At 44.3% G+C, this 110429-nt stretch overlaps 2 protein-coding genes across 8 annotated transcripts; both read left to right on the top strand.

Moving 5' to 3' along the window:
- Positions 1 to 23605: 23605 nt before the first annotated feature.
- Positions 23606 to 65454, top strand: CBFB (core-binding factor subunit beta). 6 transcript variants are annotated; one of them, XR_014318357.1, is made up of 6 exons: positions 23606 to 23757; positions 23929 to 24015; positions 28262 to 28378; positions 45419 to 45602; positions 51067 to 51159; positions 63191 to 65454. XR_014318357.1 is itself a non-coding variant. In XM_082770143.1 (6 exons), the coding sequence occupies exons 1-6, from the start codon at positions 23680 to 23682 to the stop codon at positions 63257 to 63259; spliced, it is 561 nt and encodes a 186-aa protein (XP_082626269.1). In that variant the 5' UTR covers positions 23606 to 23679; the 3' UTR covers positions 63260 to 65454. The 6 variants fall into 6 exon arrangements, 4 of the variants coding, with proteins under 4 accessions (XP_082626269.1, XP_082626271.1, XP_082626268.1 ...); XR_014318358.1 differs by having other exon boundaries at positions 51067 to 51190; XM_082770143.1 differs by having other exon boundaries at positions 45419 to 45535.
- Positions 65455 to 73593: 8139 nt separating this feature from the next.
- PHAF1 (phagophore assembly factor 1) lies at positions 73594 to 108682 on the top strand. Of its 2 annotated transcripts, XR_014318335.1 has the most exons (18): positions 73594 to 73641; positions 73956 to 74063; positions 78736 to 78818; positions 82424 to 82507; positions 86861 to 86904; positions 87187 to 87266; positions 91873 to 91967; positions 94455 to 94552; positions 96243 to 96355; positions 98670 to 98803; positions 99423 to 99506; positions 100247 to 100329; positions 101098 to 101141; positions 103209 to 103252; positions 104563 to 104621; positions 106110 to 106182; positions 106644 to 107102; positions 108427 to 108682. XR_014318335.1 is itself a non-coding variant. In XM_082769980.1 (17 exons), the coding sequence occupies exons 2-17, from the start codon at positions 74000 to 74002 to the stop codon at positions 106731 to 106733; spliced, it is 1272 nt and encodes a 423-aa protein (XP_082626106.1). In that variant the 5' UTR covers positions 73594 to 73641; positions 73956 to 73999; the 3' UTR covers positions 106734 to 108682. The 2 variants fall into 2 exon arrangements, 1 of the variants encoding a protein (XP_082626106.1); XM_082769980.1 differs by having other exon boundaries at positions 106644 to 108682.
- Positions 108683 to 110429: the final 1747 nt, after the last annotated feature.

The following is a 110429-nucleotide window of genomic DNA, read 5'->3' as shown; positions in this document are numbered from 1 at the left end:
TGGCTGGGGCCACATCCAGCCCCACCGCAACATCCTGAGCAGTGCAGCCACCCGCTGTAATCACCCGTTCTTCCCCCCTCCTCTCCCCCCAACACTTCCTAATTATATTCCATTTCAAGATTATTGCAATATAATTGCATTACGGAAGACAGCTACAATTTCGCATTAAGGCGTGCGTCTTCGCGAAGGTGCAGAGCGCGGCGTGGAGCGGTAATGGAGCTGACCGCAAGCACTCAGGAAAAGAGCTCTTAGCCCTGCTAACAAGCTTGCTCGCGTTGAGCCTGGGCTGAATTCCTCCCTCTGCCCCTTCCCTCCTCTCCAAGGCATGTTTTTGCTGGGGGCTGCAGCATCACAGGGCGAAAAAGCAGCCTTGGCTTGAGAGGTTGCATGGAATTTGCTCTTTTAGCTTTAAAATGGCACAGCGTGCCACTTGCTAAATCCCAGGGTAGGGGCATAGCGCCTGGTTCTGTGCAGGTGGAGATGCTCTGGTGTAAGGAAAGCAAAAGGAGCACCTTTATTACCCTGCATTATCCGTTATCCTGCAGCATGCATGGCACCAGTTCTCGTTGCTCCGACCAGGTGCCCCTGGTCTGCATTGCAGCCAGCTGCAAGGCTGGAGACAAAACCCGAGCTTTGCAAGCATCGCAGGTGTGGGAGCTGCTGTCACAAGCCCTACCACACATATTCCTGTGGGTCTGAATGGAGATGCCTGCTGAGGGCCCCAGCATCACTGCTGGCCTTGCAGGTGGGGAAACTGAGGCCGGGACCTGCCCCCAGCCACCCTACAAGCTCTCCCCTCCCGCCGACCCTCCTGTCTGCCCTCAGCTCCGCTGGAGCCGCCTCACACCCTTGGGTCCCACTCCAGACAGAAATGCCAAGCGATCATGATTTATTATTATTATTATTACCCCTGCTATTACTATAGCTGCCTAGCTAATCCCCTGTCAGGATACAAATGTGCCTCCCCTTCCAGCCTGCGAGTGTCCTGCTTAATGACGCCGTTTTCCTCTGCTTGGTACTGCCAGCTCCGACATGGGGATGCAAATGGCACGGGGAGAGCTCCCACCACGGGGCGCATCCAGAAGGGTCCTTCCAGCAGCAGACATCCCGCTCGGTGGCCTTCCCTTCCCTTCCTTCCCTTCCCTCCCTTCCCTCCTCTGTTATGAGGATGAAATCAGCGGGATGGGACGCGGCCATTAGCACGCACTCACGCTGAAAAGGATGGGGGCGAAGAAGCAACCAACGCCACGCGGCCTGGGATAATTGAATGAAAATTTAATGAGCGCTTGCGAGAAGACGTTCAGGGAAGCGGCAATCGATAGAAAGCTGATTTCCCGTTTTTGACACCAGCCGAAAGCTGCCTGCACCGGCCAAAAGCAGTGAGGTGGGAGGAATCCGAGGTGGTCCTTCCAAAAACGAGGTGGTCCTTCCAAAAACTCCTGGCTACGCGTGCTCCCCGCTCCGGCGTTTCCCCTCCGCTGCGCGCACAACGGTCCTTTTGTTAAATTTCACATCCTGGAAGCATTTAATGGCGTTTTTATTTTTAATCCGTCACATGTGTTGTGTTTGGACGAATCTGGCGGGGCCGTGCTCCCCAGAAGCTCTTTTCCGGCATCGCTGCGTCGCTCATAACTTAACCTGCTGGCAGCGCGGGGACGTGCTCAGCCCTCGTTGTGTGAGCATCGTCAGGCGTGCGGGGACCCCGTGGCTGCCCCCAGCAGATGGGACAGCCCAAGGACGGGGTGATGGAGTCCTGCCCCGAGCCTCGTAAAATATTCAAGGGCCTTTGCTCCTGGTGGGAAGTGTGTCGGGAGCCCTGGCTGTAAACGTGGTGGCGAGGTGCTGCGCGGAGCCCAGCTTGCATTCAGGCAGAGGAGCCTGCGAGCACATCTGGAGCCTCTAATAATTCGGGCCGCGGAGAAAACTCAGCTAACACCCACACGAAGTGCCTTTGTGCAGTCCCTCAGAAGTGCCTGGTTCCCAATCTGCGGATTTCTCCTCTAATGAACTCCAGATTTTGTTTTGAACATCAGATAAAGTTTATTTCACTGCTATATAAAGCATCGTCGCCCCAGCCAGCAGGAAGCAAGAGCCGAGTCCCTAAGAGTGCTCCTGCGTGCTCCGGGATGGGTCCCCACGTTGGGGACAGCAGGGCGGTGACAAATGCCCCTTCAGCTGCCCCTCACTGGTCCAAGAAAATGATGGAGGGGCAGATTTTGTAGCTGCCAGGCTCAGGCTGCCTGTACTTATTTATTTATTTATTATATGGTCTGAGTATTAAACCAGAGGAGTGCTCAGGTTTGGGCTGCCACCCAGGGAGACCCCTCTCGGAGACATCAGCCCTATGGGGGCAAACGTCGCTGCTGCTGGAAATGCTCCAAGGGCCAAGGGCTTTCCCCATGCCCCAGTCACCGAGCAGGGGGTGCAGCTCTGAGGGGGCATGAGGCCTCATCATTGATGGGCTGGGGACTTTCGGTGCTGATTTTTTGCCCTCTCCATCAAAAGCCACGTGTGCACCCCAAAAGCTGTCAGCGGCAGCACCCGCCCTGAGAAGAATAAATGCCATTCACCGGGCTTCGGAGCCTGGGTTCATTAAATCAACGTCTGCATGGCTCCAGGACTGCCCTGGAGATCGGCTCAGGGCTTGGGGGTTTGGGGTGTTTTATTTTGTCTTGGTTTTGGTACTGGAATTGAAGCAAATTGTCTGACAAATCCCAGCTTTGTCGTAGATTTGTAATAAAGCCCCAAAGTGAAGGAAAATTCTGCCCTGGGTGGAGTCCAGCGGTGCCGCGGTGCACTCGGACGGTGTTCAAGCCGTGGATTTATTTTGTCTTCGGAAACTGCATCCCTCAGAGCTGGCTCGGGCAGCGCGAGCCTTGGCCACTCCCGGAGAATAAACCTCGCTGGATAAACTGTGAAGAACCGGGAGACAAACATCCCATTCACCCAGGCCTCCTGGAAAACTCATCGGGATCAAAGCCGCTGCCAAACCCGCTGCAACAGAGCCGCCTCTCTCCGGCTGCCTGCATCTGGGCGCGAATGCTGCGGTGGCATGGGCACAAGGATGTGCTGCAGGCTCGGGGCTGTGCTGCGGGCAAGGAGAACGGTCCTGGGGGCCGGGGAGCTCGGAGGATGAGCTGGGATTTTGTCAGTGCGAGCTGATGGTGTTTTGGTGGGGATGCGGTGCTGCACTCAGAGCAGAGAGCGGAGGTGCCTGGGTGGTGGCGGGATCGAGCCTTGCTCAGCCCTGCTCCTGCTCGGCGAAGGGCAGCTCCCCCCATGCATGCCTGCTGCACCCACCTGCAGCCCCGCACCCGGCCTGCCAACACCTTTCTCACCCACACCTGCTTTTTTTCAGGGCAAGTTTTGAGGCTCTCCCCAAAATGTCGGCACTGTGGCGGGACGTGGAGGTGTCTGCAGGGCAGAGTGCCGGCAGGAATGCTCTGCTGCAGGTGCCCATGATGCATAATGCCTTCAGTGCAAATCAAACCCTCTCGGAGAGCACAGCCCTTCATTCCCAGCCCAGTTATCACTACGCAGGGCTGCAGGGTGGGCTGGGGATGTGGGGGGCTCCATCCCCGAGCCCCCGACCCACGCTGCGTCTCGTACAGGTACGGCATCCTGCCCAGGAGCTATGGGAGCCAGATGGCAGGAGCAGCGCTTGCTTTGCTCTCAATACAAGGCATAGGAAAGTCCAAGCAGAGAGCATTTATTGATTTTAATGAAAATAATATGTTGCCTCGAACGAGGATGTTAATTAAAAGGCACCCGGCCGCTGTTTATCGGTAAAGAGAGCAGCGAGCTGGGGAGCTCGTGCCAAAACCTCCCCGCGTGGCACCGAAAAGCAACCCGGGGCTGGCAAACAATGTCCCTGGAAAACTGGGGGGGGGGGGGGGATAAAAATAATAGCACAACCCAGGCGATGGCAGTGTGTGGGTGTGAGTAAACACAGCCCCGGCTGCCCTGTTTACTTAATAATTTCACACAATGGCATCCTTTATAGAGATAGAGTTTTGTTTTTCTCCTCCTCGTTATGCATGAGACCACTGCGCAGACAAAGAGGCACCGCACGCATCAAAACTTGCTACATCTTGCCTGGAGGCAGCAGATTTCAAAGCAAAATTGAATTCTTAAGGCCCCGTGGAAAAGTTACTAAACCTGCCATTCGGGGTCTGCTGGCACCGAGGCATTAATGCAAAAAAGGGACTGAAAAATGGGCAAAACGGGCTGAAAAGTCCCCAGCTGCCCTCGAGCATCGCCCTTCTCCCCAGGTCCTTGTTGATGTGAGCTCACGGGTGGCTTTGGGGTTGCTCCCAGCCCTGTTCCCTGCAGGAACGCCGTCTGGAGGCGATGACGACAAAAACCTACAGAGAAAATAAGTTCGGTTGCTTTATTAAGCAATAATCTATTAAGAACGCCTCTGTGGGCTTTGGCCCGCTTTAATACAGAGCTCAAGGCTAGAAGCAAAGTCAGCGCCAAGATCAACCCATTACTGGAGGTAATTCCTGTAATTTTCTATTAGATTGCTGGTCTGGGATGCTCAGAAGCCTCGCGGAGGCTCTGGAAGCCGGGCAGCTTTTCTCTGCTCGCCCTGCCGCGCACCAACCCGCAGACGCTGATTTCGGGGTCCCCCCCGCGCACCCCGCCCCGGCTCTGCGCCATCCAAGCCTCCGTGATGCTCCGGGGCACGTCGCAAACAACCACGGGACGTGTTTACTCCTGCGCTCGCCTCCCCGAGAGCTTCAAACAAATCCTGAATCCACCTCTCCTCCGCTTCCTGGGGCAGGTCTGGGGCAGCGGGCGCAGCTCCCCGGCTCCACAGCACTGCGATGCCCAGTGAAGGGGGCAAAACCATGCGTGGATGGGAAGCAAGAGGTCCTCCTGGACCTGCTCGGTTCCTCGCCGGGCAGAAGCACATCCAGGAGCTGGGTAGGAGCACATCCAGCAGCTCCCCGGGTGCTAGGAGGGCTGGCGGCAGCAGGCACGCAGGCAGCGCAGGGCTGCTCCTGCAGCCTGCCCGCAGGCAGCCAGACAGCAAACGGGTTGAAATTTTGGTTAGAAAATAAGTTTTGTTGCTCGGTTGTTGTTTTTGTTGTTGTTTCCCCCCTCCCGGGTCTGAAAGAGGAGGGATGAGTCATCGCCCAGCTTTCCTCAATGAGAGATCTGAAGTGCTTTTGGGGAAAAAAAAAAAAAAAAAAGAAAGAAAGAAGACAAACCAAAACACGTCTGTTGTTTTAATCGCCGCGCAGTTTCACAAGACATAGCTGGCCTGGCCTGTGATGCAACTCAGCGTCTTCTTCCAAGTCACACACTCGTATTTTTGGCTTTCTCCAGACGCCCTCTGAAGGGCTGCAAAGCTTGCTCAATGCGCACCCCTCACCAAAGCGCCCGGCGCTGCCCCTCTCTGAGCATGCAGCAGCCTCGGGACGAGCAGAGCACCTCCTGGGGACGAGGCGGCTGCTGGTGTCGGTGTTTTAATTGCAACTGGCACTGAGCAAGCAGGCGTTGCTGCCGGCTGCCCAGCAAGCTGCTGCTGCTGCGGCTGCATTCACGCCCCACGTGCAAAAAGGGTTTCGGAGGCGCCGTCGGGGGCTGAACGCATCTCAGCGTACCCTCCGGCTCGCTCCTCAGCACCAAAATGCACCCAGACATGCAAGGAAGGCAAATGCACGGCGTGCAATAAAGGAGCGAGCTGCAGCCCGGAGGGGGGGTTGATATAAAATAGCAATCGATCTTTATCCGAGGCTAAAAGCCGGCTGCTGAGCCTGCAAAGGCACGCCGCCGCGCTCCGAGTCTGGGCGAGGGTGCTGGAGCAAAGGGCAGAGCTGTTCGCTCCTGCCAAGGCTCGGCCCAGGCAGCTTTGCGTGGAGGGATTTTTTTTTTTTTTTTCCCTTCTACTTAATGCAAAAAAGGGAGCTCACGGTCCTCACCTGCAGCTCGTAGGCACCTGCATCCCTGCTGCACCGCCATCACCTGCCCGGCACCTTTCTCCTGGGACCCTTCACGGGTGTGTTTTTGGCCATGGTGCCCTCACTAAATGCTGCTCATCCTCCTTCACTATTAACATGCTTGCTTTATGGGAGCAAAGTCGCGGTTTCCTAGGGAAAATGGCTTTTTTTATGGCCAGGTTATGAGGTGGATGACCACGCAGAACATGAACACTGATGAGAGCTGCTCCATTTCCCAGACGGGGCAGCTGGGGCCAAGGGGGCCCTTTGGGGCCAGGGGAGAGGGTGGTGGGAGCATGGCCATGGGGTTGGTGCCAGGGGCAGTTGTTTTGGCATGGGGAAGGGCTCATCCCCATCACCTGGGGGCTATAAAAGTCTGCAGCCGGGCTGGGCTTCTGCCTCTGGCTGTGCCTGCACCCAAAGCGAGGGCCTTTTGGGTCTGTTGAAGGTACCTGTGATGCTCCTGAATTGGGGGGGGGCTGGCTCGGGGTGCTCGGCTCCCAGCAGAGCTCCTTCAGGGCAGAGGAGGAAGCAGGAGCCCATTTGCATGCCACCACGGCCTCGCCCTGCCCCAACCAAACCCGCAGCGCGCCTCGTGCCTGCTCCCTAATTTATGGCAGGGAGGGGACGGTGAGGGGGAGTCGGGGAGCGAGAAGCAAACGTGGCCATTATGCATGCAAATTCGGCGCTTCTGGTTCTCCCGTGCTTCCCTCCGTGCGCCCCCGTGTATTTTCCCACCGCTGATGGCTCCTTGTCCCCCCCGGTTGTTGTCACACAGGTGCAAAGGGGGCCGGGTGAGGAGCAGGGCAGCTCGGGCTGTCCCACCCCTGTGCCAGGTGTCCCCATCCCTGTGCCTACCCCCTTTTCCCCAGGGCCACATTTGGGATGGAGAACGAAGCCAGAACTTCACCTCTCCCCCATCCCACAGCCCCCAGCGGGCTTTCCCTCTGCTATTTTCTATTTTTCCCCGCGAGGAGCTGCCCTCCTGGTGTACCCCATGGCGTGGCACCACTGAGCCAGGACCTCAGCTTCCCCCTCTCCCTGTCGGAGGGGGGAGATTTGCCCGTCCCTGCACACGGGGAGGGAGCACAGCTTTCCAAGCAGCCTGGCCTCGAGCACAGCTCCTCCAGGATGAGGCCGCGGGAGAGCAGGATCCGTCCGCCCGCGTCTCCTGCAGCCAGGCTCCGTAATGAGCCCGTCCTTTGTGCGCCGAGCGGGAATGGAAACAGCAGCCCTCCGGGCTGACCCCAGACAATTGTTTTCAGCAAAGAGGGCTGTGGAGGCAATTAATGGTGTTTAAGCGAAAGAAATAAAACAGCCATGCTGTATCTAGAAACTCTTCTGAGGCCCAGAGCCTTGACAGAAAGATCTATTGCTTTAGCATTGCTGTCAGAATAAATGACCCTCCTGAGAGAAGTATTTTTGAGGCTCTTTCTGCCCCACTGGACATAATTTAAGAAATGCATTACCACGAGAAATCACTAATTTTAGCCAGCAGATGAGTTGCAAAGGGTCATATTTTTCCTCGTGCGTTCCAAGGACAGTGGATATATTATTAGAGAGCCGTAACGCAAACAGTAGCTCCTGATTAGAAGCGACCATCAGCAGCGCTGCTCCAATTAGGCCCAGGCATCACATTCCCCAGCACGCACAGGGAGTTAGCAAACCTCCTCCTGCCCTGCCGGGAGCTGAGGGACGGGCTGGGAAGAGGCCGCCTGTCCATCTGTCTGTCTGTCCAGGCCCGCTGTGAAGTTTCTTGGCGAGAGCCAGCTCCTCGAGTGGAGCTGTCAGCGAGCCCCAGCCCTGCTGGCATGGGGCCGCCTCCGCCAGGAGGGCGTTTTTGGGCTCCTGCCCCTGCTGGGAAGCTGCCCCGTGCCAGTTCCCGATGACGAGGACACTCAATCCCCTGGGGAACCGAACTGAGACCACCGCAGTCACTTCACGGAGACCACCAAACGGCCATCTGAGATCAATTAGCTTGTCATTACTCATCCCCAGCAGATCTGAACTGCTGACCTGCGAGTGAAAGTCCACATATCCGTCCCCCAGTGCTGCACAGACCCATCCAGCTCCCTAATGAGAGGAGCTTCCTCTGCCAACACAGCCATCGTGCTCCAGCTGCCCATCGCTGCTCCCATCAGCTCGGACCCAAGGCAGGATTTTGCCCAGTTTTCCAGAGAGGTGGGAGGCTCTGGGACAGCAGCCTGGTGACCAGAGGAGGATGGCTGCTGGTGGTGATAATTTATAACAAAACCAGGGCTTGAAATGCTCTTTTTGCTTTTCATTGGGATACCAGCACCTGGTTGTTTTGTTATTGTAAATGGCTATTCATAACTGGTTAGTAGTAGAAATTATGGCTTTATTTACTGAGGGTAATAAATATGTAATCCTGAGGTGGTATTTATTGGGCCATGTGTATTGAAAGTTCATTATTTATATGAGGGTATTTAACACGGAAGAAGATACAGCCTTTTTTAATTAAAGGAGTGTGAACTTAACTGAAGCCTTTGCTGCCTGCTAAGGCTGTAATTACTGCAGATGATTCAATTCTTTGCTTAAATCTCAAAGATCCACAACCTCCTTCCCCATGTAAATCTGTGTTCTTGCCTATCTGTTCTCCGGCAGCGTACGGGGAACAAAGGCAAAGAGCATTAACCCCAACCTTGAATTACTGCGGGACGACCCGGCAGGATGAGCTCTGCCTGCAAGAGCTGCTCCCAACCCGCAGAGCTCCTGAAACATCTCCGGCCCTAAATCCTCCCATCCATGCATGGCTGCAGGGCCACTGTCGGCAGCACAGCTCGGTTTTTGCCTTAAGCTTCCCTGTTTCAGCATGGTTTAGGGCCGATGTTGGCCTCTCCGTGACTGTTTTAATTAATTAATTTGCCCCTGGCAAATGGCAATGGACAGTGTCAGAGGGAGCTGGTTTGGTGTTAGTTGTGTATGGTGGAAAGCCAGAGAGTACTGGGTTTTAAGAATGTGCCTCAATCTAAACTGTGCTGATATAAAGAGAGATTTTTGGGAAATTGCCACAGCTTGGGAAATAGTTGGCCTTTTTTTTTTTTTTTTTTTTTTTTTTTTTTTTTTTTTTTGTAGCTGCTTGAAAATCCTGGAGTTAATCAGAACTGTACCCTTTCTGATTAAAACTCTTTGAATGCTTTCTTTGCTGTACTTTTAAATTCCCAGTAAATCAATGCCTCCATGGAATCGTTCAATTGACGTAAATTTGTTCCACCTAAAATAAATAGCCAGTTTGAGGAAGCGATAGGAAATTGTTAATTCATCATTGCCTGGCTTCCCCCGGCATACATTTCTCCTAATCAAAATGCAACCTGATGCTCAGTCCAAGGAAAGCATGTCAGAGTCCATCACACACCACAGGCTTCCAAAACTTCTCTAAATCTGATAGCAGGAGAGCGCCATACATCTTAGCCATTAATACATGCGGTGGGAAGATGAATGGAAGGCTCAGCTTTCCCCGCAGTCGCAGCAACCTGTAACTGATGTCCTTTCCACGAGATTCATGAGCTGATGGAGCAGTGTGGAGGGACGTTTCCATGTACTGGGCTGCAGTCTCAGGTTTCAGTGTTTAAATGAGGGAAAAAAAAAATTAAAAATCAAGTCTTTCAGCCTTGATTCAAAACAAATTTGAAGCACAAGCTTGCATCTCATTCAAGTGCGGAATAAAAGTCTTCCTGAACTGGGGCTGTGCTGGTGAGCACTGGTCATTGGAAACAGATTGGTGATTTAAACAGAGCGGCTGCTCTTGCTCTGTCCTTGCTGTCCTGCAAGTTGTGACAAAGCCACGCATGACAAGCCCTCCCCTCGGGGCTAGGACAGGGCATCTTGCAAGAAAGTCCCAAGAGGGTAATGAAACCTTGGCCGAAGGATCAGGCTGCAGTTTGTTCTGCTGCTGTTGAAGTCCCTCTGAGTTACATGCAAAGTGCGTGCACCTTCTGCGAGAAGGGAAACGTGGCCCTCGGGCTCCTGAGTCCCCAGCACCTGGAGCAGCGTCTGACCCGGTGACTGCTCCCTCCGTGTCCCTGTCGTTGTCCCTGGGGACCTGTACCTGCTCCCAGGTGCTGGGCACTACCTCTAAACGGGCGTGCTGCAGGGGGTGCCTGCCCTGGCAGAGGCTTCGTGCACCTGAAATGAGAATTAGAGAATCCAAAAGACCCTTAAGGAATTTAAATAGTTTGAGTTCATTAGTGGAAAAATGCGAGAAAGCAGCGGAGGGGAGATGCTCTCTGGGAGGGTCCAAGACTTTGTGAAAGACGGGGTGAAACAAGGAGAGGATGGAGCTGGGACTGCATGGAGAGGAGCTCGCTGCCGGGCGGTTTCACGGACCCGCAGTGTTCTCCAGCCTCTGTTCTCAGGACGTTGGGTGGGTTTGTTGTTTTTTTAAATCATCTTTTGTGTTTTCTGAAGTCCTTGAACAGAAAGTAAGATGAATTTAAAAAAAAAAAAAAAAGAGCGAGCATTTTGTCTAAGAAGACAAAGTGCTGAATTTGAGCCTCCTTTTCATCTTCCAGCACGGTCATGTGTTCCTCGGCTACATGTGTTTTCTTACAGAGAGAAACGTAATCAGCTTTGCATCCTGCATCGCCACGAGCACTTCCTCTTCAGTTCAAAGGCAGCGCAGAGGATTTGAGATCGAGAGACCCGACTTCATGTCCATATTCATGCACACCTCTGCTTTGCTTGTGCTTTAAGTGCAGCTCCTTCTGCTTAATAACCGAGGCTCGGCGAGCCTGTTTTCTCACTTTTGGGTGGTGGTAGCTTTGCTTTCCTTGGAGAAAAGCTCTTGTTTGTCGTTAAATACTGGTGTTTGGGCAACAAAGTGGAGGAGGCTGCAGTCTTCACACCAAGAGTTGAGCAGCCTGCCTCTGCACTCAGGACTGCAGCGATCCACCCCTCGGTTTTGCCTACATAAGCATAAAAAAAGGTGGATTGCAGGTGGCTTCAGAGGAAAAGAAAAAAAAAAAAAAAAGAAAGACAATGTGCAGAGCTGACTTTCAAAGCACTTTGCATGCTCTTTGCATGAAACCGTGCACAGGCAGCAGGAGCGAGCAGCGAGCGCAGCCACGGCATGCTGCTCCCAGGTTTTTGGGAGATGTTTGCTGGCATTGATGTCAGGATTGATAAACACACTGCTAGTGACAAATGCTGGGAGACGGACCCGCGGGAGGGCACCGCTGGGACTTTCTGTTCTCTGGGTGGGGACAGCAGTGGCGTGTGGCTTTGACACCAAGCTCTGCTTACCTAAAGAGCAGGCTGACTCAACCAGCTTTAATTTCATTGAGCTCAAAAGTCATTGCTGAGCATTTTGGGGTCAGTAGCTAATTGAACTTTAGGTGCTGAGGGATTTTTGCCGTGAATAGAAAGTGGGGGCTTTTCCCAGCTTCGTGGTTTTGGGGGAAATTCAGTTCAGGGAGACGCTTTCAGATATTTGCGGCTTCTTCTATAGGGAAAAAAAATAATCTCTAGCCATGCACAGGGGAGAAAACCTGCTGAAATTCAGCCTTTTGCTGCCAAGATGTACAGTGCAGTGGGTAATGACACACCTTGAAACAGAGAGTAGGACCTTAGGGCTCTGCTCTGAAGTGCTTTATTGGCAGCTCTTACCAGTAAGTCCGGAGAGCTTGACTCGCTCTCTTCTTCTAGGAACAATTTCCCTGGCCATTGCCTCACAGCTGAGTGGTGCCCAGGCTGTGGCTTTCAGCAGAGAAAGAGAGCTGCAAATAAGAGTTAGGTAAGCTTGTTTTTCCCTGTATAGGATTCTGCAAGCTTACTGTGGAGGTGATGAAGGACTGCGCGGCCCGGGGGCAGATCTGTCAGGGAGGTAATTCCCAATTGCTGCTGTGGGTTGTCCTGGTTCAGTCTGGCTGAGAGAGGAGCCAAAGGTGCAGATCCCCTAAATCCCTGCCTGGTTTTTGCTGTAGGCAGAAGGCTGACCCGAGCGGCCACACATCACCTCCTTGACCCTAAAGCCGTAGCGCATGAGACACACATGGTTTTTATCCTGGAAATGAAGGTTGCTGCAGTTTCCTACCAGATAAAGACATACTAAAGGGCACAACTCAGAAATGGTAGCAGACTCCTTACCCGAGCAGAAAGAGCCATTAAGATACCAGGGTGGAAAAGGAGCACGTTGCCAAACTGAGTGAGAGCAGATGTGATAGAGGCCGGGATCCAGCGCTGTGGGAAATCAGTCTGCAGAGAGCTCAGTGAGACCGGATCCTGAATGAATTGTGGCTGTTTCCCATCTAGAGGGAAACGAAAGAAAAACAGGTGAACAGTTTGGTGCTACTGAGAAAATTACCGTAAATAGGAAGGATGTGAAAACCAGGCCTGAAAGAGAGCAGGGTAGGAGAAACACAACACCTCTGGATCTCAAAAGATCTGTGAAGCTCAAAACTGATATTCATAGATTTGTCGGCACAAGATAACATCAAGGAAGCTGCTGTTAAGAGCAAAAGAGAAGTGGTGAGGAACCAAGCCGTTCCCAGGGCCGCAAGCTGCCCACCAGACTTCCTTGGCTGGCAGCAGTAGGACGTTTGCTGTTCAATCTTCTGACACTCTCAAGAGGCTTCCTCCCTTTCCTAAAGGATTCCTCTGTGAGCTTCTGCAATTAAAATGTGACTTGGAGAGAGAAGGAACAGGAACTGCAAACGAACAGGAATTCCTGTTTTATGATGCTGTTAGACATCCAGTGAAGACCCGCCAGGTTGGAAGTGGAGGGAAGAAGTTGAAAAGTTGATGATGAAAATGGGGAGGAAAAACTGTGACCAGATTTTTTCCTCCAAAAGATGGAGTTAGAGCAGACTGCTAGATAAAAGGGATGTCTGTAACCTTGGATCTGACAACAGAGTGGAAATCCCCTGGCTGGAGAAAAGAAGAAAGAGAGGATGAGGTAGCTGTAAGGAGATCCTAGGGCACTGGGCTCAGATAAACCCTAGAGCAGAAGCAGCAGGCAAAAAAAAAAAAGGAACCCCATCAATCAGTGGCTGTGAAAATGTGTGTGTGAACTTTTCTGAAATTCCCAGGGAGAAGAATGGTTCGGGTTGAGAAGCGATGAATGCAGAACTCTCAGTACTGGTGTCATCAGCCCTACCCGAGCTGGTTTTTTGGATAAGCACGGGCCAAGGCGCGCAGCCCCCATGCGCCTCCACTTCATCACGTCTTTTGGGTGGGGGTAGAAATATCACCACAGTTAAAGCAGGGAGCAATGGATCACTTCAACAGTTATAAAATCCTTCTACAGAGGGAAAAGCATTGTTCACTGCTAGCGTGCTTCAATGATTGTGTGTCGAGAGTTTGGCCATGTCACCTTGTTCTCTTCTTGGCTCCTTGCCGCGGCAGGGACGGTTGCGCTCCATCTGCTTCTAACCACCTCCCGCGATGGAAGCCGATTTCTCCCAGGGTATCCATCCCAGGCCTTGAGTACCTTTACAGCTAAATGTTCTCCTCCTCCCTAATCTTGATCCTGCTGCTGTGACTTGAAGCCGTTCATTACAGCTCGGCCTTATCTGCCATGGAGTGGTGGTTTCTGTAGGGACAAGCGGTGTCTGCGTTTTTCTGAGTGGGCATGCATGGATCAGGAGTGTCGGGTGGTTTTCATTGTAAGAAGCAGTCTGACTGCTTACAGCCTTGCCAAAGCTATTTAGGCTAAAGCTTTTCCACGCCAGGCATTTCCCTCAAGCTGTTTTCCACCCCCTTCTTTTTTTTTTTTTCCTCCTCTTTGCCTTTTTTTTGTGTTTTAAAATGCAGCCAAAAATCTCAGCTGTTTCTGAGAGCGAGGTTATGGCTGAATGGGAGAACCTTGGTGGTGGGGCTATTTTTGGAAGCCTTGAGAGCTCTGGAAGAGGGATCTGGAAAGTGGGAGCAGGGCTGGGACTTGGAGATCAGCTGGCCAGGTACAGCGACAGCTCTCCGTGGCAGACACGGGTCAGAGACTGTCGGGTTTGTACCAAGATGCTTCCCGTGAGAGGTGCCAGGAGCTGTTCTCCTTGTCCTGAAAGGACTTTCTGTCCTAAAAGCCTCACCCTGCCACAGCTCAGCTTGACGCTGGCTTCATAGCGAAGCAAGGTGTGGGAGATCACTATGCCTGTGTGCTTTTTTTCCCCCCTCTCCATCCTCCTACATCGCAAATCGCTGAGTCTGCAGGTCAAATTCAAGAAAATTTGAGAGTGGGAGGGAAAGAGGGTTTCAGAGAAATTCCTGTGAAAAGCTTAAACCTAGGTGGTGTGGGAGAATGGAGGTGCAAATCCTAAGGAAGGCAGCCTGCCTTTGTTTTCACGCTCCCCAGAGCAGCTTGTCTTTGTGTAGAATAACACTGTCATTTGTTAACGCTCCTGCGACGGGATCCAACTTTGTATTTGAGCTCTATTTTTCCTTCTTTGGCTTTCAATTTTTTTTTCTCCCCCAACAGCTAAGACTGCTCACAATCCAGGATCTCCGATGAAACCAGATCTGCCTTCGATACACATTAATCATGTCTGGATTATGGGGTTTGAGCAGCCACTGGAATTTCTTTCTAGTGAAACTGGGAAGTGACCTTTGCTTCTCCCCATGCCATGGGTCAGTCTTGAACTTCGCTGGACGTCTCCAAATGCTGCAGCTGCTGACGGAGACCACAGAGGTGACCGAGAGGTGAAGAACAACCTCTCGCTGCTCTGCTGCCTCGTTTCCTTCGCTGCTGGCTCAGAGACATCTTGCTGGTCTCCTTTCTGGGCAGGGGGAGCAGAGCACAAATATGCGGTGGAGAAATTACAGTGCTAAAGAATCGGAGGGGAAAATCCACATCTAATAGGAAAATCCTAGGGTAGAGAGTGCCGAGGAATCTGTCTTGGGCCGTAAAGAAGGCAGAGGGGTAGCTGTAAATACAGCCTTCAACCTGGGACATGCAATCAAATCTGCACAGGGAAATTCTTGGGCCCTTACGAAGCCGAAGGGAAGTTTGCGAGGCTTCGCTCGGGCTCAGGGCGCGCCCGCTTGGATCGAGCCGGGGGAACCGGGGCCATCCTCATTTCTAGGCAGTAAAAACAAATAGCTGGGGCAGCGGAGGAGAAGCCTGAAAACAAAGTTACTATCAACACCCTCGACTCTTTGAAATCCCTTCCAAATTCTCAAAGGATAAGATCAATGCGAACAAAAACAATAACAGCGCTGTATTAAAAGAAGGTGAAAAGGCAGCTCCCTCAGCAGCACACACCCAACAAATGGGTTTTGCTTTGCTTTCTCTGAGCTGGCAGGAGGCAGGCAGGGTTAGGTAGAGCCCCAGAGCAGCAGCCAGGTATTTAAATTCTTTTTTTAACTTTCTTTGCAGACTCCGTAATGAAAGCAGCGGTCTGCGTCCCCCTGTGCCGGAGTGCTCCAAACCTGCCCGTGATGGAATGTGCTGATAAAGAGGAAAATTTCCTTGCGGACTTGGTCTGAGACGCAAATTTAAATATTGCTAATTTTCAGTATCAGCCTCAGCAAGAGAAATCGCCGCCCTGGGATCCGTCTGTAAATGGTGGCAGCTCTTCCTGCCCTGAAGCCTGCTTAGACAACACACTGCGTGGCTTCAAATCCCGGTCTCTGTGAAGCACTGATTTCTCCAAAATCATAGGGAGACAGCCTGTGATCCACTTGTTACAATACGATGTGGCTGCCTGGCATGTCAGGTGTATGGAAACGTATGTTTTTGTGAAGTAATTAGCGTGCAATAAGTCAGCAGAGCTCAGCTCAGTTCTGAAACACCACTTCCCCCTTGCAAATGAAATTCATTCTCTAAGAAAAAAGATTTTTCTAGTAACCTGGTGGTTTGAAGGTTGGTGGTTTTGCTGCCTTTTATGAGGCACATTTAAAGTTGGGCACACTTTGAAAGGCAGAGAAAGCAAGAAGACTGAATGACAGTAGAAAACTTTAACCCAGCTATGTTTAAGGGTAACTTCCTGAAAAGAGAATATGGGGGTTAAACAAAACTCTCATTATGATTAATGTAAATTGTGCCGATAACTCCTCTGGTGTCGCGTCAGACAACACACATGGAACTTTGGAAGAGAAGGTTTTTTGTGCATTGTTTCTCACTAACAAAACATTTTCAGTTTCAATGCATTTGTGGCAAATCTCTCCTACCACGCAGTTTGCCAGGATTTGTATTTCAGCAGGGCAAGGTCTTAGATCTTAGACTAGATTTGGGAGTTCATTTCTGCTTTGACTATAGAGAAGATTTAAAAAGAAAAAGGCTTCATGAATGCAATGGCTTTCCACCACTGGATCTGTGAAAGTAGAGATGTTCAGCTCAAAGCTTACAAGAATACCCTCGCTGGAATCCAAAGAGTCCCTTGGATGTTATCTGTACCAAGACTGAATCACCTCTAACAGTTGCACTGTTTATAAATCAAATGTATTGCAGATTATAGCTCTGAGCTCACTCAGTGATAAACATTCACATGAGAAGCAAGAATGGGACTTTGAGTCAGTCCCTATTTAGCCTTCTCCCCCACCATCTCCATTTCAGCCCTGAAATAGCTATCCCTACAAGGGTTTGTCATCCATGCCTTGAGTTTGCACAAGCCCGGTGCTGCTCACACAGGAGGAGGAAGGGATGGCTGCAGGACCAGGTGCTCGTGCTGTCCTGCACGCAAGCTGCTCTTCCATCAGCCACAAGCTTGGCGTCGAGCAGTTTTTAACATCTCTGTGCAGGCGAGCAGAAAAACAACAACAACAAAACTGAAGATAGAAAGAGAAGACAAGCAAATGTAATTAACCCAGGGAGATGGATTTAGCTTTAGCTTATCAGACAGAGATTTGGCTGGTGGAGGCTTCTAGAGCAAACACATGGGTTTTTTACTGTTTTTTTTTACTGGTTTTTAAGCTCACTGCTTGTGACCACGTAGTGTCACTGGGTCTTTCATGTGGAAGAAAACCTCAGATGTCCTGTGTGTGCAACTTTTTACCCCCTCCATGCTGCCAGACTGCTGCAGCTGGGTCGTGCTGGCCCCAAGGAACTGAAACTGTCTGCACCGTCCATTCTCATGCTGCTTTCTGGAAGCCCTTGAGATCTAAATATCTGCAGGGACTTCGAGAACGGCGACAAGATTACAGATCTTGTCCAACATCTATGTCTTGGGCTTAAATGTTCTTTAAAATGCACGCAAGGCTGCTGAAGTTTTGACTGGATTAAGAAATCCAATGTGATGAGACACCGTCACAGATAGAAGCACGGTAGATAATACACAGGACAAGCCATGCCTGAACAACACACGACTGAGTGCTGTAAGGACGGTGTGCATGGCAGTAGCAGCATCTTCAGAAGTAATTTCACGAAGGCAGTTTTTAAACACTTCCTTTTATGTATGTGGGCTTGGGTGAGTCATGCCTTGAGCTCAGTTAAACTTTCTCCTCGTTGCTCAACATCACAGATAATGACAGTGTCTGGGTATTTACATAGAGATTTCGATATCTTCATCTGGGGATGTCGAGTTGTTTGATAGGAGGGGAATGGAGGAATGAGAGGTGAAGAGAGATGCCCAAAGTCACTTAGCAGGCTGTAGGCAGAGCAGGACAAGGCGCTCAGTCCTGTTCACCAGACTATGGAGACGCAGACTTCGCATACTACTTTCCACATTGTGATGCAATTGGTGAAATGGAAAAAGGGTTTTAACACAAAAGCTTTTAACATGAAAGCTATATAGCTCCTCTGTCAAAACATACATAGATTGCACAGGATCCTAGAAAAGTATGTCTACTTCACTCATCGTTACTATTCCTATTAACCAGTACAAAAGTCAAGTAGCCTTCTGGGATAATCTGTTTTAGTTCTCCAACTGATTGTGTAGTTCAGCCCCCATTGCCTCATCAGAGGATTAATTGGTTCTGATGTTCTTAAATTTCATTTCATGTTGGTTTCCAGAAAAACGCTTGTATTCCCCTGGTTAATTGAAAAATTTAAACAGATTTTCAATTCATTATGACGTTGTGTTTTCCTAAGACGGTGCCAAGCTCAAAAAAATCAGAGGCTGCCTTTGCTGCATCAGCCATGTGTACCTGGTGTACTTCTGCCGTCGCACACATCTCCCACCTTTTTGTGGTTAGTTGTTGTTATGAGAATGTCAGAAAAGTGTGTTCAGGTGGATGTCACAGGCTGTGCATCCCGTGGTAGATATGATACATGTATTAAAGTGTGTTTCTTTGTGAAGCACACTGGGCCCTTGAAAGCATCCAGATCGCTAGGCCAAGAAAAGTGGCCAAGATGGTGTGTTTTTTTTTAACTGACTTTCCATTCAGGCTTGTCTATGAAGTCTTAGGTCCCTTGTTGCACTGTGGTCACATCCCAAGTGGAAGCAGAGGTGTCAGCCCAGCTGCTTCTGCACTGGGGTCATGGTCAGTAGGGTGCTTCAGAGAGGGAAGGGTCTCCTGCACCCTGGCCAAGTACTCCAAATGCTTGGGAGCGACAAGGGCTCATGAGGAGTCATGTTCCCGCGAGGGAAAGACCCGTCCAGTTACTTCAAGTAGCACCTGCAGGTATCTTTTAGGAAAAAGGTTCTGGGTTTGGTATCTGAATTGGACAGATGCATCTCTCCTGGAGCCTGGTTTAGAGAAAAGAGATATCAGGTGCTGCTTCCTCACTCATACCTGCCATGCTTAGCATTTTTGAACTGGTAGGCAGCTTCCCACTCAGAATGCAACATTAGGTTTTGTTTAGCTGTTGTGGTATTGCTCTTATCTCTTTCTCTGTGCTATTTAAGATGTTTAGGTATTAACTTTGGACTTAACCAAGTCCAGAAAAGCTGTGTATCGTTGCTTTTACCTACATACATCTCCATGTACCGTGCTTCCACAGACATGAATTGACTTTAGATCGTGGCCCTCAGCACTGCCCATATGCCTCATTAGGGTTAGTCTGGGAGACTGTACTGGTGTACACCACAGAGACATGAGATAAGATAGATCCATATGCTGATTTATGCAGGCTAGGCATGAAAGGCTGCTCTGTAGATGAATTAGAAACCTTCAGGATGGTTTCTGTTTGTGTCTGCGAGTCCATAAACTATTCAGCAATGCCCCAGGTTGCTGGTGGGAAGCCTTCAGTGAGGATATCCCAGTTGGGAGCATTGGTTGTAGTTGCAGGGAAACAAAAATCAGTCTGCAGCGAAGAGAGCTATCGATTCATCTGCTCTTTTTCTCCCTCTCTGTCTCCCCCTGAATTTTGTGTAACTCATAAGCATAGACCTTGCGTAAGGAGATCGCATTTCACACTTAATGCGCATAATTATATCTTGCAAACAGTTTATTAATGGATATATAATCATAGAGTAGCTTGTATATACATAACACTGGTGTTTGATTATGCTGCAGCTGCCATAGATCAATGGATACACAGGAGTCTTGCTTATTAGTGTCTCGCATGCACAAAGTCTAGAGAGTAATTCAACATCGGTACCACACAGTTGTTCATCAAATACTGCTACGTAGGGGAAACCAGAAAGTTTAAAGACATGGTAGAGAAAGGCTGTAGTAAGATTAGTACATATGAGACCTGCCACTTGAAGAAAATTCCCTTTCTCAGAAACGTCCGCTCTGTAAACCTTTAAGAGGTATTCTTCCCTAATTGTCCGTGCACTGTAAACACTTTAGCTTTTATTTCGAAAAGGGATATCTTCTGAGAAATCGCTCTGAAAGTAGCATGTCTACGAGTCTGACCATTTCTATTTTCTGAAGGTGACTCACGCTGAGGCCCAACGAGCAGGCTAAGTTCTCAGCTTGTGAATCAACAGCACAAGGATCTACAGACCAAGGTATGACTACTAACACTTCAGCAGCCTGAGCTGCACTGAAAGGGTTTGCAGCAATGTTGTTGAGACCAATAACACATAAGGCAATGCACAAGGAGGAAGATTCTAGCTTGTTTTGGCGTGTAGACGATACAGCACTAAAAAGTAAAAGCAAAAAATGGTGCGTTGAGCTGCAGAATGCCCACAAGTTTGTATCCCATCTCCAACGCGATAACCTCAGCTTTCCCTCCCGTGTCCCCCAGCTACCACCTGCAAAGCTCCTTCTGATCCGCATGGATGTTGTATGTCTGGCCAGGCGCCAGCAGCTGTGGCCAAGCAGGGTAAATAACAATCGAAATTCTGCTGTAGCCTGTAGTGCAGTGAAGGCATTCATTTGTGTGCCTCTCCTATATCTGTCTGGGAATTAAAAAATAAATAAATTAGGAACTTTTCTATCTTTAAGACCTCAGTTGCCTTAGTAATTGCTTGGGGCTGCATGGGGTAGTGAAGGGAACAGCTGGGCAATTTTGTAAGCTTCCCATGATGAGAAAACAGGCCTTTTTTTTTTTTTTTTCCAGTTATATCTCTTATTATGTGAAGGAATCAGATCTCTTCACCAAGGAGGTATTCTTTAGAGTTCATATTTTCAAGTCATCTTTGCCTAGAGAAACTGGATAAATTCAGAAGAATAATATGAGGCTGTGTGACTGTTTTCTATCTCACCCCTTCCTGCTATTCTCTTTTTGCACCAGACCAAGGGAGGCAACAGACAGAGGCAGCGACTGATCTGGTACAGACTTTCCAATAATATTGACTCACTTTATTTAAAACAAAAACTTTGCAGGGGACAGATGAAAACTCCAGGATGACAAATGCCAAACAAAAGGTTGTGGGAAGAAAAGCAAATTTATGTTGTTTCCAAACAAAGTCTTGAAAAATATGGACCAAGAAAGAAAAAAAAAAAAAAAAAAAAGGACAAAAAAAATTAAAAAAACAAAAACAAAAACAAACAAACAAAAAAAAAAACCAGCTTGCTAAGTGATTATGACTCCTATTTCTTATTTTAGGGTTTTACAAACACTCGTCTTGCTTTTGACCTTCATAACTTTTTTTTGTTAAATGTTGTTTTGAAAAAGGCACGTTCAGTTGGTGCTGGGGGGGCAGGAGCTATGTGATGTACTAGCGAGTAATGAAAGATTACTAGAGGTTAAGGAAGCAGATTTCTACTTTATGAACTTGGCAGCTCTCCTGCAGGTCTACGCACTTGGTATTGATCTTGCTGTAAGATGAATAGATATGGATTTAAAAAAAAAATAAAATCTTTTGGGGGGACCTCTAAATATGCCTGACATTCATGAGAATTTTGCTTAAGGGTTGGTATTAATCTAAATTAATCAAGATAATACATAACATTTCTATGTTTTCGGTCTCAGTGCAGCTTCTTTTCAGATTAGGTTATTATTGAAGAAATGTTTTTAAACAGTTCTTTTAGCACTTTTAACTTCTGAATGTACATGCATATCTGCATTACAGTAACAAAGTGAAAATGGGAAGATACAGCTTTAACACATCTGGAGTTATTGCCTAAATCTGCTGGTTCCACTGATCACAAATGTATTAAACTTCCTGAAGAATATTTTCTACATTTAGAAAAAAAATAAATCATTTTTTTATGAAGTCTGTATACAAAATAGTTAAGGAATAGAGACACTTCCCTCATTTTTTGTTAATTTGCTAGTACTTGATTCACATCATGCCTTCTGGCTAACCTTAGTATTGCCCTCTTTCAATTTGCATGAGTATGTGTAAAGTTAAGCTTGTAATGCTGAGAGATTAGAAAACCTCATTTCTTTATCAAAAGATCTAATACGCTCTAATATTTTTATGCTGGCAATAGGCAGTGTACGATCCAATTGTTTTTTGGCGTGTGCACCTACCCTTACGACACTGCTAAAGAGCAAGGAAGGATTGTAGGAAAAAAAAAAAATCATTAGGATATGGATGGAATAAAAAGGTTTAGGGATAGGTGATGCACGTACAGCCAGGCTCCCTGATTGAATCAGGTCCTGCAGAACGCCTGTTTGGGAGGAAGAGGAGTTAAGTTGCAGTCTCAGTGCTGTGTTTGTGACGTGTATGTGAAGTGAAATGCTGGGCTTTTTGCTCTAGGTCAATGCCAGGATTTCAAAGGCACTGAGCATCCCCACTGTGGGCTGTCGAGCAGTGGGCACCTCCTCTCTTCCCTGAACAGGCCCCACACCCATGGCCATGCCCTGCTCAGGCAGTGCTCGTTCCCTGTTGCTCTTGCACAGGCAAGGGGTCTGATGTAGCCCCCACAATTTTGTGTTTTGTAAAGCAGCAAGGAAGCAGGAAAGGGTTTGTTTCCTTTGGCAGTGGTGGGGTACGGCCTCGGGGCCACCCTTTTGCCCAAGCCAGGTGCCAATGGGTCCTTGTGCTGGCTGTTGGGCTCTCAGTGGCCATGAGGGGAGCTCCCTCATGGGGTGAGGTTGAAGGGTACCCCGTCCACACTCACAAGCCCGGGGCTGTGACATGGCCACCTCTCCCTTCTCCTGACCCAAATGGGACAGCAGGTGCAGGGCACAGCCCTGCTTGGTGCTCCCTGGCTTGTATCAGGAATAGTGCAGCCAGCAGGACCAGGGAGGTGATCATCTCCCTGTACTCTGCTCTGGTGAGGCCGCACCTCAAGCACTGTGTTCAGCTTTGGGCATCTCACTACCAGAAGGACATTGAGGCCATGAAGCATGCACAAAGAAGGGCTACGAAGCTGGTGAGGGATCTGGAGCACAAGTCCTGTGAGGAGCGGCTGAGGGACCTGGGGGTGTTTGGTCTGGAGCAGAGGTTCAGGGGAGACCTCATTGCTCTCTGCAACTGCCTGAAGTGAAGCTGTGGGGAGCTGGGGGTCAGCCTCCTCTTGCAGGTACCCAGTGATAGCAGCAGAGGGAATGGCCTCAAGTTGTGCCAGGGGAGGTTCAGGTTGGAAATGAGGAGACGTTTCTGCTCAGAAAGAGCGGTCAGGTGTTGGGATGGGTTGCCCAAGGAGGTGGCGGCATCACTGTCCCCAGGGGTGTTCAAGGTTGGACATGGTGCTTGGGGACATGGTTCAGTGGGTGATGTTGGTCGTTGGACCAGGTGATCTTGGAGGGCTTTTCCAACCCTAATGATTCCAGGATTCCTGGTGTCCCTGAGTGGACAGCACCCACCATGGGGTTGAGGGAGGACTGAGGGGGGCGGGAAGGGACTTAGAAGGGCTGAGGGGGACTGGAGGTGACTGAAGGGGGCTGACGGTGGTTGAGGGGACTGGAAGTGACTGAATGGAGCTGAGGGGGCTGAAGGGCGCTGAGGGTGCCATCCCGCCCTCCCTCAGCAGCTCTGCTGCTGCTCCCCTCGCAGCAGGAAGCCGGAAACCATCTGAACGAGCCGCGTTAGCGAAAAAAAGGGGAGCGAGGCGGCTCCCCTCACCATGAGGCGGGGGGGGCGCCATCCCCCCTCCTCCTCCCCTCGCGCTTCCCCTTTCCCGCCTCAGCGGGCGGCGCGCGAGCCCCCGAGGCGCAGCAGCAGCAGCACCAGCACCAGCACTAGTGGCAGCAGTAGCAGCAGTACCAGCAGCACTAGCAGCAGCAGTACCAGCAGCAGCAGCAGCGCAAGCGCAGTGGTAGCGGCGGAGTTGTGAATGGCGCGGCTGTGCCCGGCCGGAGTTGGCGGGGCGGGGAGGAAGTCGGAGGGGAGGGGGCGGGGGCGGGCGGCGGCTGTGCGCGCGCGGCGGGGGGAGGAGGAGGAGGAGGAGGAGGAGGAGGAGAAGAAGAAGGGAGGGGGGGGGCGCCGGCTGGGGGCTAACAAAGGGCGAGGCGTAGCGCCGGGGCTGGGACAGGGAGGAGGAGGAGGGACGAAGGGAGGAGGAGGAGGAGGAGGAGGAGGAGGGGGGAGGAAGGGCAGCCGGCGGCCCCACCACCATGCCGCGGGTCGTCCCCGACCAGCGGAGCAAGTTCGAGAACGAGGAGTTCTTCAGGAAGCTGAGCCGCGAGTGCGAGGTGAGGCAGAGGAGGGAGGGAGGAAGGCTGAGGGGGGGAGGCTGGCCTCAGCGAGGGGAAACTTTCCTCATGGGGACCTGGAGGGGTGTGTGTGTGGGGGGGGGTAGCGCAGTCTGTGCGCCGCGCTGCCCCTTATCTTCCCCCCCTGATTGAGCGCCCTGTGCCCCGCAGATTAAATACACCGGCTTCAGGGACCGGCCCCACGAGGAGAGGCAGGCCCGCTTCCAAAACGCCTGCCGGGACGGCCGCTCCGAGATCGTAAGTGGGGCTGGGGGGCGTTTGGGGGGGTCCCCGGGGTGGGTTTGGGGCCCCCTCGGGGCGCTGTGGGGGTCCCCGGGGCTCCCCCCGGGCTGGGACCGCGGCGCTGCCTCCCCGAAAAGTTTGGGTGAGCTCCGAGGAGGAGGAGGAGAGGAGGAAGGCGCCGAAGCAATTAAGCCCAAAGGCTCCTTGCTGGGTGTGGCGGGGCTCTGGCTGCTCCTCGGCCGGCCCTTTGCCCGAAAGTTGTGTTTGGGTTGTTTTTTCCCCCCCTTTTTTCCCCCCTTTTTCCTCTAAATAACAAACGCTGCGGCGCGGGCTTCGCAGCAGAGCGAGGATTCCCCTCAGGGGACGCAGGCGAGGAGCCCGCGGAGCCTTCACTTTCAGATTTTAATGCTTATTCTCTGAGGAAACAGTAATTTTCGGAGCTGAAATCGTCCAAAGGCGCTAGCTAAAAGTCCCCGAATGGGCTGCGTGATGTGTCCGTGAGCTCAAGCGAACGCTCTTCAAAATCAGGCTTTGGAAGTGGCAACTTGAGCCCTGTTTTCCCTCATTCATTAGGGTTAGCCCGGGCTCTGCTGAATTAAAGCGTGAGGCGAAGTGCGGCTCGCAGCAGCCGAGAAGTGACTGGCTATTTCCTGGTTTGCTTTCTGCTATATGTTCCTTCTGTAAGATCGGCGTGGTGTAGTGTTTCTGCGAGGCTGTTAACTCTTAACTGCTCCCCAAATGCAGAAGTAACCTCTTTTTTCGTTTAAAAGATAGTGAGAAAAGAAGGTAAAAGTTCCCTTCCCGCAGAAGCGACCCCTACTTTCACCTAGTTTGGTTTTATGGCGATTCTGTCATTTCCCTCAGCGTGGGTCGTAGTGTCGGCTAGGTTGGAGAAGACCTCAGAGATCACCTAGGTATTACTAGTCAGCTCACAGTGAAATCCTTTATGCACAACCGTACTGAAATATAATTGAATACTAATTACCACAGCCGATCCTGTTTATTTGCATTTCTGTGTAAAAGGGTATCCTTACCTTGTACTAAGTAACTTTATTTTACCTAGATCTTACCCATCTGTGGGTTTTGAACCTGTAATACTATTTTATGAGAGGCCTCCTGTTGTCAGTCTCCCTTATTTTAGTATGTTTTTGCATTCATTTTTCATTGTTTGCTCCCTTTAAAAAGTCACCAGGGAAACAATGGGTAGGTAAGGAAAACAATTGTCTGCAAGCATTTGAAGTTCCTGAACAGGTGAAAGTGCAGCGTATACCTGATTCCTTCCCTTAGAAAACAAACAAACAAAGGACGTTTAGCTTAGAACTAGCTTTCTAATGCCACATACGCAGTTATTTCTATAAATGGGAAATCGCTGTAGGTTCACCTTTGTACTTCTAAGCCTGCCGTCTTTCCCTGCCAGAACTTCATCCCTTGGAAGCCACCAGCAATGTCTGTTCTACATATTTTTTCATCTACTTAATTATAAAACAGCCTCTACATTTCTTGATCTGAAACATCTGGTTTTGTTCTGTGAACAGGGCACAAGCAGTCGGGTTTATTTGGAAACGTAGTGTGTGTAATGACTGATGTTAAAAAGAGCTAGCAGTTGTACTTTTTTTTTTTCAGTCTTGAATGTTTTTCCAGACATCAAGGATTTATTCTTTTATCTCCAAAGGGAGCCTTTGCAAATGACCTTACATATTTTTAAATAGACAAAAAAAAAAAAAAAGGCAGAGAACAGCTTAAGGATTTAACGTGGAACTGGCGATAGGTTGCTGGTTACTTCGATTAAATAGCTCTTGATTGAGCAAGGAAAATAATGACCAGTATTAATGGAAAAAGTAACTGAGATTGCTGTTTCACTGGTGTTAAATTGCTTTGATAACTTGAAAATAACTTTGCATTTGCAATTTGTTTTCGGAGGCTTCCTAACTGCGTTTGGTTGGAAGGCACTTGCTTGTGTTTACGTTGCCTAGATGTAGGTCAGATCACCCTGGTGCTACCTGATAAGCTTTTTAGCATTTCAGACAGAGCTTTAAAAGGCTCTGTATAGCAAATTACAATTTCGCTAATTTCAAGTTTACTACTTTGATAATAATGTGATGATGATAATTGCTATTTTATTCCTTACCTTAAGGGAAATTCTGGGTCCAGGGTAGTTCTCTGTGGTTACTAGCGAGACCGTTCTTCAATTTTTCAGTATTGACCAATGATTTTCACACACGGTATTTTAGTCGGGTGGTTTTATCTTTACAAAGGGAGAAAGCAGGCTTCAGCAATCAAGAGAGTAAGTTTTCCACACAGCTTTTAAAGAGCTGGTGGCCTAAATGTTGCCTGCATGACTCCATGAGGATGTGGGAATTTGTCTACTTTCATTTTCTTTTCTCTTTTTTTTTTTGCTAATATTATTCCCATGCTTTTTCACGTTCCTCCAGCACATGCAGGGGGTGGGAAGAATCGGGTGCTTCTCTGCCTCGCTCAGATTCCCAGAAAGCAAGGGAAGTTCTGGCCCAGTATCCCCAGGACCTATGGGTGCTGGAGCGGTCCAGAGGGCTGCAGAGGTTGCACTCCCGGGCACCTGGCATAAATTGAGGAGTGCAAAAGACGTATTTGCTAAAGATGCTGGGAGATGGGAAGGTAGTTTGTGTGTAGAGTAGTAACTTAGAGTAGCAAAGGGGGTAGGAGAAGCAAGCTGGATGCTAATGATCTGCAGCCCCTGGCAGTTTTGGTGCTTTTTGGGCAAGTGTATTGCTGATGAAGCTTCTGTTACCTTGATGGAAATGTCTCAGGGTATCATACTGCAAAGAAGTGTTAACGCACGGGTATGGTATCCCTTCAGTACGAGTAGGACAGATTCTTAATTTTTAATGATGTCAAGAATGGGTTTAGCAGGTGATTTAAAAAAATAATATATATAAAATAAAAAAATAGCCTGGGATGGAACTTGATTGTAGAGCATTGGTCTCCCGTGGTGGGGGGGAGGAAAGTCAAGACAAAGCACTTCTACTTTCAAAATGGGAGGTATTAATCCTGTGACAGTGTTGCAGTACATGACCGGAACTATCTTAAATAACATGTAGAGCTATTGTGTCATAGGCAGCAGCACGGTTATATTTATACCATGGAGCTGCTCTATTCTGGCTTGCTTGAAAGGAATCTGCTTGTCAGGAAAATCCAACTATTTGGGTAGTATCTGTATAGCTTTTAAGAAAAAAAAAATGTATTCTGGATTAATGACCATTTAAATCTAAGTGATCATGGTAATCAATACAGTGTGATTTGATTGCAACAAAACATGTTTGACCCTGAGATTTTGAGCAGAGTTGTGTTCTGGCGGTGTGTTCCAGTATTCGCATGCTTGAAGGATGCACTGTAGTGTATCAGAGAAGGGAGACACCGTGAATCAGATTGTGGAAGCAAAAACCTATTTTTTTCCCCATCTAGAAGTTGGCATGCTGCTTGGTGCTGATAAGATGTACAAATAAATACAGAGTTCCTAAAGAAAACAATCTTATTTTCATTGGAAGCCATAGGAAATATTTACTTGAGAGCAGTGTATGCTTTTTTCCAGTATGGTTAAGTTAGTCCCTCTAATGACTTTACAAAGGGCTGCAGCTGGGAGAAATTCCTCAATTCCTATTCCAAGGTGTTCTCCCTGATGCAGCATCCTGGATCTCACCACTTTCTTAATGTGACAGCAGGACTTTGTCCTGGGAACTTTAACAGAGCTGAATTGACGCTTGCTTGCAGAAAATGCAATAGGAATATCTGCTTTTCAGGTCAGATAACTGTTCATCAAGGTGCAAGTGTATTCTGAGAAGAAACAGCTCCTTTCCTCGCAAAAAAAGTTGTCCCTGGTAACAGGTCTCTGGAGTTCATTTTCCTCCAGAACGACTTCTTTTTAGGGATATGCAAGCTCTTTAAAAAGCGTAGGCAATTTTTAATGTTTTAGATACTAAGTTGGTGTAGGGTATCCAGACAGAACCGAAATGACAGATTCTAATGTCAGCAAAACTGATTTGAAAGAAGTATTGATTCCATGTTGTATTTTATATCCGAAGCAGCCAATGGCAAATGTTGTCAAAATGGAATCAGATGTTTGTAACTTAATACTTAAGAAAAATGATGAGTGCATGTTTTTGACTTTAAGTATTCTCTATGCTGCCTGGCTTAAGACATAAACTGATGTAAAAATAAATGACTGCCTGCATAATTTATGTAATGTCTTGCTCCCTGATCCTGTTTGTATTGATTTTTCTAAAAGGCTTTTGTGGCCACAGGAACCAATCTGTCTCTCCAGTTTTTTCCGGCCAGCTGGCAGGGGGAGCAGCGACAGACACCGACCCGGGAGTATGTCGACTTTGAAAGAGAAGGAGGCAAGGTAAGAAGGAAATTGCTGCAACTGAAAGAAACGTTTATGCTGTGCTTGTGGTCTGATTAGTATGGGCTGCGTGTATGATGTGAAATTACTAATAATTCCCATCTTGGTGCATGTAGGTAGTCTGCAAGTGTGACTGCAAGCCAGTACAATACTGGTATAAATATTAACATTGTTTTGAAGCGTGTTAATATTTTTGGAGGGAAACACGTGGCTGGTCCTGGTGGCTCTTCGTTATTTTGAAGAACAGAACTTTCTTCGGTCATGCTACCTTAGAATTTTGGGAACAGCTTAAATTGTTAATGGTGTATTTCTAGAGTGGTAGAGAAATCAGACGTTGGCTGCCCAGTTGTGGTGGGCTAACGAACATTTGCCTTCTGACCTCATTACTTCATTGGGTCTTAGGTTGCCAGTTGACACAGCAAGCAGTCAATGTGGTGTCGAGTGGAATGAGTCTTTCCCCCCCCCCCCCCCCCTCACTTTCACCATAAGTGGTAATACAGAATAAGCATTGCTTTCAAAATTGATTCGTGACATTTGATTTCTTTCTGAGGTGGCTGTCCCATGGACTGACACTGAAAGCAGGAGTTCCTTAATGACAGTGATATTACTGTGAAGCTGTGTGAGAATTAAAGCCAGAAACCTTGCTTAGTCTGGTCAGTTAAAATGAAGTTACTGAAATCGCTTATAACTGGTTTTGTTTTACAGGAAAAACATACCTTTTAGAAATGTAGATGCTGTCTCTTACCTATGCTGCTCTAGATGCCTTGGAACTGATCCAAAGATCACTGAAGTCAATAGGAGACTTTCTGCTGACCTCAGTAGGTTTGGACCAGCACTTAAGGCCTCTCGGCCTTTCAGGTTCAGGCTAATTTCTCTACAGCTCTTTGACTTTAAAGATTTTAATAGACTATAAAGTTCTGGCTTCTGCCTAAAAGTTTTTGCCCAATCTCATAATGAGTAGCAGTTAACATTACCAGATCTAACAGGCTGGAGGAAATATTTGAAGCGTGTTCAGGGTTGACGATATATTGCATCTTTTAACTGCTGCTAGGTAGGAAGATAAATATTTCCTATGGTGGGAAAAACCTGGTTGGAAGAAAAAAATTCCTGAGGGCAGATATGGTATTTGGAATTGAACTTAACGAGTTTTTTTGGAAAAAATTGTTTTCCGTTCAGTCCTGTGAGGCTTCCAGAAGTTTGACGAACCGGGGGAGAAGGAGTGAAGTTGGCTATGCTGGGCACTGACTGCTTTGCTTTGCTAAGGAAGCTGAATTGAATCTGGCTCTTACTGAAAAATATTGATTCTGGCTCACAATTGAATGAGGAATTTTTCTTGTAATGTGTAAGAAGACTGAGGTCTTTCTTCTTGCCAGTTCAAAAATAATTTTATTTACTCCTATATATTTTTTAACTTTATTTTCCCTGAATGAATTCTTAAAGTACTGAACTATTTCATCCATTTCCTTGTGTTGGCTTAATCAGGTAAGAACCAGGCAGATAAGCTGCGTATTAGAATAGAGCAGGAGTCTCTTCATGTGTGCCACTCCCTGTTTTATGTCTGTTTACAGTAAATTCTAGAGTGCTTCACTAGATTGTTCAGTCTTTCATCCAAAAAGAGGCTGGAGGTGGACACACTAATAAATGGGATTAGCGTTATGCTCCAGGACAAGCAAATCACAAATTTGCCATTGTAATCAGGCTTTACTATTGTAAATCACGTGTGAACGCAGGCTCTGCACAAAATTAAACTCGCCTGAAAGTAAGCCACTCCCATAACTTCAGAAGAGGAGCAAGCAGAACGGGAGAGAGCTGCTTACGTTATCAACAGAAACAGTTAAGTGTTTTATCAGTTGAATGGTCTGAGATTTTTTTGTTCTCTGTAGATTTCTGTAGCCTGGCTTTATTAAGAATTTCTTTCATAGGCTTCGGCAGTCTCTTAACGCCATGTGATTTCTGTAGCTCTGTGCAACATTGTTTTATGAGCTTTGATTCTTGAGGCAGTGCATAATGTGTGTTTGTTCATCACTGGAGCTAAGCCAGCAAGGCATGTTTTTAATTATATGAATAAAAAAAGGCTATGGGGGGAGCTGTCAGTTAATTATTATTTTAGGCATTAGTTTGAGATCTAGAATGCAGATAAACTTTCCAGCGCTAGAATATTTATATTCTGGAATTCTGCTTCACTGTTTGGCCAAGCAAGTGATGGCCCAAAATAGTTTATCCAGAGTTTGAGCGTGTCACTGTTGTGCCCAAGGAGCTTTGTACATATCGACAAAGTTACCAGCGTGGCATCTGCTGGGATTGCCTTCTTAAATGACTGAATTTTAGAAAGAGAAACACCCTTGTGAATCCACGTGAAAAGTCAGGACTCTGTAAATATTTCCTTTGTAGGCTTGAGGTTTTTCAGCCTGGTATTTCTTAACGCGGGGATTTTTCCTATGCTTTATTTGACTTTTAATGTTTCTGGTGTTCATGATGGTTGGGTAGGCCACTAGTGGATACCCAGTCTTCGTTAATTCAAAAATAGAACAGCAAAGTGTTCACTTGAATTTAAAATGAATAGAAATATTGAGCTGAATCGTTTAATATCGTATGTTCTCTTTGTTTATTAGCAAAAGTAATTAGGTATTTTAGAGTTGTTGTTTTTTTTAGGTTTGTCATAGCGAAAGAATACAGAGCAGTAAAACTTGCTCCTTAGATTCCTGGACTGTAGGAATTGTAGGATGCTATTTCATTGCAGCCTTGTGTGGGGTGGGGAGTGCCAAATTGAGAGTGTGTCCTCTGTCCAGATACCTGAATCGTACTGAGGCTTCCTGGTCCCGCGTATTGTCAGGTAGCATCCGTTTCTTTCTTTTCTTTTTCCTTTAAGAACACACAAATAAATGTTTTTAAGAAACCCAGAGGCAGGTGGTGTAGTAGCATCATCTGTTGGCTGAAATCTCATTGTCCCCTTGTTCTGTTAAGAACTGTGAGATCAATTTTTTTCATCATTCATTTTGTATTCTTTTCACAGTAAGATAAAATACCTCTGTTTTTTCTTTCATTTTTCTAAGTCTTATATATAGCTCTGGTCTTTCTTGCCTCAAAGCATGTTAGTTCTCAGATGTTCTTTTATTGTTTAAATATCGGTTACTGCGCCGATGAAGTGTGTGAAGTTGTTCTACTTCCCCTCTCCTTTCTAATACTCTTCTCCATCTCATTTCTAATGCAGCTGAACTTCCTGTCTGCTGCTCAGCAGCAGCTGCTCATAAACCAGAATCTTCAGCACAGGCTTATTTTAGTGCCATACACGGCAAACTCCACGATTCTGGAGCACAGCGCGTCAGACAGGCTTGAAATCGATTTGGGGTACCTGGTACACCACACATGAGATGTAGTTGGGCTTTCTGCTCCCTAGGCCATTATCTCTGTTCCAGCCATAAGTAAAGAATACTGGACTTTAGTTTTCTTCCTGGTAGTGCTGAGTTTCTCCTCATGTGCCGTTTTTCTGTCCTAAGTAGGAAATTTACGTAGCTTGAAGTTGATTTTAATTGCTTCGATGAATCATAAAACCTGGGATTTCTGTCACACTGGAGACACCACAGCAGTTACAGAAATATAATGAGTGAGAGAGGTGGTGTATTTGAGTAAAAACTAAATTTAAATGGCAGTCAACAGTGCTCATTTTGCACTTGTCCCCTTCTCTCACGAGAATTAGTTATGTGGTTTGATGAATAGCACTTGTCCCCACAGCAACTTTTTCTTCTGACGTCAGCAATAAACTTTGGCGGGTGATTGGGATGACATATTGACCGCTCTGTTTCTTGAGCAAATGCAGTTTCTAGTCAAACATAGGATCATGGTGTACCCAGCAGGATTTGCTTGGAAAACGAAAGCTTAATTTATGAGTAATGCCTGAATACCTCTGCTAACCTGCGTTGAATCAGAGGTTTCTTTGGTTCACACCTCTATTTGAAGAATTTAGCTGAAATATTACTTCATCCAAACCAAGTTGGAGTAGCAGGTTTTTTTGGTACGCTTTTGAACAAAGAAGAGAATCTAACTTACGGTTTCAGCTCTCAGTTCTTACACCGCTGTAGTGCCAAAGAGCTATTTTCTTTACATTGCTCTATTTTCAGCCCACCACTAGCTGGGACCTGGGGAATTTTTCCATCTAAAATGTTCTCACTGCTGGTGGAGTTGCTGTATGTGTTCCCTGGAAGAAAGGAGCTTTGATGGTGTGCTACCGTCTCAGCCATGAGATAAATCACCAAGACTTTGTCATTTCTACATGGTGGCATGTAAGGTGTGACAGATAGCAAATGCCAGCATTTAAGCAGTGCTGTGCACATTGTGTGGCTTGTCTCTTAGTATGTGAGGCCATCTGCTGAGGACGGTCCGCTTCCCAGGAGCTGTCCTGCAGGACTGCAGAGCAGCCTTGCTGCTTCACAGATGAAAGCTCAGGAGTTGAGGATCCTTGCGTGGCTTTCTACAGTCCCTAACTGATCTTTAGGCTAGCTCCTAATGCCCCAGTGGATTAGGGTAGCAGTATTTTAGGGCCAAATAGCGAGCCTGTTCAGCTGCTGATCTCTCCCTTTGTTTTAGCAGAATAACACAGGATTACTCTTCTGGCTTATTTTCAATTTAGCACAGGAACACTGAGCAGAGGACATCTGAGTGGAGCCCTGACGAAGCCCCCATCACTGATGCTCGCTTGTGGCTCTCAGGCTCCTTCTGTAGGTGTTGAAGAAGAAAGTCAGTGTGTGTTTGTTCTGACAGCAGGTACACAGGGTTGGTCTTGTAACCAGTTCATGTTCAGCCTGACAAAACAGCTTGCTCATTTCTTTGCTTATTTATTGGAGTTGTGTGTCAGGGGTCCTCTAAAGCCTTAGTAGGTAAGAATCCACTTTCCTACACGGTCCCCTTGATCAATTTGATACAGGATTGTGTGTATGGTCTGCGTAAATATTTCTAGTAGATGCATGTGTTTTTACGTTTTATGATGGCGTGTTTAAGATCTCTTTTATTTTAGCAGAGACTGCTCAGGTTCCTCTCTTTCTCCCTGCCCAGATATGTCACTTTGTTTATGTGTCTATAGCCTTTTTCTTTAGCAGAGAGTGAAACTTGCTTGTTTTAACTAGATACTTCGAGGTGGTATTCTTTATGACCTGCTGTTGCTTCCAGCAGAGCTACCAAATTGAGACTCCTGTTGAAGCTGAGTAGTCACAGCATCCATATTTGCTCTTTATTTTCCTTCAAAAATGGGAAATTCCTCTATTTGCGTCCTGTTCGTACACTGTTAACAGGAGCTTGTTGCTGGGGGGGAAGAGAAATCTTTAGAGCTCCTAGCTTGTTAGGTACATATTGTCCTGTGCTGGCAGGCAGCCACGGGCTGAGGTTTGGACAGTTGTTCCTGAAGACTGATTTATCCTAGGGTGCTCTCCTCCATTAGAGCATGAGTCACAGCGGGCATCTCTCATGTGACAAGTATCCACAGCCTTTTCCCCTTAACCCGTTCTCTCCCCTGTCCTCCAAATACTTCTGTCACCGCGTCTGTCACCGCATGCAGCCTTGTTCATCCTTTCTGGTACATGACACGCTTGTGCCATTTTGAAGCAATGCTTATGAACCGCACTTAAAAACATGTTTGTGCCATTTGTGGTGCCTGCCTATTGGCTCTCGCTGTAGGTCCCAAGTCCTTAAGATCTGCCATCAGTAAACCTTTTTTTGATTAGCTTTTATTACATGTTGTAGAAGCAGTTATTCAGTCATACTTTATATATAACCTCAAGCTTTTTCCAGAGGTCTAAATGCATCCATTAGAGTTGTATAGACAAGACGTCAAAATTACTCATACCCATCCTCCTAGAGTTTCCCAGAAGAGAAACAAAACCGGGGCAAGTTAGTGAGCTAAATTTTGCATTTGGGAACCGGTGATGATACATAAGGACAGATGAGTGTAGCGTGGATGAAAGCAGTACTTAAGATCCCTGCAGCATAGACTTTGGAAGAAATCCAGACATTTGGATTGTTGAATCCTCTTGTTTGCATATCAGTCTCCACTTACTAAACAAAGCTGTTAACATTATGCTTCTTTGCTCTTCTTTTAAATGAATGAGAAAAAGATGAGCATCGCTGTTGAAGATGTCTGTTTCTTTGTGAAAAATCACTTAATACCTCAGTCTCAAAGAAATACTCAATAAGGTGATTAAACGCTAGCTACAAGAAACTCATTTTTTTTGCAGAGTTACTGAAGTGTTTCTTCAAGCTTTATTGTCCTAAGCACAAGTAACAAAATGAGCTAATTAGTTTGCTTAATTGCATATTTGATGTTTAGCAAGTTGGCCTGGTGAAATATGTACTGTGACAATAATATAGATAAAATAAGGACTTTTTCTCGTGCAAGGTTGCTGTTCCAAGCACATACGAGTATTAATGAGCAGGTCATATTCTGGGGAATAGTTGATCTGCAGATGTTTTATCCATATATTTTCTGCAACTTGTTTTATCTGTTCCTCTGGTATAAATGCAGAGCACAAAATCTATGGAAAGTGTCATGAAAAGGTTTTAAATCTGTCATAACTTTTCAAGTAAGGGTCGTGAAACATCAATTTTCTATTGAAATAGAGTGACTGAGGACAGAATGGTGTCTGTCACAGATCTCAATTCAAGGTCTGAAATCTAGGGAAGAAAGCAGCTGTGGGAGAGTAAGTGGGAGCCTTTATGTCATGGCATCATAGAATTGTGATGTCCTCATGAAATCCTCTTGATAGCGACCAAGAAGCCGTGAATATTGATGAAACCGTTCAGAGGTGATGAGAAGAAATTATAGCTTGCTTCCAGATAGTGTATTCCTTTAAAAAATGGAAGGGGAGGGAAAAAAAAAAAAGGAAAGCCCACATTCTTTGGTAGAGGCAATATTGGGCTTTTTTTGTTTTCTTTTTGGAAAACTAATATAAGCCTAGAGAATGCTTAAGAATGGGAAAGCTCAAGCAGGAAAGCGTCTAGACAAAATAAAACAACTACGGTAGTGTATTTTTCTCATGCTGCTAAAGAGTGTTTGGGGATTTCTTCATAAAGCCTGCATGCTTCTCTGGTTGTTATTACTACTATTTTTTTTGGATGTTGAGGGCAACTACTTCCCCTTGGGTATGGGAGCAGCGGGCAATCATCTTGTATCCGGATGCTTCCAACAAGGGGAAGCAGAGCACAGTACCCTGCGATGTGACTGTAAAACCTGGTAGCCTGGTGGGTTTCCATCAAGGAAAACTCGGGTGTTTAGTTACAGCAGACCAGAAAGCTGGTGTTTGTAATCACTTGCAACAAAATTCATGGAACACACAGGATGGCACTTTCTTGACAAAGCAGTCAAAGAAGCAGCAGGAATTTTTTTTTTTAGCTCTGTTCCGGTATCTGGAACTTGAGGCTCAGGCTTTTGAGGAAGTATAACTCATGTCAGTTATGATTGCTTTTTGTTTTTTGAACTTAAAGAAAAAGAATCAGTAGGTGGCCTATAGGGAGCAAAAATAAATAGTGCATAAGGGTTTGAATCAGTTCCCCTCTCCCACGGACCATGTTGGTTCTGTTGGTTCTGTCCTTGCTTGGTCGTGCATTTTGACTTACTAAAGGTATGGTTACATTATTCACCATCTTTAACTGAATTTTACAGATTTCCAAAGGATTTTGCTGTTTGGAGAACTTGCTATTGAGAATATATCTGCAAATGTTACTTCACTAAAGGAAATTCTAAGCCATTGCTAACGATGATTCTCTGCAGAAGCTGATAATTTTCTACAGAGTAACTTTGACACTATAAAATTTTATTGGGTGATGAGCGCTAAGTAGTTATGTTATGCAAAAAAACAAAAATGACTAGCTCGGATTGTTTTACGGCTTGATGCTGTACTACTTGTTGAATAAATATTCATGCACTAGTCCTTGACTGCACTTCTTACTGTATGTGCCTAATTTCTGTGAAAGAACCTGATTCAGTTATGTTTGTGGTTAGGAAAGTACAGCAAAACGAATCAAATGTAAAAGTACAGAAAAATGAATCTAACTTTTTTTTTTTTTACATTTGTACCATCTTTTTCTTTATTCTTTTTTTCTTCACCTACCAGTTTGTGCCCATCTTTCCTCCTTTTTTTTTTTTTTTTTTTTGTCTTTTTCCCTTTGGAAGTGATGAACATTTCTCAAGCCAATTTTGGGGGTAGGAGAAAGGCCAGATAGTAAGTGTCATCATTGTTACTGTGTTTTGATACTTGGATTAGTTTCAGGAAAAAAAAAAAGCCAAGGATTTCAAGTGCTGTGGATGCTGCAGCTCCTTCAGAATAGCTTTGAAGGATGAGGGCCAAAGGCCAACCTCACCCAACACAAGATCTTATGTCTTGTCTGTCAGATAGCCTCGCTCTTCTCGCTTTGCATGTTAGCTTTAGCTGGAAAGGATCAGAAGGAGTACCTCTTACTCCTGTTCAAGTTCTTTTTTATGGGTGTGCCAGTTCTTCTATTGTTTAATTATTTTTAAAAGGGGACATCTGGTCTGTCTTTGTGCTTTTTTCTTTTCTTTCCCCAGTAAGTTCTGGTTTAATGCAGTTTATTTGTACAGCTTGTGGGCCTTTTTCAGTTTTTCCAGACTTAGATCCTGCTTAAGGGGGAGGCTGTCAAAGTGCTCGAGAACAAAATGAAGGCAGAAAGGGCAATTTTTCTTTCTCCTCTCTTGCTCAGGTCAGCTCCCAGGTGGTTTTTATTAGTTGCTTGGCCATATTGTCAAAATCAGGTATTTTTCTGGTTGAGTACACTCTCATTACACGTTTCAAATTCTCAGTTTAAAAACACAGGTTTAAGAGACTGTTTATTTGCACACAAGTGGCATGATATAAATACTATGTTTTAGATAAACCTCTCTTTCTAAACCTTCTTTGGAGTTTCTAGCTATAACTGGCTTTTGTTATAATATTTTCTGAAAGCTTGAAAAGAACTAATTTCCCTACCAATTTTGAAATTTGTGTCTGGAAAATATGTTCTGTCAACGTGGCAGAGAACAGTGTGTGTCCCTGTTAGTGAACTGGTTTTGTGAGCAGGAGAGTTTCTCAGTTACATGTGTGCATTCTTGGAGAAACAGAACAGCAGTGGTCTCTGCAGTATTTTGCTGCAACAGCATTCTTGTTAAATGTTGCTCTTAGAAAAATGGGACTTTTTAAATATGTGCCCTTTTGGGAGAGGAGATGTAAAATCCAGATGTAACGATGAAAGACCCTGTAAATTTTCACAGGGGAAAACCCCACCACGTATTTGCCTTTCAGATTATCCCGATGTTCTGCTCCTTGCAGTTTTGCTGATTCTGAGTTCTAGCTCTGTGGTTGGTTTTTCCTATTTGAAGGCACACAGTCTGAGCATGAAACATTTAATGTTGGGAAGCACTGGGGCTTTTTTGTAGCAACACTGCAAAAAAAAAAAAAAAAAAGCCACCTGTTCTTTACTTTGTATTAGGGTGTTTTTTGGGGGTAGTTTTGGTCAAGTGTAGTGTGTATTTCCTTCTCAGTCCAACTACAATATTTTGGAAAGATGAACCGTGTCTGCAGATGTTTATTAAACAAGTATTGTTTCTGTACAATAGCATGTTAGATTTTTCTATGCTAACTTTTAAGCATAAGTACTGACCAGTCATCTTAATCCAGGGAAAAAATGCTGAGGTCTCCACAGATTTTAATCACATTTGTTGTTCTGACATCATTAATGATTCATGCCTGTTTTTAGTTACAACTTGTTATTTAGTTAGCTGAAATAGTAACCTGCATCATTTAATGAAGTGTTGATCTGCTTTGGAAACAGAGTCATGGTTCCATAGTTTAGCTAATTACACAAAACAAGAAAAAGATAATTTTTATAGAAATGACTTGAAGTGACTTGTAAATTCTAGCTCCCCAGTAAAGTTGAAAAAACAATTTTCTACTTTTATTTTTCCAACTTAGAGAAACCAAACCAAAAATCATCACTGTAGCATTTTGGCGCTATAGAAAGTGTGTTGAGAGAGGCTTTGGCACAGCTCTGACACTGCTCCCAAGATGGTTTTAGCAGGGGTCTGTACCCGAATTTCTTTACCTGAATTTGCTTGTAAAAATGGATGGTGCTGTGCTTGTAATTGTATCTAGACAGGCATTTCCCAAAACTTGAGTTCTGTTTATGATAAAGCCCAGGTGATTTCTGTATGCACACCTTAGAACCGACCCAGGTGCATCCTGCCAGGCAATCAGGCTTTGCTCTGAAACTGGAAATTACAGCGGGCATTTTCTGAGCTGGTTCTGCAGCTCTGAATCTGAGTGCCTGCTTTCCTGAGGGAGTATGCTAAGGGAATGCTGTCGCTTGTTGTCCAAATGCATCTGCTGTAGCCAGACAGCTAAAATAAGTACTCGGGGTGTTCTTTGGTGGAACTTACTGAGTGTTTTTTGAGTTTTTTTTTTTTCTTGATTGCAAAATGCCTCAAGCTAATATTTCAGGTTGCATCTTGAATCATCTTTGCCATTAGCATGTGTAAATTCATAAGTTTCTTTGGGGGGGGGATACATTTATGAGTCTAAAACTTGTGCTAAAACAATCCCACAACCAACACCACCAAAAAAAGTTGCATTCTTCTGAATCCTGAATTTAGCGTGAACAATATTTCGGTACCTGTCAAACTAAAATAAATGTTGCCCTAAAAGGGGAAATACAGGGGTTTAATATCTTAGCAACAATTTTAATTGCTTATGTGCAACGCGGCCATGCAAATAATAAAGGAATTAGCCCTGTGCTCAGCTATTTTTACTTCTTTCTCGTTGCTATTAAAATTCTCATACAGACTGTTAGCAATCCATGGGATAGTTTGTAGTTCAGCAAATTCTTTTCTTCAATATGATTTGTTCCTGACAGTTGGTGTATTTGTATTTCTACTGCTTTTTGTTCTTAAAACAAAAAAAAAAGTGTGAAAGGCTGCATTTAGAAATCTATTTTATTTTTTTTCCAAGCATAGTAGTCTAGATTGAGATTCAGCAAGCATAGTGGTATGAATATTTCTGTTTTGCTTAAGGAACTGACCTTTGTCCTAGCTGATGAAATAGGGTTGCTCTATTTAATTCTGAATGTTAAGAATTTCTGGAAAGAAAGATTCTAAAAACTAACGTCTGGGATGGCTTTCTTGCATTTTGTCTGTTTTTATGGTGTGTGTAGCTAACACAGAGGAAAGCTAAGAAGTTGAAAAGGGCTTTTTACAGAGAACGTTTCATGCCCTACCGTAGACTGATCATTCCCAGTCTTACCAGCCTCTTCCCAGGTTCCTTACCCAGCCAGAAGCTACAAGAGAAATACCTTCACATGCATGATGAGGATGAGGAAGAGCCGAGCCATCAGAGCAGGCTGCAGGTGGAGAGATGATGGTGGTGTGCGGGGTGTCCTGTGCCCACCGCCCTGCCCTGCAGTCTCTCATCAGCATCTGTGCATGAGCTGCTGAGGGCCTGCGGTGATTTGGGTGCCACCCTTGAGGGACCTACGGGCTGTATTCATCGTGAAAACCACAGCTCGGTCATCCACGTACGGCTCTTTAGGAAAGAGTCGTGTTTTGTCAGGAAGTATCACTTCCTTTGCGTTTTTACAGAAGGGTGTGAAGTCTGAACTCGAACAGAACCTTGGTTTTGTAGGGTGGAAACCATTTCAAGATGCAGCTTTCCAAGTAACTTGAAAACATTTTTCTTTTGTGTTTAAAGGCATGATAATTGTACACTTTGAAGTGAGATAGATATAAGGATTGATATAAATTTGTTGGCTTTTATGAGCTCTTCCAGTTTGTAGTGATGCATCTGTAGTTCTCAGATTAAAAGCACCAAAAAGTGTTGTTTTCCTGGTGATTTTAAATGGGATTTTTTCCTCCATTTCCATTCACTGTTTTGGCCCCAGGGCTCTGTCACAGAGGTTCTGTTTCAGAAGGAACCGATGCTCTGACACTTGCTGTAAACTACATTGACTTGGTTATTTTTCGTTAGTTTCTTTTATTTATTGATCTCATGTTTTAAGTCTGAAGCCTTGCATGGAGGTGTCAGCTTCTACTGCAACTTCAGATGTTCAAGTAATTTAGCTCCGAAATTTGAAGTGTTCTTTTTCCCTAAATAAATAGCTAAGGGTTTTAGTGTCTGTTCTGTTGCAAAACTTCAGATGGTGTTTTCTTGGCCTTTCATCAGCTGCTGCTCCCCTCCTGCCCTGCTCCCTTTCTGAAGCCCTCTGATCAGGATGCTCACACGAGAGTCACGGTGTCTGGGGAGGGCAGGCTGACTCAACAGCCATGCCAAATTGGTATGGCAAGACCACAGCCTTTTATTTACGAAAACGTCTGTGTACTCCTTTGAGACTTCTGTTAAAGGAAAAAGATGAATGTACGGTTTCCTCTTTGACTAGGTAGTCTCCTTTTACTCAGCAGCGTCCAGAGGTGGTGGTGGTGTGAGAAGCTGAAACGATGAGGTTAGCCTTAACCCATTTAACATCTTTCGTACTCGGGGTAAATGTTTACAGCTGTTTCTTTCTTAGTGGTCAGTGTTTCATACGTGAAGTCACCGGGGAGGCTGCTGTTGAAATATTTCGAAGCAGGGTATGATTCAGGGGAAGGAGCAGGACTGGGGCGTACGTACGTGGCTCGTGTGAGCGGTTATGAATGGGCAGCCGTGTGACGAGGCAGAGGGTGAGTCAGGACCCAGTGGCTTCTGAAAGAATGCCTTTTGCTCCAGCCTGCTGGGAAAATGAAAACAGACGGGAGGGGACGGCACCACTTGGCTGGGGACTGGTGTTTCCTGGGGGGGTCAAGTCCGTCCCAGCAGCGGTACGGTGCTGATTCATTAGTCAGTGGGTGGTGAGAACCGAGTGCTGTCTGGGGGAGGAAATGGCCAGGGTGCTTTAGGGAGAAGGAACATTTTCTCTAACTGCAGGATGTGTGGATGGAGCGTTCAGATAGCGTATCTGCATCGCATCAGTTAAATACCCTGGTGTTGTGAGATAAGGATTTACTAGAGGACAAAAATAGGATGTGAAACTGAGGTTTTACGTCTTGTGCTCAACTGTTCTCAATGACAAGAAAAAAGGTGTTTGTCTGCTTCACTTTATTCAAATCAAGTCTGGCTTCTACGGTAAGAACGAGCGGTGTTACTTGAGCCAAGCCCCTGATTTTTATTTTTTTTTTCTTGGAACAGCAAAGTTAACTCTCAGTTGCAGTTGGAGAAGGTTACTAATTCAAATTCAGGTGAAGAAAAATAACGTAAAACATTTCAAAGAGCACCAAAGGGAAGGTGAGGTGAGATGCTGCATGTTGAAAGCATGGCACAGAGGTCTGCTGGTGTGTTGAGAAAGCACAAGCACAGCTCAGCTACATTGAGCCTAATGGATTTGTGCAGCATCTTCCCAAGTTCACATGTGTTTGTGGTGTTGCTCATCCTCAAGCCAGGTAATCTGCCCTGAGATAAGCGTGTTTACTCCTCCTGGCTTTTAGGGCAGCAAACAGAGCATTTGTTTGAACTCTGAGAGCCAACCTGTTTCCAGCATCAGACATGTCTGCTTTTCTCTTTTTTTTTTTTTTTAAAAAAAAAAAAGTCTAATGCTACAGTGGTTTATAGTGGGAGTTGTAAGTGGAAATTGTATCTTGAAGTGAAATGAAATTTTTGCGTAACAGCCACCAGAACAAAAATTCAGCTGCTTTAAGCTAGTAAGAAGTACGGATTTCAATATGTGACAGTTTACCTAGGTCTCCAAATCTTACAAGCCTGGCTCCTAAATGCTCTTATTGAACGCACCAGATGGGTCGGGAATGGTTTATAAGATTATATAAATGCAGTTAATCTGGGGTTAGCAACAAAGCCTTGAAAGAGTTTTTCTAGCAAAGTCATCCTTTTATCTGGTTTTAATCCAAGTCTTATAGTTCAGTAATATTAAGGGGGGGAATTGGGATCTTTATAGAAATCAGGTGGCTTTTTTCCTTTGCCATCTTGCTGTGGTTGTCATCAGGCAATTTTCAGAACCGAGCTCTGAAAGTTCTTAAAAGATAACTTTGTGCTGGATTTTGAGGTGTGCTAACATCACGCGATCGTAGACAAGGGCAGTAATTTATTAATGTTCTGTTAGGTTTGGAAATGGAGAGGGAACCAGCATGGCTTTATCTGAAAAGAAGGAAATGTGTGGTTAAACGGTTTTGGCTTCAGTCTTAGGTGGTTTCCATTCCCCAGAAAGAAGAGAGGGGGGAAAGGAGTCTAAATTCCTTTCTCTACAATAAAGGAAAAAAGCGCTGGTTTGTTTTATTGTGTGTAGTAATGAGAGAGTTCATGCGCAGGCACATGCAGCTTTCAGTGTGAATTACACTAAATTTGAGTGATTATATGGTAACTCCCAACTCAAATAGCTTGCTAAGAAATTCACCCTGTCAGAAGTGAAAAACATTCATTATCTGGGGTTTGATGCTAGGAGAAGCGAAGCCCCGCTGAAACCAGTGGTGTAAAGCTTTCAGGGCTCTGATTGAGGAGCAAGGGCAGGGTACCTTATGCTTTATCTCGAGAGGTCAGGCTTCTTGCCTGTGGCTGGCGAGCTGCTTTATCAGCTGCTGCTCAGCGTGCCTCAAGCAGATAGCAGGCATCAGGAATCACATCCCTTCTGTCAGCTCCTTCCCCGTGTGCCCCCTTGACTTCTGAAAACTTCCAGCAGTGCTTGGGCTTCGGGTGATGCTCAGGGTACTGGCTGTGAGGCACTGAGCCCTCGCAGCTGCACCTGAGCTACCTCTGCTTGCTCTGAGCTACCCAAAGCTCGCATGGACCGCATGAGCAGCTGCAGGGTAATTGGACAACACTGTTGAAACATGGCAGGCAGTGACAGCCTGATAGCCCTATTCAAATAAATGAGCAAACAAACAAAAAAATCCCTTCTGGGCAACCTGCAGAGCTAAATGTTATCATTTCTGGGAATGTTGATGGGAAATCAAAAAATTCCAGGTTTCTGCTTTGGGCCAAAAGTTTGGGGAAAGTAAGTGAAAGGTAAACTCTAAACTGAGATCAGCAATTTTTTTTTAGAAAAAAACAAGCAGTGTTAGAGTACAGGTTGTCAGGTCTGTCAAGACCTGTAGCTGGGTTTATGCTGCTTTTTTCTCATTCAATTATTCTGCGTTCTTAGAAGAGGATGGCTCTCGATTTTAATGGCCCCCCTCTCTTTGCCTTCCACTTCTAAACCAATGAAACGCATCACTTCGATGACGTGCGTACCATCACTGTATTTCTTGCAGGATGAATGAGCCAAGACTGTGCTGAAAGGGAGTGATGTTGTATTTAGCATGTACGAAGTGATTAATCTTGAAAGGAGGGCTGCAGGAGGTGGTTTCCTGGCAGTCTACGTCTTACTCATGCTGGTTCTGCCTCCCCAGCTCCCAGGGCCTCGGCTGGCGGCTCCCTGCAGCAGGGATAGGTGGGACAGCTGGGCTGAGAGCACAGGGACAGAAAACCAGTGCATATTCTTTGTGGAGAGCCTGCAGTAGGAGCTGATATGAAGATGATGTGCTTGAAGTCACCCTTGTTTCTTTGTTATTGTGCTACTGCTGCATGCTGTACTAATTAAAACATCTAGAGCGTTCCATACTGAAGTGTGGCGAGTTGTAAAAATGAAGCTCAGTGAGCAAATGTGCTGTGTTTTATTGGTGAATAATGTTACTTGTTTGCCATTTGGATTCGTGTTATTTGTCTGTTGCTTTTCTTCTTCCTTTTTATGTTGTGAAGTGCTTCATTTTACCCAGACAGCCTCTGCAGGAGGAAGGCAGGCTTCCCGTCCCGCTGCACCTCCTGGCCTGCCCTTTTTCTGCTCGAGTGCCCTTAGCTGCTGAGTGTGGAGCTGAGCGGGCAGGCACAGCCAGGGTGCTTTGAAGTGCACCGTAGCACTAAACATCAATTACAGTCTGCTGGTGAGGGTTTGCCAGAGGATGAATTCAGAGCGATTAGAGGAGACACTGTGTGAAATTTCCCCTGGTGAGCTGGGCTGCTCCTGAAGACTGGCATTTTGAGTGTCTCGGCAGCCTTACATCTGGAACGGGTGCTGGCCTGCGCGTAGGGTTTGCCTCCCTGGCAATTCAGCATAGACAAACTTCTGTTCTGCAAGTGGTTTGGCTTGCCAAGTAGGCTGAAATAACTACTAGAGGATGACTTTTTTTTTTCTTCATGACTTGGGTAATTTTGCTGCGTGAGGTTTTTTTTAAGACAGATCTCATTAACCGTAGGGTGTCAGACTTGTTTAGTGCTGTGTTTGCTTCTTGTTCAGTTTCTTTGTGGAGATTAATCTTGGCCTTTAGAAGGGGGAAATGCTTCTGTTTTAAATCACGGTATCATCCACCCTTATCTAGCTGTAGGGCCTTAAGCTTGTGCGTAATTCCTTGCTGCTGTTCGAAACACAGATTGATGCAGGAGTTGGGTTTTGATCATCTGGTGTTGCTTCTTTTGAAAAGACTTTCACAAATGCTAAAGAAGACAAGGGATGACTTTATTTTCAGCCTGGTGTGTATGTGTGATGTATTTTGCTACATTCATTTTTGTGAATTGAGGAGGACTGAAACTGGTGCTTGCTCTTTGTTGAAAGAACTCACATACGGGGTAAAATGTAGTGCTTTTGGGGAAGAGGAAAATGTTCGTTTAACCATTTAAATGCTCTGTGAAGGATCTTCCAGTCTGGCAGCATGCCACTTTCCCCGTGATGCAATGGTAAGCTGACAAGAAAAACAGTTACTTTAACTGGAAGCAGTAATAGAGTTCTAACCAAATCCTTGTGCACGCCAGTTTATAAAATGAGAACACAGCTCAAATTTATTCCATCGAGTACAGCAGGCAAAAGTTTCAGCATTCGCTTGATTAAAACGAGTTCTTGGAAAGGAGGCAGGAGAAGCTGTTAAGTGAAGTCTCATGTTACCAGCTGGCCTGGGTGTTCTTCTAAGAATACATATAGAAGCTTCCCGCATCGCTATTTTCATTTTGCAGGCATGTGTTTAATGCCTTCAAACTTATAGCGTGTGCTTTGCTTTTATTTCAGGTGTACTTGAAGGCACCTATGATCCTCAATGGTGTCTGTGTAATCTGGAAAGGCTGGATAGACTTACAGAGACTGGATGGTATGGGCTGCCTGGAATTTGACGAAGAGAGAGCACAGGTAAGACAGCATGCCCGGGCTGCTCTGCCTCAGACATTTCTTCTCCTGGAAGACAACGTGCAGTCAGGTAGCAATCACACGTGGTAATTTGCTTGCTTTCTGCCTTCTCTTTGAGTACAATTCCAAAGAATATTCACAGTACAGAAGTTCAGAAATGTGGTTGTAGCTAAATCAGTGTTTTAATTACAGTAAAACATTAGGGGCAGGAATCTTACAGCTTACAGCTGTAGCTTACAGCTTTGTGGAGTGGCTTAGTGCTATTACTATGCTACAGAGTAGTAAATCTTAAAGTATTGGGAAAGCTATTACTGTAACATGAAGCAATTTAACTGGCAAGTCTTTTCCAGTTCATTACTTTTTTTTTTTCCCTAAGTAGCTTTTTTGTTTTATTACATGGTGTTGTTGTGAGGAGAGGAGAACAGGGACTCAGAACAAGAGGGGCAGGGATGAATAGAGCTTTTTCATCTGCTCTCTGTAACAGTGGGAAGCTGCTTTAAGGTATGGCAGCTTTTAAGAAACCTGCTTCCTATCTACCTGCTTCCTACCACTGAAGTGACTTTTAGCAGCTGGATCTTTGGACATGCACAAGAAGAAAGCAAACACAGAGGAAATAACTTAAGTCTATATAACATAAAAAACTTCACTTGCACAGCTGTAGGAATACTTAATTTATGTAGACTTAAAAAGCAAATAATGTGTGTCTTAAGTGAACCTTGGTAACAAAGTTACTTAACTGATATTAAAAGCTGCTGCTCCATTCTGTGTGGGCCTCCACAAAGATCACGATATACTTCAACATGTCTTTGCACTTGACAGTAAGCTGGATACAACATCAGTTATCAGGCTTGTGACTTAGAATCTATAGTTTATGGCGAACTCAGTAGTTCATCTTGTATTTTGAGAGTTTAGAAGTGTTAGGATTACACAAAAGCATGGCTTAAAGAGCTTCTAAGTACGAATTACCTTTACTTTCTCATCATTCTGATCAATGGGAATACATTTACATAATAAAAATTGCAAGGTAAATAATTGCAGAAACATCTACACCTGAAGTAGTCTTAGTATTTTCACTTGCAAACACTGGTTCACAAGAGTTTGGGAGCATGATTTGGATTTGTTCTGGACGGAACTGAACAGAAGGAGATCCTTCAGAACCACATCTCATGCACTTTGACCTCTAACGGGTCAGGCTAGAAAGTAAAGTCCAAAGCAAAACCTTTTACAGTGAGCACAATGTGGATGTCAGGTTCTTACTTCACTTTATAGGTCCTCTCCTGGCGAGCTGCACCACATTTATTGCAGCTGTTAGCTGTAGCCCTTTCTCTGTGAAGGAAATAATCCAGGCAAAGATGTGTGTGTATGATATGCTCACTCATGACTCCAGTCAAATTATCCTTAGAATAATGATTTTGACATGAACACATGAACCTGGGCGATGTCTAAATGCTTCTGACCAACTGTGCTTTTGCTGTTTCTTTTTGGGGTTTGTAGCTCTCCGGGGGCTGCTTCTGGCAGTTGTGCACTGGAGCTGCTTTAAATAAGGATGTATTTTCTGTTTCTGCTGTGTGCATCTTGTTCTCAGCTGTCCTCAGGGCTTCCCTTTTAGTCATTCTGAAGCCACACTTGGTCACTACTTAATAAATAGCGACCCTGGAGTTCCAATTAAATGCAAGGAGCGCTCCTCTGTTCCAGATGTGCAGAACTGGAGGCCATATTAATTAATTAATTAGTTTCCGTTCAAGAGTTAGAAGTATGTAAATCAGATTTTATGTGGAAATGTGTAGTTGCACGCTTTGTGGTACCTTGCCTCTCCCAGACTTCAGAAACCAATTAACGCATTAGTGAGATCATGTTATTGTGACTGTGTCCTGGCTTAAATACAAGTACTTTGTGTCAAAACCGTGTCTTTCAAATAGTCACAGCCCTGTGTGCTTTCTTCAGGATGTCTAGAGTAGCTGGTAGCACTGTTCTCAGATCAGCATGCCACCTTTGGTTAATCTGGGGGAGAGGCTGCAGAACCAAGCTTTCCCTTGAGTGCTGCTATTAGCGTTATAGCAGCCTTCTCTTTGGAGCTGGGTGTCAGCATTTGAGATAGCTACATTTCTGCTGCAGCAGCGTTTTCTTTAAAAAGAGAGTAACTGCTATAGGCTCTATGGGTTAGAACTCTTTTTGATTGTATGGCTTATACACCAAGGTCAGGTGCAGACCCCTGAGGATTGTGCAAGAAAAATCCCACGTTTCTTGGTCCGTGCCTATCATGTCAAAACTGAGAGCAGAGCGACAGGGACACGTGTTCAGGAGGAGGTAGCGTCACCCTTCTCCAGAACCAGATAGCTCCTGAAAAACGTGGGCACCCTTCCAGCAAGAAAGGGTGGTCAAGTGACCTGCGGGTTCAGTGCTTCTCATCTAATTTCATGACATGTTTTTGCATGCTCTTGGATTATTTTAGTTCCCTGACATGCATGCTTGGTTTCAAGTACACTTAAGAATTCCTTATTGTTGTCTTCAGAGGGTATTTGTGCACTGAGCATATGATTTATTTATTTTTTTTATATTCCCTCACAAAAAAAAAAAGCATGCGCACTCTCAGGTGCCAGTGCTTTCTTGTATTTCAAGTTCAGGGTGCTGAGCTGGAGGTATTGCACAAGGTATCTGCAGAGATACACTTGCACTCAGCTACAAGTGTGTAATCAATTTTCAATTCATGGTTCTTAGCATAACTAGTTAAGGTTATGTTAAGTGCAAGTCAGAGGAAAAAAATACTGAAAATGTAAAAGATATAAAAACTTCAATTGTTTTTCTACACGTTTCCCCAAGGTTTGCAGTGCTAACAATCTTTTACATTCTTTAGTTTCCCTTTTTCCTGTATTTGCCATTTGTTTCCTCTCCTAGAACTGTTTTAATACTGCTAGTGGCAATTGATCTAACTGTTGATGTTGATCCCAAAATAACACTGGTGTCAGAACTGGTTCAAGTGCTTCATGATACGTGGCGTAGTATCAGTGGTGCCCGTTGTTTTGTCATGTGAGGTCCTACCAGTGTTCGTTGCTCCCCCCACCCCTGCCAGTTTTGGGTAAGCTTGCCTTACACAAATCTAATGCTCTTGCATTTTCTGGTCTCTTACCACTACTTAATAAACAATACTGGGTCAGCTACTTTTTTTCCTTGCTGCCACAGTTTTGGAATGATACTATCCTTCAGCAGGTCAAAAAATACCTCAGGAAGGAAAGCTGCATGCATAATAAAGTACTTCAATTGTAACTTCTAAGCTAGTGCTCTTTCTGTTTAATCCATTCATCTATTCCTGCTAAGCAACCTTACCTTTTGTTACTGGAGGCCCTGATTCACAGCTGCTTTTTAAGGCTTCACTGGGCTAATGAACATAAAGCTCCACATAGGTGCTTGGGTATCTTCCCCACCTGGGTCTGAACCTTCTCTAAATTTGATCTTTGTTTGGAGCCTCACTAAAAGGCTGTTTACATCCTCGGTACTTTTGTATCTCTTCTGTAATACCACATTCTTGCTATGTAGTTCTGTAGTTAGAAATTATTGTCCTTAGAAAGGCTTTTCCTTCTGGACTCTGGTGATTGGTAGGTGGGGATATGGGTAAGTCTCTTGAGTTTATTTTTTTTTCTGATTTGGGGGCTGTTTTACTCTGTTCTCACATTGATATGGTTCATGCTTGCATATTCATTTTATTAGTAGATTCATAGCAGGAGCATTTTTACTGAATAAAAGTAATATTTATAGGCTTCATACCACAAAATTTGCGAGGCTGTAGTTACTAGATTTGGGTGACATTTGAAAAAGGGTTGTTAAACTCATGTTGTATGAGATTCTGAGACATTTAGCTTCTCTCATAACACATCACCAAGACCAGAGCAGATTTTTTTTTTTAACTTAACCATGAAGCATCAAAATGTGACTTCTTCTTTCTTAGACTTTAGTAAACCAGTTTTTCAGTTGTCAACACACTACCACGCTGATTCCTCTCTGAAATTTTAACTTAGTATTTTTTTGGTTACAAACATTTTTTTAAATATCCTGGCTGAGGCTGTGTTAGCTTTTTATTACGCTTCAAATGATGGTAAAAATGTAGAAATCTTGTACAGAAAAATCCTTTTTTATTTAAATCTACCTCTTCCCTCCAAAAAAGAAGTACTAATGACATTTTATGTAGCTTTATAAATTAGAAACAAGGCAATTTTTCTGCAGTCATCAGAGATACAAACCTACCTATTTTATCTCTATCCTTGTGTGTCATTAAGAGCAAACTTCCTGCTGTCTGACATTGGTTGTTACGTGTTGCATAAGCGTTAAGATATAGCTAAAAAGGACTGAATTCTACTTTTAAAAACAGTAGTGTCAAACCTACCTTATGGGCAGCTTTAAATGTTGCCTTTCAGCATAGCTTTCTGGGGAGCTGGCTGTGCAGTTATTGACTGACAGCTGTTTGTATTTAACTGTGTTAGGCCACGAGGGGCACTCATTCACATCACTTCACAAAGTAGCTTCAGGGTGCATGATTGTGCCGTTGGCAAAAAAAGCAATTTAACATTCTCTCAGACTAGAGATGTTTTATCTGAAATTAAAAAATTTATGCACTTAATCCCTTGGTGTATTAAAACTTCGAGTTCTCACAATGTTTTTGTCCTCTCCCAGTCAAGGTTAGGGTTTTTTCTGTTTTTTTTAAAGAATTGTAGACTTGAAAATAACATTTGTGTGTATGTGGGAGTGATAAGCAGAGTTAGCACTAATTATAGGTGGAAAGTTATGAGGGAGGAAAGACAATACAGCTTATCACTTACTGTTCTGTTGATCCTTTGAGCATTAATTAAACATATTCCCATGCATAAGCCACTGCTAAAAACAAACAATAGGGTTGCTGTAGGATTCCTCTGCATTTTATGTGCATACATACAAATTAGTGAAAGAATAACTTCTGCTTTGCATTTTGCAGCTAAACCTGAGCAATTTAAACGCTATGTAAGGATTAGGAAGTATGTTTGTACTGGCGCACCTTCAGCAGCTTTTGATAAAACGAAAGATTAAATTGGTCTGTAGCTTGGGTAATACCTTTTTTCTTTTTTTTAAAGGAAGATAATTAAATTGCCATTATGTTATCATGATGCCAGTGAACTGTCTCAATATACTTGTGAATACTGTCTTCAAAATGACTTTTACAAGGAGGATAAAATGTATTGCCTCTTTCCTATAACTTCTGAGAATTTCTAGCTTTCAGATGATTAAGCAGCATTTTAAACTACTGTTGAAAATCGGTTCTCCTTTGGAAATGCATTTAAGTAGTAGCTGTGCTGCAGCTTTGGTTACCTCTGCCATAGTGATGAAGGTAGGTAGTAATTCATTAACCTATATGAGCAATTCCTGAACTCATCTGTGTTCTAGCAGGTTCCTCAGGGGACACTAGTCTTGGCCGCTGTCAAATGATTCCCGGTATTCAAACAAAATGTAGTGTGGTGAAAGTTAGGGTTGCTTTTTGTGTCACTCTCTGTCATCTGTTTTGGTAGCAGGAGGATGCATTGGCACAGCAAGCCTTTGAAGAAGCTCGGAGAAGAACTCGCGAATTCGAGGATAGAGACAGGTCTCATCGGGAGGAAATGGAGGTGAGGGTTTCACAGCTGCTGTCAGTAACTGGTTAGTACTTTCCCAAACTTTAGATTGTTTGCATTGATTTGTCTGTGTGTACAATGTTGTGGATTTTGTTTGTTCAATTTTTGTCGTGTAAAAATCGCAAAATGTGTTGCTTTAAACTCTCCTAAGAAGGAGTTCCAAATGTTCAAAGTTGACAAGAAATCTCCAATTTCTAACACTTTATTCCTTTCTGTAGATGATCTATGGGTTTTTTTGGTGGGTACTTAAGGTGCGAGGCTACACTTGTTCGCAGAGCTGCCATCTCTCTGTCAAAGGATGCTTTGATGGCAGCTACAGGCATCTTTTGCCTCCCATGCGTTTCCTATGGGTGCAAAAAGGCTTGGGGAGCTGCTGGCAGATAACTTTGTAGCTAGCTGGCTGTTCCATGTTGCAGAATACATAACCAATTAACTTACTCAGATACTAGTCAAACTCTAGTTTTCTTCTCGCTTTGTTCTTACTGGTGGGGAGTATTACTCCTCTCCTTCCTTTCAGTGGTATAGTTCCCACTACCTTGTGCTTTGCTCTTAAATGTTCTTTTTTTTTTTTCCCCTCAATGAGAGCAGAAATTACTGGGATCTAGAAAAGAGGAGCCAGAAACAGGAATGGAAACCAGCTGCTCTAAGATGTCAGTAAGGCAGGAGCTGGAAGAGGACGAGTAGTACATAAGGAGAGCTTCCAAGGCAAGTTAAGGCAGCCTGTCAGTCAAGCAGAGGAAAGGATAAGGCAGAAGGAGTTTGAATTTATTTCGTTTGCTAACTTCTTACTCCCTGCTTTATCAGTATGGTCTGACCTTAATCAAACATGACCAATCTGCTGCTCCTCAGGGTTTTGAAAGCTTTGTTGTTGTTATACTGCTAAACTGCTTTTATTCTGGCATCTTCACTGATAATTGAGGTGGTTGGGCAGGCTTTCCTTCCTTCCAACTGAGAGTGGAAGGCATTGAGCATGACAATGAGAGGGAAGAGAGATGCAGAGAAGAATAACCATCACTTTGAAGAGGTGGCCAGTGTTCTTTTCCAAATGCAGATGTGGCTAGGTCAGATGTCAGCTGTTGCAAAACTAAAATCCTTGCCTTTAAAGCTTCTCTACCCCCAGATCCTTGTAAGAGCAAGACTATCTGGATCACTTTGTCTCTAGTCACATCGTAGCTGGAACCTGCTTGTAAGTTGAGTTCAGAATGAAGTTAATCTTGAAGCTTGTCATGCAGATTTGAGGCAGCCTGCCTTAATTTTAATAACACAATAGGAACTTTAAGACCAGCTTTAAATCTTTGATCTTAATTTATATATCAAGTTTTGCTTGATTCATTTTCCTCTACCGTGCCCTTCTTACCTATTCCTGTTACTCTTCTTGCTGAATGCTGAAGCTTTAAAATATCAAAAGCTTTAAAATTATCAAAAAATATCATTATAACTTTTGCAGTTCTGTGGGACTTGTTCTTTCCTCCAAGTGTAGAAACCCCTTATTTGCATCTAAGATGCACAGAAACTTTCAACTTGACAGTGAGATTGAGGGAATACCAAGTGTCTGTGGCTTCACAACAGACATCAAAGCTCGTGACACCGAGGTACAAAAAAATCAACATCCCTGGCCATCTGCAGGAACTGGACTCAATAACTTATGAAAATACTCTTGCTTTTAATAACATAGCAGCCAGTTGTTACTCAATGATGTCCTTATTAGCTTCCAATATCCATTTTCTATTAAAACAAGAACAGCCATTGTCCATCTCTGAAACCCTGGCATGGATCACCTACAAAAAGGAAGAAAAGGAAAAATAAAGGATTTTAAATGTGCTTAAGCAGAATAAAAATGAATTGCCAAATTAACTTCAAATTTATTTGATACCAAATAGAGATTTTTTTAATTAATTGCAATACATTTTGCTATGTGTGTTTTTATTTTTATTTTACTGTGCATGTTTAATATGTTTAACCAAGCAATCTTTCCTCAGTTACTTGTAGGTCTGACTTTTTTTTTATATTTACATTTTCTTATTTGTATGTTTGGGGGAAGACTTCCTGGCTACATACCTAGAATGTTTACAGATGATTTTTTTCACTCTGGGTGTCAAAACTCCCATAAAAATTGGGATCTGGGGGCTGGGGAATAACAGACTTGCAATAATGCATTCCTCAGGAGTAATCAGGTTTCCAAATAATTGTCTGGGTGACTTCTTTGCAGTTGTATTCTAATGCAGCTTTTCAGCAGAATGAAAAAAAATTAGTGTTGCTGTGTTTGTTGTATTTATGGCCTCTGAATTTTCCAGTGCTTACAGTCTTGGTCAGCTCAGAATTATGGTTTGACAGTTACAAAATGTTAGTCCGAACAGTATTGTGGACTGTTTGTGTAATTTCAGTAGTTCAGACTGTATCTTTGGTTGCACTACAGAGATGGTACTTGAAGATTTTAGAGGGCAGTTAGAAAAGGTAGTTCTAAGCATTATGAGTGCATTTTTGTTACACTACATACAGATGGAGTTCCCCACAGCATAGACTTTTTGATGTTATCTGCACATCTCATCGTTAATAAAATTTCAGATTTTTTTTTTCCTGCTAAGCATGGCATGGACAGTGAAACTTGGAATTGCCAGACTTGGACCAGGATTGCATCAGCATTAGGGATTGCTTGAGGAATTGCGACACTGTCTGTATAAAAGCAGATTTTTGACTGTAGAATTAGAGCTGAAATGCCTTTAATAGAGACCAGATTCTGCTGCAGTGGGGGAGGGAAGGAGAATCCTGCAGTATTCCACCCACTCCTACCCAAAACAGAGGCGCCAGCTCTTTGGAAACATTCATCCGTCCAAAGCCTGGCAGCATATGAAAATGATCAGACTCAATTCTTTATTTATACAGCTTTGTGTAGAAAAAAATTCCTATCTGAAGTCTGTCTGTAGACTTTTAAAGCAAAGTGGTATATTCTTGCCTAGGAGCAATCCCAGCGAAAGTTCCTGAGCAGTTTAAAACAGTTGTGTGGGGCAGCTGGAGATTTGTATGGTTGTACTTTGAAAGGGAAAAAATAGCAAGTGCAGTAACACTTAATAATGAAAAGTAGAATACTAATCATTCCTTAAGTGTCCTCTCAGAATTAGTAGTGGCTGCTAGGTTATGCTTGATTTGTTTTCCAAATGTGATCATATTTTGGTCCGGTTATAGCATTTGTCCTAATGTAAGTAGGATGTATTACTCTTGGGTGTGAATGGCCTTAGGAATTTTGCTTTAAGGTTTTAAGCAAAATGTGTTTAAAATGAGTTGCAATGTGTCCTGTTATACTTGTGACATGTTTCAGTTCTGAATCTGAGATGGTTTTGGTTTTTGTCAGCTTATGTAGGTTGGTCACATCGGATACCACAAATCCTGCCTCACTGCATTCAGAACTCCTTTGTTTCAAAGATGCTTCTGAAGTCAGAGAGTATTTTTAATTACTGCCTTCAAAATTAATAATATATTCTAATGACTTTCACTTTTTACAAAAATGTTAGCATGCTGAGACAGTAAGGATTTAATAATACACATGAAGGAAGACCTTATCCCCAGGTGAAGCCTACTGTAAGAAATGAATAACTGTCTGAAGTTTCATAAGCTTGGGAGCACCGAGCTACTTGGCAAACTCATGCTGTTCAGTGACTTCACACCAGCTGAAGGCCAAGTTCTCTCTCCATAAGCAAGCACCACACCATGGTGAACTTGGTCCAAGGCCATCCTTTTAGCCCTGTATTCGGGAACTGATGCCATTAAGCAGGTATACGAACTTGAAATACTCGTACTTTGGCAGAGGGGAGCAAGCAGACTGAAGAGACAGCAGGGATGGCAGCAAGGCAGATGATGATTTTCATCATCTCTTTATCCCTTTTTCTTGGACAAGAGAGTCAATACCTGCGTTCCCTTCTGTTTTGTGTGGTTTCGGTATGAATGACCAGAGTGCAGCCTCACGATAAGAAATGCTTGCTGGAAATTACCATGAGGTTGCTGTCTAAAAATGCTTGAGTCTTCCAGTAAAAACTTATTGCTTTTTATTCAGCATTCTGACTGTAGTAACGTGAAGCAAAATGTGTCCAGAATGACTTTGAGATATTTAAACAGCCCCCATTTGGTGAAGCTGGGATACCCTGAAAGTAACACCCTGTGGTCAGTCCAGGAGGAGCAGCCCTCAGGTGCCTCCTGCCAGCTGGAGCAAAAAGTATCAAGAAAAAGTATCAAGCCATGGATTTTCAGCAATGAATAAGGAGTAGAGGGTATCCTGTCTGTTGTTATACTTCCAGATACTTCTTATGACTCTTTAGGTAGGGCAAACGATAGCTTTAAAACAGAAACAAAAAGTTATTTGAGTGCGCAGTGTGCCCCACTCTTTCTCTTTTGCTTAGCCAAATGTGTTCTACAGCTTGGTTTATTTGGGGGTGGGTTGGATCTGTTGTCGGTTTTCGGATGTGATTTGTTCAGCAGGCATTTTTGAAATGTAATATTTTTCTATTTTGTGTTCGTTTCCCATCTTACTGCCATGCTTTTTGTTTTAACAACAATGCAAGTAGAGAGGCAGAGTGATCTGCTCTTCCCTGAAACAGCGTAGTCTAGCAATTTGTCTGTTTGTGGTCTTGTGCTAAATATAAATAACATTAATGGCGAAGCAGAGCCATTTTAGGAAACTGCATGAAATTCTCATTTAAAAAACCTTCACATTTTGTTGGGGGAAAAAAATGTTTTGAAACTTTTTGTTGTTTCTTCCACTAGAAATCCCTCTCAAGACAAAGCACCGTATTTTTTAAAGCAAACAGTTCACAATTGAAACAAAACCTAGTAGTAGGCCTCATTGTTGTCCAGGCTTCTAGGAAGCGAAGTCCTTCTCCCTGCTTAAAGGAAAAGAAGCAAGATGAAACTACCAGTGTAAACAACTGCCCTAATTATAGGTATCTTGTTAGGGTACAACTTGCTTCAGCAGAAAAAACAGTATTCCAGTCAGTTTTCTTTTTTCCTATTTGTTCCTCGTCAAACTCCAACTTGAGTTTTTCCTCAAAAAAATAATCTGGAATGAACTTAATTACTACTAATTGTGTACTCTCTAAAATGACATAAAATTACGTCATTTAGTCTAAACTTTATCAAAGCTTTTTGGTCGTGAAAGGAACCCAAACCGTTACTTGGTAACAGTGGGTAGTACAGACTTGTGTGTGTGTGTGTATATAGAGAAAATGTTGATATTCAAGATGCATGCAGCACAACTGAGGAGAAAAAAGGCATTAAAGCGTGTGCGTGTGAATATATGTTGCCCGAAAGGGTCTTGTGATGTGCATGCAGTGCCAGTAGGCTGGTAACATTATGACTAGATCGTTTCTCAAGAACTTCTAAACAGCTGAGATTTCTGTAAAAGTGCTAGGGAATGCATATATTGGAAAAAAACAATTTGTGCTGTACAGAATCAATGCTGGGTATAGTACGGAAGAGATCAATTTTGCAAATCAGGGAATAGTGTAATATAAGCATCTTCCTTCAGTCAATGAAGGTTAGAAAGGGGCTGAGCAACGGAGGAATACTGTCTGGAGGCAATCAATGTTAATTATAAATTTATAACCTTTATACCAGCCTTCAAACAGTACTTTTTAAAAGGAAGCATTTTAAGCTTTTTTTTTTCTAGTTTTCAAGCAAAAGTTTAAATTTTACTAGGCTGTACTTGCAGCTCTTAAGAGCTTACTCTGTTCACATGGCTTTTTCAGTCCAGTTACCAGTATGGAGTACTAAAATCAGTAGCATTGTCATCGATTTTAAACAAAGATAAAACAGTTGCAAGGACTTCAGGCAAGTGAATTTGGAATTCGTTATTAAACTGCGTGTACTTGGTCTGGTCGTGCTCTGCAGCCCTGTAGTAGTTGCTGGTGAGAGCAGGCTCAGCATGTAACACAACTGCCGTGTGCTTTTAGGTTCTAGGAAGTAGGTCTCTAGAAGCTTGAAATGAAGTCTCGACTGAGGTAGGTGCTAAATGATTTTAATCTTTGTCAGGAAAACTGTATTTTGTCTTTCAGTGAGCAGAAAAAGCAATGAAACTTGATACAAGAATAAAATAGCGCATTGGGTACAGAGTTTGTAACAGTAATTGTTCTGTAAGGACTCCAAATGTCCACATCTCTTACCAAATTTGAAAGAATTTTCCATTATTGGAGTAATTTAAGCGGTACTTGACATAGTTTAAAAAAAAAAAAAAAAAAGATCAAGATGACTACTTCATCCCAGGTTTAGGTGGAACCGGCTAGGGCCGGCAAACAAAGCAACTGCTGATGCTGGATCTGGGCTGTGGAGTCTCTAAGTATTTCTCTAAGTATTTTCCTCTCTGCTTCTGGTTCTTTGTTTGGGTGTTGGTTGTTTCTTTTGGTTTGTTGCTTTTCTTTTTTTTCCTTTTGGTCTTGCGGTTGTATGCTTTTTAGAAAAGTATCTGCAATGTGTTCTCAAATTTTTTTTTAAATCCTTTTCAGGAGGTTAACAGACCTTCTAAGAGAATCCAAATGTTCACTGTTTAGTTTTTCATAACGTAGCCTGATTTTTCACTTATTTAGTAAATTATAGATGATGGATGCCAAGGCACATAATGCATCTGCACCGTCTGCTTCAGCAGGATGGAGCTGCCAGAATGCAATTAAAGAATTGCAGTGGGGTTGTACATGGAATGGCTTTATTTAGGCTACTCTTTGTGGCAGCCCTTATTCAAATTATCTCCCAGTTTCTTCTTCCCTTCCTCCCTTCCCCTACACAAGTGTCCCATTATCTTGCTGATACTGCTGGTAAAGAGAGGTGAAGAGCTGTGCCCCAAAACCTCCAGAGAGTCAGGATGCGCAAGGGAGGGAGAAACCTGTGGGTATGAATTGCTCTCATCAATGACTCCCACCCAACACACATGCTTGACAAGTCACATCTGAGGATTTGCAGAGGGCTTGCTGCAGGGTTTCAGGCTGACAGAGGGGAGTGAACAATATTAAGCATGGAGGAATCGAGAGCTGGTGCAAACAGGACTAATAGGAGTATTCAGTTGTATTGTTCCATTATTTTCACGAGTAGGGTGTAGTTACAGACTCAAAGGCAGCTTAAGCAGTTCTGCTGGCAGTATTGAAAGCATGACCAACAGCAGGAGGGGGATGGTGTCCGACTGCCTTGGCTGCTGGAGAAACTGCTGGTGTGTGTGCCTTCCTCCAGAGTTGTCATTACTCTTAGATCTGTTTTACCCAAGTGTCCTATTGTAGATGCTCCAGCATGATCCCTGTCCAAAAGACTCAACTGTAAGCTGATGTTTTGATGGCTTCAAGCTATCTAATTTAATGAGATGAAAATTAATAAAATACAGATCCTACTACATCATACTCCTGAAATGACTTTTAGCCCATACTTAGGCTTGGGAAGAGCTCAGAGATGCAAGGTTGAAGAGAGCTGAGGTGCAAAAGTATCATCGTGGGTGCTTCTTGTCGTTGTTTACCATCAACTCAAACTGCTCTTGTTAGTAACTTCTACCTTGTTTATTAGGGTGTTTTTCCCCCTGTGGTATCAGCAGATGAATTCAGTGTAAATAAATCTAGAATAGCATACTATAGGAGGCTTTGAAATGTGTTCTTTTGCCAAACAAGTTCCTGCAATTCTTGCAGTCAGTCGTCATGCCGTCTCCTACTTTAGAGGTTTTAAATGGCTCGTGGCCAGTCGTAATTCCTTCCGTATTGCAGAAGATTTGCATGGCTTCATGCGCTGAAAGCTGAGCACGAAGTATTTTTGGGTATTGAAACTCCCGACATGTCCTTTATCTTAACCATTCAATTTCAGGATATTTGGAAGGAAGCTGGCAGAACTGGTTAAAATGCATTCATTTTCAGGAAAATCCCAACTGCCGCGGGGTCCGTGCAGTATTTACAAGTTTATCCTGCCAATAGTTGTGACCCTTTCAGCTGAGTAACGTTCAGAGTAGTCTTCCTTCAAACTTAAAATCAGTATTTGACTGAAAATTGAAATACGCTGAGATAAGATGAATAACTACTGTTTTCTCATGACTCATTACGCATGACTCATGGCAGCGTACTCCATTTCCTCGTGGCAAAGATAGATGCATCTTTTTTAATTGAAACAAGTCTCAGTCTTTGAGGAGCTGAGCTCATTATTCATAGAGAGCAATTCTCCTGCTTCTGCAGGGCTTCATAAGATATGCATTTCAAAAATTACAGCGAATGCTGCAATTCAGAGGGTTGATTAGAGTGTATGGGACCCAAAATGAGAGATTTCTGGAAATTGCCATTTTTATGTCCGTAAAAAGAATGGTCAGCTTCCTTTGACAGGCTGAGGTGACCAACCAGGTACTGCCATGCAGGTGGGTGTTAAGAATCTGGGGGCATTTCTTATGAAAGCTGTATTTTGCCCTTTGTCTGTGGCCAAAACATCACCTAATTCCTGATGCTCTACAGTGTGCTTGCTGTCTGCGTATGTGGTGAATCCTCCTCCTCTTCATGAGTATTTGTAACTTTTACATAGATACATGGTGCTTTTAGCATGTAAAGCACTCCTGCAGTCATTCATACTGTGCCCGTGTGCCTTGGTGGGGCAGTGTCTGGCAGAAGGAGCACGTTTCATGTGCATTCCTGCACAGTGGTACAGCGCAAGTAGTTGAGGGCTTCTGAGAGAGACAGAGCTGTCATTCCAACACATAGGAGCTGCACATGTAAATCCCCACTTACTGAAATGCAAAATTACACCTTTATCCACATGTGCTGCTCTAAGACATTGTAATGACTGCTTTCAGTACATTTGAGGGTAATTTGTCATGCCTTTTGCATATCGCTTGAAAGGGCAAATCTGGTAGTTGTTTGCAGAAGCCACTACTGAACCCTTCAAGTAGCAGCGATCGCTTGAATCATGTGAATTCTTTCATACGGTTTGAAAGGAAAGGCCCCTCTAGGCACAGCATAAATGCAACCATATGCCCTTACCTTGGAGTCTTTGCTGAATTTTGACAATAAAATTGCTGTGTTTATGATTACTTTGCTGAAGAAGCAGCTCTGTTGCTTTCAAGGCAGAGAGACAGCAGCAATTAACTTGCTGCCCTTCTTTAGTAAGTGTAAAATGTGCTTGATTACGAAATTGATAACTAAATAAATTAATATAACTAGGATTATAGTAACATGTTAGGACTACGTGCCTTTATTTCTCAGAAGAAACGGGAGGCAGTTAAAATGAGAAGAAACCTTGGCACGATCTGGTCAGTGGGAGAAATGCATGCAAAGTGGAACTGTTATCCTTTTGTTACTTTTAGTACGGCTCTTAAGTTGGTGCGGAAGCATCTGTTTGGACTTGCAGAACAACCATCTTGTGTTCAGAAAAACCATTACATCCCAGTTCAGTTTTCTGTCAAAAAAAAAAAAAACAATGAACGCCACGCTTCAGTTTTATTAACTTTGCCTACTGGTATCACTGGATAAGGTGAATGATTTGGGTTTTGAAAATAACACGAAAATCGCAATTAAATGCGGTTTCCTACAATTCTGCATCTCTGCTAAGAAGGCAGTTTGCGAAAGTTGCTTGAGTGGCTGGAAGGAGTGTGCTCATTAGCATTCAAAATCTCGAGCGCTGTACATGAGTGCACCTGCTTGTGCTACAGTGATCCCTCCGATTACTGAGAAGTCTGTGGGTTTGTGCCCCAACAGGGATGGCGGTGGTTGTTTTCGGTGTTCTTCTGTGCGTAGGCAAAAGGCTGCTTCCTTCACTCAGGGTACAGCCTGCGTCAGTGGAACAGAGGGAGAAGATCTAACCCATGGATGTCTAAAATCCAACAGCAATCCTATTTATGTACTGGACACATAAACGTACCAGGTGCTGGTTGTGGTATTGAAAATAGTGACCGTGTTTCCAAATCAGCAGTGGCAACGTAACCACCAAGAGGGTGCAGGAGGGAGCGTCCTCTCTGGAAGCATGCTGACAAGTGGAGGGGTTTATTAATGGACGTGGTGCCCATCAGAATGGGATCATTGCACGGGAAAGGCAAATGTGACTTGAAATCAGTATTTAAATAGTGGAAGGAAGCAAGACTCCTTGTGGGTGAAGCCAGCCAATTGTGCTGGCAGTGTGAACTTAGCCAGATGAGAGGAACGGTAGGTAAGGGAGGAAGAAGTGAGCATGGAAAGCAGCAGAAAATGGTGCTGGCAGGCCAGGCCGGAGGGTTTGGGAGCTGGCAGACGCGGCTCGCTTGCAGTTGAGCATGGGAGGGAAGCAGCAGCGTGCTGTGAACTGGGCTAACCGCCCTGCGGCGGCAGGGCTTCCTCTGTGTCAGTAAATGTGACTCAGAAGAGCCCAGGGAGCATCGCGGAGCAGCCGGCGTGTCGCTGTTAGTCACTGCTTAGCTGAAATGCCCGTATTGTTCGGTGGCACCGTGTGAACCCGATAATTGCCTAAGCCATGCATATCCCGGTACTGCTGCCCGCACTGAGCCTGTCCTGCCCCTTCCACCAAAGCACAAAGAGCTTTCTGAAGGAGGGAAGGGTCATTTGTTTGTTTTTTTTGGGTTAGGTTGTTTCTTCTTTATTGTTTTTAGTGGTTATTTTTCAGCTTTTTTTTAAGAATGCTATTTTGAAGCCCTGAGTGCAGCAGGTTGCTGCAGCTGGCGAAACTCAGAGCTATGCCAGATAATGCTTCTGCAGCGATGGCTCCCCCAGCTGAAAACCTGGGACTGCTGGGGCTGCAGTGGTACTTTTGAGGCCGAGGTGCCAGCTGTGCACCCTGTAAATTAAACCAAAGTGTCCACGCTAACATGTCTTAAAGTACAGCTCGCATCTATTGAACGCTCCCAGAATAGACGTACTGCTTTAAAATTGAAGTACATAAATGGGTTTTAAGTATTTACCTGCATTTGTGTGCACTACTTGAAAGCAGCCTGTGTGCATACAGAGTAGAAAAATCAAAATACTCAGGTTATGAACCCAAACTAGAGGAGGAACGTACTGTTCGGTTGCAGAAGAGGTGACGCACGAGGTCGCTGGCTGTGGGGGCAGCTTGGGCCCTCTTTTTTGTGTTCGGCTGTAGACCTTAGTGGCTGACAGTTAAATGCCTGCTGCCTTGGAGGAAATGCAGCACACTTGGGATGCAGAGTGTGTGTCTGGGGATTGGTAGTGCTGGGAGGAGAAGCAGGCATCTGTGAAACATGTATGTCTATTTTTCAGGTAAAGTATGAGTCCTCTACGAGAACTGATATTACTGCTGACCATCTTTAATTTCCTCTTTAAATTGCCATCAATTCAAACCGTTTAACAGAGCCATTTACTTAAAAGAGAACTGATATCACTTTTTTTTACGCAGGGGCTCAATCATAAGTACCAAAGTTTTCTCAAGTTTTGTTATTGCTAACTTTACAGGTGTACCAAAGGAAAAAAAAAAAGCTGCAGTAAAACTCGAAATCTTTATCAAGAGCTGTTAAAATGTTTATGTATAGATTAAATTGTACTGCTGTGTTGTTATAAGCCTTTGTTCCAGGAAAAGCTAAAGTAAATGTTGATTGCGTGAATATCCAGGGGGGAGGTTTATTTGGGAATGATGTAATGTACTCTGCCATCTTGGCACTGTAGCTCTTCCCCCAAAAATCTCAATCCTGAGAATGCTCACAGGAAAGGTTAACAGAAGGGAATTTCACACCAAAGAACATGTGTTTCAGATGAAGAGACATGAAACCCCATTGCCTTACTGGGCTGAGACGAGCCTGGCTGCGGGAGGGTTTCTGAGGCTGGGCTCAGAGCAGAGCCAAAGCTCAGAGCCCCTCTGCAGAGGGGAGCGGTGTGGGACTGCTCCTCAGGGAGCCCTGCCTGCTGGGGGGCTGTTGAATTGAGGGGGAAAGAATGATTCTCTTGTTAACAACAAATGCATTGGTTACTGCTTGAAACTTGCAGTTTCTGATTTAAAATTGTTTATGGTTGTTGTCATGTGCTTAATAAGTAAGAAATGAATTGATTACTTTGAAATCACTTCTTGGTGCTAAAAGGTGTGTTTTTTAATGCAGGCAAGAAGGCAACAAGACCCTAGTCCTGGATCGAACCTAGGAAGTGGTGATGATCTCAAACTACGTTAATCAACAGCAGCAGGCGTGCCATGGGTCTGCACACATTGCTTCTACTTGGCAAAGGATTTAATAAAAGACCAGAAACTGTGATAACTGGGTATACTATGGTCTGTTTCCTGACCTGCGGCAGTCAAAATCACCATGAACTGCCATGGTTTGCACTATGTTTATGTTACGATACCTGCATTTCCCATTTTAAGCATGTAGCCAGTGGCAATTTGAAATTTTGTTTTTCTATGCAAACTTATTTTTGTTGGCACTATTTTAGTGAAATGGAAACTTATGCAGCTATAAAAACATTTTTTTTCTCAATGTAATAAAAATTGTCACTTAAAAATAGGTCAAGATATTACAGATTAAAAACTTTTTTTGTTGTTTTTTGTAAACTGCTGGAAGCCAATGCATTCCAAGCTTAATTTTTTTAATATGGGCTTTTGGAATTTTGATCGTCTTTATTGTGCTCCTGCTTTATTTTAGATATGCATTCTTATCTATCTTTCAGTTTTCTTTTTTTCTAAATTTGTAAGACCTTCTAAAAACTGCTGACATTATTTTTGCATTATTTCCAAGCTTAAACCCAGTGGATCAGTGCTGTTGGAATCAGGTTTCAACCTCCGGGTCTGTAAATGTTACAGTTGCAGTATTCTTTTAACTGCTAACAATCCATTGGTTCCACTTTTTAAATGATAAAATCTTAAAATGTATATTTTCATGCATTAATGCATTCTGCCCCAATATCTGTCTTAGATTTTATTCTCTATTAAGTGAGTTTGGGCGGTTATTATACCCCTGTATATAGTACCTTACTGAAACTCATAGGAAGTCGCAGGCTGGCTTCTGTTTTATTCAGGGATTTTTTTAAATAGTTCTTAAAAAAGGGATACTGCAACTCTACAATCAGATTCAACAGCGTGTTAAACTGGGAATAAAAGTGATCAGCTGCCAAGGTGATATGTATTAAATCATGTTTAAGATAGCTGCTTTAAGTATATTTTATATCTTATGCTTTTTGTAAAGTTGTGCTGAATGGTGAAGAGATGAGGTGGTGCGCAGCAAATCTCATACTGTGCATAGGACACTTCTATCAAATTTTATGCAAATTAAAACTACATTGCAGTAAATATTGCATTTTCTAACAGGGTAAGATTTGGGGTGAGTTGATTTGTGTGAATTGTTTCTGTTTTGTTTGGGGTGGTGGCAAATGGATTTGTTCCCAATTTTTCATTGCATCCAATATTTGAAGAAAACTGATTGGAAATGTGATGTCATCTGGCGTTGTCAAAATGTGGTGCTTCCTGTACAGCCTGATTAATTAAAATGTCACGTGGATACCTTTTTAAAATAAGTGACTTAATCTCAGTGTTTTTAAAAAATGATTTTGAAGGTCAAAACTCTGTATGATGAGAACGCTTTAAATCTTTTTGAAATTCTATAATTAAGATAACTACATTCCTCATTAATGGCAAAAGAATCGATGTAAAAAGAGGTCTTGCAAAAATGTGAGCAGATCTCCATGTGAAGGCAAATCTTTGTATGTTAATGATATGAATATTTAACACTCACTTAAACATGTCAGTAACTGTAAACTGTGAGAATGTCATCAAATAGAAATATTTTGATACTTCAATTTAAATGTGATTCACCTAAAAGATAACATTTTTCACTCCGTGGCCACGTATTCTTCTTGCTCTCCTGCCCCCAAAGAAATAATTTTTCTAAAGTTTCTGCAATGAGTTATTTTAAGGGACACACGCATGCATCCGCACGCATCCCTAGCCTTGGATCTTCTCTGCCATCTGTGTATTTTTGATGGAATAGTCTGAAGATTTATTTTAAAAGGTTTTCCTAACGGTTCAGTGGTTTTAAACCATAAGTACACAGGAAATTATGCTATCAGATATTAACGTCGCTATCTTTGTGTAAATACTGAACTTTTCCCTATCATCATTTAGCATTCTGCTGCTTACGATATCTTAATGCTGGCATTAAGATCACAAGCCCTTACCCTCTGCTGGTTAGTGCAGACTTTTTAAAGTGCATTTTAAGTTATTGATGCAATTTGATATTTTTCATAATTCCTATTTAAACTGAAGTTGCATCATCTTTCTTGAATTCATCTCCTGTAAGAGTTGCCTTAAGCTACAGGATTGCTTTTGCTACTTTTTGTGTTGTATGTTTAACTTTCATAATAAACTTCTGTGTAGTGAAAACAAGTCGCTGTAAAGTCATTTCTGACATCCTGGTACTTCAAGCTGGTGCATTATGTGTTGGTGGGAGAGGAGCAGGATGCTGGGCGATGCCTCCATCCCACCCTGACCAGGTCTTGATGGCCGTGCTTGAGGCAATAGTGACATCCAGTGGTCACTTGAACCAACCCCAATGCACCTTGTCCAGTGTTAATTCAACCCCCAGGGTTGTGCACACACAAAGAGCATCTTTCATCTTTGCATTTTCATAACAGCCATCAAACCTTTGTAGTTGTGCTCTTTGGACGTGGAGACAAACCAAAAGGTAGTTTGCATGTTGAAATTGAGGAAATGAGGAAATGTGGTGAAGCGCTGCGGGGAAGATACGGATATTACGTGCTACACCTGAAAGCCTCTTCTAAGGCTGCTGAAATTTTAGATGGTGTGACTTAAAGCAGCTTGTGCTGACAGATAATGCTGCTAATGGACTGAAATCATGTACAGGGGGTTGTTGGTTTTTAGTAACCAGAGCTGAAGACTGCTTTGGAAGTGTTTCCATGCAAAAGGGCCAAGTATGATCTTAATTTGTGCTTCTAAAAGCTGATTCTAAGTGGATCTGAGTAGTGCCTAATGTCCGTTGCCTGTGGTTCTTCAGAAGATAATCTGTACTTCGGAAGGGTGGCAGTTCTGAAAACAAAACCAGCTGCCAGGCAGTGTTACTTTGGCTTCCTGAAGTTTCCAATTGCTGCTTTTATAGGAACATCGTGCAGTAGCTTAGTTCACAACACATCTTTAAAGAGCTGTTCGTAAAGCCATTAGATAACCTGGCCATTTACTTGCAAGTTCATAAAATGATCCACTTTTCTGCCCAGGGTACATCACGAGTGGATGGCTACTTTATTCCTAAAGCCTTTACTTGTGTGGAGGCATGTGAAGGGCAGTGGTGGTTTGTCCCCTTGTTTCTCTCACCATGAGCTTGCTTCGCAGTCACCCTGAGCAGCAGAGGGAATCTGAACAGCCTCCGGCATGAGGCACCTACATCCAAAGGGGTTTTTTAAGCCATTGCCATCTTTTCCTTGGGGATGTCTGTGCTTGGTTTGGGAGTGAAGCCCCTGGAAACGTTGGAGCTTCTTGGAATGGAAAAAGATGCCCGTGACCTGTAAGGCAACCAGAGCATGTGAAGTCTGGTAACTTGACTTTTTTTTTAAACCTCTTGCAGTTACGTGGCTTCTTCCTCACCTAAGAGAATCCATCACATTAACTGTTCAGCCCATTTTACATTAGGTTTTCAAAACCTGAATGAGGGCTTCCTGGTCTCTTTAATGACATAACAACTGTCAGCTGTCCTGGACTGGGCTCTCAGCCCCCCATTTTCTAGCAGGCAATGACAAAACTGAGACTGCTGGTGGAAAGAGCAGCTTTTCTGTTCCTGCAGGTTTGTGGTGGTTTGTCTAATAAGAAGCCTTGGTTAGGTAAAGCCTGGAAGTTAAGTAAAGGAGACTTGGTTTCAGAGAAGTCAAAATGTCATGGCTTGACAGGATCTTGACAAGACTGTCACCTTTCTTTGCCCACCACTAGTTCAGGCCACCACTTTGTTACAGATGCATTTAGGAATCCGTCCTGTCTGCACCAAAATAGGACTGATTTATTTAAAGTACATTAGTTTGTTAGCGCATTTCCAATGCAAATGAGCGAATTACAAAAGTGGCTTCGAGGATAAGAATTACAGCGAGAAGTTACAGCAGAGTTGTACATTTGCATAGGCAACATTTCTCATAACTCATTTGCCTTGCATCCTGTCTGCACGCTGCAACAACATGTAAATCCCGGTGCATGCATATTCATCAGCTGCTGCACAGCTCACAGCTGCTTAGGCTCACGGTTTAAGTAACTTTATTAAACATCTTAGTTACAGATTGAGATAAGTGAGTTTCCAGAATTGCCTCAGGCTCATTTCTTAAAGCTCACGAGTGGGGAAAAAAAAAATAACACAGAGAAGCCGTGTGCTAACTCGGTCGCTGCTGTGATCTCCCAGTAGGCGGCCCTGGAAAACCCAGACACCTGTGAGAAGGGAAGAAGCTGAAAACGGGAATGTTTCTTGCTCAGTCTAGTCCACAGCTTGTCAAAGCTGGTGAGACTTCTGCTAAATCTTTGCTGGTGCCCCTAATTCTCCTGGTTAGGGACTGTGCTTTCCAGTCTGTGAGACTTGATGGTGCTGTCTTAGGGGAAAGTGGGTTTCTGTTGTTCCATAGGCACCAATTTCCTGTGTTTCACAGAAACCGGTCACTTAAGCCACTTTCCTCCTTTTCCCCTCACTCTTGTGAAACAAGTGATGACTTTTCTCCCTCTCTTGTGGGTTCTGACCACATTTCTTAGCTTTTTCTCTGCTACCGTTCCACTGAGCTTGAGAAAAGAAAATTGTTGCAGAGCTGGAGAACGGCTTTTCCTAGAAGCTCCTCTCTCTTTTCCACCTGTCAGGGGCTGGTCTGCTGAAAGAGGCTGTCCCTGTGGGCCTTGCCTCCTCGCCTCCTTGGACTGTTCCAGCTATAACTCTGCTGTTTTTGCTGTTCACGCCGTGCCAAAGTCCAGCAAAGTGTAGGCCTGGGGAAGCAAGTGGCACAGAATAACTTTCAGGCTGCAAATTGGACTGCTTGTGGCCTTCGTAGCTACTGATATACAAATATTGCTGCAGCACATAGCTGGGGTGATGCTCCGGTGACTGCTGGGGTGTTTCGGGGCTTTGGCCCTCGGTGGCAGTGACACAGATGATGGCTCCTCACGCTGTGCTCCTCGGGGAGGTCTCAGCCTTGAGAAGCTGAGGTTAACATGGGAGGAAGCAAGGTGGCTCAGGGCAGAGGCCTTGCGAGGGTGGATTGAAGCACAGAGGCTGGTGGCTGGGCTGCCCTCCGGCCTCTCCAGGAGGGGAGGTGAGATGGTGGCCAAGCGCCTCAGGTGAGAAGAGAAAATGGCAGGCGGGCCCACAGCTGTTCCTTCCCAATGCTGTTCAGCTCTGCACCTTTCACGGGCCCAGCCCAGCGGGCAGTGCTGTTTCCCTTTGCTTTGGGTTGGTCAAAATGTTCGTGGCCTTGGCTTGAGGAAAAAAGGGAGCACATGGTTCTGAGGGATCAGAATTAGTGCAGTTTAACGCACCCTGTTTGTGGACGCCTGTGCTGTGCCTGGTTTTCTCTCGCAGACATCTCCCAAGCTGCCATTTAGCAGGTGGAGGAAATTAGCAGGCAGATGGGTGGACATCTGGGACCAGCCGTGGCAAAAAGGAGAGCAGGCAGAGGAACGGTTACACAAGGCCAGCAACAGGTCTGGTGCACAGCAGTGAATTTATTCTAGCCTATGGATTTTGGAAGCAGGAGGGATACCCCTCCTGTAGCAAGGATTTTGGTGCCAAACCAACCCGTGGCCTGTCTGAGCCCTCTATGGGACCTGCCTGCTTCCTCTGCCTTTGGCTGCAGATTAGGATCTCGAGTTCCTGTCCTTGTCTTCTTGCTGCTGCAGAGTTGAGCCCTGTGAAGTGTGCGTCTCTGTCTCTTTGCAGTGCTATGTTGAGATCTTGTTTGTAATTGTGGATAAATGCTTCCAGAATCTTTCCACAAAGGGAAATACACATGGGTGAATTCCTTCTCCTTGTGGAAGTGCATAGGGTTGACAAAGCCCTGTTTGTTTGGAGGGTTGAAGCATGTGGTGCGGGTCATGGGCCCGGGGGAGCAGGCAGCCTCCCTGGTCCTCATGGTGAATCTTTGTGTTTGTTTGTGGCTTTATCATCGTAATTCTTGAGTGTGTCCTGCTGCAGAAGGCTTTCAACCTGCGGTAAATCCGTGCTGCTGTCCATACTTTGGGGAGCAAGATCTCTGCCATCCCATGGACACCCATGGGCCCGTCATTGAGCTCCTCCTGCTCCATGTGTAAAATGTGCCTGAAGCTCACATAATTCAGCTTTGCTCATTTAGGAACACGTTGTCAAGACTTATTGCTGGGTTTCTTCACTTGATAGTCATTTTAACTCAAATGTGCGACACTCAAGTTAGTATTTCATGCAATTTTGGCACTGCAGGCCTGTTTCATGGCAGTTGAGCAGGAAAGGTCATCAGCTTGATGGACATCTGCAGGTTTCCTTTCTCAGCATTTGGACCCGGCAGCTGGACTTTGTAGCTCCCTTCCAACTGAACTACTCTATTTATTCTTTGTGCTTTCTTCTACGGCATTTACAGATGCCTGTTCTAAAACCCTCCCTGTGCTGATGTTGAGGCTCTGCCCCCAGACAAGGGCCTTGGTCTTTTTCAGCTGGGGGAACTGGTAGAGACCTTCAGAGGGATGAGGGGACAGCAGTAAGGAGGTGCTGCTGTTGTTCCGCCTGCCCTGGCTCAGGCAGGTTTGGGGTCTGGTTTTAGGACCAGGGTCTCTCCTGTGTGTCTGCATGGAGTTGGCTGGGTGGGGGTGACCCGGTGAAGCCCTGGTGGCTGTAAGCTTGGGGCATGGCGGGGCAGTTGGCAGGGGCAGCACTGAATTGCTGTCAGGCTGTGAGCAAAGCCACAGAGGTGACTAACTTCTGTCTCATCAGAAGACGGTTCTTCAGAAACGAGCGGGTCCATCCAGAAACACCAGACTAACCATCACCTCTGCGGCGGGACGGCCGCCGAGCATCTCGGTTCCCAGAATGAGGTGTCACTTACCCAGAAAGGGCCTGGAGGTCCCCTCCCACCCCACCGCCTGCTCTGCAGCACCCTGCACCGCTCTGGAGGCCCCTGCAATGGGGCACAGCTGCCACAAAGCTGCTGGGGAGCCTGTTGCACCCTGCAAAAAAAAGAGGGGAGGACATATGGGGAGGCTCAGCCCTGCGCAGGGGCCAGCCGTGAGCGGAAGCTCCAGGTCGCTTGCTCTCACCACCTTTCTGAGCATCCTTTGTCCCTCTTGGCCACCTGCTTGGTCCAGAGCTAGACGTGCTGCCGAGTAGCCCCTGGGACCCCTTGTCCCCTTCTTGCCGGGGCGGGTGCTCCCACACCGAGGACAGATCCTCTTTTTGGTTCTGCTTTCAGTTCTGCTCTGCAGCGTGCCGCTGGCTCGTGGCCACCGGGATGCGGTCTCAGCGGGCCCATGGGGCGCGTGACTCCCTCAAACCACCCATCCCCATGAAGGTGCATCCGTCACCCACTTCTTCAGACCTTTGCGGCATTTTGCCGTCTGCGTCTGTCCGGGCAGGGTGAGACTGTGTGGTCCTGTTGTGCTCCTGCCCTGGCTGGGGTGAGCATCCCAGGACTTGGCCTCCAGCACAACTAAGTGCTGAAGAAACCTCCAGTTTTAGGGTTAGCTCAGCAAAGCTGATGATAACAGTGTTGGATGGGCTGAGGTTTTGCAGCACCTTGCTCCGTCCTGGACTGGAAGAAGCTTCTTGTTCTTCTGGGGTGGGCATGGACCTACATTCAAAACCATTACTTTGCCCAAGAAGGGAGAATGAAGCATTGCCTTCCTTGTGCTGGCCATGGCATCACGCCAAATAACCCGGGAAGAACCAAATTATCACCTCAAAATGTTAGAGCCCGCAGCAGCATCTCAATGTGCTGCACCATGCGTTGCCCCTGAGGCTGAACCACCTCTGGGATAAAAGAGAAGCAGGACACATCTGGTCCTAATGAAGCTGAAACCAATTTAGATCTCACCCTGCATGAATCATGACTTCAAATACATCTAGAGGGGCCGAGGGCTGTGAAATGCACAGAGTCATGTGGGCAAGGATGGGGAGAACCCAGGTTTGTGGAGTGATGCTGGTGGCCACCGAGGTCCCTGATGCAGCCAAAGTCGTCAGCCCCTGCCCACCTCAGGAGGCTCAGGAGGGTTCCTGGGTGATAGAAAACCTCCTGTGCTCAGTGCCAAGATGGGAAAATCACAGCCAGGGGATCCCAGGGAGGGTCAGCAGATGCTGCTTTGAAATGTTTTGAGCTGTAAAAGCAAATTTTTTCAGCAGGAAATGCACCTTAAAAAATAAAAATAATAAAATAAAAATAAAATATAGAGCTCTATAGCAGAAATCTTTCTGTCAGCCCGAATACCACTGCCACCTTTGGGGACTGGTTTCCAAAGCATTTTGCTGGGCAGCTGCAGAGAAGCTCTCCTTGCAGAAATGATTTGCGTTATCACATCTCATCAGGAGAGGGCAGCTCGCCTTCAAGACCAGCAATCGCTCGCATGAAGCGAATGATCCCTGGTGAGCTTTTGGTCCCTCCTGGTACCCTTGGTGTTGTTTTCCTCTTCTTTGGGGTCACAAACCCAGTGTGGTGATGGGAAAGGTGGTGGTGAGGGTGAAGTGGCCCTGGGTTTTTGGTCTGGCTGTGAGTTCCTGTTGTTGGTGCCTATTTTTATTTTTATTTTTATTTTTATTTTTATTTTTATTTTTATTTTTATTTTTATTTTTATTTTTATTTTTATTTTTATTATTGGATCTGGCTGTGGCTTGGGGCAGGACCGGTGGAGATGCCCACATCTTCTCACAGCATCACTGCGCTGGTGGCTTCGTTGCTCCTTTCTTCCTGAATGAGTCACGCACGAGCTCGTCTCGCTAACCTGCCTTGTGCTACTTACTAATTTCTACCTAAGCCTTTGTTCCCCACCCTTTTGTGTTTCGACCGGAAAAACGAGATTTGGGGTTGGTGGTTTTTATTTTTTTGTTCTTGTTTTTCCCTGGGTTTACCAGCACGGTGTCATTTAGGGCTCGTGTTTTGGGCCTGGTGCTTTCTGGGGAGAGCTCGGCAGTGCACAGCCGTAGCCCCAGCTCTGGGGTTGGAGCATTAATTTGGGAAAAAGTGAGAAATTGGCAAATAACAGCAGTCTCTCATTACAAATTTCTGACATATTTCCCTTGGAGGTTATTGCATTGGCTGCGTGGGCAACAAGAAATCAGTGGGGGCTTGTGCTATATGAGAAACAATACATTTTTGGCCATACCAAAATAAATTCTTCAATAAATCCTCACCCCAGTACTGATCAGCACAGTCCCATTTAATTACGTGAGATGGTTTTTTGTTGGATAGAAAACCACTCCTCTGGCCAAAAAGGTGAGCAAGCAGCTCTGCTTACACCTATCTCAAAAAATCTCAGAGAAAACACTTATTCTTTTAATTCCTGCCCATTGTGGACCACGAACGAGGTTTTCCTGCTGGGTGCAGGCCCTGCTGGCACTTGGGTGGATGTTTTTTTTCCTGGGCGGAGGTCTTGCAGCCGCTCACTTCCCCGCTGCATGAAAGCATCTTTTCTTCCCCGGTGGAAAACTCCGGGATTAAGGACTGCCTCAGGCCCTGGCGGTCCCGGCTGGCGGACATATGGGATCACAGGTATGCCTTTCAAGGAAGTTTTATTTTTATTATTTATGTATTTAAAGATGTGCCCTTGCTTTGAGGAGCTCTGTTCGTGGTGTGCCAGCCTCTGAGCAGAAGGGGAAGGTGGATCGGGGCTTGGCCACGCAGCCTGTCCTGCTCCACGGTCCGTGGTCCGCAGTGCCCTCTGGGGCTGCGCTGTCCCCTACCCTCCATGTTCCCTCCATCCACGTCCCCTCCATGTCCTTTACCCTCAATATCCTCAGCTATCCACATCCCCTACCCTTAATGTCCCCCATCCTTCACGTCCCCTGTCCTCCACATCCCATCCTCCAAGTCCCCCATCCTCCACACCCACCGCCCTCTTCGTCCCCTCCCCTCCATTTCCCTTGCCCTCCACATTCCCCTACCCCATGTCCCCCACCCTCCACACCCCCTTCTCTTCACATCCTCTGTCCCCAATGTCCTGTGCCCTCCACATCCCCTACCCCGTCCCCTACCCTCCATGTCCCCTGCCCTCCATGTCCTTTGCCCTCAGCATCCCCTACCCTCCATATCCCCTATCCTCCATGTCCCTGGTCCTTCATGTCCCTTGCCCTCCATGTCCCTTACTCTCCATGTCCCCTGCCCTTTCTGTCCCCTGCTCTCTCTGTCTCCTGCTCTCTGTGTCCCCCCCCCCATCCCCTCCCTCCCAGTTCATCCCGAGGCGGGTCTCGAACCCGCGGCCTCCCGCTCCCCACCCCCTCCTCCCTCCCCCCTCCCCTCAGCGAAGGGGCGGGGCTCCCCTCGCCCCTCCCTCCCCTCCCTCCCCTCCCTCCCCTCCCTCCCCCGGCGCGGCCTCGCCTGACGGCCGCCGCCCGGCGCTTTTTCAGCAGCCGCAAGTGAGGTGAGCGGCGGCCCCGCGGCGAGGGGGGGGTTTGGGGGAGGGGGGGGGGCGGCCTTTTTCCCCCCCTCGCTCCCCTTTTTACCCCTTCGCCCCCCGCCCACCCCCGGTGCTGTGGGACCGGGCGGCTCCCCACAGCCCCGGGGGGGCGGCGAGGAAGGGGGGGAGGGTGGATTTTTGGAGGGGTGGGGGCGGTTGCTATGGTGATAGCGCTGGGGCTGAGGGGGCCCTGAGGGGGTCGGGGGGCCCTGAGGGGGCTCTAAGGGGGTCTCCGCCTTTCTCTCACCCCCCTTTTTCCCTTCCTCGCCTCCCCGCAGGGGTCCGGCGCCGCCGCTGCCCGTGAGCCGGGGCCTCCGCGCCAATGCTGGACCTGGAGGTGGTGCCCGAGCGCTCCCTGGGCAACGAGCAATGGGAGTTCACCCTCGGTAAGTGCCCCCCGGCCGCCTCAGGGGGCTTTACACCCCTCCTCAGTCCGTCCCCGGCTCAGAGCAGCACCTCACGTTTCTCTCTTGGCTGAGCTGACCCCCTGAGCTGCTGTGGGGCGCCTCTCCAGCTCCACACGCCGCCCCCTGCTTTGTTTACCAGCTGCCAGGCTTTCCTCCAGCCTTTCGCCTTCTTTTGTCTTGCTCTGCTAAGACCAGGCTAACCCTGGCCCCAAAAAGAAAGCAGGGATGTGCTGGCTGTGGGCTGGTGTCGCCTGCCAGGTGATAGCAGCACTGTGGGAATGCTCAGCCCGAGTGCTGTGCCTCTCTCCAGACCCTAAACACGAGCCCCGGGTTTCACAGTTCCTTTGTGTCGTTGCTGGGTTGCGACATCGGAGCGGGGAAGGCAAACTTTTGAGAGGCTTTCTCAGGGTTAGATAATAGGTGCTTGCCCTTCCGGCAGCTCTCATTTCTCATCTGGGAGGCTCTTGCCCACCAGCCGATCCTCCCCGTGCTGCAATGAGGAGGGAGAATTTCCCCCAGCCGATACAAATTTGGCTGGTGCTAGCCCGGGGCGCTTAGGCACAGAGCTGGAGCGTCCTCAGGTGACTCGTGCCTTGAGGCGAGCCGTGGCAGTCCCTGAAGTTCTCAGAAAACACCGCAGCTGTTGTGTTTTTCAAGGGCTTGTTGGAGGTGCCAGCGCAGGGCTCTTTTTGTCAGAGCTCTCCGCCTTTGTTGCTGGTGTTTGTTAGTGGTAGCTGAAGTTTGGCTGAGGTAAACAGGGCTCTGCGTGTTGGCCAGAACTTGAGTTACAACACTGCTGCTGTTGTCACCTGTGACAGCAGGGGGACAGGCTTAAAAGAGCAGCACGCAGCTTCCATGAACTTCGGTTACACCAAGGGAGCGGTGCTGTGGTGTGTGGAGCTGCTGATGGGGAAGCCGTGGGACACAAAGGGCCGTTTGTGCCTCTGCGGGCTCAGAGCGTGGTGGTTAGGGAGCGTTAGAATGGCTTTGGGGGCTAATTATAGCAGTACCTCGGTCCCACCCTTCTGAAACCTCGTTGATCTCCTCATACCGCTGACGTGTTCCCGTGTTCTCGCTGCTCTGCATGACCTTCTGTGATCCCTTAGTGCCTGTGTTACCTGAAAATAAATGTGATCTCAAATTATATCCCCTGGCAGTGCTCGTAAAGATATGCTGCTGACTCCTCCTCCCCGGTTCTCCTTTTTCTTTTTATAAATAAGATTTGTTTTCATTTTCCCAAGCGCCCCCAAAGAAGCCCGTTAACACAATCCCATGGCTAAAATTACATGCTGTGTCTCCGTCTGTGTGTACACACGCATAGATGTGAGAGGGAGGAAACCCGGCTGTAATTCTTGGAGTAAACATAGCCACCACGTGATGCGTCTCATATATAATTAGCACGACCTGCTGGTGCGGAGCAGGAGGCTGACTAGGCATTGAGACACTTAACTTTGTCCTGCTCGAGCGCTCCTGTCCTAGAGCTGTCTCTGATACCTCTGGCTGGGCTGTGGGAGCGGTACCAGGGCTGGAAGGGTTCGTGTAAAGGGGCTTCTTGCTGCTCCTTCCACTCAGGGCTGGTTCAGAGCCGCTCTTTGCAGCGCTCACAGCAGCCCTCCTGACCTGCCACTGCCTCTGGCTTCCCCTCCTGTACCCACAGTGGAGATGACAGAGGGGAAATGCCAGGAAAATTTTCTACGTGAGTTTTTGGATGCTGTTTCTGGCTCCAGCGTTGACTCACTGTGTGAGCAGAGTGCTAAAAAATCTGAGCGAGGCTGAGTTTTGTGTTCAGTTGGGTACCTGGGTCACTGCTCCTCTCGGGCCACATTCCTGCCTTTTTAAGAGAGAACAATTACTGATTTTGCAGTGCCTGTAGCTGTGTTATTACTGTTAGACACTTATAATTTCTCAGGCCCACTTCTATTTCTCTTGCTTTTTAGACTTTCTTTGCCTACAAAGATTCACTTCCCTTTGTTTAGGGATTCTGACTTGCTGACTTGTGCATTTTCTGGTGTCTTTTTACCATTTGTGTTTGCTCCTCCACTCCCTGCCCCTTCAAGCCCCAGCATCAGAGGGCTGCTCACCTTCAAGCCGTGTTGTTGGCCAGCAGCGTACCCGCGAGGTATCTGTATCTTGTGTCCCCCCCTGGCCTTAAGAGAAGGGGAAAGTCTGTGCCAGGAGAGTCCTAGTGCTGAGCTTTGTGCACTTTATTTGCCAGGGCTCGCTTTGGTCGCCCATCCGATGCGCTGGAAGCCCTGCGAGCTTCCCAGTTCAATGCTGGTGAGCGGGGGGGGAAAAAGGATTCTTTGTTTTCCTCTCTGACTGCAATGGCTGCAGGCTGGGGAGGAAAAGGGGTGTTTGCGTGTCTGTGTGTGAGAAGGGTGGAGAAAAACAGCCTAGTTTCTTCGCTCCCTCCTTGGCTCTCTGCGAAGGGAGGGTACTGGCTCCTCCGTGTGCAGTTCAGGTTCTGGGACTGCTCCCAGAGAACTTCAATTCCTGTTTGTAGCTTTGCTCGACGGTTGCATGGCAAAACCCGCTCGCTTCCCAGTCAGCGAAAAGTGCCTGAAATCAGCCCTTGTCCGTTTGCTTCCAGCGTGAGAAAGCTGTGAGTAAGAGTCACATGAGCTATCTGTTTGCACACTCACGGCCCCAGGATTGCATCAGTTTACACCGGGCTCCAAACCCCACTCCAGTTTGTGTTTGCTGCTTCTCCCCGCGTGTTTTACTGACACCTTACCAACTGCTGGCACTTGCTGTCAGTGTCCAGGTTCCTTCAGCTCGCTTGCTGGCTTTGCTGAGCCTTGGGCATCTCTTTCAGGAGGTTTAATGGTCATTCCCTGCGTGTCTCCCAGAAACCTGGACTTTTGAAAACAGCCTTTATGCTTTTTGGGGGGATTGTAGCTTCTGCTGTTTTAAGAGATGGGTGACTCTCGCAGCAGCGACTTTGATCTTAGCTTCTTGCTGTTCCTTGCATTTCTGTGCCATTTTGAAAATATTATCTACTACATAACTCTCTTCTCCAAACACACTCCAAGGTTCAGCTGCCTAGACTACAAGGCAACTGCTATTTCCTGGATAATAGGAAACAGTGCTGCTTTGTTGTGTCCCTCTGTGCATTTAAATTTTGTTGCCGGTATTAAAATAATCAGTGTTCTTCTTCAATTTGTCATTTTCTGGTGTAAAACTTCCAATCACAAAATTGCTTTTCATGTTAGCCCACACTCTTGCAAAAAACTTGCACCAAAACCATTTCTATGTGGTATTTACAAACCCAACCATGGTAGTTCTCCTCTATAAAGCTGTTTTGCCCAAATTAGATTTTGTAATTGCAGAAAAGCTGCAGTGTACGAGCAACAGGCATGTAACTTAGTGCTACACAGGAAAAAAAAAAAATGTTCTGGTATTATGCTGGTGTTGCATTAAAGCAGTACCTGCGGTGATCTAGGGGTGTGTAATTTATATTTGAAGAGTTTTCATCTTTTGGTAGAAAGTGGCTAGGAAGTACTCTGTAACACCATGCACAGGCTGCTTGAAGGATGTAGCTGGTATCTCTGAATCGAAATTCCCGAGCTGTTACCTAAATAAAAGTGCAGGTCCCATGGTCAATTTTCCTATCTGAGGCAATTTTCTTCAAGCTTAAGAACCAGAAGTAGAGAAGAAAGGGCCAAGTAGTGTGAAGACAGTGTCAGATAACTAAATCACAATTGACTTGCAGCAATTAGGAAGGAATAAAACCTCAGAATGATGAGCTCATGCTCAAACGTGGCATTTATAACGAGAATCCCGGGACCCGATGGCGTTTCGTTTGGAAGGACAGCCAAGGTTTGAAGCGCGGTGCAGGGGGAGGTGGCACTGTGCAGAGCCGCCATGCCTGCTGCAGGTTCAGCTGTCCTGCTGCACTTCCAAACTTTATTGCTGGAGTGAGGGATGCTGTAAAAATAGCCCTGGAAATGGTGTCGGTGTGAATGGTGACACTGGTTACCGCGGCTGAACCAGGTGTAGTGTGTTTAACTTCCTTTTCTTTGTCAAATCTGCTGCCCGCTTTGTTAGGAAATGGTGCGTGTTGAAGGAACTGCAAACTGAGGAGTTGAAGTTCCTTCCTCAGCACTCCTCTGGCTGTACCACCAGCTACGAATATTCTGGTGTTTTCTTCTTCCATGGCTCAATTTTCTTTCAGTGTTTTCAGTCCTCCTCATGCAGCTACTTGATAGCTTATCAAGCTGACTGGAGGATGTGCGCTAAAACGAAGCCAAGAGCCTGCAGGCTGCTCCCAAGATGACCTGTCAGCTCTTGTGGAGCTCACTCCAGGCTGCTGTGTCACTCACGGGACTGTCAAAGCTGAGAATTTTGCACATGGCTTGTAGAAAGATAGGTGCTCTCGTCCACCTAACCTTTGCTGTTTAATTTTGTGGGTAGAGGTACTCTTCTTTCTTTTGTGCATGACAAGCTGGTGGGTAAATACTGACTTTTCTGTTCCAGAAAACAGGTTTGTGCCGATACCGTGAGTCAGGTAGGCTTGTTTGTATATTGCATACCTGGGTGTTGTAATGTACTGTTTGCTGACAATGACTTCTTATCTCATCTGCAACCTTTCTGTCCAAAAATGCTGTTACCCCGTGTCTGAGCTGGAGAAATCCTCTGTTTTTACTTACAGGAATGCCCTTGGCTCAGGCTGTAGCAATTCTTCAGAAACACTGTCGCATTATCAAGAATGTCCAGGTTCTCTACAGTGAGCAGGTGAGTAGCGAGCGGGCTGCCCGCATCTCTTACCTCCTTGTGCCCCAGAATTAGGGTGTAATGGGGCAAACTGATACTGTGTCACATCAATGTGCATATTCCATGCATTGCTGAGCTGTTCAATCTTATAACAGCTTCACATCAAGCTCAATCTCAACACACTGCCAAGATTTAACAGATGCCACTCTTGTAGATGTGGTGGTGGAGCAGTATTGGTTTTACTTCATAAAAGGAAATGTTCTGCTGGATAATCCTAGTCTTTTTTTCCATTGTCATCTTGTGTGGCAGCACTTTAAAGTACCCAACCATTCATTACTTTTAACTCTCCTGTTTGGTTTGGGGGTGATGAAGCTGCTGAAAATGCCTCCATGCTTCTCTGGATCTGCAGTTCTGTTTGCAGAAAGGGAATGTGGTCATTTACACCAGCTAGATGTTTTAATTGTTGTCCATAATTGAAGAGTCATTAGTTCCTAATATGCTTGACTTCCATCAAAAAGGGGGTTGGAGGTGAAACCGTTCTGCTAGACAAAAAAAAGTTTTTTATGCCCACCTCTGCTTTGAAGAAGATGTGAGGGGAGAGGAGACGGGGGCTGCAGAGGTCTGTGGCTCTCCAGATGTGCGTTGTGTGAAATGTGTGTTAATCAGGAGACTTTATGCATGTGCTGTAGATCTCTGCATCAGGGAAAAGGGAAAGGCTGCCAACAGTTCCTTTTATATCAGGAGTACTGATGGAGGCCTCGTGCATTTGCAGCGAGCACTGAATGACTAAGGAGCAAGCTCAGCTCTGGTGGTTTGCTGCTGGATACATATCTGATGTAATTAGATGAGTTATCCTTTTTTGTTTCATATTATGCAGATTTCTGGCTTTCATGCTGACAGAATATTTACTTTGCACATTGAAAACTTAGCTCGTTGTATATAAGGCATGGGGGCATCCATTTGGCAGCAAATGCATTCCTTTTTTTTTTTTTTGTATACTCTGAAAGTTTTTTAGCTTCTCTTCCTACAGTGCATTCCACAATTATTTTGAGGTTTATTTAGCTAAATGATGAAATTCCCTTTCCTCTCAGTTCTGCAGAATCAGATTAGCAGCCCTGTGCTAGAAAGCGTGGTGTGCTTGCATGTCTCGTAGGTCTTTTATGTCCAAAAGCTGTGTTGTGCTTGACCACACATACTGAATTTTCACTGTATCTGCAGGGATTTTTTATAGGTTTTGCTCCCCAAACTGTAATAGTTTTTCAATATCCGTATATTTTTTGGAGTCTGTGCCTGATATTGGTACATTTTTTTTTCCACCTGCCACTCCAGGCGTGCAGCTGAGTGGCCATCCCCTTGCCCTTGTGCAGGACATCGTGTACTTCTTCTGCAGCTGGGCACTAAGACCTGCTGGGGCAGTGCTTAGGAGGTTCAGAGCTTTAAACAAGCTTCACCTAGCACAGCTTTTATCTGCCTAAGCTATACCTGAGCAGCCTTCATCTCTTTCCTCTCTGAAATAATGTCTTTGAGCGCAGTGATCAAATGTTTCTTCAAATTGTGGCATCTAGTTTCTGATCCTGGAACTCCAGCAGCAAGTATTTCCTTTCAAAAATTTATTGACAATTAAATGCAATTAGATCTGCCCACAGCTCTCCTTTTAACTTGACACAAATGGGATGCCCAAACGGTGCCAAAAACATCTCGATGAACACTTTCCTGTGACTAAAGGATTTTAACTCCTTTTTGCTCGGGTTAAGTAGGGTGCTTACATGTCTTTTCCTCCATCTCTTCCTCTGGGTTTGTGTCGGAGGGGTTGCGTAGTGACGAGGGTTTTTCCTGCAGCTTTTTGTGCGTTAGGAGTGTGACTGCATGTTTGAACTTCTTCCTCTAGGAAGGTCTTTCCCATTGTTTCCTAACATCTCCCTTTGTACCTGAGGATCTGTTTTGCACATCAAAAGTCACGTGAACTAAATTTGTGCCCTTGAAACTTCTCTCTTGTTAAGAAAGAAGATATGCCAGTGTAGAATAGAAGCTATTGTCTAAAATAATTATCAAGCTCTTCCTCGGATGTATTTTTTTTCTCTCATCCACTCTAAAGTACTTGTAATGCTCTTATTAGTTTTGGAATAACCTTATAAAAAATATGCTTAGGAACCAGTGAGATCCACAGAGCACATCCAATATCAGAAAAGCCATGTTGGTTTATTTTAAGTGTAATCCTGCACTTGTTTTGTTTGTTGTTATAGCTGTAGCCTTTCTAAATTAGTTTTATGAGGGATTTAAAAAAAATAAAAAATGGTCAGGATTGACATTAGACCTTCTTTCTCAGGCTCATGGCTATATGAAGCTGTGCTGCTTCAATTCTAGGCTGTATCATAAACAGGTTTGCCAGCAGTAGTGAAATATCAGTGCTGCTGTGCAAGGAGCTGAAGCTGCATCAGGGAAAGCTGCTGGACTGACCAAGTGGAATGGAAAATCCGCACTGCATGAGATTGGAAGCTCTCTGGCTCCTAGATGTCATGTTCCTAGGTCCAAAGGATCTGGTTACTTAAATAGACAATTTGGGAAGGGATGGGAGAGGCACATGAGAATTCACGAAAAGTATCCAGGTTAGGTGACAGTGCTGACATGAGATCGAAGAGAAAATTTGGGATGAAAATGAGAATTCTGGCAGTCAAAACACAGGCCTCCTCCCAGAAGAGCAAAGGAGGGGAGTAGCAGCTTTAAGATAGCTTATGCTTAATTCATAAAAAGGGCTGTGCCATGTGGCTGCTCACACTAGAACCCCGAAGGTGCCCAGAATGTCCTGTTCTAGTTTGGTTTTCTGCTAAATAATCGCTTGGTGCAGTTCTGGGGCAGGAGTGCTGTCACCTGCCTGTCACTCAGCTTCTTTCCTCCTCCTCAGAGACAGTTGCGGAGGGCAGAGCTTCTTGAAGCAGGTGTTTTAGATGGTAGATGACCAGATAGCTAAACGGGGGCCAACTGACTGTGTGTGCATGGCTTGGACCAGCCCAGGAGCGAGCAGCTTCCAGAGCTTCGCAGCAGACGGAGGTGGCGCGGAGCCTATCCAGACACCGTGAAGCCAGTGGAATGTCTCCTATTGACTCCAGCAGACTGCAAATTAAGCCTTGAGTTATTATGATTCACAGTAACTAAGGAAACCGAAATTCACAACATCGGAGTCTGAAGCCTTCCTTTTCAGGCCTGAAAAAGACTGTGACACTCCTGGTTTTTGAAGTGGAGAGCCCTCTCACCGTCGTTCTTCGAGTATTTTCATGGTTCTGATGCGAGGCTTTGTGAGATGGGCTGTGATTTTGTGTGCCCGGGCTGCAGCGGCCTGTCCCTGCGTGTTGTCTCTGTGTGATGCTAAACTTGGAATGTTAACTTCCAAGTTTTTATTTTTTCCCCAACTTAAAATAATGGGCAGCTGCCCTTTTGGGAGCTCTTGCAAGGTGCAGATCCTATTTCTTGTTGTAAGACAACTGAAGGGATTAAGAGGTTTGGCCACATGTATTTGTGTTATGCTTATTCATTGAACAGTTGTTTTCTGAGGCAATTAATGCAATGATGTGTATCTCAACAAAGAAGCCTTGAAATGTAAAGCCTAACAACTTTTTTTTGTTTTACAGTCACCTCTTAGCCATGACCTCATCCTTAACCTGACTCAGGATGGAATCAAACTGCTGTTTGATGCTTTCAATCAGAGACTTAAGGTAATAAAGCATCCTTCCTGTAAAGAAAGCAGTGCAGGACAAAAACCCTAGGATATATTGACACTTAAAATAGTGTAAATAAGTATGTGGGCCTTTTACACTTCTAATGCGCCATATTTAGTGCTGTTGTGTGATAATGAACTGCATTTTTTGGTTTGTGGGTTAAACCTTGGTTTATAGGATTAAGACAACGTTCTATCAGGGAGTGTAAGAAGACAACAGCCCAGCGGGATCTCACTTGTCCATCAGGTCTCAAGTTGCAGCAAAAGCCAGGAAAGGCAAGGGCCATTACTGTAGTTAAGCCTGAGATTTGAAGTCAGATCATTAGTTTATGCAAACCAGATAGTGTGTTTATTTTTTTCCAAGTTGTTCCTTTATTTGTGCTGCCATTTTGTTTTTCAGAGTAAACTTCTTCCTATTCTTAGTTTTCAGTTGTTACATGCACAGAACGATCGTGTGGCTGTGAGTGACTCGCTTCTCTCAGCAGGCCAAATTCTGGCCTGTTGTGAGCAGCCTCCTGTACTGGGTTCACTTTGTTCTGGATTATTTTTTATCTCTGTGATCAGAGTCCTCAGCCCAGCAAATCTACATTGGTGCTTTTAGGTGGCTGGGTGTTGCTGTGCCCCTCTAGGATGTTCTGTGTAGTTAAGGTGCAAAATAAAGGGCAGGCTGGTTGCTAACCTCCCATGGCATTTATGTTCTCCAAAAAATCTGTTTTGAAAATGATGTAAAATGAGTTGCTGTGAGCCTTCAGAGCCGAAATCAGTAGGAAATTTTAAAAAGCTTTCCTAACTGCAGCATTTAAAAAGTGACTTCTTAGCAGGATGGTCAAAAATTCAGATTTTTGGCAAACGACCAGCTGCGTTGAGCAGGGTTCCCAAGTGGTGTGCTTAACCTGCTCCATGCCCAGGGACAGATGGGGGTAATTGTGTGAGAGTGCAGCGCTCTCACTGCCAAGCTATTTGGCGTTTGAAAGCAGAAATGTGCTGCTAAATGTACAGCTGAAAAAATCAACGCTTACCCTTTAGGAATATGATGCTCACATCCATAGTGCCCGGCTTTGGAACAGCGTTAGGTGGAGCCCTGTTCCCTTTCCACACACCTCCAATAAAACCAGCAGCAGGAAATCACTCTCCAAACTGTCAGTCTGGTGCTTCTCCATCGCAAAAAGCTCTGGTGGGATGCAGCAGTGTGCCAGACTTCAGTTTGTATTTGCCTTACAGAAGTTTGTTTGTAAATTCATTCCTGTAATAGCATGATTTTCATTTTTGTTAGGGTTCGAACTTCCAGTTTGCTTATTTGAATTTGCAGTTTTTAAGATAACTTACAGATTCTTTGTCAGATAGATCTTTGTCAGTGTAAGCTACACATGTAGGAAATATTTCCAAAATAATGAGGAGTCTGAACTCAAAACTGATTGACTTCAAGTGCCTAGCTTGCTCCCTTCTGTTTATTTAAATATCACTATCCTGTGATGTTTTCAGATAAAGATAGTGTATGCCGTGGCTCTTCATTGCCAAGAGATTTTTGAGGGGCTGGCTTTGGTGTCACTTCAACACCCAGCGTTCTAGGAAACATGCAAGAGGTTTTTGTCTTGTCTTTCTCCCCATCGTGTAGTTGCTTAGTGGTCTGGTGCTATCTGTCTGTTCTGTGTTTATCTATGGAGAGTAAAGCTGTGTGAATCCTTACAGAGCTATGAACGCTGCTTGTGGAACTGGCCTGGAAGCTTTGTAGAAGAAAAGCTGCAGGATCACCTCAGAAGTGAGCTTGTTTAAGAGTGGTGTAGGTGTAGAATAAGTGCTGCCTATTTCTGAGATGGCAGACTGCTCTCGGTGTTGCTCAGCAGCAGCAAAACTGGAAAAATCAGGAGGCTTTTTTTCTTCCTTTGCTCTGTGTTGTTTTGTTTTAAATACAGCCTTGCTGCTGGATTTGGTTGTGAGAGGTTGAAATAAGCTTCTAAAATGGAAAGCCTTGACAGACACAAAGAATTTGGTGGTAAAGGAGTGGAGCCAGTGTTCCTCAAAAGCTCCCTCTCTTCCTTCAGGGAGTGTTGGAAGGTCTGTGCATTGTCTCTGCTCACCTTCAGGAGCCAAAGGAGATGTTACTACAGGAGTTGTGAGCTATCGTGAAAGAGTAAATCCTGGACCAGGTTCTGAAGGCATTCTTCTACTGTGAATGTCAACAGCATCTCCTGCTCAGGCTCCTCTTCAGGGGGAGAAAAACCTTGGTTATACAACGTTGTCCCTTTGCTGGTTGGCAGACACCTGGATGTCTCTAGGAGTCTTATCAGAAATAATTCACAAGCAGTGAGTGTGACAATACCAGCCTGGACTCGGCTAAGACAACTGCCTTATGGTTCCGTAGAAACTCTGTCACTGAACAGTCCTTGGTCTTCCCAAGGTTTGTTCCTCTGCACATGGAAAGAATCACGTTAATCCTCCTGCCAGAACAGCTTCTGGTGCTTAAAAACTAACTCTAGTGCTGTGGCCTGTCGTGGTGTTTCTTCAATCCGTGTGCCTTTCATGGCTTTTCCAAGCTCTTCTGACTATATTTACATTTTGCTGAGTTTTGCTTGTTTCTTCCTTTGCGGTTAGCAAAAAGAAATGTTGACACGAAAAGATCTTCTGTCTGAATTGGGGGAAGAGGCTGATGGCAAACTGGTGCCTGCTGGCTGCTGTCAGTGCTTTCATCTCAGGGAGGGGGGACTTTGAGCAATGTACTAGGTCCTAATCGACTGTTCTCTCATTGCTGTTTGACTTGTGTTCCACCGTGGCAGCGTGGTTCAGCTGAACTTCTGGGGAGTGCCCGGTGCCCTCCAATAGCTCCTGCGAAGCTCGGTCTGTCTGTGGGGTGGTTTTCTCTATTTCCAGAAGCCTTTTCTAGTGGCAGGGGCAAAAAAATGAGTAAAATCATGCCTAGTTTTTCAAAAAAAGCAGTCTGTTTTTAACAAACTGCTCAGTAAAGGACATCTGGACATGTCAAACTGCATTTGACTTGAAATACTGGATAACCTTTTTTTTCCAAGAAGCATAATTCAAAGTGTATTTATTAAGAAGAAAAAATAGCTTGCTCTTCTTTAAGTTGGCTTTGCCAGAGTGTTGATATTACTCGCCTTGTGCTTTACTTGTTGCTTGTATCCTGCAACATGTGGGCTTGCCGAGCAAGCTAGAAATGCTTCAGAGAACTCTTCCAGTTGTTGAGTGAACAGCATACCACTAAATGTGGATTTTTGTTGTTTATTTTTATACAGTGGTTTGGGCATTGCGAATAGTGTATATATATATATATTTTTTTTTTTTCCCTTGGGGGTGACGGGGGTATTTGCCAGGCATCTCCCAGAACCAAGACTTCCTTCCTAGCTGGTGATATTTTTAGCCCTGCTTGGTAGCAAGCTCCCTGGGGAGTTCTGCTTCATGTCCAGCTGAAGAGTGCATCCTTCCAAAGCAATGAAAATCTCTCTACCTTTTCTTTACAGCAATTATGAAGTGCTCCACCTCTTCTCCTGTTCTTGCTGACACAGGAACACAGATGTAGGGTGGAAGGAGCTTGTGCTTGACGGTGATTACTCAGTGAAAATCATTTGCCTAAAGCCCAGTCTAGCCTCAGGACTCAGTAACAGTCACATAAAAATCCCGTGAAATCAATCTCAGATGCAAGTTAGCACTAATGTATTCAGCACCTAAGATCCATACCTACTATTGACATCCCTGGTACTGTCTCCAGGGGAGCACTCTGGCATATTCAATAGAGTGTAAAATATTTAGTAAAGATCAGAAGTAGGTATTGTGTCTTTGGTTGCTTGTGGACTGCTCTCTGGATTTTTTTGCAATGCTTGGGGAGATAGCTGGGTATTTCTTTGCCTAGTGCTGAAATGGAATGTGACCACTTGGCTTTGCTGGGTTCATTGTCCTCTAAAGAAAAGGAGTGGGAAAGTTGAAGCAGTGTGCTCAGCACTAGCACTTACCTGGTACAGGTATTCTTTGGGGTGCTAAGAATAATCCAAAGAATGGCCTACTGCTTGGAATTTCTTATAGAATCCCCGGATTTGAGGATCCCCCTAATTCACTCACCTTTGATCTTGCATAAGAGAAATCTGTGCAGAAATCAAGATGCTGCTATGCTAGTGAAAAAATGGCTGTCTGTGAATCAACACTGATCTGCCCAGGGTCCAGACAGACTGCACTGAGCCTGTAGTTGTTCTTCAGGGCTTGTGTCAGATGTGCAGTTGCTAAATCAGGTTTTGGAGTCTTGTGTCTGTCAATGTGATTGATCCTAGCAGAGTTTTTAGCCAATCTTGCCTATTTGCCCCGTTACAATTTGCAAACACGGTAACGTTTCTGTTTCCTGTTTCAGGTGATTGAAGTTTATGACTTGACTAAGGTGAAGTTAAAATACTGGTAAGCGATTTAAAACTTCCTGTGATCTATTTTTAATTACAGTGACTAGTTTCCCTCCTTTTCTCATCCTAAATTTTTGTCAATCACTCTTGTTAGGAAAACAAAGTAACTGTCAAAGTGTAGATAACCAAGTGCTGTGTTTGAGAAAGTTAAATTACCAGCTTACTCTTTTCATTCAGTTTTGGAGTCTTCCTCCCATTTAAACATGGTGTTACCATTAGTCAATGCTTAGAGCATCCATTTTATACTCTTAAGACAGTTTTGTTTTGTTTTCTTTTTCAGTGGTGTCCATTTTAACTCTCAGGCAATTGCTCCAACCATAGAACAAATTGATCAGTCATTTGGAGCAACGCATCCAGGAGGTAAGCCAAAACATTTCTGAGAATGAGAAGTACACCTGCATCAACAGACCTCCTCCTATAAAGTCTTGCCTGTAAGTCTGCCTGGAGAAATGTGTGGAGACTTCAGCTGCCAGAAGACTTGAAGCTGTGTTCCAGAGCAGTCACATTCTTATCGTATAAAATGAGTCACAATTCAACATACAATGTATTTAAGTGGAATGGTGAGGCAGAGAGTCATTGGCACACAAGGCTGCTCTCAGATACCGCTAATGATTTCTCTTGAACTGCCAGTATCAGAAAATTCAGAGCTGTTTTTGCACATTATGTGTGGTCTGCTCTCCAGTGGCCTTAGGGATTTAGAATACCATGAACATACAGACACGTGAGCTGATCTCCATGCAGAGCTGGCCAGGACTGCTTGCTCAGGCTCTGTGCTCTGAGAACGTGGTGATATTCCTGCTAGGCTGGGATCAAGTCTGAGCCTGTGTGTAACTGGTTTGTGTCTCCCTGCACATCTTTCCTGTTACTGGGAGCACTGGGGAGTTCTGCAGCCAGCCTAGGTGCAGCGTGACCAGAATGAGGACAAGTTTGGTTAACCTGACTTGAACATACAGTGGCTCTTGCGGAGATATTTGGCTTTTTGCCACCTCTGTAGCAGGAAAAGTGCTTTCTTTAAGCTCCCTGTTCACATGTGAAAATTGAGTTTGTTTCAGGGCTTTGTTTGGTGATGAAAATAAACGGTGAAACTCTGAAGAAGAGGATATTTGCAGTTAAACTGCTTGGGATCCTTCAAGAAATGGAGTCAAACTGGCGTGACAAGAAAGATTAACTCCATATAGTTGAGATACCCTTTTTAGAGCATTTTTTCCTATTTTTAGCTGAACTGGGTCCATCTGCAGTAGCTGATGTGACCCCAAATAGGCTGGCATTCCTTCTGATTGATGGCAGCTGCATAGCCAGTCTGTGCCTGTACTCTGTAGGCAGTTCTTGCACATCACAGAACAGGGTTTAATAACTGTGGAGAGTCATGTGGCTCAAGTAATATCACTGCATAAAAGCCTGCAGTAGTAGTTGAATATCAAATTGAGATAAATGAAGTTTGGAAGATAGCAGGGCATAATACTCCAAGGACCAGAGTCAGCCTTTTTGAATTTCACTTCAGTTGTGATCTTAGTGTTTCCTCTTGGGCAGAAACTCAGAGCTACAGTCAGCTATTATGGAGACAGTGTGTATGAGAACTTAGGTGGAGTTGAGGCAGGGTAAAAGCAGCTCCTTTTCTTTGTCAGAGAACAAATTAAAATCATAATCTGGCAATGATTCATTTGCAAATATTTAGAGGAGAAAGCGCTTGCAAAATTGTGATATTAAGAATTAAAAAAACAAACACACAGCTTTCCCCAGCTGTAAGCATTGTTTATGATAGGACTAATACATTTTATTACCGCATTAAAATAGTATATAAGCACTTAAACATGTAGTCTGGCATCATGTGTCCTACATTAGAGTTTGTCAGATCTTGTACACCTGTCGTATTCAATTAAAAGTACTTCATCAGATGGTGCTCTTCATCTGGCCATATGTAACTATATGTGTAGCTATGTGGCCATATGTGTTTGAGCTGTTGGCCTCAAGTACCATTTCACTAGTGCAAAGGCTTATTCTATGTCTCTCTGGAAATTCAGTATTTTATTAACAACCTACTTAGCTGGAGTAAGCATTCTGGCAATGAACAGTGTTTGAACTGTATCATGTACAATGAATTTCTGGTAATTTTTTTCCTCTGTTTTCTAAAACATAAAAAGAGAAGCAAAACAAAACAAACAATAGTTTTCAGCATGTGGAAAAGATGATGGTTGTTTTGATGCCCCAAAAAAACTAGAGTTGGTTTGGGGAGAAAGGTGGGAAGAGAAACTTACCCCCATCTTAATGTGACGCAAATACAAAACGTCAGTCTTTATGGCATAGCCATCTCTCTCCTCTTCTTTGTACTGTTACTCCCCTCAAATGTGTTCTTCATCCCCCTCCCCGAAAAAAAAAAACAAAAAAAACAAAACAAAACAAACAAAAAAAACAATTTAACTTTGAAAGCATTTCACTGTTTATCTCTGTGCATTAACATCCACTAGAATTTCATAACAAAATGTCGTCTCTCACTTAAAACCCAAGTGGTTGCGGCAGAACTTTCCTGCCACAGGACACAGTGATGGTTTCAAAACACATTTCAAAAGGTTAGCAACAGTTTTGTGTTGAAACCTTTAGTGAGCAGTTTTGGTTTTGCCAAATCAGTGGTTTAAAAAAAAAAAAGTCGTCAGAAAAATTGTAGCCGCCTTCATTACCTTTTGGATCATGTTAGTATGAAACGTTGCGGTGTCTTTGCCATGGAGCTGATTGAAATACGAGCACTCTGGAGGTCAAGAGCTCCATCAAAGCCAAGACTTTATCCCACTTTTCCATCTTCCTTCCGTGGTCTTCTGACCTGAGCTCCTGCTGGGGAGCAGTTGCTCTTGCCAGTGGCTCTGTTGAAATCACATCCTGTTCTGCGTCCTCGTGGAGGTGGCTCCTCGCCCGAGCGCTGTTCAGCATGGGTAAGGGCTGTGGGATTGAGCCGAAGTCATGAGGAGAAAGAAAACATCCTTCCCTCCTGCTGCTGCGGCCTCGCAAGGAGCAGGAGGTCCCGATTTCCAGCTCTGTAAACCTCACAAAAACTTCAGAGGTTGCCCGGGCTCTCTTGGGGTGCCAGAAAAGCCTTGTGCTTGACACCACTGGGACTTGGCTGTGGGTTCTACCTCTGCTTTTATCGGGACTGTCTCTGATCCTTAGGCTTGCTGATAGCTGTTGTTTGTCCCATCCAGCTCCACGGAAACTTTTTCCAGCTGCTCACACTCTGCTGCTTTCCTGGAAGGCAAACTCCCTCCCCTTCGCTGCCTGGAGTGCAGCAGCGAAGCAGCAGGCCTTTTGCTTCCGTCAGCTATTTTTAGCAGAATTAGGCTGCGGGGGACCTGTGCAGTAAGTCCAAAAAACCCAACAACAACAACAAAAAGATATAGGTAGTTGTGACATAAGGTCTTGAGGGACACATGAGAGAACATCTTAGGGATTAAAAAGTTCTTTGCCCTTTAAACCTAAACATCAACAAACATTGCAGGGGATGGGAACCGATGTGATTTGTATAATCAGATATCACACTTGGCATGACTAGGGGAAAAACACTTCTCCAGCTGGCTGTGGGCTTTGGAAAAGATGCATCATAATTTATCACATGAGAGATTTGTGTAATTTTCCTGCAGATCAAAACATTTCCCTCTCCCCACACGTTTTGATGGGAATGACAGGCAGGGAAAATGCTCTTAACCAGCACATTTTGCAGAAAAGGCAAATGATGACTTTTGAAAGCTTAATGCCTATTGCCTAACCATTATGTTTCTATCTGGGCAGTCTGGCATCATCCAGATATCTTGTGACATGTCTCTGAAGCTGAACATTTAAAAGCCACTTTGTTTAAAAATAATAATAAAAAAGCCACAGTGGAATGAATTTTCTCTGTAAATGACGAACTGCTGTGTTTTCTTAAATGTGAAAAAAAAAGGGGGGAAAAAAGAATAGCGAACCAATTTCCTTTGGTAAAGTGGAAGAAAGGAGCTTCTCTTGGAGTGTTTCGTTTGCTTTTTTTTTTTTTTTTTTTTTTTTTTGCCTCTGTTGTTTTCAAATTGTTTTGCAAATGAACCAGCTCGTGTGTCAGAAGAGTGCTGTGTCCCTCCCAGCGGCTACCAGGGACAGGTTGAAGTTTGTGTAGCATCAGCCCCAAATCTGTTCCCAAGCTCCCAGTCCCCTGGGATCATCTCTCAGTTTTCCAGTCTCACAAGACAGTATGTCTTCTTAAAGTAAACACTGGGGTGACTTTCTTTGCTGTTTATAGATGATGTTGAGCAATTTATTGCAGTAAATTGGGACGTCTCATGATGTGATGACAGCTGGGAGCCTGTGTGTTCTAATTTATTACTGTTCTCTGTAAAAGCTGGCCTATTGGCGGGTGTTTCTGATGATGCTATTTTTAATTATCGTCGTAAATGGCCTAGAACCTGTGTGTCAGAAGCACTTCCTCCCAGTGCTGTCTTACTGGGGAAGACAGCTAGCTGAACTGGGGCACGGGACCTGGAGCTCCCTGTGGGACAGGACCTGTGAGCTCGCTGTCCCCAGCACCTCGCTTCCCAGTGATGTGAAATCCTGAATTTCTCCATGCTCTGGGCACATCTGTCTGAAAGACCTCTTGGTCAGTGTTGTACAAGTGTTTTGCACCACAGCAGAGTTGTTCAGCTGCTTAAACTATTTTAGGGACGTTAAGGTATGATTAATTATGTTGCATTGTATAACTGAATTGTTAGAGACACACTAATGCCCACGGGCTTACATAGGCAACTCTTATTTTAATGAATTTAAGGTTCATATAGCCGTGTTTCTACTGCAGCAGATTAAAAGCAAACCAGCTATTGTCCTGTGTAACTGTGTTCCTCCCACGTGTTGAGATCTGGTAAATTCATTGACCTGATGAAAGCACTGTTAAATCTGAACTGGGGGATTTTTTTGTTTATTTTCGTAACTCTGCTTGTCCTTTCTTTTTCCTTTTTAGTGTATAATTCAGCTGAACAGCTCTTTCACCTCAATTTCAGAGGACTATCGTTTTCTTTTCAGTTAGACTCCTGGACTGAAACTCCGAAGTACGAGGTCAGCAATCATTCTTGGTTAATTGGTAGTCTCTTTGCCTCTGTGTGACTTGCAAAACATCACCTACAGCGTGTCTAGCCTGCGAGCAAAAGAAGCCAGTAATTCGGAAGGAATTTAACTCCTCAGTTGTACTCTTATTCATGCTGTGATCATTTTGAAGTTAAACGTTTTCCTTCTTTTAGCAGGAGGCATATGCTTAGAGGTTTTGCTTGCATCATGCGCTGGGACTAGCAATTCTGTTGTTGAAAGGAGCCTTCTAAAAATACGAGCACTCGCTATGCAAATACATAAATATTAAGCAATCTAATTGAGGGCTGTTCTTTTATCAGATATTTTTGAATCTTATCAAAGTGATTATGCAACAAAACTAGGGTAGAGTTCATAAAATCTGTCTTCGTCTTAAGTGTCCTTCAGTACAAGTGCTTTCAGAAAGCCATAAGCTTTATTTGTAATGCCTGTTTGCATGTTCACCAAATGTTTGGATGAGTTACTGAATGATTGAACGTGCTACTGTGCTCTCTGAAATCTTTGCAAATCGCTGTCTATAGTGGAAACAAGGTCAGGTCTTCTGTGATTTCCACCTGTGCTAATGAAAAAGTGCATATAACTTGTTCTGTATGAGTCTGGAAACACTTTGAGTTGTAGTATCTATGGTCATCAGTTTAAAAAGAATGCTTGCAGTGTCGTACTACTAATAAAAAGGAACACTAAAAGAGTCAAAACCAAGTGGGGGAAATCAAGCAACATGGTGGCACGTAGTTTCATGTCACAGCATGGTGCTTTAGAAGTTGTTTCAGCATACCAGAGAGCAGGGAGATGTCTAGGGAAAGTTACCATTTAGCAATAGTAAAGGTCGGTTGGGTTCAGAAGTGCTAGAAGGTAAGCTGAAACCTAGTGATAAACCAAAAAGAAGGAACATCCCAACCAAGTAGAAGCCTTTCACTCAGGATTTGCAGGGGCATCTCTGGGTGAAATGGCTGAGCTGTGAAGACAGTCAGCTGTTACATCAAAGATTTGAAAAGATGTATAAAAAAGTTACAAGAATCAATTCTAGCCATTGTGTCTCTGCATCTTGATGTGTTAGGTGCTTCAATTGACTAAGAAAATGATGAAGGACGGTTACAGAAAGAAAGCATGGTACAAATATACTTTGAGGGGGATGTGATGTGGTGCTTGGGGATGATTCAGTTCTTTCTACCTGTCAAAATATTGGAGGAAAATTATTTATCCAGTCATTTAAATGTGGTTAGTAAAAATGTTCACACAGTGAAAAACAAAATTCTCAAGATTAAAAACATAGAAATAGTTGTATAGAATAGTTTTGAAAACAGGATAGTATAAAACAGTCCACAGGGAAGAAGACGATGTGTAGAGCTCTTCAGAGACAACAGTTAGGGCAGGCTGAATAAAGAGTGAGATGAAATTTGCAGATGTAAAAATCTTTCAAGTTTAGAGAGGATCATGTAGGAATGCAAAACGAGTTAAAGCAGTGAAGTCTTTGCCTATGTAAAAGAAAAAATCTGGAGAAAACATTGGGGTTTTGATATAATTAGTAACAATCTGCAGGTGGGGAGATGACGGAAAGCCTGCTCACTGTTTCTGTTAAGAAATGAGCCCTGTATTTAGCAGTCAGCTACTTTAGAAAGCTGTTAGTATGTTTTGAGGTGGTTATGTTCAGTGCAAATTCAGAGGATCGAATTCAGAACATCTCTAGATCTGATAGGTGTTGGAGATTCCCTTCTAAATACCTACAGCAGTGAAACTCATTCCTCTGGGTTATTTTTTTCTCTAGGAATAGATTTTTACATTATCCTTGCATTATGTCCTGCTAAAATTGACCAGGATAATGGTTTGCATCTCATGCATGTTATTTTTGTTGTCTCTTGGGACAAAATCAGTTTGTTCTGCACTGGCAGAACGAATCTGACTTCTTGGGGGCTCTTTCTATTTGATGAGAGTACTCTAAATCCCTATTAAAATGGTGTATGTAAGAATGGGGTGATGATGAGAGTGGGAAATCTGCGTAAAGAATGAGTGTTCATCAGGTCAAATCATTTTGCAAACCAGTAAAAATGTTAAAAGGATGAAATTAATGTAGTGGGAGAGAAAAAAGAAGCTCTACCTGTAAGAGCTTATTTCTCAGAATTTAAGTACAGCCAATCAGTACAAATACTTTTCTATTGCTAGTTGCCAATGATAAAACCAAGCAAACTTTTGAATTCTTGGTACACAGATGGCTAATTGACAAACTAGTGCCATCTCTTGGTGGATAAATGTAGCGAGCATTTTACCCCAGTTTAGGAATCCAGAAATAGTGTAATGTCAACTAACACTGTAGAAGGCTGAATCTTTTTATTTTTTTAAGCCCCGTGTCTTTGGCTAGAGACTTATCTGAGTTGGTAAGCGTATACCGTAGTTCCAAGGTGATATTTGAGCTGAATTTTATTGAACATGTCATGCAACAAGAATCATTTTCTGTATCTGCAGCCTAACTTTGCCCATGGTCTGGCATCTCTGCAAATTCCGCACGGTGCGACTGTGAAACGGATGTACATCTACAACGGGAACAGCCTGCAGGACACCAAGTACGTACAGCTGCTCGCGTTGTTTGGGTTATTTACAGTGTGCTCTTCTTCATTGAGCTAGGTTTTTGCAAATGCTAAATGTAATTACATGCTTAGTTCAGTTTAGGTCTCGTATGAATTCTGTAGCATGCAGAATGCCTTTAGATACCAGTGTATTCCTAATTTCCACAGGGATTGTCCTCCAGCCTTTTAATCAAGTGCTGGTTTGATTTTTGGTGCTGTAATACCAGCTTGGCTCAGCTACTGTAGGCTAACTGAGCTGAACTGAAAATCAATTCATGAGGTGAAGGAGGAAATGCAGTAAATCCAGTAAGCGATGAGGCTAGATTGTTCTTGCTCTGTGTTTTGTTTGCATGCTTATGACCTATCCCTAGACAAATCAAACCTGTGTGGTAGGTGGTGAGTTGCTTTGTGGTGTATTGGTACTGGGTTTGTCATAGAATCATAGAATATCCCGAGTTGGAAGGGACCCATAAGGATCATCAGGTCCAACTCCAGGCAGTGTCCTGCCACGGGTAAAACTCTCTTGTTATATAAAAATAAATCTTGTCTTCAGACTGAAGGCATATGTATAATCTGCTGTATATTTTATGTCTTTGCCATATATTCTATGTCTTTGCCACTGCCTGACTGAGCTTACTGTTCTGAGATTAACCTTCGTGCCTTAATGCTAACGGAGTGTTTGCATTTGAACACAGTATTTTGAAAGCATTCTGCCTTCTTCTAAGCAGTAATTTATGGTACAGTATTTGATGTTTTGCTCTCTCTAAAAACATTGTTCCTGGGTTTTTTTACTGAAGCACTTTTTATAAACCAAAAGGAAGAGTTTACGATACCTGAAGTGTTATGGTGGTACATTTTGGAGAGATGGTTGTGATTTAAAGGCAAGAGAAGGTTAGCACATCAGCAGATGACTGCTAAGGAGGGAGGGAACCTTATTTACACAGAGTCTACTAATGAGACAAGTGCACTTCAGAAAAATGTTGTCTGTGCTCATCCATGCCACGCTGGGCTTTTGTGCAAGCACTGACTGTCACAGGGGCGCTGGTGTCTGCGAGCTCCAAGCCTGCCTTCTGGCCAGGTCATTCATTCATGTAGAGGAGAAAGTCATGTCAAACTCGCTCATTGTTGTGACAGTTTGCTCATATGTTATTGTAGTTGAATTAAAATGAGAACTGTCCCAGTAAAGCAACGCGATTATTTAGGGTTATCTGCACAAGCTGCTTTCGCCTTCTGGGCTGTGAAGTACCTTGCCAAGTGCAGTGAGAACATTGTGGTGAAGCGGTTTCTGCCATGTTTGGGTCACGTGCCTACTTCAAGCAATAGGTATCCTTAAAAAACAAACAAAACAGTAGGGAACTTCTGTTTTCGTGAGAAAAGTCTGAAATGACGCATCTTTATGGGGGCTCTCCAAAGTCTAGATATAGTTTCTGTAATTTCTGGAGTCTTTGAAACTTGCTGTTTTTTTCCCATCAAATGTAAAGGTTCTGTATTTGAATCCTGCATGGTAGTAGTCCTTCTTGGTCCAGGATTTCTGATCCTTGTGTTTAATATAACTTGTCATCTTCAGTCTGAGTTAAATGCTATTTTGTCAAAATTAACGTGCTCTGTTCCAGTGAACCCTCATCAGCTTGCTAATGGAAAATTTGAAGATGGAGTCTTATCTGCATCTTTGTGCAATTGGTTTCAGGGCTCCCTTGATGCCCCTCAGCTGTTTCCTTGGTAATGTGTACGCCGAGAACGTCGATGTGCTGAGAGATGGGACTGGACCCTCAGGTTTACGGCTTCGCCTACTCACTGCAGGTACTGGTGACACTCAGAACATGGAGCTGCTTCCTCCCCTAAGGAAAAGAGGGGTTAAGCATAGGATATTTGTGATGTTTCCATGGGTGGTTTCAAAGTGTTCTTATATACTTAATTCTGAACTCTTGGAAACAAAACATAACTCTATGGAGGTGGGTTTGCCTGTTGAGATGTTTCCTGGGCCCTGGTCATTAGTGTCTGTTCACCATGGTGGTCTCCAAGTGTACATGAAGAATACAAATGAAAGTACATTGCTGGAAAAACCATTAGAAGTGAAGAAACCTTGTGTATACTTCTATCTTCTGAAATTCCACTGAGCTGTATATGTGGATATTTTTGTGATTAATTTTGGAAGGCTTTTAAAAATGCCAGCGAGAGGCGTATTGATGCCGCAGCCTTAGACTGCACTTTGAATTCAATTCAGTTTTCATTAGCTGTAGGAGACAGTAGTGAGAGTGACAGGCTGATGAGTAGCTTGTCCTTGTATGTGCTTCTAGGGGCTGGCGGGCCTTCAAAATTAGGGAGAGGCATAATGCTTGCAAGGGAGCCTTGTTCAGTGACTGTAACTTGAGACTTGGCAATGTTTTTCAAAGAAAAGGGAACATCTATCCTCATGTGCTAGGGCAGGAGTTAGCTACAACATTGTAATTATGTAAATGCTTTTTTAGAAATTGGAATGGTTCTAAGGTAGAGAGTCAAGTTTTGTTCACATACGTGTATACACGTGCAGCTTTAAGGAAATGTTGTCATTGAACAATGTAACTACTAAAATACAACACCAATGCTCAGAGTAAAAATGGAAATGAGACCATTTTGGCAGGTGGTGTTTCCTGTCTTGGGAAAGTTTGCAGGAACCCCTTTGTAGAACATGCCACACACCTGTTCCAGCATAAGCTTCTCTGGAAATACTTTCATTTGAAGTAACTCTTGCTTAGAAATTCAAGGATGACTCAGTCACATTTTTCTGATTTATTGTATTTGGGAAATAGCTACATGAATAATGTATAGCAAGAAAAGCTCAATGTGTATTGAGAGCACATCCTGTATTTTGCATTAATTGCTGCGTACTTGTATGTGCATTCTAACATGATGCTATGTTCCTGAAAGCAAATGGGGTTGCAAACTGTAAGGTCTTCCCATTTCTTAACATCTAGCAACGTATGTCAGCTGTTCACCTATGGAACGGCAGTTCAGTAAGATCTATTCTTAACACATCATTTGTGTAGGAACACACTTGATATTGGGTTAATGAGCTATGGGGACCTTCAGTAAAGAATGTCTGTTCTCTCATGCAGTCGATATGGATGAGGAATTTCATTTTATGGGCTTTCTTAGCTACTAGGGAAGGTGCTTAGATTACATGCCACTTTATAGCTTTGGGAACACAACTCTGGCTGCTAAAATTCAGTATTGTGAGGAGATGGAAATAATTCTTGGTACTTACTGCTAATAACCAGATAATGACATTGAGACTGACTGATTATGAAAAGTCAGTGTTTGAATGGCAGGGAAGTGAAGACAACTGGAGGTTAAGAAGATGTTATGGTTTAACCTGGCTGGCAGCTAAGGACCACACAGCCGTTCACTCACCCTCCCTCTTAGGGATAGGGGAGAGAAGTGGGAAAGTGAAGCCTGTGGGTTGAGATAGAGACAGTTTATTGAGACAGGAAAATAATAACAGTAATGATGATAACAGTGCTACTACCAATAGTGTGTACGAAACAAGTGATGCACAATGCAATTGCTCACCATCTGCTGACCGATTCCCAGCCTAACCCCAACAGTCCAGCCCCCCCACCCCAGCTAGCCACCCCTATATATTGTTCAGCATGACCCCAGATGGGATGGAATACCCCTTTGGCCACTTGGGGTCAGCTGTCCTGGGTCTGTCCCCTCCCAGCTCTTGTTGCACTCCCAGCCTATACTCTGGCAGGACAGAGCAGGAAGCTGGAAAGTCCTCTGCTTAGTGTAAGCACTGCTCTGCAACAGTTAAAACATCATCGTTATCAACACTCTTCGCATCCTACTCCAAAACATAGCACCCTACCAGCTACTAGGAGGAAAATTAACTCGGTCCTAGCTGAAAGCAGGACAGAAGAGGATCTGTGCAACAGTCAGCAAATACATCACTGTGATAAGAAATACTTTGCTGTGTTTGAGCCCTTGTAAAATAAAGGGTTACGCTTATTTTAACAATGTTTAAAGAATGCAGCTGTTTGGTTTGTGTTAAAATAATGTTAAGCTTTTATTGTTGATCTGTTGATGCGTTCTGTGAGCAGGCAGGATGACTTCTGAGTCGCTTTCTGCTCCCCAGGTTGTGGCCCTGGTGTTTTAGCCGATGCCAAGATGCGGGTATTTGAGCGGTGCGTGTACTTCGGTGATTCGTGCCAGGATGTGCTGAGTACTCTGGGGTCTCCGCACAAAGTCTTCTACAAGTCCGAAGATAAGGTAAGGAAATTCATTCACACAGAGAGAGGACTTTGTCTCCGTTCAATAATGTCTGTTTAGTCACAGGGCCTGGGTTTTGCAAGGCCAGTGATGTTAAATTGCCATGCAGCACAGATTCTGAGCAATTCATTTGACATGTAATAGACCAGAGTGAACGTTTACACAACTTAGTATTAAAAAGCATTTTAAGCTAAATCAATGCAAATCTGTTTAAATTCTAAAAATCAAATACATAATCTGTCATTTGCAATATTTTAACTGATTTGAAAATTGATAAAAATGGAAATGTTTCTATCCAAATAAGCAATAGCAGTGTGTGGTTTATTTTTAACCATTTCATTTAAAAATAACTTTAGCATATATTTTGATCGTTTCCTGATGTTTTTATGATAACAACATATAAGTAAGCCTTTTACTTCCGATAACTAAAAAGAAAAATCTGATGTGGTGTGCCTCTGCAAGCAACCAGTGGCCTTGTCATGAAGCACAGTGTCATATTTTTGATCAAGGGCTTTGGTGTTGAAATGAGGCTATGGCAATTGTTTGGGTGTAGGGGTATTGTTAGTGGTGTTTATATTTGTGGGCCTTCTTAAATACATCTGAAAAATGTTTCTTGCAGATGAAAATCCATTCACCCTCGCCCCATAAGCAGGTCCCGTCAAAGTGCAATGACTACTTCTTCAATTACTTCACACTTGGAGTGGTGAGTGGGAAGCTTCCCTAAACAAATGCATGCAACGTTTTTGATTCTGCTACACAGCAACTGTTTCAGAGTGCCAAAAGCTTTGAGGAAACTCAAACTCTTTCTGCTGTGGCAATCTCTGAATTTAAAAAAACAAAAAAAAAAAGACAAACAAAAAAACCAACCACCAACTTTTTTCTAGTGCTTGTGAATTCAATCAGTAACATCTTGTTGTATCTAGCAGTGGGTGGAGGGCTCTCTGTGCTTGTGCTTTGGTGTTCTTTTGGTTTTCTCCTTCTGCCACACTCGATGCATAGGTAGCTGAGTTCCTGTTTCTGAAAGATGTGCTCTTGTCCTGTAGAACTGAAATAAGTGTGCTGGAATACCACCTGTGAAAGCTTGCAGAGCTGTGGGATGTAGCTCAACCTTTATGCTCCTCCTTACTGTAGTAGCACAGCTATTTTTTGCTTTAGTATACTTTGATGTAAATAATAAGCAGAAAGACAAGACCTCCTTAGAAGAATTGCCAACATGAGCAAATGAAACTGTAGTTGTGATTGAGTACTGAAAGAAGTGTGTGTTTATTTGAATTTATAAAAAGTCTCATTCCCAAATCCTACTTTTCACAATTCCATTTGGTTCAAGTAGGATTGATACTTATCACTGTATGCAGATGCTATTGTAACTCATCTCAGGGTAGTTTGGGGAAAGCCAACCTCTCTCCAACTTGCTTCATGTTTGTCTGCCTTTTTCTTCAACAGGATATTCTCTTTGATGCAAACACTCACAAGGTGAAGAAATTTGTCCTGCATACAAATTATCCTGGTCATTACAACTTCAACATGTGAGTGTAAAGAACTGATCTGTTCAAGAGTGTTTTAACATCAGGAAAGGAAACTTTATACTCATTTTAGAGAGGTCCTGTATTTTTGCCCCGGTATCTTTGGTATACTTGGTAACCAGTGGGGTTTTCAGCCATCGTTATTTCCATGTTCTTACTACTATTTTCTTTCTTATATTTAAATGTGTTTGTTGCCAAGTATGTTCTCAAGTACTTCTTGATCCAACTATAGTGTCTATTATTACTGGTAGGTAATGTGTTTTTTTTTTTTTTTTCTTGATGTTGTTCCAGTCAGTGCTCTGAGTTTTCAAGTTCTTTTTCCCCTCTTATGCATTTGACCAGCATATTTTTGGTTCTTTTCAAATTAAAACTCTTTATAAGAGGCGTATGAGTGAAGGAATAACTGATTGGATGCCTGAACAAAGAGAACATATTTTCAGACAGTTGAGCATTAGCGTTAGAGAAATCTGCAGTACTTTTTCTAAGCTGAGTACTTGTCCATCAAGTCTGTGTAACGAGAGCAATTTGTGCTGAAGGACCTTTTGTATCCTTAGAAAATTGTGCTAGGACGTTCCCAGGCTGATGGCTTTTTTTGATGTAGAAAATAAAAACGACAGTTTTTCTTCTTAATCTGATACTCTTGACTCTCCTTTTCATTTTATTACGCATGTGACTTTTAATTTAGTTGGTTATTAAGAGCTCCAAGTTTGTGCTTTGTAGTTTGTGTTGGCTTTTCTGCTTTCTGACAGCTTTATGATTTGCTCTTTCTAGCTACCACCGCTGTGAATTCAAGATTCCGCTAGTCATTAAGCGAGGTGAGTAAGCCAGCTGCTGTCCAGCCTCGGGACGTGTGCCACAAAACAAAGGTGGAGATACAATCAGTTTTCATTTCTAATGCATTCTTGATTATCAGAGGATGTCAGTAGTGAGACAGAGGAGAAATTTTAGGTTTTAGGGCGTTTTCTTGTTTTAAAGTGAAAAATGCTTCAGGAAGAGTTCGGCGATTTTCTGATTTTTGTTTATGGTACCTTGTTCACTTACATGGATCATATGGGTATTTAGTGGCAACATGACTAATTTTCTGTGGTGCTGCCACTTTGCTTTGCTCAAATCAGTTACCTTGTACCAAGGGACTCAGAAGCTCTGTAAGGCAGTGTTAGTCTGAGCTGGTCAGTCCATTCGACTGTTAATTTTTCAATGATGTGCTACTGACTCTTGGAAGGTTTGATGGTATTCATGGTATTCAATATAAACTGATACTCAATAAAAAGAGATATAGCTGGGAATGAGAACAAACATTCAAAATGTATCTACATGCTGCGGTCAAAGTATGTCTTTTAGTGCCTACTCGAAAATGTCCAAGCTCAGAAAATAGCATTATATACTCCTCCCAAGTTCTGTTAAGATACAGTGGTGCTGATTCAGCAAGACGCTTAGATGTGTACAACTCTGTGCATGGAAGTGATCTAAAGAAAGCATGGGGAACTTTGACTGAGGACGATTGTGATCAAGGTAGCCTTTAATGTAAGAATTAACAGGTATGCTATGAAAATGTGTGTTTTGACTATTCAGGGAGCACTGGATGCTTGTAAGAGTTTGACAGAGGATGCTCTCTTTCTTTGAGTGCTTTTCACGAAAAGCAGTTAAGTGTGTAAAATGCAATTCTGTGGATGTCACGGCAGTGTGAGCACATACAGGAATAAAAACCTGGAAAAACTACATTTGTGTGTGCAGGCTGACATGAAGACTGACTTGCAGTTCAGCCAGGAGGATGAGCATGAAAATTCTGCTCACTTTTAAAATTGTTTTCCCTGAGGTTATTGTGCAGTACCTCAAAGGTGTTTGTTTCTGATTGTTGTTATTCAGCTCAAGTATCACCATGAAGCTCTCCTGAATGCATCTGTTTCTTTTTTCTTCTTGTTTTGTCTTTTGTCTTGTACTTATTATGCATCCTGAATATAAGCTAGAGACCAGAAGGGTTGATTAAAAACGAATGTTACAAGACTTAGGAAGAGCTGTGTTTTTCCATCTGGTGGTAGCGCATGATGCAGTTTTACTTACTCCCTTCTGTGCCTCAGCTGCAGACAGTAACTTGACAGAGTTCAGTTGCACAGACACTGAACTTTCACCATAAGCAGACCACGTTTATGTAGCGGGTGGAAAATACAGAGGAGCTTTCAATCAAATTAAATACCATTTGCTATGTTTGGCTTCTTTAGTGTCTAGCTTCATTCCTACTGCTTCAGGAAGATGCTTTCAGTATTCAGAACTCCCAAAATGTATGTATAAAACAGTTCTGAAAGCACCAAACTACTATTTTTTGAGACTGTAAGCATAAATATGGTGCTGTCCTTATCTGCAGGTGGTTGCTGCTGTTTAATGGATACAGGGAGTTTTTTTCTTTCCCCAGGAATGATTCTGGGGACTGTAATTCCCAAGCTCTCTGCTTTCTTTGTCTTTAAGAGAGTGTTTCTTTATCTTCAAGGTGTCGGTTTTGCCAGCCTCCTTTCCAAATGCAGCAGTGTTTGGACTAGATGCATGGCACGCTGTGTTATCTCGATGAGTGTTTGTGCTAGGTGTGTTCACTTAGCGCAGGGAAGTAGTTTCTTTCATGCTGACGTTCTTATATGCAACACTACAATGCAAACATATGCAGCATTAGGACTTGGAACTTGTAAATAGGCAAGTTTAATCCCATTATCTAGTATTTAATCAATGCTGATGACAACTCTTGGTTGCTAGTAAATGGTGGTAAATTTATATATGAACTGGTGTATTGCTTGTATGTCTCCCTCTATCTAAACTAACGTCCCTAAATAAAGGATTATTTAGGAGACTGTTCGAGCATGAATTACAAAGGCTGTTCTGTTTTTCTTTCATAGATAGTGCTGATTCACAGACTGAAACGTGTACAACGTACAGCAAGGTAAGTCTGGACAGAACTGAATGCTCTCCTTTTTTCCTTAAACCTCCTAGGTGGTCTTTATTAGATTTGCAATGCCATTTGAGGAAATGGTAGCAGTGGTGTTATGTTGTTTTAAAATAGAGAAGTCAAAAGTTAAAGCTTAATGTGAGTATGTTTAGTTGTTCAAATGTTTAGTTGTCTTGCAGGGATTGAGAGCATTTGTAACAGCACAGTTTGAGTAAACTTAATTACTGCATACCCTGCATTCTAAGATAGCTGCAGGAAGAAATATGACAGTATAGTGATATAGGGAAGCGACAGAAGTGGTGGCTGAATGCAAACTGGTAGAGACATTCTTAAAACTTTCACAGGGCTTTTCTGTCTAATGTAGCTCTCGAAGACATGCAGTAACTAACCAAGGAGGTCTGGTGGTCCTTTCTTCTGAAGGGTGCCGATAATAAGATGCTTTTCAGGTAGCAGCAGGGCTCACCAAAATGTCACTGCCAATGTGACACCTCCTGGGGGCAGCAGACTCTAGGTGAAATTCCCAATTGGGCAGTTATTGCTGCCTAAGAGCTTCTGTAAGTTGAAAATTCTGAAGAAATTTGTCTCAGAAGTGCCTCTACAGTTAACCTTCAGCCAGGGTCAGTGCTGCTTTCTTGGCTCATGGGGTTTAATTTCGTTGTTGAATTCTGGGTCCCAAGCTGGAGGGGAGAAAAGTAGTCAGAAACTCGGAAGCTGCCATTTTTTTATTTGAGTTACTAATATCCATCAGTGTTTTAACTTAAATCTTGTATGCGAAATTTCAGCTTTTTTAAATTCTATTTACAATGATGAAAATTGCTTGAAATTCCCTATCATTAAATAGCGCAGTTTTCCTCCTCTTTTCCAAACCTGCCTGTTAAATGAAGGAAAGGTTTTTGGGAGAGGTGGCAGGGATGCTATTTTTCCCTCAGCAAAGGTATGTGAAAGGATATTTAGCTGAGGTTTCCCACAGCTGCTTAGAGAATACTTTTTCTCTAAGGTGTCTCAGAAATGTTACCAAGTTTTCTAGGTACGTTTTTGCCATAAGACCCGTAGAATTTTTCATAGCAATTCTAATTTAAAGCTAGTTTGAGACAAAAATGAGGGAAAAAAAAACCCTAAGAGCATTTCCTAGGCCTGATAGTTTCCATTATTGAGTATGTCTCTAGTCACAAAATACTTGAGTAAATGCAGTTTATTTGGCAAAGGAGCATGTTGCAAAAATATACGTGACTGTCTTTCTAGTTTTTAAAAAATAATAATCTCCTGTGACTGATTTTAACACAAGGTCTTTGACATCCTTGCAGTGGGACAGTATTCAGGACCTTCTGGGGCACCCTGTAGAGAAGCCAGTGGTACTTCACAGGTAAAGTCTTTCTTTTGCTTGGCAACAGGAGCTGATAACCGGATGAGTTTATGTAGAGGAAAAGTATTTATTACACTAATTACTTTGGGGATTCTTTATTTAAGTTTCATACCTTTTGGCCACTAACGATACTAAATAACTGTTCTCAGAGTTAAAGGCTGACCTGCTGAATGAAAACATTTCCAAAGTTCATTGAACTGTAAAATCCAGAGAAGAGTGAAGCAGCAGATCCAAAAGAAGTATCTCTATTTACATATAATAAATAGTGCAGATTGCTTATGCTGTAGGCACATGCATTTCAGCAGCATGACATCATGCATTGCAGTGTCTGGAACATATGGCAGCCGACTGAAGGAATTTTGCCTTTATGTATGTGTGTGGTTGTTCTATAGTTCCTGAAGGCTGAAGACAGAACAGTAAGCTTAATTTTGCTCTGTTCCTACAGGGCTTGAGCTGGTTGTTGGGTAAAACAGGCACCACCTGTTTGCAGAGCTACCATGCTATATGATATGATATGCAACTGATTTAGGTCAGGAGAAATGTTAGCTTATGGGGACTGTGAAAATACTTTACCATTTTCATATATATATAACTAAGTTTTTATCAAGCTTTCATATGTTCAATTTTTTTCTTTTTTTTTTTTTCCTTTGAAGTATTGTGCTCTTTGTCCCCCCTTCTCCTGTTTTATGTCAATGAGATCAGCTTGAGCTGAAGCCATGTAAAATAAAGCTGAAGTAGTGATTACATAGGGTCCTTTATATTATTTTTTCCTGTGTTCTAAATCAATCAGAGCTTGCTTTACTGAGCACATCTCTAAATGTCTCTGACACACCTTTAGAGAAACAAACCAGTTACAAGAAAGGCCAAAAGCTAACTGTTCCCTAATGTTTTTGGGCCATAATCTAAAATGCATTACAGTCAGTAGGAGTCTGTAATCGTCACATATAAGATCAAAAAAAATCCAAATTATTTAAAGGATAAGTGATCTTGAAAAGTACTGTTTAATAAAATTTAGATTAGTCTGTAAGATGATGAAATTGAATCCATGTTAAGAAGTATTTTTAAATAGTTTATAGTAAATACACTTGAAAGGGGCTGAGAGATAAAAAAAAAAAAAGTGAAGAATGGCAAAAGATCTTGGACAAAAGTTATTTGTAATAAATGATATGGCACTTCTGTCTTCGCTGTTTATTTTCAGGATTCTTCCTGTCCAAGTTCAGTGAAAGAAAGCTCTCCTGTAGAGGTCGTTGTTAGCTTTGGTTCCTTTCTTCCCTGGCATTAGGAACCCTTCTGGGATGTTAACCAGAGGTTTCCTCTGGATCACTTGGAAACTAGCAATGGTGTTGTGTAACGTAGATTTACTTTCTTCTTATGAAAGCTATTTAACATGATAAAGATGCCATAATTTACCCTGTATTAACTGCTTGTTATTCCCAAGAAATTCACAGTCCTCACGCGTCCAATTTCTTCCCCCTCTCTTCTGTTCAGGTCATCATCTCCGAACAACACTAACCCCTTCGGGTCAACCTTTTGCTTTGGACTGCAACGAATGATCTTTGAGGTAAGGGGGGAAAAAAAAAAGCGTGGTATGTTTGAGCAAAGAAGATGAGGACTTTGCTGTTATTACTTTTTACCGGCCTCTTATTTCCTATTTCATCAAAAGCCAGCATTTGGGAGGGGCTATCCTTTTAGAGGTGATTGGCAGAGCAGGCAACTTTCCTTCTGTGAGGCTGTACATTTGCGTGTTGAAGCTGGCACTTCAGGTCTGTCACCTAGGGCTTGCACTAGCAGGAGATGCATGAGCTCAGCTCCAGGTGCTGATGTTTAAATGTCATGGAAATCTAGAGACTGCTTTTAGGAACCAGCCACGAGCTGTTTGCTGAACACGTTGGTTGCTTTATTTTGTTGGTGGGATTTCTTTTTGCAGGCAGATCAGTTCCATATTTGCTGTTTTCACTCTTCAAGTTCCTGTTTGGTCTACAGTTCTTCTAACTTTCCTTTTTCCCTGCCATCTTTTTGCAGGTGATGCAGAATAATCATATAGCTTCTGTTACTCTGTATGGCCCGACGCGGCCCAGCAGCCAGTTGAGAACATCGGACCTTCCCCAGTGAGCATCCCCTGCAAAGTCAGCTAATCTAAATGCTACAGAATTAGTACAGCGTGCCTTGATTTGCTGCCACTTATAATATGGAAAGCACGTTATGATTTTTGTTTTTTCAATAAGCCTCCACCCAGGAACGGTGTGGAGGGGAAATTCTCTCAACCCTTCATCATGGGGCATGGAACTGTTGATGGAGGAAAGCAGCTTAGGTGCCTGTGCCGTCATTTATTCCTCTCAGTTGCCCTCATCCTATGCAGCACAGACCTGAAGACTGTCCCCCCCGTCCCAGCTGGCGAGGGGGGAGCGTGGAAGGGGGGCACGTAATGACTGCAAGAGTTAGAAGCACAAACTTTCTGAGCCTTGGAGCATCTGGAAGCAGGTATTGATTTTTAGTCTGTTTGTGTTACTGTATTGATGTGGTGGTCACATTTTAAGAAAACGTGTGTGTGTATATATATAGATAAAAACACATCGGTATTTCTGTGGCTTAGGACATTGTACCAAGTGTGACAAGGATGTATATATGTCCATGATTTCAGGCACCACATCTTCGTGTAACTTTAAACCAAGCAAGTAGCATGTGCATAATACTTGGTTGTAACATTTGCACTACATACACTTTAATTACTTGATAAACGTTTATCTTCACTGAGGAGCATCTGTGTACTGGGTGTGAGTGGGGTGTGATGGTTATTTAATGTACGCTGTGCATAAAGCTTATTTATACAGTGGATCGAGTTAATCCACCTTCCTGCACTAATATGTACTTGATGTGCTGAAACAATTTTTTTCTGCCATGGCTGGTTTACTAATTTTTTCATACGCGGTTTCAGACAAAGAAATTCTGGACGAGGTTATTTCTATGATTGAATTATGCTTTAGTGAAAAGGTTTGATACGATGTTTCTTACAATGGAAAAATTTGATGAAGAACTAGCGTTGCCTCATTTTCATCTGTTCCCCGAATCCTTTTTTCCTACCCTCTTTCCTTAGAGAAAGACAAACTGTATATAACAGTATCTCAGAAAGAAATCCCCGAGCTCTGCCATCACCAAGAAAACCTTTTCTGTAACTTTTGATGTGTGATTTTAATTTATGCCAAAGGTTTAGCCAAAGACATCCTCGTTGTAGTTTCACCATTTCTGTACATAGATGCTAACTGCACACCCCACCCCAGCAGACAGGATATAGGCTTCTTTCTAGTTGGGAGATGCTGCTCGCAACATTTTATCCCAGGAGGATACTTTAGGTTTCTAGTTCTCTTATCAGTCTTATTTGGGGGAAATAGGTGGTCTGTCTTTGAAATATTGAACCCTTTTTAAAAATGGACAAGAGAAATGTATAATTTTATCCCATTTTTAATATTTTGGTGTAGCAACTTGTGATACATAGATGACAATTTTGTGAGTTTTACTATGTGTGTACAGATTTTGTAAATATGACATTTTTGTAATTTTAACTCCATGTACAGTGTAATCCTGTATAGTTTATCAATGAATGAGAGCTAGGAAGTTGAATGTTAACTGAAGTTTTGGATCCTGGACCAGTAGCAGGGATAAATGTGGTGCGTGTGTGAGACGTTCTTTGCCATTTAGTCTTCCTGTATACTGTGATACTCTAAACTGTTTTGCTAAAACAAACAAAAAAAGCCCCACGGAGAATCTAATGGATAAGGAAAAAGTTACTGTTTACCTTTATCCCTAGGTGTCACTCCTGTTGAACCCCTGTTCAATCTGTGCTGTCTCCTGTGATCATTGCTTGCTAAGAAAATTCTATGCCTCAACCTTCCTTTTGTTTCCTCTCTAATTTTAATTTCATTTTACATAGCCCTTCTGTAAATTAAATGGAATAATAATGAGCATGTACACTGAAAGCAAAATAAAACGAGACTCTCAGTTACTGTTTTGTGTTAAATACAGTTACTGGGTGTTTTTGTAATAAAACTATGGATGTTCTTGCCTTTTTTCTTATCAGTCAGTCCTTTTTATTTTAATGTCTCTCTGGCATTACATTTGAAGTACCGTACTAGTGTCCCTTCTTTCACAGACAGTATTGTATGTTCTCCAGAGAAGCAGTACAAAAACTAACATAATTTACAGCCTGTTTCAGAGTAGGCACGTAGGTATAATTTTTTCCACTGCAGCAGGGAAGGAAACTGTTAAGGTATGGTAAATAACACTGGCTTTTGTTTCGTCTTTAAAGAACAGAATTGTTTACACCCACGTCAGCCCTTAGGTATTTTATTAAAATTGATCGAGTTTCAGGGAGTTTGAATATTGCACAACAGGACAAAAGAAATGTGTGCGTGCAGTAAGAGCAGCAAATGTGATTTCTCGTGCTGCTGACTTGTGCCTTGAGGTGTTCAAGCAGCAAAGCACCGAAAGCTTGCCCTCAAGCAGCTTAGAGCTCGGTGCAGGTGTAGGTATTTCTCCTGCCCTGCCTGCCTGTGCATGGTAAAACCCTCAGCCACCAGTGCTATAGTGCCCTTTGGTTTGGGGATACAAAGTGACCTTGCTCAGTGGGTTTGGCTCAGTGTGCTCTCAGAACTTCACTGTGACTTGAGGTGGTGTGTAGATGTATGCTTGTTACTGAAATACGATGATCATACATTATTTTCACTTAATTTTAACTAATCCTTTTCTAACAATAACTCCAATTTAGCTACAAGAGGAGATGAATTCTTGACAGGACGATTTGAGTAACAGCTACACAAGTGCTACCAAAATCCAGCTTTCAAGCATATTCAGCTGCAGGTCAGGACTGCTGCTTGTAGCACAGACCTTGAGATTTAGGACAGGATAGCAGCAGCTAGACAAAGGTGTGTAACAGCTTCAGTGGCTCCTGCCTTCACTTACAGTATTTCGGTGAGTCAAAAAATGTCTGTTGTAGATAATTAAATGTACTCTTAACAACTCAGGTACTTCTCAAGGTCAGTCCTGAGATGTGGAAGATCAGTGGCTTTGCTTGAAAAACCTATTGCTCTGTTGCTAAGAAAAACAGCTCGTTACATCCCTGTGACTTGTTCTGAACTGCTTTGTTCCCAATTGCAGCCTTTCAGTTTGTCAGCAATCTCTTCTGTAAGAGAAGAGAACATTTTGTCTGTTAGAAACTCACCCTGGTACTTCTGTCCTTTGCTTAAAATCTGTATAGAGCATTTTGCTGCTCTGCAGAGCTGGGCAGGAGGAGAGAAGGAGCCTTCAAAGACTCAGATGAGAGTGCTTTCAGTTTATCAGTGAGGAGTGAAAGCACTTTCCCCACTTCTTGGGGTTGCTTTATTCTTTTGCTGTATGTTTTTTTTGTTTGTTTTTGGTCAATCTGCAGCTTCCTTTACAGAAAGGACGGGGTAGGTAATGTGGACCAGCTATTTTGGGTTTTCCCCACTCAGCCTCTGTAGCTGCAGCTGTTCATAGAGCTCACTTCTCTGACACACTTTTTGTTTGCTCCTATTTGGACTAAGCCAAGCTGGTGCTGATGTGTTAGGGGAGTTGGTGTGATGCTAGCAGCATCACCTTCCCCTCCCAAAGGAACTGAGATATCTGGGCAGTGTCTGATCCCATTTAAGTGTGTGCACAGAGTTGGGTGCTGTTTTATACAGATCCTGCATGTTTGCCACATGTGCATGGGGCCATCATTTTGGTTTCACATGAAACAACTGTTTCCTTGACACAGCGTTCAGTACAAGTGCATTTTTAATAAAGCACGTGCAT

The sequence above is a fragment of the Aythya marila genome (assembly GCF_965140915.1).
Source record: "Aythya marila genome assembly, chromosome: 12".
Lineage (NCBI taxonomy): Eukaryota > Metazoa > Chordata > Aves > Anseriformes > Anatidae > Aythya > Aythya marila.
Note: the sequence above shows the minus strand (reverse complement) of the source record. Positions and strands in the feature narration are given on the sequence as shown.

Coding starts and splice junctions, on each gene's coding strand:
- CBFB (XM_082770142.1), top strand. CDS start 23,680: ATGCCGCGGGTCGTCCCCGACCAGCGGAGCAAGTTCGAGAACGAGGAG. Junction 23,758..23,928: donor AGCTGAGCCGCGAGTGCGAG/GTGAGGCAGAGG, acceptor TGTGCCCCGCAG/ATTAAATACACCGGCTTCAG. Junction 28,379..45,418: donor TTGAAAGAGAAGGAGGCAAG/GTAAGAAGGAAA, acceptor CTTTTATTTCAG/GTGTACTTGAAGGCACCTAT.
- PHAF1 (XM_082769980.1), top strand. CDS start 74,000: ATGCTGGACCTGGAGGTGGTGCCCGAGCGCTCCCTGGGCAACGAGCAA. Junction 86,905..87,186: donor AAGGTGAAGTTAAAATACTG/GTAAGCGATTTA, acceptor TTTCTTTTTCAG/TGGTGTCCATTTTAACTCTC. Junction 98,804..99,422: donor TCTACAAGTCCGAAGATAAG/GTAAGGAAATTC, acceptor TGTTTCTTGCAG/ATGAAAATCCATTCACCCTC.